Source organism: Cavia porcellus, unplaced genomic scaffold (assembly GCF_034190915.1).
Source record: "Cavia porcellus strain 051 isolate PalLab524CR breed Dunkin Hartley unplaced genomic scaffold, mCavPor4.1 scaffold_28, whole genome shotgun sequence".
In the NCBI taxonomy this organism is placed as follows: Eukaryota; Metazoa; Chordata; class Mammalia; order Rodentia; family Caviidae; genus Cavia; species Cavia porcellus.
The window spans coordinates 6320275-6434186 of NW_026947511.1; the positions used below are offsets into that span (position 1 = coordinate 6320275).

At 40.8% G+C, this 113912-nt stretch overlaps 2 protein-coding genes and 1 pseudogene across 5 annotated transcripts; 2 read left to right on the forward strand and 1 right to left on the reverse strand.

The window, feature by feature from the left end:
- Positions 1-2315: 2315 nt before the first annotated feature.
- Positions 2316-5542, forward strand: Mixl1 (Mix paired-like homeobox). The gene is made up of 2 exons (XM_063239409.1): positions 2316-2793; positions 3788-5542. The coding sequence occupies exons 1-2, from the start codon at positions 2389-2391 to the stop codon at positions 4127-4129; spliced, it is 747 nt and encodes a 248-aa protein (XP_063095479.1). The 5' UTR covers positions 2316-2388; the 3' UTR covers positions 4130-5542.
- An 8565-nt stretch (positions 5543-14107) lies between these two features.
- On the reverse strand, positions 14108-78365 carry Lin9 (lin-9 DREAM MuvB core complex component). Of its 4 annotated transcripts, XM_003462363.5 has the most exons (15): positions 78211-78365; positions 72921-72953; positions 70579-70673; positions 68739-68843; positions 56932-57065; positions 55138-55263; positions 50550-50707; positions 40806-40939; positions 37364-37480; positions 37009-37110; positions 32888-32968; positions 21089-21214; positions 16237-16416; positions 15987-16084; positions 14108-15528 (listed from the first exon to the last, which is right to left on the reverse strand). In XM_003462363.5, exons 1-15 carry the CDS (start codon positions 78287-78289, stop codon positions 15423-15425), a joined length of 1674 nt encoding a protein of 557 aa, XP_003462411.1. In that variant the 5' UTR covers positions 78290-78365; the 3' UTR covers positions 14108-15422. The 4 variants fall into 4 exon arrangements, with proteins under 4 accessions (XP_003462411.1, XP_012998989.1, XP_063095482.1 ...); XM_013143535.3 differs by lacking the exon at positions 70579-70673 and having other exon boundaries at positions 78211-78294; XM_063239412.1 differs by lacking the exons at positions 70579-70673; positions 72921-72953; positions 78211-78365 and adding exons at positions 60819-60883; positions 63527-63614.
- Positions 16812-17954, forward strand: LOC111754449 (BCL2/adenovirus E1B 19 kDa protein-interacting protein 3-like; annotated as a pseudogene).
- Positions 78366-113912: the final 35547 nt, after the last annotated feature.

Genomic DNA, 113912 nt, shown 5'->3' on the forward strand with positions numbered 1-113912 from the left:
TGCTGTGATTCAGGTAGTGACAGACACAGTAATCTCCCCTGCCCAGTTACTGGATACAAATAACTGGAAGAAAGAAGAGGATCAAACTTTGAAAACCTCACTCCCCCAAGTTCAGCACTAACTTCTTCTGCTCCTGGTATCCCCAGGGCACAGCCTGTGCTACCCTCAGGGGCTTCTTTCCTGGGCATAGGTCACTTCTGGGAGGGCTTTTTTTCCTGTCTCCCCTCACTACTGGCTCTGAAATCAGCTTCAGAAACCCAAGAGGTCTGGAGATCTAAAGAGGAAATCAAAGGATGCAGGGATCAAAGGGCTAAACAGCCTGCCAAGTGGGCCCCAGGTGGAAGCAGAGCCATCAGTGCCCCCAGGCTGCCCTTTCCTGCCTGCCCTTGATAAACACAGGGAGATCTTCTTCCACAGGTTGGTGGCAGCAAGAGGGCTGGCTCTGAACAACAAAGAGCCGGGAAGAGAGCACTTAGCACTTAGCACTTGGGGAAGATGGCAGCTCCCGTGATGTTTACTGTGGGCTACAGGCACTGTGGTTGTGGTTAGAAATCGGGGTGCAGAGAGGACAGCAACCCCAATGGTCCTGATGCCTCAGCCCTCATCCAGATGGGTACTCCTCCCCACATCCTGACTTCCCTGGACATGGTGGCAGCTCAGTGTTGTCTAGTCCACCTTGCCTGGCTGGTGTCTGTCTCAGCTGGTGGACTAGAGTGGACTAAGAAACCAAAGCACTCAGCAAACCCAGTGTTGAGGGCCCAGGATAGGGAAGGGAGGAGAATCCAGACCCTGAGCTCAGTCATCAGTGTGTTCAAATACCTTCAAACTTTAGTTCACTATTCTGAACCAGTAAACCCACAAGCTGTCTTCTGGAGCCTTACCTTTCACAGACCATCTATTTGGGGAAAGTAACTTGCAGTAATAATTTCCAAGGACATCACTGAGCAGCAGGTTCTTTCCGTTTTCCAGCTGGGGAAGTGGGAACAGAAGAGTCGCCAAATGAGTGGGCACAACCCTGCAATTCACTCAGGAGACTGAGGTAGGAGGATCATTGCAAGTTTCCAGGCCTGGGCTACATAGCAAGACCTTGTCTCAAAAAATTTTTAAAAATAAAGTTAAGATGTACTCAACAATTAAAGATGCATATGATTAAGAAACAATAAAGCAGCACTGTGAAAATTTTCTTTTCCAACAATTCCCTTGCAATTCCAAGCCTGATTTCTACTAAAATAATCCTCAGCAAGATTATTGTGGCCATCTGCAGTCACACCTTGGTAAGAAATTAATTTAAAACAAAAGGAAGACGTTCAGAAGAGTTTGATCCCTGACACTGACAAAACAACAAAATCAAAGAGCAACAAGAAGAGAGAAAGGCAGGCTGAAACCTTGCTTGATACAGACCCTAACACAACACATTCAGGAAAACAGCAAACAGCGATGAGGCTAGGCCTCCCTTAGATCATGTCTGGCTTTGGTGTGTCTCTAGGTCTGTAAAATTTGGACAGGTATAACTACTTTCTAAGAACGAATATAAAAAACACACTCTAGCAATGAGACCCCTCTTGAGTTTTGTTTTGAGATAACAAACTACAGAGTGAGTGAGCCAGGGGTGGTGGCACACTCCTGAGAGTTCCCAAAACTCTGAAAGGTTGAGGCAGGATAATCGTAAGTCCAAACCTAGCCTGGGCAATTTAGTGATTTAGGGAGATCCTGTCCCAATCAAACAAAAATAAGACAAAACGAATAAGCACTGGGGTCGCAGCTCAGTGGTAGAGGGCTGACCTACAATTCATAAGGCTGATCCCCAGGTATAGTGGTGGTGAAGGGGGGGAGCGGGGGGGGGTCACAAAGTAAACCCGCAGGGAGCGCAGGTGTGGCCCTTGTCGCTGTCCTTCTGGTCCTGATATACCCCCCCCACACACACACACTCAGGACCTCGCGGGGACGTTAAAGAGGACCGAGGGGGCAGAAGGCAGGCGCGGAAGGACGGAGCGGAGAGCGAGGCCTGGACGCCCTGGACAGCGGACCCCGGCCCACAGCCTCCCGGTGCCCATCAGCCCTACACCTGCCGGGCCTCGGGCCTCGGAAGATCGCGCCGAGCCCTGCGGAGTGCGGCTCTTAGCAAGTGCCGGGTGCCCTGGGGCCGCAGGGCGCCCGATGTGAGCGACTCGGGCATCACCCTGGTGCTCCAGCACCGCACAGCGGACCTCGCCAGGCGCGGCCGGGGCAGGCAGAGGGGCGAGGGCGGCAGACGCCGAGACCCCGCCACGCGCGCACTCTGTCCCCGGCTCTGCTGACCTCCGGCGAGGGTCTGGCGCGCAGCGGGGGTGCCCACACCCCCGGAGTGGGGCCGACCGCCCGCTTCGGAGGGGCTGGAGCCCGCGCCGGATGTGGATTGGGGACGCGGCCGGAGTTCGCGCCTCCCCGCCCCCGCGGAAGCGACCGGGCCGTGTCTGGCGGCGGCGGCCGGGGCGCGGGCTCAGGCCCCCTCTGAGCGCCGCCGGGTCCTATAATTGCGGCGCGGCCGGGCTCGGCGTCCGAGCCATGTCCGCGCCGGGGTCCCGGCCGCTGCGGCTCCCAGGCGGCTCCCCGCTCCCCGCGCTCCCGCCCCGCGCGCCCCCGCCGCCCCCCGCGGGCGCCGCCCCGCCGGTGCCGCAGCGCCGCAAGCGCACGTCGTTCAGTGCCGAGCAGCTGCGCCTCATGGAGCTCGTCTTCTGCCAGACGGCGTATCCCGACATCCAGCTGCGCGAGCACCTGGCCGTGCGCACCCGGCTGCCCGAGGCGCGCATCCAGGTAAGCGGCGCGGGGTCCTCTCTCGGCCGGCCTCTGCGCCGCGGCCGCGGGGCGCGGGGTCCTGCCTGGCCTCGACGGGCGTGCGGTACCCCGAGGACAGGCAGGGCTCAGGGGGGCCAGCGGAGCCCTTGAGACGGTCAGGGAGTGAATACCAGCAGGAAGGTGATGGTGGGACGGTGGCTGGCACTCAGGGAGACTGAGGCAGGACGCTCACAACTTCGAGCCCAGTATCGACCATGTAGTGACTTAGCGAGATCCCGAGTGAAAATTTAAAAAGGGCTGGGGCGTGTGGCTCTGTGCGAAGACCCAGTGTTCCGCTCGCGGCGCAGTTTTGGGCGAGAAGAAGACATCGTGGAGGGAAGTGCCTTGGGTTTGGAGAAGTTGGCTGGGGCAAGGATGGCGTGGCAGGTACCGCTAGGCCACTCCCTTTGCACGGTTTGGTCGGGGGTTGGGATTTTAAAGGAGACAGCGATTTGGGGTCTGAAGCATCTGGAACTTTTGTCACAGTTTGAGAAACCCAGTGCAAAGTGCGTTGAGTACCTGAAGTCATTTACTCAGAACCCCAGATTGGTAGTTAGGAGCCTCCTCAGTTGCCTGTGCCTGTGCAAGCGTCAGGGTTTAGCCCTGCGAGGGTGTTTACACGCGCTTGATTTCCGCACAGCAGGGGTACGGGGTGGGGTACTATCGGTTTCTGGGGAAATAGCCGGGAATACCTGCCGCGCCATCCCCACCCCATCCAACTCCCTACTCCTCCCCGCCTCCGTCCTCCTCCTCTTCCTCTTCCTCTTCCTCTTCCTCTACTTATTTTATTATTATGGTTTGGGAGACAGGGTCGCATTATGTACCCCAGGCTGGCCTTGAACTCACAGCGATTCTCCTACCTCCACCTTCCAAGTGCTGGGATCACAGGAGGGCGCCTCCACACCCACCTGGAATTTATTGTGTTGAATTATGCATAAGACTTCCGACCCAAAACTGTGTCTGTCCTCTTCAGGTGTGGTTCCAGAACAGGCGTGCCAAGTCCCGGCGACAGAATGGGAAATCCTTTCAGTATGCAGCCAAGCGGGAGCTTTTCCTCCACTCGTCAGCTCCTGGGAAGCCGCTTCCACTGCCGCCAGCACCACCACAACCGCTGCAGCCGCCGCCGCTGCCGCCACCGCCACCTCTGGAAGTGGACCTGAACTGCGGGTCCTACCCCAGCTGGGCTGCAGGGGGCCACTCTGACTGTGACTCCCAAACCCAGAATTTTGAAACCGATTCCACTCTCTCTGAAGACTTCAGCTCAAAGCTAGACTCGTGGGAGGAGCATATTTTTTCCACCTTTGGTAACTTTTGAGAATTCTGAGAGCACTTGGGTTAGCTCAGAGGAGTAGTCACAGATGGAAGATGCTAGAATACTGGCCCACCTGGCTTCCCTGTCAACAGGTCTCTGTTTAGCTTGGTGACAGTGGACAGCGAGCTCTCACCTCGGAGGCTTCCTCCTCTTATCCCAAGGACTCCCCACAGCGCATCTCTTCATAGCCACCTTTCTGGCCAGGACTCTGGATTCCTGTGGGCTCGGCACACTGGACTTAGCTGAAGCTATCATGATTTTTGGACTAGTTGTTCAGATTTCATGATTTTCTTTGCAAGAATCCTTTGGCTTGACAGTTTCTCTTTGTGCATGACAGCGCTGCCTTCTGCCTGTCCTACCTGTGTGCAGGGCTTGAAACCTTAAATGCACTCTAATCCATATTCTCTACCCTTTTCCTGTCACCAGGATTTCTTTCTTTTGTATTTAAATTTATTTTTAATGTCTATTAGTGTGTGTGCAGTTTCCATTCATCATGGGGAGCTGGTGCACAGACAGGACACATCTTAGTTCTTCCCTTTTCCTCCTGCTCCTCCTTCCACCTCTTGTTTTGTCAAAGTGAGTTTTTTTTTTAACGGACAAGTAAAAATGATATGCGTTGCGTCATAAAGTGTGATGTATTGATTGGAAAATGGCTAAAGTGAGCAGTTTAATAAGCAGGATTTCACAGACTTACTGATTTGTGATGAAACCCTAAAGTCTACTATCTTAGCCTCTTTCAAGTATGTAATATATTAACTGTAGTCATGATGTACAATAGATCTCCCTTTTTGGGGGCTACCAAGGATTGAACTCACAACCTCACACTTGCCAGGGAAGTGCTTGAGCTGCGGAGCTAAATCCCTAGCCCCTTACAACTGATCTCTTGAATATTTTCTCCTAACTGAAATTCTCTGTCCTTGGACCAGCATGTCCCCAGGCCCTCAAGTTTTTTTCATTTGGCCTGTGGCCTTTGTGCTTAGTCACCAGTGACACATTTCAGATTATTTGAAGAGCTCCCTTGCTCCTAGCTATCACTTTTGTGGTGGGGGACAACCAGGGATTCAACTCATGACTTTGTACTTGCCAGTCGGGCCCTTTTGCCACTGAGCTAAACCCCTGTCCCCCTAACTATCACTTTAACAAAGTTTCCCTTTGGGAATCTGCAGCAGCCTAGATCTGATTGCCATTAAATCATCAGACTGTCTGGAAAGCTGATGTCATCTTTAATCCACAGGACAGCTGTTTGAATCTTAGGTTCCCTGTGTGTGCGGTGTCCCTCATTTCTTTAGGATTAACCCACCCTTTCAGCAGTCTGAGTTTTGTGTCTGTAAACTGATCAGTTAGCATCACCCTTAGCACTTGGTTTGTACTTCCTTTGCTTCACAAATGAATTATTAAATGTTTTCCATTAATGTCTCCATGTAATTTCTGTTTAAGTGAACCCTGCCCTTTGGACAGCTCTTGGTGTGGCGTGTCTCTCTGTGACCATGTCGTGTGTAATTAATGTGGGCACAAGAAGTCTCCACATGAGAAGTGTGGAGCTCGAGGAGCTGTGTGGGCTGTGTGCAAGGCCCTGCTTGGTCCCCAGTAGGGCAGATGAGCATTGCCAGATGAGCATTGCGTATTTGATCCTCACACCTGTGTCAGAGACTGCTCTCACTTTCAATACAAAAGTTTACTTAGCTTTTAAATCCATGACAGAAGTGTTTTGTTTATATACATATGGATACTAAAATTGTGTTTATCCCATCTATTTTAAATTTTATTTTTTGGTACCAGGGATTGAACTCAACCTTACACTTCCCAGGCAGGTGCTTATGCCACTGAGTTAAGTTCCAGCCCCTATCCAACCTATTTGAAAACAGATTATGTGCAGTAAAAAAAGATTAATAGACCTAAATACAGCACATTACATCCTCAAACCTGTTTGACATATAGAGAAACTTGTTCCAAGTCTTAATTTGTATTTCATAATGTGCTGCAAAAAGATTATATAACACTTCTATGAGCTTCAAATGTATTCTTTAAGTCATTCTGGGAGAAGTTGTTCTTTTTGACACTGGATCTCTAGGTATCCCAGGCTGGCCTTAAACTTGCAGTGATCCTCCTGCTTCAGTCTGAGTGCTGAGATTATAGCCATTCACCACCACATCCAGCTTCTAGTAATATCCTTTTTTTAAAAAAATTTTATTTAAGGAGAAAAAAAAACCAAAAAGGGAACAAGTTATACAGAATTTCAGAAAAAATAAACAGTAGGAAATCACTAGTTAATTACATATTGTCATCTTAGAAACAGTTGTTGAAGTTACAAAATTAAAGCATAGAGAGGGGACTTTCAAACAGTGAGAATGCAAACAGTTTTGTTCAATGATCCAACAAAACTCAGTAATATGGTTATCTATTTTTTACACTTATATATATATGCAGTTATATCTTTTAGAGAACTTTCTTTTCCTTTATTTTGTACAATGACAATTACACATTTTGGGTTTATTACTCCCACAGTTCTTATTACTCTTTTTTGAAGAAAGTAAAACCAAATGTGACATACCAGGACAGAGTCAGTCAAATCAAAAGGATGTACAAAATACATAATGTAAAAACAAAATACAAGGTGATCAACAATGGTTACCATAATGCCTCTTGTTATCTTAAAAACAATTGCCTAAATCATCAGTTATAATAAAATTGAACAAAACAGTAAAGAATAAGACCAATAAAACCAAAACATTGGAGACATTAGAGGACTTCAAAAGAAGATAATAGTCAACCAGAATGGGCGTCACAATGGATCTTATTGTCTTCATAGTTGTTGCCTATACTTTCAAACTTGGTACTATCAAGCAAAACAGAATAGAGGAAAATCAGTCAAAACAAGATGGTGAGAGCAATACAGAGTTTCAAATCAAGTTAATAGGAAATCAAAGTGGGTTACTACAATGTATCCTGCTATTTTTAAATTATTTTTCCCTTAAAAGGATAAAAATGAAAAAGTAGATAATAAAACGGAGATTGAGATAAAAAGAAGGCATAACAACAAAACAGCGCAGGTCAAAACATAGCCATTTAAGCAAAATAGTGTTTTACCACAAAATAATCTCGACATAATAGTAGTTACCATGGGGTCTCTTTCCTTAAAATCTTTGGGTATAACTTCGTATACTGTAGTATCAAACATATCAAGACAATGTAAAACCATTCAAGAGAATGACAGTATTACAGGGTATTTAGAATCAACTAACAGAAAATGAACAATGGTTTCTGTATAATCTCTTTGTCTATAAAAGTTTTTGTTTATATTATCATATATAATAAAATTCAATAAGATACAACACGTTAAAACCGATGGAGACAGAAGAACAAAAGCTTGATGGGACTTCAAAACAAGAGGAGTAACATCCTTTTTTATTTTGGAAGTGATTATTAATATGTTCAAGCTTATTAAATATATTCTTAAAAATTTTTTTGAGCCAGGATCATACTTTATAGTCTGGGATGGTCCTGAACTTACTATTTAGCCCAGGCTGGCCTCAAACTTATGACGATCCTTCTGCATCAGTCTCTGGAGTGCAGGGGTTACTAGTATGTGTGCCACCGTGCCTGGCATATTCTTTTTTTTTTTTTTTTTTTTTTTTTTGTCCTTTTCCTTTTTATCGGTACCGGGGATCGAACTCACGACTGCCTGCTTTCAAGGCAGGCGCTTATGCCGCTGAGCTAAACCCCCAGCCCCGCCTGGCATATTCTTAAAGTTTTATACCACTTTGGAAAACTATAAAGTTAGTATGCTAAACTAAACTTTTTCTTTTTTTTTTTTTTTTTTTTTTTTTTCATTTTTATCGGTACCGGGGATCGAACTCACGACCGCCTGCTTGCAAGGCAGGTGCTTATGCTGCTGAGCTAAATCCCCAGCCCCTAAACTAAACTTTTTTTTTTCTTTTTGTAGTACTGGGGATTGAACCCAGGGGCTTTTACACTGATCTACAATCCCAGCTCTTTTCAAATTTTTATTTGAATATCTTTTTTTTTTTTTTTTTTTAAACTGGGGATTGAACTATGACTTCAAGCCTGCCAGTCAGGTACTTAACACCGCTGAGCTAAACTCCTGGCCCACTTTTCAGGTTTTTAGACAGGTTCTCTCTGAGTTGCCCATACTGGGCTGAAATTTGGGATTCTCCTGCCTCCGTCTCCAGAGTGCAGGGAATATAGGCATATGTCATCACACTTAGCTGAACTACGTTTTTTATTTTTCAATTCTGGTAAATATTTTTTGTCCCAGAAGCTAAAATATATAAGATACACAGTCTAAACCTTTGGGCAACAGACACCAAGGACTTAAGCAAGTAGGCTCCTGATCTCATAAGTCTATGAGTCCTGATGAAAAGTATAGATCTCAGCATAAGTAGTATGTTTAACTACTGCCAGTGAGGTAAAAACTCATAATGAATTTTCACAAATAATTTATGGGAAGGCCAGTGATATAAAAATATTACTCATAATACACAAAGAAATAGAGAAAGTTTACATTATAAGCCACAGAACAAAATATTCCACACTTTCCACTTGGGAGAAAACAATGGCAATATTTAGTATACAGTGTGAAATTTTTACTGATTTTAAGTTGAGAATTGGTAATTAAAACTTCATAATATAATTTGACCTTATTAATTCATGAAACAATCAAGAAATACATAGCTCTTATATAGTTTTACAAACCATTATGCTGGGATGGTAGTGCATGCCTGTAACCCCAGCACTCAGGAGGCTGAGGTAGGAGAACTAGCCTTATACTCACTGTGTAGCCCAGGCTGGACTCAAATTTGTGCTTCCCCCTGAGCCTCCTAGTGCTGGGACTGCAGGCATGCACAGCGCATAACCCATTTTTACGTTCAACTAAAGCTGTACTTATACATAAAGGGTACAACTTTATGAAAGAGGGTAGTGTACAACTAAAGCTTTTAGCAGAAAAAGATCCCATTGACTCTTATTAGGGATATGATCTATTGTACAGTTTTTAATGCAAAATATAAATATTTTAACAAAATATTTGATACAAAGTGTCATTACCTGTAACCTGAACCCTGCTTCCCCAGAGGCCAGGAACACAATTCTGATTCTAGTTAGTTCTCAGTTGCTAGAAACATTCCAGGTGTAGAACATTCAGGTATTCATTGCAATGTCAAAAGTAGGGCCCTAGTCTTTTTGTTTTTTCTTACAGTGCTCATTGCCTTTCACTGCATATCTTTCCAGCAAGGAGTTCATTTCATTTAGTTGCCTATGAAATTGTTAATTATCTCTACTTGCAAATTTACAGTAGCATTCTTCTCTGAAGTGTTACAACGTCTCCTGGGACACTTTCTGGATATGCCTGACTGGAGCAGATGTCAACATGCCCTTGGACATTTGCCTCCAATGACAGTGACTATATTTTTGGCAGCTCCAGCAGTGGCAGGAGGAGCTTGTCCAAAGGATTGGGAGTGGAGGATCCATTGACTGAGAGTTCATCTATCACCGGGTATTCAATTTCCTCTCTGTCTTTTCAAATTTCTCAAGTTTTCTTCTTTGGTTAGATAATGGAGAAGTATTTGGATTTCCAGTTTCTGCCCAAAGGCATCTTTAGGCTCCTGTTTTCCTAGATATGTTTTCTTCTCTTCTTTCCCTGAAGCCCCAGTGCTGGAGTACAAGGCTACAGTGTGGAGGCACTGGGGGGTGTCTAGGAGGCAACTCCGAGTTCAGTTGTGGTAGGCCATGGAGGCTTCTTTCTCTACTGAAACTCCTCATCTCTGCTTGGTGAGAACCACTTTCTTAGCCTCATCAAAGCCGGAGAAATCTTGGTTATTTTCCACTGTCTTTTTTTTTGGTATCAGGAATTGAACTCATGACCTCATGCTTGCCAGGCAGGTGCTTAAGCCACTGAGCTAAATCCCTAGCCCCTCCACTGTCTTTCTTCTTTAGATAAAATATCTGTGTTTATGCCTTCCCCGTGGTGGTGTTTCAGGCTGCCCTGGACTGTGGCAACCAGAGTAAGGGGCTTCCAGCAGCTCTGGAATTCCCAACTGTATGTGTGGTGTTGATGGACACTTCGTATATTCATGGCCGTGGCCTTACTTGAACAGCCTTTACCCAAACTTGTAAGAGCAGTGGAGCCCTGGAGGCTGTACACTGCACAGATGTCTTGAGAATACTGTTGGTTTTAACTGCTAATTCCCACATCCTTAAATCAGAGTGATACCTTTTCCCATGGGAAGGTCTGATAGTTGAGGTGGTTCCATCAGGCATGAAATCTACTGTCTTTAGAGAAGTGCTGGCCTCTAATGTTTTCCTAGCTTCTGACTTGAAGTATCATAGAAGATGATTCTTCTGTCCAAGCCTATGGTTAAAATGAGCAGTTCTTTAACCAGAGAAACCTCCTGGAGCTGGAACTGTATGCTTCCTACCAAAGGGATAGGATAAACCTTGACTATTCAGATTCTAGACTGTTACTATTCTGTGATCCCAAACACTGCTCAGTAGTGATTTCTTAAAAAGGAGTCCACCAACTGTCAAAAGGGTGTTGCTCCCATGGTATCTTAGTCACCTTTGTGGCACTAGGACACACTATCTGATGTCCATAGCTGAAAGCAGGAGAGGTTTACTTGGAAGCATGTTTTAGATTCCTCACGCTTGGCTGGCTCCAGGCAGAAGCGCATGGCAGCAAGGGCTGGCAGAGGAGGGCTGCTCGCCTCACAGTGGTCAGGAAGCAGAGTGAAAGGAGCCAGGGAGGGCAGTGATGTTCCGCTGACCCTCCGGTTCCCACTGAACCTCACCTCCTAGCAGCCAGTCAGCTATAGTACCCTATAATCCAATCATTTTATAAAAGCCTCACCTCTGAGCACAGGAGGCTTTGGGGGAACATCTAGATCCAAACCATTCCACATAGCCAAAAGGGGCATTAAATTGTTAGTGGTTATAAGCTCTGAGTACACAAAGGGACAGCGTCCCAGCAGTCCCTCAGAAAAGGCTGTCTACACCAGCATCAGCGGTTGCCAGCCCAGCTAGGTCCAGCAGGAAGAGCTACAGAGACAGCTCAATGGCACACCTGGGCTGCACAAAGCTCAGGTCCTTTCTTGAGTGCAATGTGCTTTTCCCCTTGTCGAGGAGCTCAGCTGGGGCTGCTGGCTTGAGAGAAGGCTTCAGGGACAGAATGGAGGTGGCCCTGGGGAAAAGGGAGCAAACTTCGTGGGGACAGCATGCTGCCCACAGCAGCTGCGAGCCTACCCTTACTGGCCTGTGTCATCTCTCAAGGATGGACTTCCAGTTTCTGCCCAGGGTGGCCCTACAAGGTGGCCAGAGGGTATCCCTGGGTGAGGACACTGCTCAGAGCAAGAGCTCTGGCCTTTGGGAATTTCACTGTGGTAGCACCACAGGGTGCCACAGCAGAGCCTGCTCCCACCTCTTACGTAAAACATCTAGAGATTCCTCCAGCTGTCACGTGGTATGTATACATAGAAGGCCAGGACTCTGGCCCAGTCACCACCGCCATACAATGCTGTTCTGGAAGGGACTGGCTTGTTAATACTAATATGATAGGTTTAAAAGCTGCACCTAAATCAGAATTTTTATGTACGAGTGGTTTTTGAGGGTACATGTACAGATTGTCTCTTTTAGTCATGGAAGACCAAACTGCTGTTCTCATGAAGATATTTCTTCAAGTTCTATTCACACTGCCACTTCTTTATTCATCATGCAAATGCTTACTTGGTGCATCTGAACTGGTACTTCGTAAGACCTGGAATAGAATGAGTACAACAGGCACAGTGCTGGCCCCATGGTGGCACCCGCCGGTCACTGAAACTCCCTGGGAAGCTAAGGAGGATGCTAAGTTTAAGCCTTATCTGGGATTCAATGAAAAAATAAAAATAGTAAGAAATAAAATTGGGCTGGGCATGTAACTCAAGATGAAGGTCCTGGGTTTGGGTTCAATCCTCAATGCTACAAAAAACGAAACAAATGACCACAAAGCCAGAGGCAGCTCCTCTCCTCAGGAAAACAAAGGATTGCTCCAAGAAATGTAAAGCCGTAAATGTCTATGACACACCGGTGAAGGAGACGTCACTGGGGAGCAAGTTGGTTTGAGCAGAGGACTGGGGAGAGGAGGGACTGAGAGGTACGTGGGGGCAGCCAGGCTGCTGGCCACAGGTGGCTTCGCAGGGCTCGTTGAGGTTCTGGACCTGTACTGGAATCTCAGGCCTTTAGAGACACATACGTTTTTTGGTACCTGGGATCAAACTTGTGACTTCGGGCTTGCCAGGCAGGCTCCTATGCTGCTGAGCTAAATCCCTGGCAAAGGCTTCCCTACTTATTTTTTGTGTTCCCAGGGATTGAACCCAGGGTGTTATGATGCAAGGCAAGTGCTCTACTACTGAGCCTCACCCCAGCCCTTAGAGACACAGGTATTTACAGACAGGGCAGAGAATGCTCTTCTGCAGTTTAATAACCTGGTGCTGGCTTGCAATGAAGAGGATGTGCAGATGTGGGAGGCAATCTGGGAGATGCTCGTAGTATTTCGAGCTAACGATGCAGTGAGACAGAGAGAAATGGCTCCTACAGAAAACTATACGCAGGCACAACTGTTCGGAGATTCTCAGTGGCACCAGGTGAGTGTGACTAATGGAACCAGCCCAGTGATTCAGAACAACACCTGCTCAAGTAAAAATGAACATGTGCTTACTCATATGCTCAACCTTGTAGGGTACTTCCTCCAGTTCCAAACACAGGTAAAGCAGTGACAGCAGTGCTCAGGTCACTGCACGGCCAACTTAAGATGATGGCTTTGGATTTTTTCCTTTCTTAATAGAAACAGCACTGAAGCATGCTTTTCTGTACAATCTCTTCTGTGGTCAGGTGTGGTGCTCCACACCTGTAATCCAAATGCTCAGAAGGCTGAGGTAGGACTGTGGCTTTGAGTTCAAGCAGCCTGAACTGCATGGTACAAACCTGTCTCACAAAAAACAAAACATTGCTCTCAATACACTAACAGTGTCAAAAGACACACAGTGTTTGATTGTATATAAAACCAAGTATTATGAAGAGTGACCTTTGGGAAATAGGAAAGAAAAATGTAAAAAAATGGTAACCCAATTATAGGAAAAATATACTAAATTAATCAGTCTACTAGGCCATTTATCTGGTAAGCGTTTGTACAGTGATTTCCTCAGTGATACAGACTCCTCCCTAAACACCACCAGACAGGAAAGTGCTTCAAAGTGACAGCAGAGCTGGATAAGGTGGGGCACATCTGTGGTCCCAGCTACTTGGGAGGTGGAGACAGGAAGATTACAGGAGCCCAAACCTACCTACCTGGTTCCTGCCTGAACAACAAGGCAAGACCCATCTCAAAGGGAGAGCTTAGGACTTGGTAACTAACCTGTATTGTTTCCCTTACAAACTAGGTAAGAATTACAGTTCTTCAAAATTGTTTTATATTTCCTGTTCCTCTAATCACCTCACTCATCCCCCCCCCCCGCCCTTTTTTTTTTTTTTTTGGTCTTTTTGAGTCAGGGTCTCACTATCCAGTTCGGGTTGGCCTTGAGATCATTTTGCTCAAGACCAGACTGATCTTGAACTCACGACAATCCTCCTGCCTCAATCTCCTGAGTGCTGGAATTACAATTGTGTGCTACTAAGCCCAGCTTTTTTTAATTTTTGAGGCAGGGTTTTACTAAGCAGTTCAGGCTGGCTCAAACTCCCAGTGATCCTTCAGTCTCAGCCTCCCGAGTGCTGGGATTACAGATGTGTGCCACCATGCCCAGCAAAACTTTTTCAATAAAAGGAATACCTATACTTGTGTAATTAAATAAAAATGGGGCCAGGTATTTAGCTCGGTGGCTTAAGTGCCTGCCTTGCAAGCATGAGGTTGAGTTCAAACTCTGGTACCAAGAAAAAAAAAAAAAGAAAAAAAAGAAAAAAAAAATTAAGTTTCTATGAATAAAAATGTATACAATGTTAAATTTCATAGACCAATTTATTTAGAATTACAAATATTAATAAAAGATTTATGCATTTCTTATTAACATAAAAGTTTAGCTAAATATAAACTCTGCACTACAGATTTGCAGTGGCATAATACCAACAAAGAATACAGAAGCATTTTTAAACTATACAAAAATTTCAAATGGAAAATAATCTTACTTCAGTTTTATTATACATTAACATATAAAAAGTCTCATTTTATGAGACATCTAAAAGAATCAAAACCACGTCTATAGCTATATTTTAAAACTCCAAATTTGAAAACAATTTATTATATTTTGACTTTATAATATTCTCTATTAAAACAAAGAAAATTCAAAATACATATTTTTTACAAGATTAACATTTTAGGCAAGTTTTCTTTAAAAAACAAAATGAAACAAAAACCCCCAAAACAACCAAAAAACAAATCTTTTTCTGCAATTCACAACTCTGGTTATTTTTCCTTATAAAACCTTTTTATTTTATAAATTGTATACTGTTGGATTTTAATGAGTTGTCTGGTTTAAGTTGTGCAAATAAACAAAAAATATGAAAATAGTGTGTTATCAGTCTTTTTTTAAAATAAATCTCATAACAATAGCACTTTTTGCCCTGAACTGACGGGAGAGACATGCCAAATCCCCCTGCAGAAGTTCAGCATTGTGCAGTAACAGTTTTTTCCTGCTCCTTCATTTTCTTTCAACAATGAATGCTTTCCTTATAAATTATGATAAATTAAAATATTATAAAACGATTTACAGAACCATGTCACGCTGCAAGTATACATCACATACTCTCCGTACTCCAGTGGCTTCCTTAGACTAGAGCTCCCTGCACTACCTGTCTCATCTCCCACAGACTGCAGTGGTGACGGCTGGCTCCAGCAGAGCGGTCCTTTCCCAGGTAGAATTTCCACATTCACCACTATGCATAAAAGGCCATGTTTTTTCATATTCTCTGTTGCAGTAGTTGTCTCCATGTGTTGGTGGAATTCATGCACATTAAAAAAATGGTGAACATATTTTCCCATGAAATTATATACTTAAGACATTTTCAGTTTAAAAATACTTGCTCATAAACATACGTTACACTGGCAATCCTACTGCATATGAATAACAGAAGAAAAATAAATATATGCTGGTCAGCAGTGCTGGTTTAAGAAGCAGTACAGTATATTAAAATGCCTTATTCGGAGATTTAAATTTCCTTTGTTTTCCAGCAGTTGGGTTATTTGGTGTTGATAGCCTACACAAAGGAAAAACTTGAAACCAGTGTCCTACACAGCTGGAACAGCTCAGTGGTGTACTCAGTCTCTGTTGGTGTTATTGGCTGCGAAAGCATGTAAGTTTCCCATCTGGCTCAGGCCACTCTGAATGTGTGCAACGTGGATTTCTACATTATTCTGAAAGCAACTAAAAAAAGGAGAATCATGTTAATTATTTTATTTCACAAAATAAAGCACAATTTTTTTTAAAAGAGCTGATTTCACTTGGAAAATAATAACATAGTAACGTCAAGAAAGGAATAGTTTCTCTCATGCGTTAGTATAATTCTTCTTCAAAAGAGCAAAGGAACCACGGGTCCTAGAAAGACAGAATGAGCCTCCTTGCCTGGGGAGGCTTTGCTTCTAAGGAAACCCCACACTAAGCAACTAAGCATTCTGTGTCTCCCGATTCCTTTACACAGAAGGTCCACGTGAAAGTTTTATTCTGTCAGCGGAAAGGTATGACTGAAAAGCACTTTTAAAATATATTTAAAGGATAAAATGATATGAATGAATATTTCACAAATATGTAAAGTTCTTAAAACTTCTACTGAAAATCAGTATGAACTTAATATAAAAATGATTAGAGTATACATAGTGAATTACCTGATATTAGAAGCATCTATCGTACTCTTGATATCATTTAATGAATCTGTAAGTGATTTAAACTCAAACGAATTCAGGTCTCCTCCCTCTGCTAGACACTAAAGGGAAAAACATTTCAGACTGTAACTGAATCACACAGCTCAAATACAGACAAAATACTTGATATAATGTATGAATTATGATTCCCTTAACAACAAGTCAGCACGGTTTGCTTTGTATTAAAATTAAGAAACCTTTTCTTGTCATTTACCTTAATTTGCAGTAAGATAGCCGTAAGCCTAGAGATTAAGTCTGTGAGGTTTCCATTTTCAACACAGGGCTGTCCTGTGGAAGTGTTGGCATGCCGGACGATTTCCTGTGCCTCCTCCTCACAGCGCCGGCGCAAGTCCGTGGGCTGATCTGCTGGCTGCAGCCCCTGATCCGGAGCAAGCTGAGCGTGGGGCAGGGCACAGAAAAGTAGTTAATTAGGCTGTTATCACTTCCAAGGGTCTGTGTTCTGGTTCAGATTCAAATTTTTACAAAGCTAGCATTTATAATTAAAACGATATTCTCTCTTCTGTTTTCTTCAGATGTATGTTATATTTTTAACAACTTAATTGATGTAACTTCAAATGTCTAAAAAGAACAGTAAGAACAAAGAACTCTTTGTAACTCTTCACTAAGATTCATTAATTTTGAACTGAAGTATAATGGCCAATCATTTGGTACAACATCCCTCATTGGGTTGTTTTTCCTCATGCTTAGACTGAATTTATGCATTTTTGAAGACTACCAAAAAATGTGATGCTGAGTTCCTCTTTGTGCTTCACTATTAGAAGGTGCAGGATGTTATGTAGGTGAGGGGCAACTATGAGGAAAGTAAAAATAAACTATAAAGGAATGAGTGAACTACGCTAAGAGTTCGGTCACAGATGACCACTGCACATTCACTCAGTTCCATCAAGTGGGCAGATAACAGTACTGATAGCAGATCTGGGGACGCACTTACGAGGTTTACTTTTTTGTCTTTCTGAGACATGGTCTCGCTATGCAATTCAAGCTGGGCTTGAGCTCACTGTGTAGCCCAGGCTGATCTCGGAACTTGCGATGATCCTTCTGCCTCAGCCTCCGAAAGGCTAGGATTACAGGTATGTGCCACCACATCCGGCTTTTACTTAAGAGGTTATTAGACTATAATGCCAATTATTTAAGATTCTTATATCACAAATAGAGGTAGCTTTACTGTAAACATAACCTCAAATGCAAAGGCAGGAGCATTCTAAACTCATCTCAGTTACTTCTTACTCTGTAGTACCAAACCCTCATTTATTAGATCTGCAGGCTCATGGTGCACCTGTTCCTGTGTGGGCACTGAGGTGCTGCTGCAGCTGGACATAGACCCCACAGCTGAGTGAGCTCTGGTGCCTTGTCACAGAGCGGGGATGCCACACTGCAGAAGGGGAACTTGCAGTGCTTCTGGGTAGAAATGCACTTAGAAATAATGGGAATGGATAATGTTCCAGCCTCAGTTTCTATTTATGATGGTGACATGGAAAAAATACTTCTAGGTGCCCAGCATGAATCTGGACAGAGCAGCTCTGAGAGTTCTCAGACAGCCCTCCTTGCCCACGGACACAAGGTACTAACAGCTTCTGAAACAGATACATAGCACTGAAGGAAAAAACAGATGTCAGCTTGACGAGGATTATATGGAGAGAAAGAAAGAAGCTGAAAGCATCTTGAAGAAGCTCAGATTGGATATAAGACTGGTCAGGTTGGCCAGAAAATATACCAAGGAATTTCTCTTTAAACACCTGAAGCACACAGCTACTCTCAGCACGAGAAAAACGAGCGGCATGAAGAGTGGGGCATCTTCTCAGCAAAATCTCTAAAGGTTTTCCTTCTGTCTCAGCTGCTGTCTCATTTCCTACGCACTGGACTGGGATCCACACTAGAAAGCATCTGACAACCCCCACCAGCACTTTCTGATGAAGAATTGGACCTGACATTGCTGACATGGGGGGGATTTGTATCTGAGCCTGTGAGAGCTAACTTTAAGAGTTACCATGGTTGGGGCTGAGGATTTAGCTCAGCAGCATAAGTGCCTGCCTTGCAAGCAGGCAGTCGTGAGTTCGATCCCCGGTACCGATGACAAAAAAAAAAAGAGTTACCATGGTGCTCAGGTGACTGCATGACTTATTTGTTCAGCATTCCTGATTAGTAACTTGAAAGAATGCTGATCTATGAAATCAATTAATAAGCATGGAAGAGTAACATCTACTGAAAGAACTTTAGCAGACATTAGAATTGGCAATACATATTCTTTGGATACTACATATAAATAGTATAGATAATCAATATATTAGTCATATATGTAGTATTTCAAAATGAGTAATCTCAATTGTTAAAATTCTTTATATTTCAAAGAATGAGTAACACTGATATTAAAATTATTACACAAAAGTGTTTGCCCAAGAGAAATACTGTATACAATTGTTGTAATTAGATAGATGCAGATTGTCCATAAAGATCAGTTAATAAACTGTTCTTAAAGAATAAATAAAATCAAGGTACAGTACCAAAAAACCAACCAAACAAAAACAAAACAAATAAACATACAAACAAACAACCCAAAGTACGATTAGAAATTCTGCTACTGGTACACTATGCTGCTGTTGCTTTCCAGTGTGAGGGCCCCAGGCCATCACCAGGGGTGGTCATTTTTCTCATGAAGGCACCTATTATTCAATATCTGCTACCCTTTATTACTCTGGACCGCTGGATTTAATCTTATGTTTGTGTTCCATCTTTGTGCCTTCTTATACAACATTAATTTTATTGTAAGCAAATCTATCTTTTTTTTGTACTGGAAATTGAACTCAGGTCCTTGTGCTTGCTAAGCAGGTGCTATGCCACTGAGCTATCTCCTGGCCTTGTGTGCCTACTTTAAAAGACTGGAAATAGAAAAAAAAAAATTATTGCCAAATCCTTTGAAAAAAAATACACCCAGAATTTAGGTAAAATCTGTTGAATCACTGATCAACATGATCACATGTAGTCTGCAGCAGAGACAGGAGAACTGTGATTTGAGGCCAGCCTTGGTTGTACATCAAGTTCAAGGGCAACCTGTACTACACTGTAAGACCTACCTGCTCAAAAATTCAAAGAAAGAAGTAATATAATCACATGTAAATGGCAAATCACAAATCATTGTGATCTATGTATCTGAAATTTAAGAATTCATAGGTAAAATGTAAAGTTTAAGGAAGAAATAAAATTACATATATAGTATGATCATAACTGAGAAAAAGCACAGATTATTAAAAAGAAACCACAGCAAAATACTGTCACTGGAGTAGTAAAATTATGAGTAATTATCCTTTTAGATTTTTAGAAGTGTCTTATCTTTGGAGAGCTACATAAATTTAGTTTGATAATTACAAATTGATAGCTTATTATGGATAAGGTAGGAGAATCTGGAATTATGCAAAAGGATCTTATAAAGATACTAGATTAGTTTGGATTTTTAAAATGCAGAGTATTAAAAGTTTCAAATAAAAAAGGCAGTGGCTGGCTGGGCACGGTGATGTACTCTTGTAGCCCCAGCATTTGAGTGACTGAGGCAGGAGCATTGAGTTTGAGCTCAGCCTGGTCTACACAGTGAGTTCAAGGTCAGCCTGAATTACACAGCCGCAGACTCTGTCTCAAAAGAAAAAACTAGGGGAGGAGACTACTTAGCAAGAGGATGAAGCATGCCCTCCCGTGAACCAGCTGGTGCATTGGCTGGGAAGCCAGGAATGCACTCCCTAAGCAATCAGCTGATCTGGAGGACTCAAGGTAAGATAGCAGTGGTTTGACTGATTGCAGGCGTGGGGCTGGTGGTCTGGGCATTTATTTGGAAGATGGCAATGTACACTGTGGCAACTGTGAGGGCTTTCCTTCTGCCTTGTTTTTGAAATCCAATGTGTTATTTCCTTTTGCTGTTTTGTTTCATTCCTGTTTCTGGTAACCTGAGCAACTATTTTGAAGATAAAAACATGCAATATAACAACCATTTTTATCATCTTGTTTTGAAAACCTATATAGCTATTTTGTTTGTTGTTGTTGCTGTCATTTTGCTTTGTTGTTGTTTTTGAGGTTTGTTTGCATGTTCATCTTTCTGTTCTTTTTTCTCTTTAAAATAAAAAGTATATGATAGATACTGTGACATGGGAAGAAACTGTGCAAGGGAAGGGACAAACTGTAATGGGGGCAAGGAAGAATGGGTAAAGGGAAAAAGACAGTTAAGGTAGTTATATAGCTAGCTTCTGTTATGCCATTCTACAGCGATCCATCTGCACACATGTTTATAGCACACAGTTTGTAATAGCTAAATCTTGGAACCAACTCAAATGCCCAACAAGCAAGGAATGGATAAAAAAGATGTGGTATTTTTATATAATGGAATATTACTCAGTGATAAAGAAGGATAATCTTGAGGCTTTTATAGTTAGTGGCAACTTGAGACCACACTCATAAGTGAAATAAATCAAACTCATATTTGTAAATATCATATTGTCTCCCTACAACACAACTGGAAGAGTAATAAAATCCAAAATGTACAATAGATATTGTGATAATAAAAGGGAAAGAAAGTGCTCAAAAGGAAAGAACTGAATAGGGAAAAGGAGAGAAGGAAAAAGGGAAAAGATATGTATATAGGTATAAATATATGTAACTGTTAATCATTCAAAAGAAGTCTGTGCTTTCATTAATTGAACATTTTTATGCCTAAATCTTATAACCTTAACGACTATTTCTCAGATAACAAGTATGTAGCATAGTTAATTTCCTATGTTAAAAAAAAATTATGTATCATTTCTATCTTTTTGTTTTGCTTTAAAAAAAATTTTTTTTTAAACATACAAGAAACAACTCTACCTCCCCAAAGCAGCATAGTAGTGCATGCCTATAACCCCAGCACTCCGGCAGCAAGAGAGCTGTTGCTAGCTTGAGGCCACTGTGGGCTACTTTATGAATTCAAAGACCAACCTGAGCTACATAGCCAGGCTATCTCCAAAAACAAAACAAACAAACAAAAAAATAACCCACCTGGGGTAGAGAGATTCATACAAATCACCTACCTCGTAACAGTACTGTTGAACTTTATGCAAAACTTTGTTTAGGTCCTTGTTCAGCTGTTCAAGCTCTAGAACAATTGTTGCGTATCTCCGCTGAAATTCAATGCTAATGGGCATGGAATATGATTTCTGAGAAGGAAAAAAATCAATTTTTGGTTAAGGTTTTGCTTTGTGTTCATGATGCAATTTTTTTGGGTCTTTTTGAAACAGGGTTTTGCTATGCAGTTCAGGCTGGCCTCGATCTCACTTTGTAACTGAGGCTGGTCTCCAACCCATGGCGAGACTCCTGCCTCAGCCTCCCAAGTGCTGGGATTACAGGCATGTATCACCATGCCCAGCTTCATAATGTAATTTTAATGGTCTAATGATCTGTTACATCTAAAACAATCTGAAGGACAGTCACTTTTCATTAATCACTTATCATTCTGTGTATTACAATGCTCTTAGGAGATTATTCTTCCAAGTGTCATGATGCTTTTATTTATTTAAAAAAGAGATTTTATATAGAGAAAGTAAATTAAGCAAAACATTAACTGATGAATGTGTATATATATAATTCTTTTAGTCCTGCAATTTGTTATTTTTTAATATAAAGTTTTCTAAAAATTGCATCCATTCTTTTGAAGGCCTCTAGTTAAATTCAATGGATATTTTTACCTGAAGTTAGCATAATGGTTAAAATTATGAGTGTCAGAATCAGATTATATAAATTAAAATTCCTATTCTATCAGCAACTAGCTATGTAACATTTAAGGAAGCTCCTTAAGAAACTTCAGTTTCTTCAATATAAAATGAGACAAATATCTATCCAATGGGCTACTGCAAAGATTAAATGAGATGACATAGTTCTTCCTATATGGAAAATGGTCAATAAATATTAACTCTATGTTTTATTATTACCACCTTTCTGCATTTGTTTCCTACAAGCACATGTGCATGGGCTTTGATAACATTCCCTTTCCCTTCTTTACAACAATAATTGTACTCATCATTCTACTCTAGATAGACACAGCCAATGAAACCTCTATAATCAAGGCAAATTCAAGGACATTTTCCCCAAAAGATTTCTAAAAAGTGTATCACCATGTAAGAAAGCAACATTATTCCGTATGTTAATTACTCAGATAAGATCATTACACAACGTAACTGAGTTGAAACATCACACTGTAGTATGTATAAATAATATGTATAATTTTTGCCAATGGAAATTTTTTTTTTTTTTTTAGTACTAGGGATCGAATTCGACCTTACGCTTGCCAGACAGGTGCTTCTGCCACTGAGCTAACTCCTCAGCCTGGAAAAAGTTTTACAAACCTGCTTTTTCTAAGAATTGTAATAAAGGAATAAATCATTCCTAGATTGTACAGGGGAGAAATATATGTATGAATCTCAAATTACAGATTTTTTAATTTAATTTTATTTATTTTATTTTATTTTTTTTGTCTTTTTCATTTTTATTGGTACCGGGGATCGAACTCACGACTGCCTGCTTGCAAGGCAGGCGCTTATGCCGCTGAGCTAAATCTCCAGCCCCACAGATTTTTTTAGCTATCAGAAACTTAAGAGACGATGTAGTTAGCTATGTTACTTTACAGAAAATGGAATCTCTTCATATTAATAGCATATACTATTAGCTCAAAGGAGTACGCTCCTGCTTGGCAAGAGCGAGGTAGTAAGTTTGATCCTCAGTACCAAAAATTAAAAGAAATAACAAAACAAAACAGCACATACTATTAACAATGTGCTGACGATCTGACAGCAACAGCTAAGTTGAGCAAACAGGATGGCAAATGCACGAGAGGCAGTATCTGTAGTATCACGTGACATTGCGGAATCACCATGGCCAGCTTATAAGCACACTATTGTTTCTATCATGATTTCACATATGAAGTCCTGCTCCACAGCCAGTAAGTGGCATGCTTTCAAGAGCTGAAAGGAATTTGCATTTGTCATAATTCTTTTGCCACTGTGGGTAGGAAGCAGGAAAGGGAAGAGGAGACAATGCCACAAGGAGAGTAGGGGAGAGGGAGGCTCTGTCGGTAGTCATATCTAGGACATTCTACTTTTCATTTACTACTGGGACTTCTTGGAATGCTTCCCCTTTGCAGCCACAGCTTTTGTGGAGTATGGCCACCAGACTATCCAAAAGATCTACAGATTATAAGAATGAAAAGATAAATAGGACATTGTCTTGTTGAGAACTACCTACTACTCAGGACATGTTTGGTGTAATCAAAATATACAGTGAACGCTTGCTTAAACTTTAAAAACTTATAATAAGATATACCGCCATTAATCCTCCTCAAAATCTTCTCCATTACTTTGAAGACAACCATCATTTTTGCCAATTTCTGAGCAATTCTAGAAGTCTGCTTTCATATCTTTACATAGCATGATCAAAAATATGGTCAATGCTGCTGTCTTTTGCCTTAGTGAGAAGCAGGCTTGTAAACACATTAAGATGCATCCTCATCTATCTCATTCACTGGATCTGGCACCATGGGACTTCTGGCTCTCCCCCAAAGCATAATGACAATAAAAGGTAAAAGCTGTGTACTAATTCAGGACAGTGAGGCAGCCAGAATATTGCGACTTTATGAAGGTGAATCTCTAGAACTGCCTCACACAGTGGCGAGAATAGAGTAAGTTCAAAACAAGGGGGAGTATTTTGAGGGAGAATAATGTATCTTTTACTATAAGAATTTTTTTGGGGGGATCAGGGATTGAATTTATGACATTGCACTTGCCAGGCAGGGACTTGTGTCACTGAGCTAAACCTCTGGCCCGCTGTAAGAAATTTTTAAAACATGTAAACAAAACATTTTTTGGATCACACCACCTAAAGGTATAATTGAGTATTTGATCAAGTCTCTTTTTATAGACTCAGAACTAGTTAATCAAAATCAAGACCATGAAAAGCTCAGTACGTTCTCACACAGAATTCTTCTGAGTATTGAAAATACCTATCCCTATCTTATTGTTCAACATTTTAGTCAACTATTTAAGACTTGTAAAGTGCAGCATGGTGGCATACACGTATAATCCCAGCACTTGGGAGGATCACTGTGAGTTCAAGCCCAGCCTGAGCTCCATAGTGAGCTCAAGGTCAGCCTGTATTATATATTGAGGCCCTGTCTCCAAAAAAAATTTAAAAAAGCAAAGGATTCATATATACATATCAACATGTACAAAGCTGGAAGATGGCTAACATGTTAAATAATAGACTGATATCACTAATGAACCATAAAAAACAAAAAGCAAAAAATAAAAAACCTAGGTTAAGTGTTATAGCAAACAACTGTAATCCCAGAACTCTGGAAGGCTGAGGCAGGAGCTCTGTAAGTTTGAGCTCAGCTTGGGGAGCTTAATAGACTCTGTCTCAAAATGAAAAATAAAAAGGGCTGGGGATGTAGCTGTGTGTGAAGGTCCTGGGTTCAAGACAATACTACAGGGGAGTCATTTGTATGTGTATGCTACTCGTACTCTTTGCTCATTGTCTTCTATGTGGTTGATCTTCATTTTATTGAGGGAACATTTTACATTTTAGAGCAATCAGTCTCTTGTGACATGAGCTGCAAATACTTTCCCTCAGTTTGTTCTCTCTGTTTTACTTACATGGTGATTCTTGCTATGAGAACATTTTTCATTTTTAGGTAGGAAATTTATCACTATTCTAACTTCTGAATTTTGTACCATGTTTAGAAAATTTTGACATTCTTTAAATAAATGAACTATTTTGGAGTTTTGATTACATCTTTTTATAGTCTCCTACTCATGGAATGCAATATTTTTTTAAATCTCCAAGTACTGTATATGATTTCCCTTCTAGTTTTAGGATGTAATTGACAAAATTTATATGATGCCCTGATAGATGTATACTTTGGAATGATTAAATTGGTCTAATTGACATGTATCACCTGATGTATTTTTGTAGTCAGAACACTTAAGACCTCCTGTTTCAACAGCTTTCCAGTAAAAAATACATCGCTGAGTATAATTGTTACACCATACATCAGATCTCCAGCATTTATCCTAACTGAAACTCAATGCTTTAATCAATCTCTATTTGAAGGATATTAACTTTTAAAATTCCTTTTGTCTCTAAATTAAGCTTAGAAACAGGTTTTTCTTTCTACTTTGCTTTTTCTTTCATGCAATTCATTTTCTTGTATGGCCAGTACTTTTGTGTTGCTTATATTTAATGAAGAAATGGGTAACTTCTATGGGTTTCCTGGTTTTTCCTTCTCCAAGTTTCTTTAGACAAATGTAACTATGAATGTGCATTAATTCTCCCTTATATCTGATTTCACTTCCTCAGATTTTAGTTACTTGTAGTTAATCACTGTTTGAAAATATTAAATTGACAATTCTAGAAATAAACCATTCATAAATTTCAAACTGTGTACTATTGTCAGTCGAATGAGAAATTTCAAGGCCTGCCACTGGAACGTGAAGCACTGTCCTCAGTTACTTAGCAGCTGTCTTGGCACTGGTTGAGGTGCAGCACTCGTGTTCCAGATCTGCACACTTGGTCCAACACAGCATCATGCCCACCGTGCCGTTTGTTTCCCATATTGTACCTCCACACAATGAGCATGAGCACAACACAATGATCACTTGTGAGTCCACACACATATTTATTATAGCACACTGTTATAATGTTCTGTTTTATTACTGATTGCTTTTAATGTCTTACTATGTTAATGTATAAAGGCAGGGTCCCCAGCAACCCACTTAGGACCCCTTCTGTCTCTCTCAGACAGAAGCTTTCTTTCCCCAATAAATATACTCTGCTCTTAAAAAACAAAGTTATTGAGCTGGGTGTGGTGGCGCATTCCTATAATCCCAGCACTTGGGGAGCTGAGGCAGATGGATCATGGCAAGTTCGAGACCAGCCTGGGCTACAAAGTGAGCCCTAGGCCATCCTGAATTACATACTGAGACCCTATCTGAAAAAAAAAAAAAAAAAAAAACCCAAAACAACAAAAAAAGTTACCACAGGTATGTAGGTACAGGAAAAAGTGCAATCCTCTCAGGTTTTAAGCATCCCTTGGGGGTCATGGAACTTGTCCCCCATGTTTTTGTGGGATGACTGTAATGGCGGGATGTCAACTACCAGCTTGTGCTTCAGAGGGAAAGCAGGTAGCTGTCAGGCTGTGGGCTTCCCAAATGCTAGAATAACTCTCTTGGGTAAAACCTCAAGCTAGATTTTAGTGTTATGTTATTTGTTTTAACAGAACAGTCTAACTTACATAGAATGATGTACACAAAAGAAAATTGTACATTTCAATGAGTTACTACCCAGTAAAACACCTGAGTTTTAAAAAAAGAGTTCTTACAAAGTTAAGCACATACCTACTGTAAGCTAAAGGAAAGGAAAACACATGTCCATGCAAAGGTTTGTACATGAATACTCCGAGCAACTTTCGCTGTAATAGTTAAAACTGTAAACATCCAAATGTCTATCAACTGGTGAGTAGATAAATTATGGAACATCTACACAATGAGCTACTAATTAGCAAAAAGAAAGAAACTTTGGAGCTGGGAATGTACCACATTTATCTCTGAAAATGAGCCCTAAATCTCTGAAAATAAGCCCTAATTGGAGAATAAGCTGTTGTAACACATAATGGATTTACTGACAAACTGGAGTACAGACATGTAACTACATACCGATACTGGATTGGCACAGTTGGGTTTAATATAAATCTATGTTATGTGTTATAACAGTTGTATTTAATATTCTTGTGTGAAATAAAGGAACATTTTCTGAATTTGGTGCCTACAGTTTTTCATTGCCTTTGTGTAGACAATTATCTTAACTGTTAGCACTTTTGTTGCCATTCCTGTCTCTTAATTCTTCAATCAACACTTCATTTACTACAAACTTTGTGAAGCTCGGCTTGCAAGAGATCATAACTTGGGTGAAGAATTCATGAGATAAAAATCACTGACAGCTGTGTTACCAATGCACTAGTAGCACCCTGCGCGGATGGGAAATGCTCATTTGAGGAGTGCTATTGCTGGATGTGAGGGTTTGAGACTGATGGCTCTATAAGGAATGGAGTCATAAGAAATTCAGGCTGGAATCTGGGGTTTGGAGAGTTATGACAATGTTCCAAAAGACAACATGACTACATCTGAATAAATGTAGACAGTTATACATGAATAAACATACATTACTGTACATAAAAAAATGAGACATTCAATATTTTGCAGTAAATATAAGACTTGGTCTTATTTTCAGGGGAATATAAAAAATATGGTAGCCAGGGATATAGCTCAGCAGCATAAGCATCTGCCTGGCAAGCATTAGGTTGTAAATTCGATCTCCAGTCCCCCCCCCCCCCCAAATGGTAGCTCAGTAGGAGAATGCTTGCTTAGCTACGGAAGATCTTGGGTTCTAGGTCATGTGAATTCTGAAACATACAACCAAATGGATGACTCTAAAAATTATTATGCTGTGTGTGGAGATTCCTTAAAAAAAAAACTAGGATTGGAGATCCCATTGAACCAGCAATTCTTCTGGGAATCTTCCCAGAAGGATTAAAAACATCATATCACAGTGATATATGTGCAACCATGTTTATAGCAGCACAGTTTATAATAGCTAGATCTTGGAAACAGCCTAAATGCCCATCGACTGAGGAATGAATAAAAAACATGCGGTATTTTTATACAATGGAGTACTACTCATTCATAAAGATGGATAAACTGGAGACTTATAGATAAATGGATGCAACCTGAGAACATATTCATAAATGAAATAAATCAGATATGCATATGTAAATACTTTATTGACTCACTAGGGTGAGAAGCTTAAACAATAAATGTATATACATGTATGTATGTATATATATATATATAAAAGTTATATATATGAAAGTTTCTGTGAGTTCATGGAATGGAAATGTTTGTGCTAGTATTGTTTGGACAATTAAATGTAGGTATCTTGTACTCTGAGTAACTGATTTGAAGATAACAATATACAATGTACATAACATTGTTATGCCATTTTTTTTCTTTTTTTAGTACTGAAAGTTGAACTCACAAACTTGAGCTTGTTAGGCAGGTGCTGTGCTGTTGAGCTAAATCCCCGGTCCTAACTCCCTAATTACTGTGTTTTGAATTTTTTTTTCTCTTTAACATAAAATAGATTTGAAAAGAAAAAAAGAAGAAGAAAATTATTATGCTGAAAAAAAGCAGGCAGAAAAAGAGATTGCACTGCCCCCTTCTGTGGTCTGGACTCCACGTACTCATTTCTAATTGTACCCACTCTTGCCTTCCTGGAGCAAGCCCTACTTGGCTGCAGTGATGTACCCTGTGTATTAACAATTTTAAAATACTTGGTTTAGGATTCTTGTATCTCTGTTCACAACTGAGAGTAGCTGTGCTTCTTTTGTAATGTTTGCGCTCAGTTTTGGGGTCCTAACTTAGAACATGGAAGGCTTGCTAATCTTCTATCCTGGGCCCTTCTCTAGATTCTAGTTTTATTATTTTTTTTTTTTTTTGTACCAGGGGTCAAACTCACAACCTAGCACTTGCCAGGGAGGCGCTTATGCCACTGAGCTAAATCCCCAGCCCTTGTTTCAATTATTTAAGTCCTTTATTAACAGATGTCTGCAGTTTTTTGACTTTTTTTGAAAACAAACAAAAAGATCAAATTGCAAACTTTTCTTACAAATCAAAAATGAAGTTCTTAAAAATCTCAACTTGATCCAATAAGAAACCATTTAAAAACCTTTAAAGGTGTATTGAGAAAAACCAGGCTTTTAAAAAGAACCACATTTGTCATTACCAAAAAGAGATGTCTTTAGGTAAAAATACTAGCAAAAAGCAACACTTGACATCTTCAGTTCCAATCTTAAGTTCATTTCATGCTGCTGGAATTTTGTTCTCATTTCTTCTTGTTGGAAGACTAAGCCGGATGATGGGACAGATGTTAAACCTGCCTTTCCTAAGTCCAACCCTGCTCTCGGCTGGTAAATCTGGGGCCCCTGTCTCTTTTGCCACCTTTGACTTAGGGTCTTCCAGGTGTCTGCTTTGGTAATTCACACCAGGGATACTGAGGTGGTTGCTGACCTCGGGCCTCTTTCTTGCTGTCCTCTCTAGGGTGTGTTTGGTGAAAAGAGTCCCTGTGGAATCATGGTCTGTAAACTCAATACATATTCTGCCTTGCTCTCCTGCACACTCTATCCCTTCTCAAGCACAGCAAGGCAGGAATCCTGTCGTCACAGTCCACAGGATCTCCTGCATGTGGTAAGGAACCTTCGCCTGTGATAGGGTAGACCCTGCATGGTTGGATCTGGCTTTAGGTGTGCTCTGTGGGCCTGCATTCTTCTCCACTCTCACTGTTCTGGACATTCTGCCAGCAACTATGTGGAGGACACTGCAATGCAGGCAGCATCTAGCATGGTGAGGCCTGCTGCACATTTTACATCCCTGAACCAGAAACTCCACCAGGACCCAAGACATTTGCTATCTCTGCACTCTTTTCTCCTTCAGCAACACCAGACTCCACAGTCTCTCCATGTCCTACACTGTGGTGGGACTTCCTGAGGCTGTTCTTTACAGCAGTCTGGTACATAAATTCAGACTGGTTGGTGTCATTCCTGTTGATGAAACCATGTCCATTTCTTAAGTGAACCATTTTACTGTTCCCCAAATCTTCGCTGCAATGACCTTCTTGTCTGTGTCTCTGCCTATGGTGCATGGGGTGGGGTTGGCAGTACTGAGGATGGAGGTGCTGCTGGGTCTCAGTCTGGCTGCCTGTGGGAATGGTGACAGAGCCAGCTGGGTATGAGGGTTCCTCGTGGGCTAGCTGGGGCTCTCTGGGGTTATCTCCCTTCACCAATGGAGCTCTGGCCTCCAATTTTGTCTCCCCAACTCCTGCAAGGCTTTCAAGAATGCATTGAATTTCTCTTTTCTACAACTTGCAGCAGTCCAGTTCTCCGTTCTGAGTTTCTTTCTTTTTCTAGATTCAAAACTTCTTAACCTCTTATTAACACTTTAGTGTCTCCAAGTTACTTCCACAGTTTATTAGAGGAAATACTTGTTTTTAGTGGGAAGTTTCATTCAAATTACTGAGTCTACATTACCCAAAGCAGAAAAAAAAACTTTTCCAGATAGTGAATTCAAATTCCTTTGGGAGTATCTGTTCTATTCCCTTTGAGCAAATACCATGTTTGAGTGCCATCCCTGGGAAGAAGGGCAGTTCAGACCTTGCACTAATCCTCTTAAAAACCCTGCTTCTCTGCTTCTGCACTTCATTGTATTTGCCAACTCTGGGCTGACCACCTCTTCAGGCCTCCAGTATGGTTTCTGTTTCACCAAACAATATGCAGAAAAGATTCTGAAATTTCACTTTGTTAAGCAGACTGTTCTATTTTTTCTATTTCATATTTTGTATGGAATTATAAAAAGGAAAAAAGCACATGCTCAGTTCTTAAACTAGACGTTTTATTAAATCTTTAAAAACTCCATATACTACAGCAATTTTAAGAAGTTATCTTAGAGTCTTGAATGTTTCTACCACAAAGAAATGACAAATATTTGAGGTGATAGATATGCTTATCACAATGTGAACATTATACAATGGATAAACTGAAGTATCTATCACAAGGTATTCCATAAGCAGAATGTATAAATATGCAAAAATTTTATGTGTAGGTTAAAAATAGAACTTATTCTACACACAAGACACAAATGCATAAAGTTATATGGATAAGGATAGCTACTACAGCAGTATTTTAGTAAAACAGTAGAAAATAATCTAAATATCATTAATAGTTTAAATTATAGTACAATATAACAATTAAAAAAGAAGACATAAACCAATATATAATAACATAATCATATTCTGAGAATAAAATTTAGAACTACTTGATAGTATGTTCAGGAAAATAAATCTGAACGTACATATAAGTAAACATGTTAAGATATAATATTTATGGGGAGGAATTATAAAGAACTACTGCTTTCCTCATAAATAAGTTCATAACATTTATATTTTTATAAGAATTATTTTTCATCATAAGTAAAACATCAAACCAAGTAGACCTTTTTCTTCAAAAAGCTCACATGCCAAAGAAGCCAACCCAACTCCAGAATAGATCTTTATTTGAAATTAGGTAAGACCAACTGAGTAAAAAGCAAGCTCAATACTCCTGGATCTAGCTAGTGATAATGAAAAATTCCTAGCTAGTGATAATGAAAGGCAATGATTCAATTATGCATAAAGATAAGAGAAATGATTAAGTCATCAGAAGAAACAGAAGTGGGAGGCGCACTAAAAATCACAAAGAACAGAAACAGAACTGATGGAAAGTGAAATGAGAAGTAGAGAACAGCTGGAAGAAAAGCACATACAACTCTGTGTTTAAGATCTGTAATGGCAGTGTGTTATGGCTAACCTTTTCTCAATCTTTCACAGACTGTGTATCTATAATACTAACTTCGTATTATGCTTAAATGAGCTGAATGGGATAGAGAAGACTGTTTCAGTGTCTATACTACGAAATAGCAGTGCAATTTTTTTTAAGACAGGGTCTCAGTCCAGGGATATAATTCAGTGGCACAGCACCGGCCTGGCAAGCACAAGGTCTTGAGTTTGATTCCTGGTACGGAAAAAAAAAAAAAAAAAAGACAAGGTCTTGCTATTTAGTTTAGGCTGGTCTTGAACTCACTATGTAGCCCAAACTGGTATCAAACTCACAGCAGTCCTTTTGCCTTAGCTGTGCCACCATGCCTGGCCACAATAGCAGTATAATTTTGGACTGAAATTCACTGAAATGTTTCTGGTTTTCAGTTTCCAATGCCAAAGATGAAAAAGTCACATTAGATAATGTCACAGTACTGTACTTTGCCCCCTGGGCCTATTACTAAGCCCTCCCATACTTTCACCTTTCATTCAGTGTTTTCAATCAGAGATATCTGAGGTAAGGCCTATTTACCACCCTACAAGCTTTTTTTTTTTTAACAAAATGTGAATTCTTTATGATTCAAAGGCTTTTTTTTTTTTTTTAAACCTCTGGGCTTTCATCTGGAATTCAAAGACTTTCTTAGTGAATATTTTCTACAGTTCTAAAAACTCCTCTAATAATTTTTAAAAAAATTTTTGGTACCAGGGATTGAATTCACAAACCTCACGCCTGCCAGGCAGGTGCTTATGCCACTGAGCTAAATCCCCAGCCCAATAATTTTTTTTTGTACCAGGAACTGAACTCAAGACCTTGTGCTTACCAGGCAGGTACTGTATCACTGAGCTATATCCCTCAGCCACGATAATTCTCACTTATGAATAGAACTGACTGCATTTTTTAGCCCTTGGGTTTTGCTATGTAGTTCAAGTTGGCCTTGAGGATCACTATGTAGCCCAGGCTGACCTCAAACCTGCAGTGACTCTCTTGTCTCAACTGGGATTACAGGTGTGTGCTACCACACCCAGCTTTATTTCTTCATTTACTTATTCTGAAACTATTTTTATAACCATCATCATTATAACTGCGTTAGTCAGATGTACTAGTTCTCATGAAACCTATCGAAGCTTTATCTCTTCATGACTTTTACTGGGCTATACAGTCAGCAGCAGGATAGTCTGCAGCAACACACTGCACTGTTAATTTTTTTGCATGTGTTCAGCAGAACAAGAGCAGTGATAGCAAATGGTGATTTGAAAATAACATTTACCTCAAGACTATTTTCTCTAAGATATTTAAAAGTCACTAGATAGAAGCCTTACCATTTTAAGGGTAATGAGTAAACAAAGGAATTAAAGAATAAATAATGAATAAAAATCCTTACCAGTTTTTCTGCTTCTGTATTCATTTCCCTTAATTTCTTGATATGTTCCTTTTTAATCATGAGAATTTTGGATAATTTAGTCTACAAATAAGAAATGTTTAGGAATAAATACAGGCATTTAAGTATTATAATCAGATATCAAATTTCAGTTTTTCACTATGACATTTAAGCAGATTTTTGTGTCTCAATATAAATATAGCAAACATTTTAATTTATGTATTTGATTAGCTGACAAGAAAATATTATTTTAAAATTCATGTAATTAAGACATGTTAAAAGCGCTAAGGAGTCAACTTAAGCAAGCTTTCACAGCTTAAAACAGGATGTTAACAATGACTGCAAAGAATTGAAGCACAAATTTAAAAACCTTAAGTTTTCACTAATCCTTAAAAAAAAAAAAAAAAGAAAACAGAGAAAGAAACAAATAAAAAACCCCAAGCCTGACTATTGTTGGAAACTGCTAGTGACCAAATCCATTTTCTGGTAAATTGGAAAGCAAAGCAAAAAGCACAAACATTTATCTTGCATTTCCTATACAAACCATTACCATTAGGGAAACAAACAATTGAGGAAGTTCTCAACTATTTCAACTTTTAAGCAAAGGAATGATCTAACCAAACTTCTAGATGCAATCATCAGTTTACAGGATACAAAAGGAGAGAAAAACATGTCTTGACAAAGACTTGCAAACAGCTGTTTATGGCAAAGCCATAATTCATAACTGTCAAAATTTGGAAGCAATTAAGATATCTTTCAGCAGGTGAATGGCTGCACAAACTATGGCACAGTTCATATAATGTAATGTGATCAGTGAAATGAGAGCCGGGCATGCTGGAACACGCTTATAATCTCAGCACTCAGGAGGCTGAGGCAGTAGGATCATTGTGCAAGTGCGAGGCCAGTCTGGGCTACAAACTGAGTTCAAGGCCAACCTGAACTGCCTAGCAAAACCCTACCTATTGAATGAATGAATGAAAGAAAATGAGATCTTGCGCCATGAAAAGATATGGAGGGAACTGGGTATGGTGGTACATGTCTGTAGTCCCTGAACTCAGAGGTTGAGGCAGGAGGATCCCAAAGTTGAGGCTAGTCTGGGCTACACATGAGCTCAAGGCCAACTGGCCTGTGATCCTGTCTCAAAAAAGAGAAAAAGAGAAAAAGGCATAGTAGTACACACCTATAATCCTACCTCTTAGGAGGCTGAGGCAGGAGAAGTGCAACACATTCAAGGCCAGACTCTGTTACCTAGTGAGTTTAAAGTCAGTCTCCACTACATAGCAAGACCCTGTCTCAATCCCAACCCTCCCCGCAAAAAGATATGTAGAAAACTCAAATGCATGTTTGTAAATGAAAGATATGAAAAGTAAACACACTGTATGATTCCAGCTATGCAAAATTCTGGGAAAGGCCAAACTAGGGAGACAAAAAGACCAGTCGTGCCAGGTTTGGAGGAAGGGATGATCTTTTGCTGGAATACAAAAGATTTTTAAGGCATCAAAACTGTTGTGTATCATGCTATAATTACTGATAACTGTGTCCAATCTTTTAAAATATCCAACACTGCAAGTGAGCCCTAAAGAACTTTATGGTCTTTGGGTGATAATGCTGCCAGCGTAACTTCACCAAAGGTAACAAATGTCCTAGTCTAGGGAGTGGGCAGGTGACATACAGAAAATATGTGCACCTTCCTCTCAATTTTTTCTGTGAACCTAAAACTGCTCTAGAAAAAAAGATCTATTAAGTTAAAAAAACAAATGAACATGTAAGTATCAATCAAAACATCAATTCTTTAAACATACTACAACAGTAATTAGCTGTGGTACCCTTTGCTTATGGTTCTGTGGATCTCTCTTTATCTGACCCTGTCCCCCCAAAACCATTTCATGTTCCATTTGTGAAAGGGATAAGCCTTGACTCTTCTCATATTTTCAATCTTTCATATGAAAATATCTACCCTTTGGGCTGGGCATGCTGGTATAATCTTTATCAGTAAAGATGTTTATAACCAGGCATGCGGCTGCACACCTGTAATCCCAGCACTCAGGAGGCCGACTCACAAGAATTGCCATGGGTTCTAGGCCGGCCTGGGCTACACTGTGAAATCCTGGCCAATCTGCACTACATGGCGAGACCCTGTCTCAAGGAACAAAGTATCTACCTTTGTAAGCCAAAAGACGTAAGAAACTTTATATTGTAAGAGTAATTAAGAACATAAGGTTAATACAGAATGCTGTATACATGCATGCAAATGGTAAAACACTATCAACTGCCAAAAAGTAAACACTGAATATTTTAATGGATTATGTTATAAACATCTTTTTTTTCCACTGGTACTAGGCACTGAACTCAGAGTTTTCACCCCTAGACCTTTTTTTTTGAGACAGGGTCTCATAAAGTCACTATATAATTCACAGGCTAGGTTCAAACTGTGATATTCCTGCCTCAGCCTCCCAGAGTGCTGGGACTGCAGATGTGCACCACCATGCCTGCTTATAAATATCTTTACTTATAAAGATTATACTTACTTCAAGTGAAAGTAGTTTTATTTTAAAAAAATTATTAGACTATGATAAACTGAATTTATTTAACTTAATTTTCAAAACCAACTCATTAGAGTTTTAAGTCAGGGGTCAGGGGTTTAGCTCAGCAGCAAAAGTGCCTGCTTGGCAAGTGCGAGGTCATGAGTTTGATTCCCAGTACCCCAAAAAACAAAAAATAAAAAGCAAAAAAACAAAAAACCAACCAATCAGGCCACTTCCAGGTGTACTGGCACATGCCTGTAATCTCAGCACTCGGGAGGCTGACTCCTTGCTTGTTCAAAACCAGTCTGGGCTACAAGGTAAGTTCAAGGCCAGCCTAAACTACATAGTGAGACCCTGTCTCAAAAGAAAAGAAAGAAAAAAAGTCAGGCCACTTAGACTTTAAAAAAAAAAAAAAAAGAGATTAAAAGAAAATAAAACAATAAAAATAAAACAGTAGAAGCAATATAGGATTTCAAAACAAGCTAATAGGAAATTAACCATTGTCACTACATTGCATATTATATATTGTTCAAAAGAGGGTTGGGGATATAACTCAGTGGCACAGTGCCTGACTGGCAAGTGTAAGGTGGTGAATTTGATCTCTGGTATAAGGAAAAACAAACAAACAAAAATACACTATTTCACAAAAAATGGGGCAGCGATATAGCTCAGCAGCAAAACACCAGCCTGGCAAGTGCAATGTCATGAGTTTTATCCCTGGTACACACACACAAAAGGTTTCTCAGATTACAAGATACTGGCATGCAAAACAGATCAAACAATGTAAGAGATTACATTTTGTTTTCCTGAACTAACAGGATCAATAGTACAATTATCTTAGCTATCATACATACATATGTATACATATAACTTTTAAAAATAATATATATATATTTTTGGGCGCCAGGGATTGAACTCAACACCTTGCACTCGCCAGACAGGCAGGCACTTGTGCCACTAAGCTACATCCAGCTCAATTTTTTTTCGTTTTATGACACGGGTCTCACTATGCAGTTCAGACTGGCCTTGAACTCACTCTGTACTCCAGGCAGGACTCAAACTTGCAGCAATCCTCTGCCTCAGCCTCCTGAGTGCTAGGATTATAGGTGTGTGCTGCCACACTCAGCACTTAGAAAGATTATACATATAATACTTACTCGTTTCAATTTAGACTGTGTGTGTTAGTTACGGCGGTAGAGAGAGGGATCCAGTATTCTGTACTGAGTTACATCCTCAGTTCTTTAATTTTTGAGTCACAGTTTTGCTAAACTGTCCAGGTAGGTTTGAATTTATGATCATCCCCCTCAGACTATCAAGAGTGCTGGCATGACAGTGTTGGACCACCACACCTGATTTAGACTTAAGATTTCTTGGTATCTAGTCCCTAAGTATTTAACAAGTAAATACTTTTAGTCACTCTTAGTCTTAGAAAAGACAGTCAAATAAGAAAGAACTCAGTCATTTTTGGCTTTCATTTTCAAGCATTGCTAAAAATAGCAGTCCTTAAAACCTGTGTAATATAACAATATCTGTCCCTAGACAAATCTTAATAACATGAAAGACATCGAGTTTTTAAATATACAGCAAGATATTGCTTACCACTTGAATAAGGAATTCTACAGGAAAACCACCCAATGTTTCAGTGTCAGACCCAGAAATTTTACTTCTCCAAGGTGATTGTCCTAATAAAGGATCACTGTCCTATGGGAACAGAAGAAAATCATTGACTGTTCAAAAAAAGTATCTCATTTTAGATAGAGTTCTATTATATTTAATGCATTAAAATCCAGCAAGAATGAAAATATTTCCAGAGCTTAAGTAACTACTATTTTATATCTGACAACCCAAAGCAATACAGGTAATGCATGAAGTTACTGTAATAACTATATATTTCATAAGACCATAGATCATATTCATAAAAATTACTGACTGTGCTTCCTAAAATATTACTTACTGTAATTGGTGACTGAAGAGGAGTATAATGTAACCGTGGTGGGGTCATAAAAAATCGAGAAGGCCGCTGTTTCTGTCCAAAGGCAGCGATGGGCATGGTTTCATGAGGCTCATTACTCTTTGGGAACAGAGAGGAACCCACAACATTCAGAGAGTTTTACCCATCTTATAACAGCTACATAGCATATTCTATGGTTATGATAAAATGTATTATTCTACAAATATCAAAGACTAGATCAGAGAATGAAAATACTACTTTGCTGACAAAGGTTAAACCCACAAAAGATAAAAAGAATTAAGAAAAAGTTCAAAGAATCAAAACAATTCAAAGAATACTCAACTGACTTTAAAGTATTTCTGTGCTTGCTGAGGGCGGGCCCAGAAGCAGAGGCAGAAGGGGTGTAGCCCCCCGAAACCTCCCTGGACTCTGGGGCTAAACCTCTGTGGCTGAACCTTTGGGGTGTGGATACTCCCACAGCCTGGCAGGGGATGTCTCTAACCTCTCAGTGGCTGCACCTAGCTCTTTGGGTATATACTACATCACTGTAAAGAGACACGGTCTCCTGATTCATAGCAAATGTATAATCATAAAATTTGCTTAGCTGTTATTCTTTAAGAAAAAATGTCATCTGTTTCTACCCAGACATCACAGCTACTAAAGTGGCGAAGACTATGGTAACATAACCTATGCTCCTCAAGATTGAGAAGTGAAAAATATTTTCAGCCAAGATTGCTTGCAGCAAGTAAGGGAAATAATACTTCCCTGTGGCTAGTCTGCTGTCTGTGGAAGAAACTGATTTGCAGAGTGGAGACTATGAATGGAGGATAGGAGTGGACTGTGAATTTCTCCCAGATTAATGAAAATGATAATCAATTATTGAAGGTGATGCTTTGCAGGAGACAGGAGAGGGGATTCCATACCCGAGAACTTCTAGCATTTACAACTATTATGGATTCCAAGTACAATAACAAAAAACTGCTTAGTTCCAGTAGTACTAAAGTAGATCGATTAAAGTAAAAACAACAACAACAACAAAAACCTTTAAAGTGTTTTATAGCCACCTTTGGTTATCAGCACTTAGACTATATGAATATACTATAATCAAACTGTAATATACTTTAACCAAACTGAATTTACTATAATCAAACTGAATTCTTGGTCAAGGAGAAATTTTTCAATGATCTCATATTGAAAATTACATTAATGAAACATGAAAGCAATTTTCCATCTGCCAGGCTGGTGATTTAGCTCAGAGGTGTAAAAAGCCTGCCTACCAAGCAGAAGATCATGAGTTTTGATTCCTGGTACCAAAAAACAAACAAAGGAAAAAAACCCCAAAAAACAAAAAACTTCAAAGACACAGTTAAGAACAACTTTTACAGCGGCATAAGCACCTGCTTGTCAAGTACAAGATCATGAGTTTGGTCCCTGGTACAAAAAATAAAACAAAACAACTTTTTTTCCATCTGTGTTTTAAGACCGCGGGTTTTGTTTAGTTTTGAGATGGGGCATGTTGTCTGGACTCTTGCACTCAGTAATTCTCCCTCAGCCTCCCAACTGCTCAGACTATGCTGGGCCAAAATCTTCCTTTTTTGAAAGGGAAGTTTTGGGGCTGGGGATTTAGCTCAGCGGCATAAGCGCCTGCCTTGCAAGCAGGCAGTCGTGAGTTTAATCTCCGGTACTGATAAAAAAACGAAAAAGACCAAAAAAAAAAAAGAAAGGGGAATTTTGATGATTCCATTCTTTAATGCAAGACTTAAGTGATATATTTTGTTTTACGTCTACTCCAAGTGTTACTTCTCCTCTAGAGCTCCTTTCTAAGGGATGTTTGATAGGGATGTCCTCATCACAAACAGGAAGCCACAGGTTTGTTTTTTTTTTTTTAGTACCAGGAATCAAACTCATGACTGCGCGCTTACAAGGTAGGTGCTTATGCTGCTGAGCCAAATTCCCAGCCCCATACCACAATTTTTAAAAAAGTATATACTAGTGCCTGGCATGGTGGTGCACACCTGTAATCCTAACACTCAGGATGAGGCAGGAAGATTGCTGTGAGTTCCAGGCCAACCTGGGCTACATAGAAGGTCAGGGCCAGCCCGAACTATGATATGAGACATCATCTCAAAAAAACAAAACAAAAACCTACTACATATTAGAAAAGGAAGATTCTATTCTTCCATTCAGGAGATAAAAGCTTTTTCATTTTTAATTACAGTCATAATTCGGGGCTGGGGATTTAGCTCAGCGGCATAAGTACCTGCCTTGCAAACAGGCAGTCGTGAGTTCGATCCGTGGTACCGATAAAAAGGAAAAAGACAAAAAAAAAAAATATTATAGTCATAATTCTTAAAAATTAATTTTATAACAGAAAAAAGGAGAGTAAAATGGATACAATTTCCATTATGCTTAGAAAAGGACTACTTTATTATAAAACTGTGTAGTTTTCTTATGAGTAAGAAATCCCAGGCAGAAGCCTGTGTTTAATTCCTAGTAGTGCAGAAAAAGAAACAAACAAATCTTTATTCTTACATTTCTAAGATGCTGTCTCAGAATGCAATTACATTAGCTCTTAATATTCTTTCCACTTAAGAAGACAGCATGAGATGCACTTTAGGGTCCAGAGTATGCTTGGCACATGTGAAGCCTAAAGGTCCCTACACCACACAAGAAGGTGTGCAGTTCCCTAACTTTGCTAAATCACCAATGAGTGTGAAATAACGTGCCTAAAAGATCTGGATTCTAGCCTCAGATTGACAGGAAAACAGCTCTAGAGCCTTGAATAAATAAATTATTGTACTTAAATCTCAACTTTATCATGGGAAAAATGAAAATACTTAATACTCTCTCTTCCTGTAACTGAGGATAAAACAGATCTTTTTTTTTTTTTCTTTCTGAGAGTCACTCTGTAATTCAGGCTGGCCTTAATTATGCAGCCCCGGCTGGCCTCCAACTCGTGGTGATCCTCCTTCCTCAGCCTCCCTAGTGCTGGGAAAAACAGAACAAATTTTAAAAGAACAAGATGTTACATACTTTTAAAGGTTTTTAGGTTTTTTTATTTTGGTAACAGGCATCAAACTCAGGACCTTGTGCTTGCCCAGAAGGCACTTGTGCCGCTGAGCTAAACCCTTAGCCCTTAGAGAAAGTGTTTTTGCAAGACTATATCGTAACCTATAGCTGGGATTATTAATTAACCTATAGCTGAAGGAGCAATCAGTTCACTACAGTGAAATATCAGGTAGGTAAACAACAATGGAAGGAACCCTGGAAATATATGACTTAAGCATAGCTGTGTTACAGGAGTTTAGTAAGATAGAGTTAGGAACCTTCAAGGTCTCTTCCTTTACAAACTGAAGCCTTGATTCTACACAAAACACAACTTGTAAGAAAAGTACACAATCCATGTAATAGGCATAAAACAAACATATTACAAAAGACTACTTACAAGCACTTCATAGTCAGGGATGGTGTGAGTCCCAAGTCCTGCCCTATCAAAAGTCACTCTGTAAGTGGCATTAAGAGTATCCACAGCATCTATCTGTCCTGTGAACAGACCATCATGTACGCCACGTAGTCGTGCTGAGTAAAGAAACACAGGCATTAACATGTTTGGAGAGATAAAGAATTGACAAATATAAAACTGTTCCAAGTATGTAAGTTAGATCATAAAAGGAATGGTTGTATTCTAATTAGTTTCAGGACAAGCCCGTACTTTATTTTAGGTTGAGAGAAACAACAAAAAGATTTTTCTGAAACAAAAAATGAAAATAACTATCCTTAATTTGATAAAACCATAAAGCTACCAAACTAAGGAAAAAATATTTTAAAATAATTCAGAAGTTAAGCTTCTAAAAAATCAACAAGCCAGGGTTTAGCTCAGTGGTTTGAGCACTTGTCTGATAAGCACGAGGTCATGAGTGCATTCCCTGGTTTAAAAAAAAAAAAGTCAGTGAAATAACTTGTGTCACTGTATTCATAGGCAAAACACTGTAAGTAGCTCAATTTAAAAAAAAAAGTCAGACATGGTGGTACATTCCTATGATCCCAGGTACTTGGGAGGCAAAAGCAGGAAAATTACAAGTTTGAATTCAGTGATGGAAACTTAGGGAAACTACATCAAAATAAAAAAGGGGCTGGGGATGTAGCTCTGTGGAGGACTTTCCCCTGGCTTTGAAGTCCAATAGTGTGGAGGAGTGTGGAGTGAGACAAGAATGCTGTGCAGAAAAGAACTGGCAGAGTAGCCCTGAGGACTGCTTCTTCTAAAAGGCCTACCTTACGAGGCTAGCCCTTGGCTAGCACCTGGAAACCTGGACTTCCAAAGTAGTCCCACGGTTTCCTAATTAGTAAAAGTCATTTATTATGTCTAGACTGCTTGTGAAAGTAAAAGAAATATATTCAGGGCTGGGGATTTAGCTCAGCAGCATAAGTGCCTGCCTGGCAAGTGTGAGGTTGTGAGTTTGATCCCCAGTACCAAAAAAAAAAAAAAAAAAAAAAAAAAAGTGAAATATGTTCAAAGAATTAAAGGGAATATGCCTTGCTAGGAAATTTCAACAGAGAATAGAAACTACACAAAAGAATAAAATGTAAACTAAAGAGTATACTGATAATGCTACATGGTGATGCAGCCTGTAATCCCAGCACTTGAGAGGCTGATGTAGGCGAATTGCCATGAGTCTGATATACAGTGAATTCAAGGACATCCTCAACTACATAGTAAGACCTGTCTCAAAAAAAAAAAAGTATACTAGTAAAAGACATGGTGTTGCACATTCGTAATCTCAGTCCTATGGAGGCTGAGGTAGGGGGCTTGCCATTAATTTGAGGCCAGCTTAGGCCACATAGGGAGTTCAAGGCCAGCCTAAACTACATGGCAAGATTCTGCCTTAAAAAACAAACCAAAAAAGTGTACTATCAGAAACATTTACCATAGGAGCCCATCAACAAGTTTGGGACAACAAAAAGACAGTGAAAGTTTTTAGATACCATATGACAGCAAGTCCATGTTTCTTTCTTATTTAAATTAATAGATAATTTTATTTATCTAGGACCAGGGTTATAGCTCATGGCACAGCACCTGCCTGGTGAATGTGAAGTCCTGGGGTTTGATTCCCAGTACCAAAAAATAAAATAAAATAAAATGTATGTATCGTACAACATGATGTTCTGAAGTATAAACACATCATAGAATGCCTAAATCTAGCTAATTAATGTTTTACTTTACATAATTATTTTTATGGTTAAAAAGACTATATACACTCTCAGGGTGTATTTCAAAAACACAATATATTATTAAGTATAGTCAACATACTATACATCTCCTGAATGTACTGCTTCTGTCTACTGAAATTCTATGCCCTTTGACCAGCATTTCTCTGACCTGCCTCCCTCACCACTTACCCAGGCCCGGGATAGACATCATTCTATTCTCTCTTCTAACACCAACACAAAATGGTATCATGCAGTTTGTCTTTCATCCCAATAATATACAGGAAATCAAACTCAGACTTTTTTATTCTCCAACATAGATCACTTCTAACACTAGGTATATGAGTTTCCCTCACACATCCAGCAAACAATATTACAGGTGTGGTATCAGCTGAATGTGCTCTAATTCAATTCAATTCTGATATTACCTGGGATCATAGACATTGGGCTGAGGACTCAGCCGATAGCTGCCCTCCTGCCCCTGAGTGTGAGTAACAGCTCAGGTTGTTTCCCCAGTGCTCCTGATGGACAGTTAAAAATCAGTGTTCCTATAACCTCTTCTTCACTTCGTAGATTTGCTGAATGGCTCACAGAACCCAGGGAAATATTTCTTTACATTTATGGCTTATTATAAGGCTACTACCAAAGATACAGTTGAGGCTGGGGATTTAGCTCAGTGCCTGCCTGGCAAGAGCCTGCCTGGCAAGCACGAGGTCATGAGCTAAATCCCTGGGACCAATAAACCCCCCAAAGATACAGATGAAAAGATGCATGAGGCAGATAAGGGGAAAGGGATACATATCCCACCCTGATTTCTTCAGGCATACCATCCTGAGACTGTCAAGTGGTCAACTGCCTGGAAACTGTCTTTGAGTATTTACAGAGGTTTCACCACAGTGACAGATAGGTTAAAGCACTGATCACTGGTGATCAGTTTAACTTTCAACCCTTCATCTTCCCCTAGAGGCTGGTAGGTAGGGCTCAAAGGCCCAACTCAGAGTTTTTGTCCTGGTCTTTCAGATGACCAGCCCCATCCTGAGTCAACTCATTAGTATACTTGTAAGGATTCCAAGGACTCTAGGAGTCATATGCAGGTAAAAGAACAAAGATCATATGTGTATTTTACAATACCACACTGGTTGATTTCACTTAACATAATATTCTCTAAGTTCACCCAGCTATTTGAGAATGAGACGTTTTCCTTCTTTAAGGTCAAACAGCATTACACACACACACACAATTTGCTCTACCTGTCATCAGTGGGCACATTGATGGCATTTATTTTGGCTACCTTGAGTAATGCAGCAATAAACATAGGAATACAGACGTTCCTTTGACATAAAGAATTCAATTCCTTTGGATTATGTACGTAGTAGTGGGATTACTGTGTTACATGGTAATTCTCTTAATAACTTTTGGAGGAACCTCCATATTATTTTCTAAACTATTATTTTACTATTCGATCAATAGTATTCAAGGGTTCCTTTTTCTTTACATCCTGACCAACACTTATGGCTTGTTGGTAACTGTTATTCTAACAAGTGATATCTCGTTGTGGTTTTAACTGACATTTCCCTAAAGATTACTGATGCTGAACACTTTTTTCCATATACCTGCTGGCCATACGTATATATTTTTTGAGAAATATCTTTTGTCAATTTTTTTCAGGTTGCTTTCATGCTGTGAGTTGAGTTCCTTACATGTTAGATATTAATCCTTTATCAGACTTGCAACTATTTTCTCCCAGCATATGGATGTTCTTTCACTTTGTTGACTGATTTTTTGCTGTACAGAAGTTTTTCAGTTTGACAAAGTCCTATGTTTCTACTTTTGCTTTTGAGGGCAAATATGTACTCTCATCTATTAAAGACAGACCATTAAAAATAAATCTAATCCAGTGGGGAGTTTAGTCAGTGGCTTAAGTACCTGCTTGACAAATCCAAGGTCACCAGTTCGATCCCCAGTAACAAGAAAAAAAAGGAAAGAAAAAATAATATCTAACCCAAAGAACAGAGAGAAAAAGATTCAGGAAAAATGAACAGAGCCTCTGACAGCTGCAGGAATGGGTCACATATTACCAACATACTTATAATAAACGAGTTTCAGGGGAAAAGTGAGACAACAGTAAAAATGTCAGTAGGGAAATAATGGCTGGAAATTTCCTGGGCTTGAGGAGTTATCCTGCAGACCTGCTGTGCTGTGGACGTGGTCTGTCCTCCACGGTTCGTGTGTGTGAGCCTGCCAGTGAGGCACTAAACACCCCCTGAGAAGCCACTGGGATGCTGCCCGCAGAAGGGTGTGCACAGCAATGCTGTGACCAACCTACTTCCTGCGAGCACAGCTGTCAACAAGAGCAAGAAGCCTGGCCCTTCCTGCACTCCAGCTTCCTAAAGTCACCCCATGAACTCGCCCTTTGCATGTGTTCTGGCCACAATGCCATCTGCCACATCACACAGTCAAGGGGACCTTTTCCAGAACCAAGCAGGGTTGTGACCACACTGGACTTTTGGCTCTTAAATCTATGAGCCACACAAACATCTTTTCTTTATTCAGCCTGTGCTATTTCATTATAGCAATGAAAAACTGACAAGTACAAGATCCAAGAAGCTTACTGAATTCATACCAGTCAAGTTTCTGCACTTGATCTTAGCCAAAAGGCCAAGAAGTAATATACAATCAAGTTTCTGAAATGCAAGAACAAAAACAGAATATTCAAACAGCAAGAGAAAAATAACTCTTCACATACAGAAGATCAGCAGCACAATTAACAGATATATTTCAAGCAGAAACAGTATCAGAAACAGTGCAGGTCAGGACACAATATCATATCAAATACACGAATATGGAAAAACTGCCAGCAAGTATTCTGTATTCTATGAAACTATCTCATACAAACAAAAATGGAGACAACATGTTGCTAGTAGGGATGAATAAGAAAAAGCACTGCAAAAGAAAGAAAGAAAGAAAGAAAAGGTATTGCTTGGGTACCTCTGTGGTAGGGCACTTACTTAGCATGTGCAAGATACCAAGAGAGAGAGGAAAAGGGAGAGGAAGAGGGAGTGAAGAAGTGAAGAGGAAAGGAAAGCAGGAAGAGAGGAAAGAAGGAGAAAGAGATTGAAGAGGGAGAGAGGGAAGGAGGAAAAAGGGAGGGGAGAGAGAGATAGGAAACAATGTCAGATAATAACCAAAATCTGCAGCATGGAAAGAAGAGCATGACAAATGGCAAACATTTACACACAGACAAAAAATTCTGTACACGTAATTTTTTTCTATTCTCTTCATTAGTTTAGCAAAACCACAGAGTATTTTAAACAAGAACTATATAATACTATATTGCTACATTTATCATATAGATATAATGTAAAACATGAGAACAGTAAAAAGGAAGTGAGAAGGAATACAGTGATAGCGGAGAAAAGCTATTTCTAAGCCAGAATTAAGTCAGTATTACCTAAAGTAGAGTGTGATATGTTAAAAATGCAAACTGTGCATATATGTAATTCCTGGAGCAGCAACAAAAACAAAAAACTACTTTCAAAAATCGAGAAGCTAAATCTTATACTACAAAATTTAACACAAAAGTAGGCAGAAAAAAAGGTAACAAACAAAAAATCATGACTAACAAACAGCAAAAGGAAAAGCACAAATGCAATCATGTAGATAATACATTAAATGTGAATGCACTAACCACTGAACAAAAAGCACACATTTGTAGACTGAATTTTTTAAAAAGACCCACTATAAGTTATTTCTACACATGTCAGAGCCATACTTTAGATTCAAAGACAAAAATGTTGAAAGTGAAAGTACAGAAAAAGATGTAGTACGGTAATCGAAATCCTATGAGAATTAGGGTGGTTATATTAATAAAATATACAAAATGAAAATTTAAAATTAAGTATATTACTAAGGACCAAGAGAAACCATGATTTCACATTTCATCATGAAAAAGAGTACCCGAGTGCGGTAGCACACACCTATAATCCCAGCCACTCAGGAGGCAGAGGTAGGACTGACAAGAATTCAAGGCCAGCCTGGACTACATATAGAGAGACCTTGTCTCAGAATACAAACCAAACCAAACCTAAAAAAAAATGTTTTTTTAAAAAAGTATACTGGGAAAACATGACAAACACAAATGTATGAGTCTCTCTTTTCTTTTTTAATTACTGGGGAATGAACTCAGGACCTTCATACTGAGCTTCAACCCCAGTCCTTTTTATCTACTTTTAAGTTTGAGAGTCTTGCTAAGTCACTAAGTTGTCCAGGCTGGGCTCAAACTAGCAATCTTGCCTTAGCTTTTCAAGGAGACTACAGGTATATGCCACCAGGTCTGGATAAATGTATACTTAACAGACCTCCAAATTACATGGAGCAAAAACTGACAGATCTATAAACAGGAATATAAAGCTCAACAATTGGCGATGTTGATACTGTTTTCTCAGTAATTCTCAGAAAAATCACTAAAAGGATACAGAAGAGCTGAACATTATCAGTTAATTTAATCAAACAGTTTGCCTATTTTCCTATTGGTGCCTTTTAATGCAGTTTTTAAATGAAACTAAAAAGTGAGTCATCTGTTGCTTTTTTTTTTTTCGTCCATTCCAACAAATCTCTGCCTTTGAATAGATTCCAAGAACATTTTCCTACATTACTTTTATAGTTCTAGTGTTTCTGCTAAGCCTGTTGTTCCACTTCAAATGACATTTCTTTTCCATACTGGGGATTGAACTAACAACCTCATGCTTGCCAGGCAGGCACTTGTGCTGCTGAGAGAAACTCGCAGCCCTCAGGTTACGTCTGTATATAGAATGAAGGCTTAATGTTTATTTCAGCATAGATATCTAGTTCTTCCAGCAATGCCTGCTTGGAATATCCTCCCTGCCTATGAAAATGCTTTGGTGGCATTATGAAGTCAGCCACCCACAAAAGCCTGAGTGTACTTTCAACTATTAATTGTATTCTACCAAGATGCTGAATGGAAATGTTAATTGTATCCTTGCATTATTCTGACCTTAGTTACTGTCAGTGTTCAAAATTTTACCACTAAGTATACAATAGTAAATTCTTAGTATATGAACTTCAATCAGTTTGAGAGGAATTCCATTTCTAGTTTGTGGACATATTATGAATGTATGATCAATTGGTTTTTCTGTATCTATTGCTAGGCCTGTATAATCTTTTTCTTTTATATTGTTAAGGCTCCTATGGCTTACAGTTAGATGTTCCACCAAAACCTCGTTCCCAAAGGTGGGGCTTTTGGATGACTGGATTACAGACGCTGTGGGTGTGGCCAAGAGGGTATTACACCCCCCCCCCACTCTTCCCTGGACATGCTCTGTTTCCTGGAGGTCATGAGATAAGCAGCTTTCCTCCATCGCACGTTTCTAGCATCCTTTCCTACCTTGGGCCAACTACTGGCTGAAATGAGACCTCTCTTTCTTTAATTTGTGGGTGTCAGGTATTTTGTATCAAGGATGAGAAATGTGACTAAGACAAAGATGAACTAACTTTTTATTGATTTTTAAGTATGTTTTTAGAAATATCTAGTTTGGGGTTCACAGCAAAAGCAGTACAGAGTTCCCATATAAACCCTGCCTCCCCCGCAGGTATCAATCTCCCTTCTACCAATACCATGAAACACAGTGGTATATGTGTTACAGCCAGTCCATCTACACTGACACCTCACTATCACTCATACCACAGTTTAAAAGAATGTTCTTCTTGGAGAACACCCTACAGGTTTTGACAAATGAATACTGATGTTACCACCATTACAGTACCCCACAGGTAAGTTTTTTGTTTTTTTGTCTTTTTCCTTTTTATCGGTACCAGGAATCGAACTCACGACTGCCTGCTTGCAAGGCAGGCGCTTATGCTGCTGAGCTAAATCTCCAGCCCCACACAGGTAAGTTTTGATGTTCCCCAAATCCTCTATGCTCTACCTTTTCATCCTCTCTCCTCCCAACCCTTGGCAATCTGACCTTTTTCATTGTTCCCCAGTTTTGCGTTTTCCAGAAATATACAAGTAGCTGTAGCTTTTTACATTGGCTTGCTTTATTTACTGAGGTGCATTTCAGATTGCTCCACATCTTTTTATGGATTGATAGCTTGTTTCTTTTTAGTATGGAATAATATTTCATTGTCTAGGATGTGCCACAACTGATTTATCCACACCTAAAAGGTATCTTGGTTGCTTCTAAGTTTTGGCATATTTTTGGCAATTATAAATAAAGTTGCCACGAACATCCCAGGAGGTTCTTCTGTGGACATAGTTTTCAACTCCCTTAAATACCAAGACACACAAACACTGGGCTGAATGGTGATTGTGCGCTGAATTCAGTAAAATGAGAGTTTCTGTTGCTTGCCATCTTCATCAGCAGTTGAGTGCTGCAGTGTTTTGGATTTTTGTCATCCTTTAAAGTGTGTAATGGTGCCTGTTTTAATTTGCATTTCTCTGAGGACATCAAATGTTGAGTATGAGATCTTTTTAGACATTTGTTTGCTATCCGTGTATCTTCTTTGGTGGGGTGTCTGTTCAGGTCTTTAGCAGTCTTTTAAATTATTTTCTTATTGTTGAGCTTTGAGAGTTTTTTACATATTTGGATAATAGTCCTATATCAGATATATCTTTTGCAAATATTTTTTCTACCAGTCTATGGCCTATCTCATCATAGTCTTGATGCTGATTTTTGGGGGGAAATACTAGGAACTGAATGCAGGGCTTGACATTGATTTGTGAATCTTTTTTTGTCTTTTTCTTTTTTATCGGTACCAGGGATCGAACTCACGACTACCTGCTTGCAAGGCAGGCGCTTATGCCGCTGAGCTAAATCCCCAGCACCCCGATTTGTGAATCTTCATCCAATTCATATTCCCATAATAAACTTTACTTGGTCATAATCTCTTGATCTTCTTTTATGTTTCTGGGTCCACTTGGTTGGTTGATTGGTTGGTTGGTTAGCTGGTTCTTGGAACTAAACTCAGGGACTTTGCGCTGAGCTAGATACAGCCTTTTAAAGTGTTTGAACTTTACGACAGTATCTTGCTTCTGCCTCAAATGTAGTTGAGAATACAGGTGTACACCACCAGACACAGCACTATCTTTTATTTATTTATTTTTTTTGAGACAAGGTCTCACTATGTAGCTCAGGTTGGTCTCGAACTTATTACAATTCTCCTGCCTCAGCCTACCAAGTGCTAGCATTACTGATGTGCATCACCACACCCAGCTACCTTACAAAATTTTGAACAAACATCCTAATGAATAAATTTGGTTTTACTCGGTCATTAGAAATGCACTATCTCTAGATATTTGGGAAGAAGAAGGTGATCAAGGCATGGAGAAGGGCAGCGGGGGAGAGAAACAGGAAGTAAAAAGAATTAAGATATCTAATGTACACGTATTAACTCTGCACAATGAAATAATCATTACATACTAAAAATGTGTACAAATTTTTTTTAAAAGAAGCTAGTGTATTTCTTTCTTTCTTTTTTTTTTTTAAAAACCAGACCCCCCTTCAATTTATTTATTTATTGCTAGTGTATTTCTTATAAGGAATAATTCTCACTTTGAATCACGCACCAAATAAAAATCAATATAAAAATGTAAAGAAGAAAAAAAGAGAAAGAAAAATGAACTATCTCTAGACCCAAGCACCACAAACCAACTAGAATGGCTGGTCAGGAAAATAAAACAAATATGTAGAAGCAAAAGAGACTAATTTAACAATTTAAACAATACATAGTTATAACTATTCCAATGAATTTTAAATTTCGTTTTCATATCAGTTTGCTTTAGTATATATTACAGTATTACTTTGAACCAGTATACTTTTTTCTAATTACCTTAAAAAATATTTTTCACACATAACATGTACACAATAAATTACCACAGAATTATAAGAAAGCTTTCTAATTCTCTAGTACAAATTATCTTGCTGAAAGTCACACATCACACAGTAACGAGCTTGTCTTTACTTACCTGTAACTTTGGTTCCAATAACCAAGGGCAAAGGAATTTCATCTGGAAGATCTTTGAATTGTGAAACATCTGCAACTTTCCTTTGTTGTAAGAGCCTTATTTTCTGCCGTTTCTGTTTTAATGCTGATCTCTCTTCCTCAAAAAATGCAGAAGAACATCTAGAACAAATTATAAAAATTATGTAAACTTATAACTATCCTACACAGAAATCTGGACTCTGACCATCCATCTCACTGCCCCTTTTTCAAAATTCACATTCTTTTTGAGACAGGATCTTACTATGTAATCCAGGCTGTCCTTGAACTTGCGGTGATACTCCTGCCTCAGGATCCTGAATAGTGGGATTACGGGTATGCACCACCATGCCCATCTACTTCACTTTCTTCTGAGTACTGTATTTTTAAACAAGTCTGTACAGGGGCTGGGGATTTAGTTCAGTGGCATAAGCACCTGCCTTGCAAGCAGGCAATTGTGAGTTCGATCCCCAGTAGCGATAAAAAAAAAAAAAAAAAAAAAAACAAGTCTATAGAAACTGTTTCCCTGTAAATTACTTTTAATTTTAAAAAAAAGGAACCTTTCAAGACAAAGATGTATAAGCAAGCCAAGTCCTCCTATTCTATACCAACTTGTTAATAATCATGTCTGAAGCCCAGGTTTGCTCATAACGATGAAACTGAATTTCAAGATTCTATTCAGAAAAATATGGCATTTTCTCTCCGACCCAGTGAGCAAATCAATATAGGTATTTAAGATGAAATTTGCCACTGTGTGAGTTTTTAATCACACTCTCTGTATTGAAATTTAGATACCAGATTTTTTCTTTTTTGCTAGGGCCTTTTTTTCCCCACCAAACTTCAGGATGAATCAAAGTATTTAAGCATGATTTTCACATCTTATTATACTTACCATCAAAGGCACATTATTATGAGCTTAATTTTCATTTAATTTTAAGTGGACTATAGTGGATGATAAACAAGGACTGAAAATATACAGAAAGATCATAGCCAATATACTCTGACTTCTGACTGAATACAGCTCGATCAAGTTCTATTTATAGGAAGAATGTGACAAAACAAAGCACTGCATTGCTAATAAATTGAACTACATCTTATTTTCTTTCTTTCAGGCCAGCCTTGAGCTCACTTTATAGCCCAGGCTGGTCTTGAACTTGCAACAATTCTCCTACCTCAGCTTCCTGAGTGCTGAGATTAGTCATCAGCTACCATGCTCGGTTAGAAAAATATTTTTTTCCCCCTTTTGGTAATATGGATTGAACCCAGGGCCTTTATACAGAATTGTATGACCAGCTGCTTTAAAATTTTTTTTCTTTTAAACTTCACATGGTGGCATACACCTGTAACCCCAGCTCTTGGGAGGCTGAAGTAGGATTGCCTCAAGTTCAAGGCCAGCCTGGCCTAGTGAGTTCAAAGCTAGAGTGAGAGACCTTGTCTCAAAAGCCAAAACAAAACAAATGCCTCCAAAAAACTAAAAAAATAAAATTTTAAGACAGGGTCTTGCTAAATTTATATGTAACCCAGACTGGCCTTAAACTTGAGATCCTCCTACCTCACCTTCCCTGAGTGCTGGGTTTACAGGCATCCAACATCATGCCTGACAAAATCAGCCTTATTCTCTCCACAACACCACTTACAACTCTTGGGCCGGGTGTGGTGGTGCACTCCTGTTATCCCAGCACATGGGAGGCTGAGGAAGGAGGATCACAAGTTCAAGGCCAGTCTAGGCTACATGGTGAGTTCAAGGTGAGCCTATAATACACAGGGAGACCCTGGCTCAAAAAAAAAAGTCTTAGCATTTAAGAGTTCAGGTCTCATAATACCTCCCTGTAGCTGACAATTAGAACTGTCTGCTGCTTTGCATATCACAGTTCCCACATCCCTTCTTGTACTAACTTGCCCAAAGTTTGAAATTTTTTTGTAGTTATTAATGTCTCGAGATACAATGTGCATATAATAAACTCCAAGTGTTAAAGGTGTACAATTTGATAAATTCTGACACGTACACGCCTTGCACAATCCATAAATCCCTCATTACAATCAAGATAATGAACACACAGCCCCAGTGTCCTTGTATTACCATATTCTGCTTTGCAATTCTCCCAATCTCAGATCCCTCCTCCTCAAATGATCACTAAGTTGTTTTTTTTGGTTTTTTTTGTCTTTTTCGTTTTTATCGGTACCAGGGATCAAACTCACGACTGCCTGCTTGCAAGGCAGGCAGGCACTTATGCCGCTGAGCTAAATCCCCAGCCCCTCTAAGTTGCTCTTTAACTATTGAGTTTTATCCACGCTGTTGCATCAATATTTGTTCATTCTTTTATACTGGTGAGTAGTACTCCATTGCATACATGTGTCACAATTTGTTCATCCATTTACCTACTGAACATTTGGGATTTATTTAGTTTTTGACTAAGGCAAAGTTGCTACGGGCAGCATATGGACAGTGTGTGTATCAGTTTTTGTATAAACATATCCTTTCACTCCTTTTCTCTCTTTCTTCCTTCATGCTGGGATTACTGCACCTGCACACTCAGATTGCACTTTCTTGCCTTTTTCTGCCTAGACACTGGGGACGCCGAGGCTCCCCAAGTACCCTGCTCTACCACTAAGCATCCACCTCACAGCCCCCCTACTCCTTTTGGTGGTACTAAGGATTGAACTCAGGGGCATTCCACCAAGCTACATTTCCATTCCATTTTAATTTTAAGGCAGGGTTGCCCAGACTGGCTTCGAACCTGCAACTGAAGTATCTACTCAGAGTTTTGCCCATTTTGTTAACTGAACTATTTCTTCTTATTGAATTTAAAAGTTCATTATATATTCTAGACATAATATACATATTTTGTATATTTTGGGAACATTCAGATTTTATTTAAATAGTATCTCTGAGTAGTGAATACATTTGCATGGCTTCTGATTTAAGAGGTCAAAAGGTACTGAAAATTCTTGCTGGGTATGGTAGTGCATGCTTATGATCCCAACATTTGGGAAGCTGAAGCAGGAGGATCATTTCAAGTTTAAGGGTACATAGCAAGACCCTTACTCAAAAAACCAAAAACAAAAGCAAAGGGGCTGGGGATTTAGCTCAGCGGCATAAGTGCCTGCCTTGCACGTAGGCAGTCATCTCGATCCCTGGTACCGATAAAAAAGGAAAAAGACAAAAAAAAAAAAAAAAAAAAGTATTGAAAACTCTTATACCCACATTCACATTCCTTAGTTACCCAGTTTGGTTCCCAAAAGATCATTATTACCAAAAAAAAAAAAATCAACATTACACATTTTGTGTATGTCCTTCACTGGTACTTTAGCATACACCACTCAAAAAAAGCATGTTCTCTTTCTTCTGTTCTCAAATAGTTAAAATACACACCACTATTTATTTTGTAATCTTAATATATACCAGCTAGTACTCTTGCCATCAATATGTACAGAACTGTTTTTGTTGCCCAGGATTGAAGGCTAAGTATGTGCTCTACCTTGGAGCTACACTCCTTGTTCATGTTTCTGTTTAATGTTAAGTAGTTGCAGAGTTTTCTACTCAACAGTTTGATCATTTCTGTACTAATGAACATCTCACTTGTTGCCAATCTTTTGCTGCTACGAATAAAACTGAAAAAAAAAATACATTTCATCTGTGTGCAAATATTTCTATGGTATAAATACCTAGAAGTGCTAGTGAAAAAGAATGCAAATTTATAAATTTGATAATTATATCTAACTGCTCTCCACAGTGATTATACAAAATTAATCTCTTACAAGCAGGACATAGAATAACTCTTTCCCCATACTATTAGCAAACTGTTAAAGCTTCATGAAGCTCATCAATCTGAAAGTAAAAACTACTATCTCAACAAACTTTCATTTTGCATTTCCTATGAGAAAAACTGAAATTTTTCCAGGTGTAACTGAGTCATTTCTTTCTTACATATGAACTATCTGTATATAAAAATTTTTTTTTGGTACCAGGGATTGAACTCACGACCTTGCGCTTAACAGACAGGGGCTTAAACCACTGAGCTAAATCCCCAGCCCCATGTATATAATAATTTTTATTATGGGTTATTTAACTTTTTACTGGTTTGTAGAGCTTCTTTACATATTAGAGAATTAACCCTCTGTGATGAATAGTAATGTGTATTTATATTGCTGAATTTTTATTCCTTTTCTTTTTTGACAGTACAGAACGTTATCATTTTAATAAAATCTAATTTACTGGTATTCTTTTATGGTTCCTAGCTTTGCAGCCTATTAGAAAGACCTCTTCCAAGCTGGGCTTCACAGTGTATACCTGTAATCCTAGCCGGGAGGCTGAGGCTGGAGAATCCCGATTTTGAGCCCAGCCTGGGGAACTTAAAAAAAAAAAAAAAAATCAACAGGGGCTGGGGATGTAGCTCAGTGCAAAGGTCTCAGGTTTAATCTCTAGTAATATATATTTTAAAAAATCAATGTAGTAACGATACTATCAACTGTTCAACTGTTTACTGAGTTTATTTCACACTTGATTTTAACCAAAAGGTAGAGAAGTGATATTGATTTGTTTTATTTCATTTTAAACAAAACTTTACTTTTACCTCCGTGGTTTTCCCATAAGCCGTCTGATTTTTCCCCACTCTACTCTTGTTAACTTTCTTGTTTTCAAATTAGGAAAAGATTCCTTCAGACATACACAGAAGTCATTATCACCTTCAAAAAGTGGTCTGTAAAACAGAAATGTTATTTTATTGGTTAATATATAATTCATTACTTTCTTAAATGACATAAAATTCAAAACATGCATTCCAATTTTCCTAATCATAATAATAACAAAATGTTACCTGTCACTTTTACCCCATTTACACACAAAATAGCCACTAATTCAAAGTGCTAAAATTAAATCCTCGGCACGTATGAAACAACTAATGTGCAAAAGGCACTCAAAAAACACTGCTTGAGATTTGAGGAGATACTGACTCCTGTTCAGTCTGTTACATGGTAATATGTGCGAATCTGTCCTTAGGGAGGGTGTCCTGGTCCCGGTATTACAGCTGACAAAAACAAACAAAATCTCTGTCCCAAAAGTAATACCATCACCAAGGACTCAGATTAAACTAGTCTGAGAACATTTAGAAGTCTCAAGGATTAAACTAGGTTTTGAGATTTCCAGAAGAACTCCAATCAGAAAACTTTCATAAGTATATGTTAAACCTGTACACAAAAACAACATAAATCTATTCATGAGTTTGGGAAAGCAGTCTTCACAAAAGACACATAAATATCTTGAACTCAGATATGAATCTGAGATATACAAGCTACAGAGTAGGCAGTTGGTCTGGAAAATAGAAAGGGAGTACAAATAAATATCCAGTAAACCAAGCATTAATAACAGCATACAAAGATGGAATGGAAATCAAAATTTTTACTCAATAAATTCTATTAAATATGTTTTCCAGCCAAATCTTTTTTTTTTTTAATTTTATTTAAGGAGAAAAAAGAAAAAAAACAGAAAAAGGGTACAAGTTATACAGACTTTCAGAAAAAATAAACAGTAGGAAATCACTAGTTAATTACATATTGTCATCTTAGAAATAGTTGTTGAAGTTACAAAATTAAAGTATATAGAGGAGACTTTTAAACAGTGAGACTGCAAACAGTTTTGTTCAATGATCCCAACCGAATCTGTTTTTTCTTTTCTTTTCTTTTCTTTTTTTTGTCTTTTTCATTTTTATTGGTACCAGGGATTGAACTCACAGCTGCCTGCTTGCAAGGCAGGTGCTTATGCCGCTGAGCTAAATCCCCAGCCCCTATCCCAGCAGAATCTTTATACTATGTTCTACTTAAACATTTATGAAAAGCAGAAGTGCTTAAGTACTGTACACTAAATATAAAGACTACCCTCCTAACAATTTTCCTGAGTTATTTTTAACCTTAGTAAGTTTGAAATTATGCTAGTACTTAAGCTCTCAGGACTTATAAAGTAAATCTCATACACTGCAAACAATGCTTTCACTTAGGGTATCCCTATGTATTGTCATTGTTAATTATAATGCAGAAATTATACTTTTAGTTTTTCACCAAATTGTAAAACTTCTTCCCCAAAGAGGTGTAGCAAAGGTTAAAAATCTTCCCAGGCTACTCAGAAGATTAAAACAGAAGGATCATTTGAGTTCAGGAGTCCAAGACCAGCCTGGGAAAACCCAGCCAGACCCAATCTCCACACAAAGAAAAAAGAAGAAAAGGAAAAAAGAGAGAGAGAGAGAGAAAGAAGCAGAGTGAAGTCAAGAAAAAGTAAGGTGAATATAAGCTTTTAGAAAAGGTTGCAGCTTATAACATTTGAAAAACAAATTTTTGGTTCAAGTAATATTCAGGATATAAGTCATGATACATACTTATCTATATTTGAATAGAACCACTCATATATGCACCATTTATGTGCTTTTGGAAGCTTGAGTAGGTTCCGTAATCGAAAACCAATCTTCTGTGAAGCTTTCTTATCTGGTGTTGACATTGTTGCTGTAAATTTCTACACAATTAAAAAATAGATTAATTACAGCTCTATCAAGTAAAAAATGAACAGTTAGAACATTGAATACATTTGTAAAAAGGTAAGTTAAGTTTAAGTTTTAAACACATTTCAATGCTATTCAACAAGAAATTTTTGTTTGACAACATTCTGGGTATTTCTTACAGTTAAAGTCTCAAATTTCATAACACATTCTGACAACGAAAGCGAAATATTTGCCCATACCACATTTAAACTGCATTTCAATTTAAGCATGTGAGGGAAAAAAAAAAAAAAAAAAACTTACATGAGATAATCCTAGACTTTCTGGGCTAGAAAACACCAGACAGAACTGCTGCACTGGCTCAGTGGCACAATGCTTGCCTAGCCTGAGTGAGATCTTGTGTTCAATACATAGCATTGTAAAATAAAACACACACACCCACTGCTGAGAAGAGTGAGGGAATGTGCACATGTGCAAGCAAGCACGCAGCCCAGACGTGAATTCTTATCCACTGGAGAACTCTAATGCTTCTCAAAGGTTTTAAATCACTGAAGAGAAACAAAAAACTTCCCAACTATTTTAATAAAGTCAGGATAACAGACAACAAAATCTGCCAAAATGGGCCAGGGATAAATCTCAGCAGCATAAGTGCCTGCCTGGCAATGTGAGATTGTGAGTTTGATCCCCAGTACCAATAAAATAAAATAAAATAAAATAAAATAAAATAAGATAAGATATCTGACAAAAGTATAAAAAAACTTCAGAAAATATCATTCATGTGTATGAATTGCTAAAACTCTTAAAAATAAAAAATATGGGGCTGGGGATTTAGCTCAGCGGCCTAAGTGCCTGCTTTGCAAGCATGTGGTCATGAGTTCAATCCCCAGAATCAATAAAAAAATAATAATAATAAAATAAAATAAAAATAAATTATAATGCAGAAATTATACTTTAAAAACACCATTAAAACATCTAAACAATACAAGCACCATTAAACCATCTAAATAGGGGGCTGGGGATTTAGCTCAGCGGCATAAGCACCTGCCTTGCAAGCAGGCAGTCGTGAGTTCGATCCCTGGTACCGATAAAAAAAAGGAAAAAGACAAAAAAAAAAAAAAAAATCTAAATAATACAATGCCAGCCAGTGGAATTCATATCAAGAATGATCCAGCGACTGGGGATATAGCTCAGCAGCACAATGCCTGGAAAGCACAAGGTCATGAGATCAATTCCTGGCACACACACACACACAAAATTAAAATCTAGTACTAGGAAATTATTAACGTAATTTACTATTATTAATAAATCAAAACAAGAAAAGTCCTATGCTCACCTCCAACAATACTAAAAGCATTTGAACAATACCCAATAAACACGTAGGAGGCTAAGGTAGCAGGACTCCAAGTTTGAGGCCAGCATGGGCAACTTAGTTAAGATCTTGCCTCAAAATAAAAAATAAAAAGGGCTAGGGGTATGCTCAGTGATAAAGTACTATACTTGTCTAGAATGTGCAAGGTTCTAGGTTCAAGCCCAACAGCCTCTCCCTCCTCACCAAAAAAATAAAATGACTGAAAAAACACAATATAATAAAAATGAAGCAACAAAACTAATGTGCAGGAAAGTTTAGATTTTATGTTTAACCTATATTAGAAAAGAAGAAATAACTCAAATAAATAACCTGAGTTCCTTTTTGTTGCCAGTAACACAGTACTACAGAGTGGGTGAATTATAAAGAAATTTATTCCCACTCATAGCTCTGGAGGTCTGAGGGGTCACATTTGATAGTAGCCTCCAGAACTACCAATACTGAACTTAAACAATGCTACTTTCTCTACAAAAGAATCAGCTGTTGACATTCAGTAGTAGCAACAGAAAAGAGACTAAAATACTTGACAAAATGTATTTCTCTTCATTCCAATCCAAAAATCTTTATTGGGCTGGGGATACGGATTAGAGCAAGTGTAAGATCTTGGGTTCAATCCTCAGCCCTAGAAAAGAAATCTGTATCATACTCAATGCTAAAATACTAAATACATTCTAATTAAAGGAGAGAATATAACTAAGACATCAACTATTACAACTATTCTTTAAACACTCTTTTCAAGGAATTGCCCACTTATACAAAGAACAACAAAAAAAAAACAGAAAAAAGCCAAAATTACCATTACTTTATCCTAGAAAAGTAAAAAAAAGCAAAAAACTGAACCATGAAAAATGATAAGAAAATTTAATGAAGCACATAAATACAAAATTGATCTATAAAAATTAGTATCCTGGGGCCTGGGGATTTAGCTCAGCGGCATAAGCACCTGCCTTGCAAGCAGGCGGTCAGGAGTTCGATCCCCGGTACCGATAAAAAAAAAAAAAAAAAAATTAGTATCCTGATCAGTGTTCAAACCAATCACTCGTTAGCTAAGCATAGTGGCTCATGTTTGTAACCTCAGCACTCTGGGAGGCTGAGACAAAAGGATCTCAAATTTAAGCCTAACTTGGGCAACTTGGTGAAGTAAGATCTTATTTCAAAAATTAAAAATTAAAAAAGAAGACCAGGATATACTCAGTGCAAAAGCCCTGTGTTCAACCTCCTTTACCTCCCTCAACATCAATCTTTTCTAAATATAAGTAAGGGCTAGGGATTTAGCTCAGTGGCATAAGCACCTACCTGGCAAGTGTGAGGTTGTGAGTTCAATCCCTGGTACCCCCCCCCAAACTATTAAATAAAAAGAGTAGACTAAATATAAGTAAGTATTGATTAGATAATAAAACAAGAAAAATTCTGTTTATAAGAGCAAAAAAATGACAAGTAACAGATATTAAATACCTAGGAATATACTTATGTGCAAGATTAATATGGGAAAAATTATTAATCTAGTGAAAAATTAAGGATTTGAATCACTGAACTCCCAATGAGTTCTTGGGAAGACATCTCAATGTCACATATATATCATTCCCCACAATTTATAATATTATACAATAACAATAAAAATGCCAATAGCATGTCTTTTCTACTCAGTTGATCCTAAAGTCTATATGGAAAAATCTTAAAAAAGGAAGTCTTATCAGACATTAAAACACAAAAAAAGCCACATTTAAACAATTTTACACACACACGAAAACAATTTGACACTAGCACAAATGGAGATACACTAGACATAAAGACAAAAAACCCAGCACGGTGTAGGGGCATGCCTATAACCCCAGCACTTGAGAAGCTGAGGCAGGAGGAGCACCTTGAGTTTGAGGCCAGCCTGAGCTATATAGTGAGCTCAAGCCCAGCCTGAACTACATAACAAAACCTTGTTACAGAAGTTATCCCCCCTCAAAACAAAAACAAAATTAAAAAGCCAGAAATTAATCCCAAACATATACAGAAATTTAGTTTGTGGTAAAGAAATAACTTTTATAGCAACATACAGAAGATGGATATAGTACATGACTTAAAACCAAAATGCAAGGTGATCAACAATGGGTACCATAATGCCTCTTGCTATCTTCAAAAGAATTGCCCATATCATCAGGTATAATAAAATTGAACAAAACAGTACAGAACAAAACCAATAAAAATGGAGACATTACAGGACTTCAAAAGAAGATAATCGCTAAACCAGAATGGGTATCATAGTGAATCTTATTGTCTTCAAAGAAGTTGTCTAAACCCTTAGACTTGATACTACTGAACAAAACAGAATAGAGTAAAATCAGTCAAAACAAGACAGTGAAAGCAATACAGGGCTTCAAAATCAAGTTAATAGGAAATCAAAAATGGTTACCATAATATATTCTGCAATCTTTGGAATAGCTGTCCATGCCATCAAATCTAATACAAGAAGACAAACTGGAACAGAATAAAACCAAACTAAACAAAATGATGAAAACAATATGGGTTTCAAATCACGATAAAAGATTAACAATGGCCACTGCCTTCCATTTTTAGACAATTCCTCCCCTTTCACTTTCACAGGGTGCATTGTACATTTTGCATCCCACTAACTCCTTTAGTTTTTAGATTCCGGAGGCAGCCCACTATTGACGTAAGTGATTCTGAACCTTTTTATCCCTGAGCACGATCTCAAATGGTATAAGCCTCAAGATTTTTTTTTCTTTATAGCTGAGTAGTTTTCTATTGTATAAAGTGTTGTGGCTTTCTAGCCAATCTACAGCTGATGGACAAGCTACCCCCACTTTTATTTGGTTCCCAGTCACAAGCTGTTGCTTCAGTCTATAAATCCTCTTTTGGGTTAATTGTATTTCTTATATAGAGCATATTGACAGATCCTATCTCCTGATCCACTCTGCCTATGTTTCTTTTTATTGGTGAATCCAGGCCACTCATACTAGTGGTTATAGCCAACCTTCTCTGCCTCATCTCTGCCATGTTATTTTTCTACCACTGGTTGTCTACTTTTCCCCTTCATTCCACTGTCTGCCCCATTCAGTAAGCCACCTCTGCCACTGTTCCTGAAACCATGGTCTTTTTTCTTTCTCTAGAATATCCTTCAGTATTTTTTGAGGGGTTGGTTTGATGGTCATGAACTCTTCCAGTTTCTCTGTCACATGGAAGTATCTTGTTTCTCCATTAATTTTGATAGTTTTGTAGGATACATCAATTGGGTTGGAGGTTATTTTCTTTCAGGACTTAGCATACTTCACTCCAAGCTCTTCTTGATTTGATGGCTTGTGTCAAGAAGTGTGCCATGATTCTGATGGGCTTTCCTTTATAGGTGAACAGTTTCTTTTCTCTGACAGCTTTTTTTTTTTTTTTTTGGTCTTTTTCGTTTTTATTGGTACCAGGGATCAAACTCACAACTGCCTGCTTGCAAGACAGGCGCTTATGCTGCTGAGCTAAATCCCCAGCCCCTCTCTGACAGCTTTTAATATTATGTTCTTGTGTTGAGTTTTTGGGATCTTGAATATTATATGTCTGGGTATAGATCTATTTTGGTTACAACTGGCTGGAGTTCTGCATGCCTCATATATCTGAGTATCATTTCCTTTTCTTATGCTTGGAAAATTGTCTTTAATTATTTCTGTAAATAGCCTTTGTATTTCATTTGTATTTACCCCTGCTTCTTCATTCACTTTTTTTATTCCTAAATTATAGATCCTCTTGTCATCTTCTAGCTTTTGTATTGTTACTTCCTGGTTTCTTGTTACTTTTAAGAGATCTCTGCTCTCTTAATGATGATCGCAAGCTGCAAACTTGTCTTCAAGGTTTGACAGTCTATCTTTAGTTTCTTTCAAGCAATTCTGCCAGCTTTCAATGGAGCTTTTAATTTCTTGGTCATCTCTCTGAATCTGTTTCATGTGCTCTAAATTTTTAAAATATTCTTCTTTGTCTTCTTTACAGGTACTTAGCATTTCTTTTATGTTTCTCGTATCTTCTTTTACCTGTAATAGTATTTCAGTTCTAAGTTCTTTTATAGCTTCATGGAGTTCTTTCTTTATTTCAAAAACTGCAAATGTGCAACTCTCCATCTCTTCTGTGTTTATATCTCCTGGACCAGTACTGCTTGGGTTGAAGGCCAGACACTGCCTTTTGCTTTTTCCTCGTCATGTTCCTGGTTTCTTCCGGACAAGTGGGTATGGGGTCCCCAGCACTTCCTGTATTGGTTATAATTACTCTGAAGTGTGTTGCCCAAGTATTTCTGCTATTTGCTACTTTCTCCAGTCTGCTTGTGGCTACTGGAGTATAAGCAGGGGCAGGGCAGGCTGGTCCCTCCCTTCAGAGCTGGTTAATCACAGGGAGTCTTCACCACCTTAGTGTGCACTGGATGGGTGGGGTTGGTTAGGGATAGCTTTAGGGGAACCTCAGCAGTGGCTACTGGACCATGCAGAGAGGTGGGACTCAGTCTAAGCAATTTCTACAAGTCTGCTCCAAGCTGGGAGTGGCTGAATGAAGTCGGCTGCAGTTCTGTCTCTAGACTTACCCTGCCCAACTCCAAAATGGTGCCCAGCCAATTGCCCACTCCCAAGGGAGAACTGAGCCCCCCCGCCCCAGCCAGTGCAGTTCTCTGGTCTGCTGCTCCCCTCCGCTATTCGCATTTCCCGTCAAGGCCTTATGGCTTGCTAGCCACCAGCTTCACTGTGCCCATGTGTGTCTGGGTCCCAACAGCGCGTCTGGCACAGTGGTTCTGGCTCTGGTGAAAGCGCTGCTATGTGGCACCTTCTGTTTAAAGTTTTTCTTTTGTTCTTTTTTTTTTTTTTTCAGTTCTCTCAGTAGGCTTCAATTCTCACTTCAGTTTCTCCCTGGGTTGAGGGGACCCACTTCTTTTCTTCTTGTCTTCCCCAGAGTACTATATTCCAACATCTGGACTGTTTCTCTGAGAGGCTATTTACTCTGCTGCTTACTGTTCCACCATGTTCCCAGATTCCCAGAGAGAATTCTAAAACCATGTAAATTTTAGACTAGGGAACTACATCTTTCTGAGGATGACAAACTCAAGAAATGACAAAAGGCACCAGGCATGGTAGCACATACCTGTAATCCCAGCACTCAGGAGACTGAGGTAAGGGAATCACTATGAGTTTATGGCCAGCCTGCATTACACAGTTGAGTTCGAAGTCAGCTTGAAATATAGAACAAGACCTTGTCTCAAAAACCAAACCAAACCAAAACACAGTTTATGGCCAGTCTGCATTACACAGTTGACTATAGAACAAGACGTTGTCTCAAAACCAAACCAAACCAAATCACATACACACAAATTCTAAAAATGACAAAAAGCAAAGAAAGTCATACTCTTACAATTTTTAAAAATTATACATGCTGGGCTGGGGATTTAGCTCAGCAGCACAGGCACTTGCCTGGCAAATATGCTGTCATGAATTGAATCCCTGGTACCAAAAAAACCCCAAGAAATAAAAAACAAAAATCATGCATGTTAAAAATAAAGAAGTGAAGGTGAAAAAACCCTATGACAATTATAGTGTATATAAACGATCAAAGAAAGGTCTAATATTCCTAATATATACAAAAGTCCTATAAATTAGTAAAAACATGAGTAACGAAAATGGGAAAAACTTTACAGAAGAGGAAATTGTTTCTAAGCACATAAAAATATTTCAATCTCACTCAGAGATGTAATATCACTAAAATGAGTTTCTATATGTATTACATTTCAGATTAGAAAATATGGATGTTTGTTTCATTATACATTAAGTTGGCCAGCCTTTGGAAAAGTCGGGACTCTATTGGCTGAAAAGTATAAAAGCAGTATACTTTCTTTGGGACAATAATTTGGTATGATTTTTTTTTTAATTTGGTACGATTTTAAAAACTTTAAATGTGTATAGCTTATGATCTTGCAATTTCACATGTTAGGCATCTGTCCTAGAAAAATACTTGCAAAAATATTCAAACATGCTTGGTTATGTTCATTGTGGCATTGCTGTAACTGTAAAAATTTAGAATTTAAGTGTCCTGAAATGGAAGAACTTATAAATAAACTGCAATGCCATAATACCACAGTAAAATATATTTAATTCTATTCTATCTTAATCTATCAATGTGGCCAGATCTCTAAAAAGAGGTTTTTGAGAGAAAAAATAAAAATAGTATGATGCATGGCAGTTCCATAAAAAAATGATACTAAGGGAGGCTGAGGCAGGAGGAATGCCAGTGAGTTTAAGGCCAGCTGAGATTGGCCTTAAACATAGTGAGTTCAAAGCCAACCTCAACTACATAGCAAGAGCATGTTGTAAAAAACAAAAACTCCAAAATTATATATTACATATATTTAAAAAAGAAAAAATATGTATCAAATACTGTTATATGTTGCTTGTGTGTGTGTGTGTGTGTATATACATATATATATATATATATATATATATATATATATATATAAAAATTTAAAATTATTATTACTGAGACAGGGTCTCACTATGTAGTGCAGCCTGACCTTGAACTTGCTTATGTACCCCAGACAGGCCTTAAACTCACGATAATCCTTCTGCCTCAACCCCCTGAGTGTTAGGATTATAAGTGTGTTCTACCACATCTGGCTAATTATAATTTAGAGGATAATTTAAAACTTATAGTGGGTACCACTGGATGAAGGAAGATTAGGAAGATGGTAAATTGAGGTCAAGTTAATTTTTCATTTTTTTGTTATAAATTTTTATTCTGGGAAAATTGTATACTTCAAGAAAAGTTATAAGGACAGTACAGATCCCATATGCCCTTCATCCAGTTTCCACTAACGTTAGTATTTTTCCTAACCATGGTGTATTTAGCAAAAGTGGTACAATATTATTAAAGACTTTTATTGGATTTCATCAGCTTTTTCATTAACATCTTTTTTCTGTTCCAGCATCCAATTTAGGATACTACACTGTAATCAGAAAATTAAATTTTTAGGGTCAGGGGATATAATAGCTCAGCAGCATGGCATCTGCCTGGCAATCATGAGGTCCTGAGTTCAATTTCCAGTATCCCCCACCCCCAAAAATTAAATTTTTAATGAAAAAACACTGTATGAAAAGCATGAGGTCGTGAGTTCAATCCCTGGTACAAAAAAAAGCACGAATAACAACCAAGCAGCCAGGCATGGTGACTCTGCCTACAATGCCAGCACTCAAGAAGCTGAGGCAGGATGACTGGAATGAGCTAAAGGCCAGCCTGGACTACATAGTGAGTTGAAGGCCAGCCTGAATTATACAGCAAGACCCTGTCTCAAAAAGAAAAAGCAAATAAAGTTGTTTTTTTTTTTTTTGTCTTTTAGAGACAAGGTTTCACTGTGTAGTTCTGGTTGGCCATGCCCTCACTTTGCAATCCAGGCAGGCTTCCAATTAGCACCAATCCTCCTGCTTAGCCTCCCAAGTGATGAAATTACAGGTGTGTACCACCACATCCAGCCATCCTTAAAATATTTTTTAATACAAAAAATGTAACCATTTTTTTCTAGGCAATGAACCAGATTTTTAAATAGAATACTGATAACTCACTAGATATATACCTAAAGAAATAAATATATCTATTGCCCAATATATATCTATATCCAATGGTATGTAACAAAACTATCTTGAATAGTCAGGTATGAGAATATAAACTGTTTATTGGAATGTTAATTATTACAACAAGATTATTTGATAGCATTTTTTATATTTTAAATGTAAATATCCTAGTTGTAGCAATTACCCTAAGGTTTATTTAACGAATGAAAACTAGAAAATGACTGCTACTAGGTGTAAGATTTATAGGGTAATAAAAATGTTCTAAAATTGTGGACATGATTGTACAACCTTGCACAAATTAAGAACAATTAGGGGGCTTGGGAATTTAGCTCAGTGGCACAAGCACCTGCCCGGCAAGCGCGAGGTGGTGAGTTCAATCCCCAGTACTGGAAAAAAAAAAAAACAACAGTAAGAAGAACAATTACAGTGTACACTTTAAACAGATAAACTGTATGATATGTGAATTATACCCCAATAGACCAATTTAAAAAAACAAAAAGTAGGACTCTGGAGACAAGCTGCCTATCATTTTAGAATTAACCTTCACTGTCTAGCTTTGTGATGCGAGGAAGATACTTAAATTCACTGTGTTTGTTTTTTATCTCCAAAATGAAGAGCAATATAATAGTAATTTACTTCATGAGGACTGTTGGAAATTAAGTGATAGTAATACCTATGAAATACTTAGAATAAAACCTAGCACATAACTACTCAGTAAAAGTTAGTTTTAACAACTGTTCAGTACTGGATGTTGTTTTTTAAATAAACATACGGACAGGCTGGAGGAATGTAACCAGTGATAGAACACCTGTCTAGCATGTGTGCAAGGGTCCAGGTTTGCACCACAAAATACAGGCAGGTGCACAGGCAGGCAGACACAAGACAAAATCCAACAGATTCAGAGAATGTGATTAGAAATGCAATGAAACAAACCAAATCACATAAAAGAAGACTGAAAGAACTAGGGATGCTAAAGCTGGTCATGGTGGTACAGGCTTGTAATCCTAGCACTTGGGAGACTGAGGCAGGATAATGGCAGAGTTCAAGGACAGTCTAGACTACAAAGTGAGTTCAAGGCTAGCCTGAACTGCACAGTGAAAACCCAGTCTCAAAAAGACAAAACAAACAAAACAACAACAAAAAACAAATTCTAGTAAAGAGAAAATTGAGAGGATATATCTTTTCAGGTATTTGAAGAAGTCTCCTATCATATTTGTTAGATATTATATCATTTCTGTACTGATTCAAAGTAGAAAGGATTCCACCACACAATCCTGGAAGGAGAGATGTGCCTGGGAAAGAAGGCAGTGGATAAAAGTGACAAAGGGCGGTTTCATGTCATGAAGACCAAAATTTTCTGTGTGTCGTGAGTCATTCAGATTATCCTAGCAACTGGGCGTGGTGGTACACACCTGTAATCCCAGTACTTGGGAAGCTGAGGCAAGAGGATTGCTGACAGAGGCCAGCCTGGGCTACAAAGTAAGTTCAAGGTCAGGCTGAACTGCATAGTAAAACCTTGTTTTAAAAAGACAAAAAAAAAAAAAAAAAAAAAAAGACAATTCTAGCAACACAGTTCCTCCAAAGTATAACAGTATTACTATTAGCCTTTTCTTATGCTCATTCAGTCTTGTATGCAATATTTACTAAGCCCAGAAACAAATGCCATTTTCTTCTCTTCTTTTTTTTCTAGACAGGGTCTCCCTATGTAGTACAGGCTGGCCTTGAACTCCCTTATACATCGTAGGCTGACTCTGAACTCCTGGCCATCTTACTGCCTCCGCCTTCTGAGTGTTGAGAATTACAGGTGTGTGCCACCACACCCAGCATATTTTATTTTCAACAAGATAAATTTTTAAACTGTACTTTAGGTATGTATGTACATTTATTCTTGATATTTACTTAAAAAGTTTAAGATATATTTTGTTCATTCCACAGAATATAAATATATTTTACTGTTTAAAATTATCATAAAGGTATAGAAAATTTTGGAGGGCTGGAGATTTAAGCTCAGTGGCATAAGCGCCAGCCTGGCAAGCATGAGGTCGTGAATTCAATCCCTGGTACCACAAAAAAAAATTTTTTTTTTAGGTAGGACATGTTGATATGATGCCTTTATTTAATAAGAAAATCACCTCTATTATGAAAGGAAAACAATATTATATAAAAAATCAGACAGAAGAAAAAATATAATATTCTTAAAGTTCATATGTTCATATCCAATTTTATTTTGAGTCTTGTGCATCCACTATGATTTTTTTTAAAAAGGTCAAAAATAAAAAGGAGGAGGAGGGCGTAGAGCTCTTGCCTAGCATGTGTGAAGCCCTAGGTCTGCTCCTCAGCATCCCCCCAAAAATTAAAACTAAGAAGGGAAATCTGATTTTATGCTATGTTTCCTTCACTTGCATGAAGTTTTCAACATGCTTCCCAACACGTTAAACATTTTTTCTGCTTTGATTTCCATGCAAAACTCTAAATTATCTCCACATTTCTCAATCTATTTGCTTAATGTACGCTATCTTCATTCTTACAGAACAATGACTGGCTTTCCACTCTGGTTTAAAATCAACCAAAAAAACAAAACAAAACAAAAAACATGACACTTGCTAGGTAATTAAAATAGAAGCCAAGCAACAGTACTTATTTAAAGAAAGAACCTGTTATTCATAACAGAAAAAAATGCAAACTTCAACATGTTGAGTAACTGGTTACTTCTTTTCAAACAAAACACATACACATACCTGTGGAACCATTGCAACTCTCTGGTTTCTTTTAGGTGATTTCGTATTTATTTGTCTGTCATCTTCATCAGAAAAGAGTCGACTTCGTTTTGAATTTCTGAAAGGCTATGATAAAAATTTTTTTAAATGAAAAAAAGCAGAACATTTCTTATTTCTAGTCTAAAGTACAATTTTATATTTGGAAAGTACAACTAACTGGATTATCAGCAGTATGGAAGAAAAAGTGTGAGTAATATAACACACAAAGTAAAAAATAATCTTAGATTTGGGAAGTATTAAAACATAAATTTAAGGGGCTGGGGATTTAGCTCAGCGGCATAAACGCCTTCCTTGTAAGTGTGCGGTCGTGAGTTCGATCCCTGGTACCGATAAAAACGAAAAAGACAAAAAAAAAAAACACATAAATTTATACAATTTGTTTACAAATGAAGCCAATGGACAAGCTAAAACCAGAACATGGATCAGGAAGACAAGAAAATAAATTCTGAAAACTTCAGTTCAAATTATGCTGGTGAATGTCAACTAGATGTATCACACAAAGTCTAATACATAGGGCTGGGCTGGGACAAAGGCATTAAATTACTCCAGAAGAGGAAGTCTGAATGTATATGGTTAGTACTGTACTAGATCTGTCATCAAAATTGTCACCCAACTTTTCCTTTGTACATAAAAACACAATGTATATGCATATATAAATATATGAAAAAGATACTTTATAATGACCTTTTGAGCTTAAAAAATTTTAAGTAACCACTCAATGTGTTAAAGCTTGCATTTTTTTCTATTATGAGTAACAAGTTCTTTCTTTAAATAAAAGTATTATACACAATATACTCAAGAATCTATATAACATGATAAAGTTTATAGTCCACTCTACATTGAATGAACAGAGAGAAAGAACAGAAATCATACCCCAATAAGACCCATATCTTTTCCCAAATTTTTCTCCCACCAGTCAAGAGAAATCTTCATGAGGAAGTCACCTATGCTCACCACTATCCCACCAAGTCTTCAAGCCCACTTAGAAAGGAAATGGGTGCAGAGGAATATCAATTTATAGGCAGCACCCAACTGAGTCAAACTAGGACCTTGAAATTAAACCCACAGCCCCAACAGTCACTTTCCTTTTGCCTTCCCCCTTCTGTGACCATGGATAGCCAGGAAGAAGGAATGAGAATGATGGAACTGATGAGCAGGCCCCTCACATTCACCACGGCCAGCTGCCCAGCCACCATTACACTCTAGACCAGCGTCAGGCCTGTTTAATCACTGACCCCTAAAACTCCTGGCTACCTGACTCCAGGGAAGAAAGGTCTTAAAATCATTAGTCAGGCAACTATACATCATCTCTACTTCTCACTTCCAAATGCACTTATCTTTTACCTATGAGAGATTTAATACATGACCACTTATTTATATATTTTCTTGCAAAGACCAGAGTCACATAAAACTTTTTTGCCATACCAAATAAAAGCATGGCTCAAGAGGGCTGGGGGTGTAGCTCCGGCATAAGTGCCTGTTTGGCAAACACAAGGTCGGGAGTTTGATCCCTGGCACCAAAAAAAAAAAAAAGTGTTACTTTAAAAGAAAAAAAAAAAAAAAAGTATGGCTCAGGGTTGTTTCTTATATTTAAAAAAACTATGATTATTTAACAAATGTGTAATGATTACTAGATTACAATGGCTATAGATAAATGATCTAAATACTATCAAATGTTATTCCAATTATACTTGACTCAAATGTTTGTAGTTGAGACAAACCTTGGAAATTTTTTACTATACTACAAGAACTTAAGTATGACAATAGAACAATTTAGCTATAATTACTGTAAAATTCTTACCATTTCTACAGCAGGGCTTATATTTCTCCCTTTCCACACAGGTGTTTTCTGTAAAGAACTGTACTTTTCATTCCATGTATTAGATAAGCTTCCCTCTGTAATGAATAATTAATACTAATAAAATTTAAATTCATTAATGCTAATAAAATTTTAATAAAAATTTAATTCATAGTTTTATACTATGAACAGTATCTCATAGCAATGTATTCAAAATATATACCAATGTAGAAAAAATACACTGATATGATAATTCTAGTTTATTACAGATGAAAAATCTTATTTGTGTTTTCCTAAGTCTTTTAATAATCTGATAAGGTCATACACTTTGAAAGCATTACATTTCTATACTGAGCTGGGCATTACGGCGTATCCCTGTAATCCCTGCCCTTGGTAGGCTGAGGTAGGAGGATCCCTGTGAGTTTGAGCTGAACTACATGGCGAGACCCTATCTCAAAATACAAAACCACACACATAAAAAGAATTCTATGCTGAAACATACAGCTTCTTTTCCACATGTTTTTTGGTTTTTGATAAATTCTCCTATTCTAATTACCATAAACCATCACATACTGAAAGTGGAGCGATGAAAAATAGATCTCCTTTTAATACTGAATTTAGAGCATATTTATGAATATTTTCTTACTTCTATATATGAAACCCTTGATTTATGAAAATGAAACTAGTATGGTATTTCTGTTTTCTTAATTTAAAAAATGTCAGGGCTGGGATTTAGCTCAGCGGCATAAGTGCCTGTCTTACAAGTGTGTGGTCCTGGGTTCGATCCCCAGTACTGATAAAAAAGAAAAAGACAAAAAAAAAAAGTCTTTGGAGTTGTGCACAACCAGGAAAAATTCAATCTAGTAACTGATGAGCCATTATGAAAATAAAGTAGTTTAATTTTTTGTAAAAAATATAAATGTTTATATATAGAGAGAGAAAATCTGTTATGAGTATATATAGGATTTTTGGGTTTTTTCTAGCTGTTTTCTAGCATTTTCTGTAAGAAATTTATATCAGTTGCATAATTTTTATTTTTTATTTTTTTGGTACCAGAGATTGAACTCATGGCCTCACGTTTGCCAAGCAGGCACCTACGCTGCTGAGTTAAACCGCTGGCCCAGTTGTATAATTTTTAAAAAAGAAAAATGATTAATGGCATAGGTCAGCGGTAGAGTATTAGCCTGGCACTTATGCCAGTAGCACTTATGCCTAGCTACCTATGAGGCTGAGGAGTGGAAACCCATCTCAACAAAAAAGAAAGAAAATGAAAAAGAGAAACAAGTTTAGTATTGAAAGAAAAAACAATACTTTTTCAGGAGTGTATTTTAAGAAGCATAAAAGAGGTAGAGAAGAGGGGTGTAGCATAGTGAAGAATGTGTACACAAGGCCCTGGGTTGAATCCCTTACTGGAAAAAAGGAGGTGGGATGGCGCTGATGCATCCAGCAAACACTGAGGCACTCTACAAGACAAGGACTTCATTCGGCAAATCACCAATCCAAAGCACAAAACAGCAGCTTTAATGACTAAATACTAATGAACTTTTAGAGAATATTTTATTTTGATTTCCAATTTATTTACTCAGTAGAAAATCAAGAAGTAAAATTGAGAAGCCTAACACAGAAGTGCCAAAACCCTTTTTGTGTTGTTTTTGTTTTTTTGAGACACTAGCTAGCTATGTTCAGGTTGTCCTCAAACTCATTATGTAGCCCAGACAGGTCTCACCATCTCACTATAATCCTCCTGCCTCAGCCTCTCTGGTTTTGGAATTACAGGCGAAAGCCATTATATCTCACTTCTGAAATAAAATGTGTAAGAAGATTTAGGGATGTAGCTCAGTGGTAGAGCAATTTGCCTAGTATACAGGAGATCTATGTTCAATTCCCATACAATAAAAAAGACATAAAATTTAAAGTACTATATAAAAATGGTTAGTCTATTAGTGCCTATCAAAAGAAAGAGCAAGATCAAAGGACAAATCTTGGGAAAGATAAGAGCACTATTCTTATTTTAAGGTTCTTGCACTATTACTTAGAAGGCAAGATTCTTAAAAATACAGCTTAGGGCAAGTTTAACAAATGCTATGAAAAAAATGCTATGAATACAAATAAGATTTTCCTCAAATAGTTAGAAAGTTCTTCTTTAGCCAGTAACTTTAGGAAATTTTTTTTCTTAACTTTTAACTGAAGACCAATTTCTCTAAAAGGATTATGAACTTAAAATTATTAACTAAAATCAATACTTTAAAGTGGTAATGAACCATAACAGAATAAAAAGAAAAACATACCAAATTAATTTTATGAATTAACTTTCTAGTTTGACATACCAAAAACATAATTCTCACCTTTTAAACTGACGAGAGCTTTTGCTGAAGAGCCTACAATTAAAGATAAAACAAGTCAATAATTATTTCATAATGAAAATGAGAGAAAAATAATCGGTTTTGGGATTAAAGTGATCAATTTACATTTGAGCAAGCCTGAGTTTGAAGCGACAGTGAGATGTATACTCAGAAATAACTAGTAAACAATTCAAACAGTAGACCAAAACTCAAATAGACTAAGGAAGAACGAAGAGAGATTTTCAGGAGTCCCTTTGAAGTTTTGAAAGTTGCAAACCATTTTGCGAGAAAATGATGTAGTAAAGGAAGACAAAGCAAAAGTGGGGACAGGTATAATTTTGAACCTCATTCCAAGTACTATAGTACTAGAAAAAATGAAAAAGAGAACTGACGTTTATTGAGACAAAGATCAGAGGAGGAAATGAAGTGGAGAAAACAGAAAATGGAAATGATCCAGGGATTGCCATAGTAGGCAACTCCCCTGCAAGCAAGAATGCAAGTATAAATACTGTATTTAAGGGTCAAAGCTGGAATAAAGAGCTCAAGACAGCCATGAGGAACTGGTATAAATCGGAGGGACTCACTAGGTAAAACAAACTTTAGTGTATATTAGAATAACATAAGAAGTTCCTCACACACATGGAATCTGCATTATTGCTCAGCACTATTGCACACTTGTATAATCTCAGCCCTTCAGAGGTGGAGGCAGGAGAATCACCACATGTTCGAGGCAGCTTGGGCTACCTAGTGAGTTCAAGACTAGCCTAAATTGCACAATGAGACCTCGTTTCAAAAAACCAAAACAATAATAATAGTACGGGCTGGCTTTGAACTCATTAATCCTCCGGCCTCAATCTCCTGAGAGTTGAGATTATAGGCAACCACACCCAGCATTATTAGCAAAGCTCTTCAACTCTTGAGAAACATCAAGCTACAGGTTTTGTATGAATAAAAGGAAGAATCTATGGGGTAGTAGTAGAATCAATAGAAAAAAAATGGTTTTTTTCCTCTCTCTCTCTCTTTTTTTTTTTTTTTTAAAGTTTTTGAAGTTTAGTGAACGAAGGCAGTAAAATCATGGGCAAGAGATATTAGGAGAATTATGCCATAAAATCTTGCTTAAAAAACCTCAAATAAAACAATACAACTGGGAAGTGGCAATATAGGTCCAAGTTGCTATTAAGAGAAATGTAATTCATTTAAGGAAACACACACACAAAAAAAGAGACACACACTATTCACTGACACAGTGACCCTGTCTTAAGCACTGACTACAAGACAATCAAAATGCAGCAATATATGAGGTGCTCATGATTAGCTATTCTGGAAGGTAATAGCCAGTAAGGATCTGAAAGAAGAGATTAGGTCACAAAGAAATCCACTCATGTTCCATGCAGCAGGAAACATATTTTGGGGATTCCAACCTGTCATTTTTAACTTTTTTTTTTTAAAGGCAGTACTGCTAGTGGTTCTATCTAGATTGAGACTTAGCTGTGTTTGAATCTTGGGTCTGTCACTTTCTTAGCCTTTCTCAAATTACTGACCCTCTCCATGCTTCCATTTCTTTGTGTGTAAAATAGTAAGTAAAAGTGTGTAACAGTACACACAGTACTTAGGTAATCTTCATTCAGTGATTAATGTTCGTATTAACTGTGATCAACCAAAAACTAGTAGGTTAAGAGCATAATTTTACAGGCAGATGAATATGACTAGTCTCCTGCTTGAACTAGGAATGCTCGTTTATTCACTCAACCAGGATTCACTGAATGCTTGCCACAAACACTTCTGGGGGCCAAACTAACCCCAAGGAATGAGACAGATATAGTCTCTGCTCACAGGGAATTTACATTCTGTAAGAGACACACAATAGGGGCTGGGGATTTAGCTTAGCGGCATAAGTGCCTGCCTTGCAAGCAGGCAGTCGTGAGTTTGATCCCCGGTACCGATAAAAACGAAAAAGACAAAAAAAGAGAAATACACAACAAGCACATAAAATAATAATTACAGCTCATTCAGTTTTTGCTCTAAAGGAAATGAACTGGGTGACATTTGTGTATGGGGGAGTCTAGTTTACATAGGATAGTTTTTTCAGAGGGGTAACATCTGAAAATAACTGTGAGAGTAGGTCAAAGCATGACGCTTGGACAAACAAAAGAGTACGGAAAAAACCCTGAGAAACTAGTTTAGAATATTCAAGGGGGTAGGATGGGGTTGTATTTGCCATGAAGGAGGAAAAGGTGATAAAAGGCCAGAGAAATAAGCCAGATGTTATCATGACATGGAGCTGGGAAGACAAGCAGAAAAAAGAAACACTGCGTGCTCTGGTGGGGTTACCAACCAAGTAATCACATAAATGGGAAACTGCAAGTGTGACAGCCGCAACACAGAAGTTACACAGTGCTAGGAAAGATTAAAGAACACATAACTAAGTCAGGGAGAATGAGTAACTCTGAAGAGACTTAAAACAAGAACTAAAAGCTAAGTAGAAGTTAACTGGAAATAGAGGAATAAAGAGCATTCCAGTTAGAGAACAGCATCTGCAAAAGCTCTGCAGAAAAGGGAGACTGCTGAATACAAGGGAGCAGAAAATGTGATTTAGCTCAAAGGGACAGAATTCGAGGAGAGTAGTACAAGGGAAGCTGGAGAGGCAGGTACTGTAGATGGTTTTAAACAGGAGGACAGGCGAATATTTTCAAAGGATTGCTTTGGCCTGTGTGAGGGTTGGATTAATAAGAAACAGAGTGATTCCTGTAGACAAAGAGACAGTGACAAGTTGGGCTAGGTGATGGTAAAAGTAGGTGAAACTGAGAAGACTTACTTGATAAAGGCTTAAACAAGAGAAGTAAAAGAGAAAAGCTTCAAAGATAGGGTTTCTGTTCTGCCAGCTGAATACACAGTGAAATGTTCAGAAGACAGGAACCCCTGGACAGGATTATGAGGTAGATTTTGAGCTCTAAAGTTTGATGGGCCTCTGAAGCAACTAAGAGAAGATATGAAATAGCAAGAGAGCTCAAGGGACAGATCCAAATCTAATGATAGCTTTGGTCTTCTCATACATAAAATCAAGGACTTGCATCAATTAAAACTACAGATTAAATGAGCAAATATATATAAACATGCTTTACACGGCACTGATTCACAGTAAGTACTTGATTAATATTTTATTACTGATAAATGTTATAGTGTCTATTAGCAAGTATATTAGCTACTCGATCCCTTGCCTAAACTTGGCAAAAAACATATTTCTATTTCCAGTATCAAACTGAAATCATTTTTCCTTTTCAAGATCCTGTTCCATTTTAGTATGTCTGTTGTTCTACTCAATCCCATATAAATCAAGTTAAGTATATTTGATTTGTGGCACTGTGTTACACATCAGGTATGGCAACCCTGCTTTCCACAAAGCAGTAGTCTAGCTAAACAAGATATACCACACAAACACACACAAGCCCCCTCCCCAAAACCAATGTACCAGAGCTGTGATGTTAGTCCCTTGGCTCTGTTGCTTTTAAGCTTATGGCAAGGCAGAAATATGACAAAAGGCCATGGCGGTAGAAAGCTACTCACCTCACCTCAGTAGCCAAGGGGAGAGAAGGCCAGGGTAAGAGAGGGGCAGAGGCCTGGGTAATGCCAAGACCCATTCCCTTCAGCTAGACTCCACCTCTTATTTCCAGCACCTCCCAATGATGCCATCAAATTGTGACCCTATTAGTGGACCAATTTACTGATGAAGGAGGACCCCTCATTATCTAAATGTTTCCCAAATTCCATTAGCAACCAACCCCTTCTATACAATAAGCCTTTGTGGGGGGGGGGCATACACATTAAAACCGCAGCAGAGGTCACACAGTAATATAAATGACTAGATTAACATATGCTGAGCTTATGATTCATATTTGAACCTTGGTATAAATCCCAAGTCTCTGCAAGGAACCAAAATAAGGAAAATGTTTTCAGATGACAACACGTTGTACTTACTGGGCCCACAACTATTTATAAGCATCTTACAATCCATTGTATTTTCCATATGAGAAACAATACTTCATGGAAGGTCTACAGCTATGTCTTATCAAACACAGTAGCCACCATTTAAATTAAGAAGAAATTGAAAGTTCAGCTCCTCAGTCAGTCTAGGGATTTGAAGTGTTTCATGGCCTCTTACAGCTGTGGTACCCTCTCAGGCACTGCTAACGAGAACATTTCCATCAGTGATAATGTTTTCTTGGGGGGATTTAGCATTGGTTTAGATCAAATTTAAAACACAAAAATTTTTAATATAACTTTTCATGAGTTTGGCAACTTGCTAACTTCATAACACATTGAGAATATATGGCCATACAAAGCAAGCAACATTGGTAGTATCTTCAGTGCTCATTTTTAAAGTTTATGTTTTGCATGCAGATATGCTTTTAGCAACTGAGTCTTCTGTTGTTATACTAAAATTCTAGCCAAGTGATGTACTTTATAAACCAAACAGGGAGGGTGGTAAAATAAAATATCTGCTTTTTAAAATGTGATTTATGTAATACTGAAAATTACAAAATTAAGTTCCACTGTCCTTGAGATACAGAATTGGTGCTTTTCTTGACTCCACACAACTGAACCTCAGGTGAGGGTGAGCCGGTCCAGGAGTAGATGTCAGCTGGAGCAGGGCGCATATTTACGCGGAAAGACACCCGTGGCTCCCAGGACGCATCCACGCAGCGGAGGGTCAGTGGGCGGGGGCCACCCTAGCCCTGGTGTGCGGTCCGGCTAGTCTCCGGAAAGGCGGCCGGCCACCTGTGGTCCCAGGGGAAGGGGCCAGCCCTCCGACACGCAGACGCTTCTAGGGTGCAGAACGCCCTTTTCCGGAGCAGGCGCTGTCACGGGAACGACCAGGAGCTGGGCAGGAAGGTGCGGCCGTGGCCGGCCGGTACCCGCCGAGCCTCCCGGCCCCCGGACGGGCGCGTTACATAACCTGCGGCGTTGCCCGCGTCCCGGGGCCGCTCTCTCCCACCTCCGCCGCGGGCTGGGGTCGTGCCAGGGGAGCAGCCGCCGCCTCCGCCCGGCACTGGCCGGACTCCTGGGCTTTCGGTTTCCGGCCATGGCGTTCACACAACCCCAGAAACCAACACACAGACACCATAACAAAGGCAGCGACGCGGCGGCAAGACCAGCTTAGGAGGACTAGGGGACCGCGGTGGGGCTGGCAGGCGGCACACCGGCTAGGGAGAGGGCACAGCCGCCCGTCCCAACCCTGACGCCAGCGGAGCAGGTGGCCAGCGGGAAGCGGGGGGTGCTTGGAGGTGCTACTCACTCTCGTCAGGCAACTGGTCGAGCTCCGCCATCTTGAACGAGCCGCGCCGCTTTTTCAAAGGCTGGCCGCCGCGGTGCATTGTGGGGCGGAGACTGTCTTTGCGAGGGAGGTTCGAATGCGGAGCTCGCGGACCGCGGCGCCGTGCTGCTCCCGCCCAGCGCGCCGGCCCCGCCCCACCCCGCCCGTGCATCTGCCGGGAGGAGCCGCCCTGCGGGCCCGCCGGCCTGGCCGGAGCCGGCCGCTGGCCGGAGGAGTCCGAGCGCGGGCCGGGAGGCGACGCCCGCCTTCCCCGCCGCTCGCTCCCTGTGCGTGGCGCGCCTCGCGCTGCCGCTGCGGGCATTGCGGGCTGCGAGTTCCTTGGCAGACCTGGTCGAGGCCCAGGCCAGCAGGGCTCGGGCGGCGGGCTGCCGCGGGCCGGCGCGGAGAGACGCTCGGCCCTGCCGCGCAGACCCGAGAGGGCGGGCCACGCTGCGCCTTTCGGGCGCCAGCCGCGGCGTGAGCCCGCGCGCGGGTCTGAGTCAGGGTCTCGGCAGCCGCTCTCCACTGGGGACGCCTACGCTCTCCACTGAGGAGCCGGGCGCCGGGAGTCCAGAGAGACCGCGAAGTTGGCCGTGGATGGGAGAGACGCCAGGAAGCTTCGCGGGGACACAAAGAGCCGGGTGTGGGTGGCGACGCGTCAAGGTGATCAGGTACCAGATCCAGTGGGACGAGGACACGGTTTGCGGGTTGGCCTTCTGTTGAAAGAAGCCCAAACAAAAATTTCACATTTCTTGTCTGACGCTTTGCAAAAATAACCACGGCTGCTTTTCAGCAATTCGTTTAACAGAGATCGATGCGTTCTAAATCCTTTCTCAGGAATTTCTGCACGACCGGTGGAGTTGGACAGGTGAGCCCTAAAAGAACAACTTAGCAGGTGAATGAGTGAGTTGCAGAACTGAGGGTTGGAAAGTAGCACGTTGAGGAGGTGAAATAGCTAAGAGCGAAGGAGGGAGGAAGGTTCCATTTATTTGGGCAAGAAGGTGAGCAATAGACTGAACAGGAACGGGGTGAGAGTCCGGGACCATCAGGCAAAGAACAGTGCAAGGTGGATTTGGAATTTCCAGGGTGTTTCTGCTGCTAGTTGTATAATCTCTGATTAATTTGTGTCAGGTATTGAACCCAGGGCCTTGACGTGCTAGGCAATACCTTGTCACTGAGCTGTACCCCCAAACCCATAAGGCGGTTTTGCTACTGGGAGCACCTCACAATTTGCTACTCTCACCACTAGAGATGGGAAATACCAAGTGGTACTGGGACCTCATTAGTGCACCGCTCAAGAGGTGTGAGCAAAGTGACTTGACGAGTCAAGGTGGGAAGAGGAAGGATTCACTAGTAATGAGTTTTGCACCTGGAGTAATTTGATGCTGAGACGCTGAGATGCTGCAGCAGGAAAGGAAGAAGAAAGTAAGTAGAAAGGGTGCATATTCATTATTACCCAGGAATCTTTCCGAGAAATCCCCCCCCCAGCTTCTAAACACGTTCTGCCCTGCCCTGCCCTCTAAAAGGAAAACTCCCAGCATTTGGCCGATGCCACGTTGTAGGGGCGTCAGATGCATTGCTTGTACCTTACCGTAAGTTTGGAGGTGAGAGCAAGTACAGGTCTCCCCTCTGAGAAGGAAGGAATAGACAGACATTAAGGTGAGGATCAGTGTAAAGATTCCTTAGAAAACTAAGGCTAGAAGTTGCATTGGACCCAGCTGTTCCCGTTCTTGTTATCTTTCCCGAAAGAATTAAAAACAGCGATGTGTGCACACCCATATTTATAGCAGCACATTTTGTAATAGCTTAATTTTGGAAAATGCCCATCTGTTGGTGAATGGTTAAAGAAGACGTGAGATTTTTTTTAATACAATGGAGTACTACTCTGCAATAAAGAAGGGTAAACTGGAGACATTTCTAGGCTAATGGATGCATCTTGAGGCCGTACTCTTTTTTTTTTTTTTTTTTTTTTCTCTAATCGGTACCGGGGATCGAACTCAGGACTGCCTGCTTGCAAGACAGGTGCTTATGCTGCGGAGCTAAGTCCCCAGCCCCTAAGGCCATACTCTTAAGTGAAATAAATGAGACACACATTTGTAAATACATTGTTTCTCTGGTATGAAAAACAAAGTGTAAAGACCAAAATGTATAATAGATATTCAGAAAATGGAAGAAAATTTTCAAATGGGTAAGGGGGGGGCGGTAAGAAATGAAGGGAAAAGAAAAATAATGATGCAAAGGAAAAGATGGAAACAAAAGCTTTTGTAAGTAGGGAGGGGGGTAGAAGTTGAGAGGAATGGGAGACAAAAGAATTAAGTTATATCATGTACAAAAACAAATTTCTTATAATGAATGTAATCATTATGTATACCTAAAATTACCAATAAAATTTTTAAAAAGGAATAAAGGTGAAGGGAGCTAAGGTGTGAGAGAAGCAAAAGTTTTGTGAGTATTGTAATAGTCGGGATATCATTAGACCAAGGCAAGCCAAGTTTTATTTTGAGGCAGTTTTGACACAATAGCAAAGCTTCTGTTTAAGTCAATGTTTTAGGCCTTCCTAGCATTTTAAACAAAAACCCTAAATGATTTTTCTTCATAGTCTGAAGCCTGAAGCTATGTCCCAGTTTCAGATCTCCTGAATATTAATTGTGTGACTCAAACCAAGACAATTTATTATTTTCGTAGCATTCTTTACTGGGTCTGTGTCAGAGATTTTACAGTCGTTGGCTTGTTTGATTCTTCCCATAACCTAGTAACTTGTCAAAGGGCCACAGCAACGAGGCATTGGCATCAGGAATCTGGCCCATTCTGAGCACCTCAGATTCCTTGTGCTGTGAGAACATCATGTGTCTTTAGTGTGTGCTGCTACAGCAAAATACTTTGTGATTGGGTGATTTACAAACAGCAGAAATGTATTTCTGATGGTTCTGAGGCTGTAGAGTACACTGAGTTCAGGGCCAGCAGCTCTCTGTGTCACAGAGCCAGCGCCACCTCCTCCAGAGGAAAGAACACAGCCTTTGCCTCATAGGAGGGACTAAAGAGCAGTAGCACCCTCCCTTCCCTTGCGTTCTTCAGTACAGGTGCAGTCCCATCAGTGACAGCAGAGCTGCCATGACTGACCCCAATGAGGCTGCTCTTCTTACCACTGCTACATTGGGAATTGTCACTTATGTCATAAAATATGAGATGTTACTATTCCTCCAGTCATGTAGTACAATTTCAAACGACATGCTTGCAAGTGTTTCTCGTTAACATTTTGTAAATGAAAATTTGGATAAGGATATAAATGTTAAACTATATAAAAATATATAAGAAAAATAAACATGACCATATTTTAGGTATATCAGGTTTGATTATTTCTTGTCCTATGGCTTATTTGTCAATTTATAAACTATCAATTGCAATGTTTACAGGTGGAGTATATATAAATATATAATGTATATGTGGATTTTTAAAAATACTTTTGATAAGGTTCTGGAAATTTGAATTTGGTGAAGAAAGATTGACTACTCAATATATAGCTTGCTTGTTTTGCTTGAGAATCTTAGCAGTTAGATCAAAAGTCATTCATTCTATGAAAAAGTTATGTTGCTAGTGAGACGTAAGGTTCAGTATGTCTTGTCCCAGCATTCAAATGTGCCAGGAATAGTGATGGCCCTAGGCTCTGGGTTCAACTCTCAGTTTTCCTACCTAATCTGTGGCCTTGCACAAGTTATATACTGTAAGTACTTTTTATTTTCCACTCTTCCTTGCAGGAGTCTTTAGGTTGTCAAGGGGATGTCCTTGCAGGGAACTTTGGGACCCGTCTCCTCCTCACTCTTGTCTCCTTCCTGGCCATGAGATAAGTGGATTGGCTCCACCATACACTCCCATTGTGTGCTGCTTACCCAGAACAGTCGACCAGGCTGACCATGGTCTATAACGTTATTTTTTTTCTTAAATTATTATTATTACTATTTTTATTGTTATTTGAATACTTTTTTTTTGGTACCAGGGATCAAACTCAAGACCTTGTGCTTACCTGGCAAGCACTTGTGCTACTGAGCTAAATTCCCGGCCAAAGTTCTGTACCGCTTTGTTTTGATTGGCTTTACTCTATTTTGCTTTTTTGAGTTTTATTCTCTTTAAAATAAAAATAAAATGTGATGACATATGATAAGAAATACAACCAGAGAGATAGGGGCACATGGGTAGAGAGGGATGAGGAGCTTCTAAAATCCTTCCCTAGCCAGATATGGTGGCACATACCTATAATCTCAACACTCAAGAGACTGACCTAGGAGAATTCCAAGTTCAAGACCAAAATAAACTACATGGCAAAACCCTGTCTTAAAAATCAGTAAATATGCTGGGTATGATGACAGACCTCTGTAATTGCAACACTCAGGAGGCTGAGGCAAAAGATCACTAAGAGTTCAAGGCTATTCTGGATTACATAGACCCTTCCTCAAGAAAAACAAAATAAGGGCTAAGGATATAGCTCAGCAGCATAAGCCCCTGCCTGACAAGCACAAGGTCCTGAGTTCAGTTCCTAGTATGAAAAAAATAATGAATGAATGAATACCTTTCCTAATCTGGGTCTCAGGAGCCACAGAAGTAGCTGTTCAGCTCTCCAGCTGTGAGGGCTGCAGGTGCCTGACAGCCTCTAACCACTGCCCCTAGCATCTGCTCCAGCATCCGTGCCAGTGCTGTGCTCTCCCAGGCTGCCTCTAGCCAAGAATTGAGCCTGGCAGGGGTCTGGGAGCCAGGCCTTCTGCACCTAGGCTGGGCTCCTTGGACACCTAGGCTCTCAGCTGCATGGGAATCGAGAGTTGTCTGTAGTGTGGGGGTGACCCTTGGCCAACCTGCCAGATGATGTTCTGTAACTGTTGCTCGGGCAGTTTGTAGTTGTAATGAGCCAGTCTGTTGGCATTGTTTCATAATGGGTTTATTGGTGGGACCTGGAGGAGTTTAGCAAGTGTGGTTGCCAAGGAGCTGGAGTATGCCCATGTGTGCCACAGGGCCCTCTGAGAGGTCCGACCATGGACAGTATCAGACTCCCTGGGATTTGCACTGAGTCAGGAGCACAGCACTTCAGTGGAGCCACTGGGAAGCTTGCCTATGCTGTGGATCCAGGCCTGTACTGCACTGCTGCTGCCATGCTGTAGCCTCTGCACGGATAAAGTTGTGAGCATACACTTTGGGGGACCAGCAGGTCCTTTCAGCAAGCAGCCATCAGGTAATAAAGCAGTTATGAGCCTCCCAGAAGCCTGGCTGTGCTTTCTGTGTAGCTTCTGTCTGATCCTCCCATCTTCCTTCCCTTCTCCCCTTCCAGATGGCAGACCTAGCTTGCACTCCCAGCCCTACTCCTGCCCTGCTGAATTCTGCAGAAGTACACATACTGCCATCTGATTCTATCCCAGCACCTGCATCTCCGACCTCATCTGGGACACTTCATTTAGGAGTGGCTGGTAAAGGAGGCTGTTTTGAACTGCACAACTTCTTATCTGACTGGAGGAACACTCTGTTAGCCCAGATGGAAGTGGGACACTGAGAGTGCCTGGCGTGAGGGGCTGAAGATTCCATCGTGGTTTTCTGGAAAATATTCCAGTGGAGAGGGATATCTTGGTGATGAGAAAAAAGCATGTGACAGTGATCTGTGTAGGAATAATGAAAACAGGAGTTAACCAACACCTGAGAGCTAAGCAGATAGCCAGAGACTCTAGCTTATGAAGAGGCCTGCATTTCCTCCACAGAGAGTGAGTATAATGTAGGAGCAATCTCAGGACGTAGTGTCCTTGAGCTGCAGACACATTTCCAAGCCCATCTGAGGCATCAATAATGATGTCGTCATGCTAACATCAGAATCCAGTTGAGAAGTTCTGGGATGTAAAAGAAGACACCTGGGTGGATGACCCAAAAAATTTAGCTCTGCAGACTCGAAGATTGTAGAGACCTCCATCCTCTGCCCCCATAAGAGCCAGCATGTTCCTTAGGCAGGAAGACAAATTTTGTGATAGCAGTTAGCCCCTCAGGAGCAATCTCCTTTTCCTCCCCTGACTGCCAGACTAATTACCAAGGTTAAATCCCAGTATCACCTACTTGAAAACGTATGAAGTCTGATAAAGGCAAGAGATATTATACCTTCATAGAGCTTCAAGAATTACCCAGCCTTGCCAAGGATTTAGCTCAGCGGCATAAGTGCCTGCCTGGCAAGCGCATGGTCATGAGTTCGATCCCAGGTACCAAAAAAAAAAAAAGAATTACCCAGCCTCGTTGGGCTTGGTGGTGCACATCTGTAATCTCAACACTGGGATGCTGAGGCAGGAGGATTTCTATGAGTTTGAGGCCAGCATAGGCTACATGGTAAGTTCAAGGGCAGCTCCTGAACATAGTGAAAACCTATGTCAAAACAAAACAAACATAAAAGTACCCAGCCTGCATTATGTTAAGTAATGAGTCAGGCACAAAAAGACAAATGCGATATGTTCTCATTTCCATGTAGATGCTAAAAAAGATCTCATACCTTATTTAAAATAAGATTGGGTCTTACATTAATCTTTGCTCCAAAAAACACAATAAGGCTTATTTTCAGACATCAGGGGATGTCTTTTATTTCATGTACAACAATCTACATGTATTCTTTATCCCTGTATAAAAATCTATATTCGGGTGCAAAAATCTGTATTTATTCAACTATGGTCATGTCATCTTCTGGAACATCATTATAATTCTGAACCCCAAATTCCTGTCTGAATTTCTTGTGACTCCACTTCCTGTAGAACCATTGGCCCTAATTGCTCTGTCCTTGAGTGAGCACTTGTCCTCACAGCCTGCTCTTGGTGCATTGACAGCACAGCATCAGCGATTTTATCCGTGAATTGTTCACCTAAGGCATGGCCAGACTCCACAAGATTTCCACTAAATTAAGTGTTAATTGAGGATTCACAAGACAGAATGGTAACAAAAATGAAGGCAGTTTAGAGTGATGATGACACAAAAGTGATGAAAAATTGCAGGCACCGAAATTCAAAAAACATTTCAATTCACATGAGTTCATTAAATATGATTTTTTTTTTTTTTGGTCTTTTTTCCTTTTTATCGGTACCCCAGGGATTGAACTCACGACTGCCTGCTTGCAAGGCAGGCGCTTATGCCGCTGAGCTAAATCCCCAGCCCCTAAATATGATTCTTATAACGTCACATATTGGAAGATTTCATGTTCAGGTGCATATATTACAGTATTTGTACATTGTTCTCTGATTTGTGATTCAGTAATAAATCTTAAGTTCATCTGTTTACCTAAGCATTTACCTTTCCTCCGAAGGTGCCCACTTGGGTATTTATAAACAATTATAATCTAGATTATTTATTTTCAATATTAAGCCAGCAATTATCTGTATTTAATTATATGCAGGATTAATATTTGATAATTCAGTGTGTCTGTCAGGTGTTGTGACAGGTGTACCAAGTGGATCTGTGCAGCTATCTTAATGGGCTTATTTTGAGGGTAGGACTTATATTATGAGCATTGTGAAAAATCATGTTAGGGCTTCCTTTCCATTGCCCTATTTTGGGGAAATACGGTAGAAGAGAATAGAATGGTTGCTGCAGCCTGAAAGTGTGTGAGCGAGGGGGAAATGGAGAGAAGATGGTAAGTAGGAGTAGGGATGCAGGAAGATAGGAGTAACTTCAAAAGTTCTACCACACAGGGTAATTACGGTTATAACAATTCACTGAATGCCTCAAAATAGCTAGTAGAAAGGATTTTGAAACTCTCCCATATGAAGAAATGATGTCTGACATCGTGTTATCTTGATCTGATCATTACACATTGTATACATGTGTTGAAATGTGAACTGTACAATTACTATAATCAGAAATAAACTGGGCATGGTGGCACATGCCTGTAATCCAGGCACTCAGGAGGCTGAGGCAGGAGTATCTTTGGAAGTTTGAGACCAGCCTGGGCTACAAAGTGAGCTTAAGGCTACTTTGTCCTGAACTGCATAGTCAGACCCTGTCTCAAAAAAACCAAATAAATAAATAAATAAAAATCTATTTTAAGGATTGCTTAAGCTGGGCTGAGCATGATGGATCCAGCCACCCTAGACTGACTGTGATCTCATTTGTCAGCAAAATGAGGAGCCAACCCATCCGTCTGCTATAATTTGGATTTTACGAGAAGAGTTAGCATCTCTCAACAACTGGCCATGCTGGAACTTGGGAGACCAACCAAGAAATCAACTAACCAGCCTTTCTGGTAAACCACACAAGCCAAATGAGTTCCAGGGAGAGAAAAGTCAGATAGTGCATCCTGTGAGCCAGGCTGAGTTGACAGCAACTAAGGTACATACAGCAACTAAATGTTTGTATTGTTTGGTTGACTTTTCAGGCCTGGGGCCAGTCTGAGCATCACTTGGGAAGATGACAGTATGCAATAGCAAATAAGGGACTTCCTTCCATCTTGTCTTTGAAGTCCAGTATTGTTTTCACTGTTTTGCTTTGTTCTGATTGTTTTGCTTTATTCAATATTCTGTTTTGATTGGTTTTGTTTTGGGTTTGATTTTGCTCTACCTGATGGAATAGACAACTATTGTGAAGATAACAGGATATACTATGGTAGCTATTGTTTTCCTACTATCCTGCTTTGAAGTTCTATACCAATTTTGCTGCATTGTTTTGGTTGGTTTTGTTCTGTCTTGTTTTGTTGGATTTTAGTATCTTTAAAATAATAATAATAAAAAGAATTGCCTAAGCTAGGCATGGTGGTGCATACCTGCAATCCCAACCCTTGGGAGGCTGAGGCAGGAGGATTACTGTGAGTTCAAGGCCAGCCTTGGCTAAATAGTTGAAAGCTAGCCTGAACTACACAACAAGACCCTATCTTTAAAAAAAAAAAAGAAAGAAAGAAAAGAAAAAGATTTGCCTAGCAAATACTGGCAGGACCAGGGGAATACTGTATTCCTGGGGTTAGATTTATGAGTCTTGTGACAAGAAGCCCAGAATATAAAACTGAGTGAGTAAGAATTCATTGAATTGGGGATCTGCTCATTAACAGCAGTGTTGAATATCCTGAAGGGAATCTCGGCATCTGAGCTGGCACTGAGAGTCATGTACCGGAAAGTACCACACAGCTCTTTGGACTCAAGTGTCTGGAGGAGAGCCTGAAGACAGAAAATGGCATCGTAATCCAAGTCAGGGCATGCTGCAGTGTGACACAGAGGCCTGGAGAAAGCAAGGCCCAGTAAGGAGGAAGCTCTAGGGTTGCCCTGGCAGATGATAGTGGAAGGAATAAAATGCCTCCCAGAGGACTGGAGATTTAGCTCAGTGGCATAAGCGCCTGCCTGGCAAGTGCAAGGTCATGAGTTTGATCCCTGGTACTCCTAAGAAAAAAGAGGACATGAAAATGCCTCCCAGAGGTAGCAGGCAGAAGTGGATTTGCTATGCGAGGCCAGGAGACTAAGAGGTTTTTGACGTAGGGAGGCCCAGAAGATGTACTGTTCAGCATGAGTGTGCTGGTGAGAGGAACAGCAGCAGCAAGGAATGGCTTAGTGATGCCTTACCTGGAGGTCTAGAGTGATGGGAGGGAGGCTGTCCAGGCTGTGCTTCTTCAAAGTGGCTTGAGAGGTGTCCCAAAAAATGTCATGGAGGCTCATGGCAGGGGGTTGTCTTCTTTGTTTGTTTGTTTTTTGAGGCAAGGTCTCACTATGTAGCCCAGGCTGGCCTCAAACTCACAGTGATCTCCATGTGTTAGCCTCAAAATGCTGGGATTAAGGGGTTTGTCTTTACCATAAAAGTCAAGAAGGATGAGGGGACAACCAAGGGTCTGGCCCACAGGAACATGTGGTTATTAGAATGCCATGTTAGTTAGGGATTTAGCTCAGTGGCACAAGTGTCTGCCTGGCAAGCATGAGGTTGTGAGTTCCATGCCTGGTACCAACAAAACAAAACACCATGTCTGTAGGAGTAAAGTATAGGCTTCAGCCATACCTGCAGTCCAAAGACAGCAAGATTAAAGGAGTTGGGCCGGAGATTTAGCTCAGTGGCATAAGCACCTGCCTGGCAAGCGTGAGGTTGTGAGTTCAATCCCCGGTACAAAAAAAAAAAAAAATGATTAGAGGAGTAGAAGGCTGAGAGTAATAAAAATCATGATCCCTTGCCCAGCCCTGGGACCTGAGCCAACTTTCAGATACCCAACTCACTGACTGAAGCCAAAACTAGGAGGGCTCTGCAATGCTGATGAGTGTGTGCTGTAATGATTCCTAGTGATTCCCTGAGGCAGCCTGCTTTTTAGGAAAGGGAAACAGACATTTGAAGGGATTACTGGGCGAGGTCTGACCTGACACTTATTATCATAGACCAAAGTTATCAGAAACCTGCGTTAGGTATGGGGCAGATGAGTGAGGTGGAAACAAATGGATTCCTGACCATCCTGGCATATAGCAGGTCCACTTGCCTGGCCATGCACTTCATGGTTATTTCCTTTTTCCTGGGGGGAGAACTTGGCAATGGGAATGTGTTGGGAGCCGCAGCCCCGAGCCCGGTCGCCTCACTTGGCGGACGTGAGGCCTGTAGTAAAGAGTGAGGCCTGAGGTAGATTACCCCTCCCATCGAATATGCTAGTTTCCTGCTTACCGCGTAAACAACCCGCTCAACAATATAGTCTGCCTAGCAACTGATGATGTTAGCCAATCAGCTTGCCTTGCTTACTTTAACATGATTGGACACTGTATCCGTATATATACCGGTGCCACCCCTGGGAGGAAGTAGAAGCCAGGTAGAAGCCCGGAAGTAGAAGCCCAGAAGGAGCTGCGGAGAGCGGACCGATAGAGGCTTCGGGGCAGACTGAAGCACAAGAGGAGCCGCGGAGAGCGGACCAAAGGAGGCTTCAGCTGGGAGAACCCAGGGCAGGCTGTACGGAGAAGAAAAATAAAAAGAAAAGGTTGTCCACTACCAGACTGTGTCGTGTGTCCTTCCTGCCGGCCGGGAGCGGACATCGACATTTGGAGGCCCGCCCGGGGACTGATCACCCCCGCGACGTGGAAGTGGACAACGCTCCAGTACAGAGCTGCGAGACAGGTGAGTTGGGGATAAGCCTGGGCTCTGGGTGGCGCGCACCTACAGGGCTTTTAGACTCCCCTCAGGCTCACGCGTAAGTGGCGGATTTTTGGGCCTCACGCGGTGAGTAACATATTAAAAAATGGGAAACATGCTAGGTAGCGGCACTAAGAGCGAGGGTGGTTGTGGAGAAAGCTCTCAAGAGCTTACAAAAGTATGCAGGGTATCTGAGCAGGCCCAGTCAGGGAGCTCCCGAGAGGTGTCTGTCAAGGGGAACAAGGATGCTAAGGAGGAGGACGGGGCTCTAGCCTCGGAGTCGTCTGACTCCGAGGACGAGGGAAAGTTGAATGGCAAGGAGGCCAAAGAGACTAGCTGTCAGGAGCCTAAGTCGCTCCATAAGGAGTCGGGTCTGCGGAAGAGTAGAGAGCTCCTGAGTGCGCCCCGGCGCGAGAGGGAGGCGAAGCCTTCCGCCCCACCTTGGGGGCCGTTTCCGGAGGCGATCCCTCGCCGCGGGGCGGCCGCCCGGGAGCTCCCTTCCTCTTCGCCAGAACAGGAAGTGATGCACGGGCCCCCATTTTCCGCCCAATCACGGCCGCTGTCTTATGCTCCGCCGCCGGCGGGTCGGTATTTTTACAGGCGGCTTTGGCAGGGGGGACGCTTGTCTCATGAGGTACATCCACCTGGGATAGATAGTGGCCCCTACGAGATATTTCCTGTACAAGTAGCTATGGGCCAGGGACGCAATGTATGGGAGCCTTTTGAGATAAAGCAGATTAGAGAACTTAAAAATGCAGTTACAACCTTTGGGCCGACTGCGCCTTACACCATTGCCATGCTGGAGAATCTGTCTTCTGGGCCCCTCACCCCCGCGGACTGGATTCAGCTGGCGGGGGCGTGTCTGCCCTCGGGCAGTTACCTGGATTGGCGAGCCTGGTATGCAGAGTCCTCTGCAGAGCAGGCTGAGAGAAACGCCAATCGGGGAGACCGGGGGTGGAACAAGAGAATGCTTGTGGGAGAGGGTCGGCGCGCTGATGGTCAGACTCGGTTCCCCGGCGCTCTCTGGCGGGGAGGAGATAGAGAGCCATCCGCTCCGCCCTGGAGCTCTTTTCTAAAAGCGGCTCCCCGCCGAGAGGCCGCCACAGGAAACCCTCCCTTCCCTCAGCCGGCACAGGAAGTGACGCCCCGTTTCACTCTGTCGCGACCGCAGTCTTATGACGTCGCGCCGCTGGGCAGACGGTATTTTCATGGGCGGCTACTCTGCCGAGCAGGCTGAGAAAAACGCCGGTCGAGGAAAAAGGGGCTGGGGATTTAGCTCAGCGGCTTAAGCGCCTGCCTTGCAAGTGTGCAGTTGTTAGTTCGATCCCTGGTACCAATAAAAAAAAAAAAAAAAAAAAAAAAAAAAACGAAAAAGATAAAAATAAAAAATAAAAAACAAAAAGGGGGAGTAAACCCTCGAGGTTTGATCCCTGGTGATGTTTGGCAGATGGACATCACACATATACAGGAGTTTGGGACTCTTAAATATGTTCATGTTTCCACAGACACCTGTTCTCACGTCATATTTGCAACAACAAAAACAGGTGAAAAAGTGTCTAATGTGATCAATCATTGCCTGGCGGCTTGGGCCACATGGGGCAAACCAAAAATATTAAAAACTGATAATGGACCAGCCTATATAGGCAAAGCCTTCAATGAGTTCTGCAAAATGATGGAGGTTCAATTAAAACATGGTATCCCATACAATCCCCAAGGTCAAGGAATCATTGAGAGGGCTCATAGAAGCCTCAAAGAAATTTTACAAAAACAAAAAGGGGGAGTAGGCCAAGGCCTGGCCCCAAAGGCACGATTATCCATGGCACTATTCACACACAATTTTTTAAATTTAAATAATGATAATCGCTCCCCAGCTGTGGAGCACTGCAACCCTTCCCCCAACCATAAAGGGTGGGTGAAGTGGAAAGATGTCCTGACAGGACAGTGGATGGGCCCGGATCCAGTGGTCAGCTGGAACCGAGGCGCGATTTGTGTTTTCCCACAGGAACCGGGACGAGAACCACTGTGGATACCGGAGAGACTGACACGGGCAACAAAGCCCTCGACTGAAGATCAGACCTGCCCTACTGGAGATCCATCACAGACCAACCAACAAGATGAATAGAAATAGCGGTAGCCCGAAATGGACAAAAAGATCCTCAGGCATATGCATGGCTTGCTCGATTGGCCCACGACCGAGTCTAGATATGGCGGGCATCCTTCATTCTCCTCCATAAGGTGACAATACACAGCAGGGTAGATGAGTCAATGACGGGTAAGAGCGTGCCTCCCCAGCATGACTCGACCTAAGCCAGGCCCTACCCCATCCTGCACGTAAGCCGCTGGACTGTTAGATGCTGCCCAGGTCTAAATTTCTCTCCGAGGGGATTTCTTTACGGAGAGGAAATGAGTGCAAGCTTGTGTGCATCCAGGTTCCGTCCAGTTTGTGCCTGGCCCTAGAAAAAGGACGAGGGCCTCAGGGCCTTGGCAGACCATGGGACGGCCGACCAGGGTCTAAGCCAAGGACCTACGGTGGGCCTACGCATAGGGCATAAGCCTCTGCACCCAGTCCAGGAAGGGCTACGATGCGCACATTTATAAAAAAAAAATAAAATAAAAAAGGGGGAGATGTTGGGAGCCGCAGCCCCGAGCCCGGTCGCCTCACTTGGCGGACGTGAGGCCTGTAGTAAAGAGTGAGGCCTGAGGTAGATTACCCCTCCCATCGAATATGCTAGTTTCCTGCTTACCGCGTAAACAACCCGCTCAACAATATAGTCTGCCTAGCAACTGATGATGTTAGCCAATCAGCTTGCCTTGCTTACTTTAACATGATTGGACACTGTATCCGTATATATACCGGTGCCACCCCTGGGAGGAAGTAGAAGCCAGGTAGAAGCCCGGAAGTAGAAGCCCAGAAGGAGCTGCGGAGAGCGGACCGATAGAGGCTTCGGGGCAGACTGAAGCACAAGAGGAGCCGCGGAGAGCGGACCAAAGGAGGCTTCAGCTGGGAGAACCCAGGGCAGGCTGTACGGAGAAGGAAAATAAAAAGAAAAGGTTGTCCACTACCAGACTGTGTCGTGTGTCCTTCCTGCCGGCCGGGAGCGGACATCGACAGGAATGGAATAATCTTCCAGGCGGCCTGTGAAGTTCTAGCCACTGTAAGCAGGAAAGGTTAAAAAAGTGAGTGTAAGTCTCTGAAATTCCTCACTTAACCCACAAAATATCAAACTGACAAAATCAAATTCTGGGATGAGAATGGTGAACATCAGTGCTATGAAAGGTCAAAGATGCCTGGTCTTGAATTTGAATTTTAAAAAGTCATTTTGACTTTAAGATAGGCAAGTTTTTCAGCACTTGTAGACTCACTGAGGTAAACTTGCACCTTTTATATACTTTCTCATGTTCAATAAACTAATTGAGATAAGTTGTCCTACAAATCTAAAAAGAGAAGTTGTAGTAAGGGTGTGGCTCAGTAGTAGCCTGTGTGAGGGCTTTGGTTCAATCCCCAAAACCACCAAAAAGAAAGACAGAGACACGAAAAAGAAGTTTGTGCATTAATTGCAAACCATGAAATTACCTTAATTTCATCATTTGCTGCTTTTCTCAAAGATTTTTCTAGCTCTTCTCTTATTGTTATGTAACAATAGCTTTGCATCTCCCTGGGATCAGGACCTAAGTGCAGCTTTTCCTCACAAACAAAATGTAATCAATTTCATGTTCACCCCAAATATCATTAAGACTCACTGTGAGATTGGTAGTAAATTCATGTGAAACAATTAATGTCTTTTCTAGAAACCTGCTGCATGGTATAGTAACCAGCTTTTCATCACTGTGACAAATACCTGAGACAAACAAGCTATAGAGTGGAATAGTTTCTTTCAGCCCACGGTTTTGGAAGTTACGGTGCATGGTGTTCTGGTCCCATTGGTTTTGGACTGTGGCCACACAGTACATTATGGTGGGACCACATAGTATAGGAAATCTGTTAATTTCTTGGTAGCCAGGAAACAAAGCGGAAAAGAAGAAAGAGCTGGGGTCACAGTTGCCCCTCCAAGGCCATGCCCTTGCTTCCTTTCATTAGGTCCCACCTCCTAAAGGCCCAATAGCACCTTGAGTTGGGGACCAAGCCTTTAGCTTATGTGCCCTTGGGGGACACTCGAGATATGAACAGTGTCAGATAGGTATTCCTAACTCAGCATTGCAAGGCCTCTATACTGTCTTCTACTTCCACTTGCGTAATTTTCTTCAAGTTCACCTGAATGACCTAATAGGTAACAAGAAATATTAGTGGGGGCTGGGGATTTAGCTCAGCAGCAGAAGCACCTGCCTTGCAAGCAGGCAGTCGTGAGTTTGTTCCCCGGTACCGATAAAAAAAAGGAAAAAGACAAAAAAAAAGAAAGAAAGAAAGAAAGAAGGAAATACTGGTAAACAACCTGGAAAAGTAATTCTAGTATAGAAGAATTATACTCTCTGCTATACTAGTAGCCTATTGTCTGTGTTGAGTGAGATAATACTTAAGATTCAACGCAATTACTTTTTCTCATTTTTTCACCAACATCCAATTTTATTGTCATTTGGGGCCCAGACCCAACTTTAGTATCATTTTTTTTACCAATAAGAAGACCCATTTGGTATGCCTGCAAAGGCTCTGCTGACCAGGGAGAAGCAACAAGGAAGCCATGCAGAGTTCCCCCCAACCTGCCCATTATGTGCTGGCAGAGGCCCTGCCAGCCTGGAGAACCAGCAAGGAAGCCATGTGGCCACCCACCCATCCATGAGCAAACGGACGCAACACAGGCTGAGATGATAATAATTGAAGTACAGACATTTATGTTGTTTGATTGACTTTGCAAGCCTGGGTCCAGTAGTCTGAGCAAATATTTAGAGGATAACAATGTGCAATATAGTAACCATTGTAGATTTCCTACTGTCCTATCACTGTTTCGTTTTGTTTCATTTTACTGTTCTGTTTTATTCCATATATATATATAGAGAGAGAGAGAGAGACAGAGACAGAGACAGAGAGAGAACTCATTGGTGCCAGAAACTGAACGTGTGTTGAATTGTTGACATTTATTTCAGGCTTTGTTAAACTCCATTTGGTCCTAAATATCCTCCTCCAGCTACAGAAGACCATCCTGTGTCTAAGTCAGAGTTCCACAGATGCTAATGAGTTGGAAATGGCTTTCTTCCCAGCCTGAGTGAGACGGTTCATAAGCCCCTCCCCACCCCTTCCCCAGGCCTTGCTGCAGCTGTTGCTTCAGTGTGGGACCCTAAATCAGTAAGTCTCCTGCATTGACTGGGACACGTGATCCAAAAAAGGGTCTTTGGTCGCTTTCTAAGTGTTTACCCCACAAAGCACAGGTCTATCCTCCCCTCTGGCTGTGATCTGCACCATGTGCACATGAAAGCAGGTAAGACATCCACAGGAAAGGTGTTGGGCTCTGAGAAAGTGGAAGGGCAGCATGTTCTGGCTCAGTCCTTGGTTTCCTTCCTCTTCTTCCTAAAGTTTGGTTACACTCTGCCCTGGGGGTGGTTTGCATCCAAAGGCATCACCAAGCTCTGTTTCCAGGCTGACAAATTAAACTGCTTATGTGCAAAGTATGGGAGACAAAGACATTGAAACTCAGGAGGCAGGATCATTGGGTGAACGTCAGCCTTTATTATTTTTATAATTACAAGTAGTTTGCTTCACAACTTTTTTTTTTTTTTTTTTTTTGAGACAGGTTCTCACTCGTAGCCCAGGGTGATTTCAAACTTGCAGCAGTCATCTTGCCTCAGGCTTCCGAGTGCCTGGCATAAGAGGTATATACCACCATGTCAGCCTTCATTAGTATCTTTACATTAAAATTTATTTCTTGAGCTAGGTGCGATGTGCATACCTATAATCCCAGCACTCAGGAGGCTGAGGCACAAGGAGTGCCTCAAGTTCAAGGCCAGCCTAAACTGTAACAACGGAACCTTGTCTCAAAATACCCCACCTCCCCAAAATAAGGGTTTACCTTGGTTCATGGCTCTCGTCGTGTTGGTGATAACCTTGCTGACAAGTCCCCAGGTGGAACAAGGCATCATGCATAGAGGAATTGGAGTGTGCAAAGAGACCCAATCAAACTGGCTTCCACAGCAGAATCATGCAAACTGGTAGCACATTCACCCATTGACCAAACAAATGGACTAATCTATTCATGAGAACAAAACCTTGATCCCTCGCAAAGGCACAAAGGCCTCATCTCTTAACATCTCCTAATGGGGATTTGGGAACAGAAGAGCCATACCTGTGCTTCCTTGTTCACAGTTTCTGGTTGCACTCACCTGAGCTGCCCTGTCCTGCTCCTATCTGTCCTGGCTGCTTGGCATCATGGCTTTCTTCCCACTCTCAGTGGCTGGAGTATGGAGGCCTTGGAGTGACAGCAGATGCCAGTCATACCACCAGCCTAGGGTCCAGGGACAGCACAGCTTTAAGAGGCCCTAAGACTTCCTTACAGTTGGTGCCCCACAGCTGTGCTGGATGACACCATGAGCCAGGACAAGCTGGGGACCAGATGATGCTGCCCAATGTTTGAGGAATCCAGGCCACCCAAAGGCCACCTTTGAGATACCTGTGCCCTGTTGGTGTAGAAGCATGCTATGAGGAAGTGCACGTCAAACAACAAAAACAACAGCTGGCTCAGGTCTGGATGGGTCTGGACCCTAATCTGTACCCCACAATTTGCTAGCTGTGTGACTGACTAGTCTAGGTCTGTCCATGTGTAACAAAGCACTCCAAAACCTGGGGCCTTAAAATAACTGCCATGTCATTTGCTTTTGGGACTGCAGTCTGCCCCTCCCAGCCCCCAGCTCCTCAGTTGGCATTTTCTAGGGGCAAGGCTTCACTTCCTCTCCAGCAGAAGAGTCAGACTCTTACGTGGTGACCCAGTCTCTTAAGAGCACAAAAACTCAGCTACTAGATGTCCAAGGCTCAGTGCTGGGACTGGACAAACATTACTCTGGTTATACCGTGTGGTTATAGCAAGCCTGGGATGACCCCAAGGCAAAACAAATGTAGGCTTGTTACTTTTCTTGTTGCTGAGACAAAAATACCTAGCACCCTAAGTTAAAGGAAGAAAGGTTCATTTGGTTCACAGCATATAGAGGTTTTAGTCCATAGTCAGCCGGCTCCAAGGCAGGTAGCAAGGCACAGAGGCATTGCAGAGGAGAAACAGGTAATGCTGGGTCAAAGGAAGCAAAAACAGAAAAGTGCAAGCATAGCTCTCATATCCCTCATATATTGTCCAGATTACTGTGGGCAGGTAGCACTCACACCCTTAATCCTAACACCTTTGATCTTAACACTGCTCCTTAAATCAATCCCAGTGAAACACACTAGATCCAGCCACCTCTGAAAAAGCCACACCTATTAGCACAAGGCTTTGGGGGAACACCTAGACACAGCTGTCACGGAGGGGCTGTCTGCTGAGGGCCAGGTTCCCTGGGGGCTGTCAACACAGCAGACCCCCCACAGTTACTGAGGTCTGAGTGTCCTGCTAGATGATGGCTACACTTTGTAATGAAAAAAAATACCTAAGGTACCTTGCAGGGCAGTTTATAGCTACTTTCAGTGGATTCTGTGCATACTCCCTCTTACCTGTTTCAAGTTAACTGCTTGATACCCTTGCTGCTTTAGTAAATATGACTGAGGAAAAGATTATGTGTTAATGCGATGCTCAGCGCAGACCATTAGATCCCTCTGAAGACATCTTCAGAATTTCAGCTTGTAAACCTTTTGAGACTTTTCTACACTGTTATGTGTTACTTTCGTGGTGTTACCAATTTTTTTGACATACTGTAGCTCTTGTGTTTTCTAGTTAGCTTAAAAATTCTAGAAAATTTGTGCTTTAATAAAATGTTCTAACATTGTACCCTCCACAAAGAAAGGGAATAAATCAACTAATTTTAAATGTAGATGATGCTGGTACTACAAAAGCAAATTTTTCTATTTTATGAACTAACTTCTATTTTATGTTAGTTGTAGTCACATCCATCATTTCATGATTATCGTTTTATAGACCAGGGAACTGAGGCTCCAAAAGGGCCAATAACTTGCAAAGACCACATTCATTTTCCTTTGAGGAACACTTACTGAGACCTTCTGAAGACAAAGGCTCTGCCTGCAAAAAACTTTCAGTCTAGGTGCTAGGAAAGTGGAGAGCTCAGTAGTGGAGCTCTCGCCTCACATGTGCAGGGCTATGGGTTCAATCCCAACACCACAAAAAAAAAAGGAGGGGGCTGGGGATGGGCAGATAAGTGAAGGGCAGCTTTGGAAGACGAGGACTTGGAAGGATGACAGAGTGATAAGTGTCACGCTGGAACATTATACCAAGCATTCTGATTCCTAATAGATGCCCTTTTAGCACCCCAAATGCCTATTTTTTAGGAAAGGAGCTAAGGTCATATAAAAACCAGCATTAATGTTAAGTGTGACTGTTTTGCCACATGGGCATAGGCAGCAACAGAGAGACAAACTGGTTTGAAAGTGTCCCCAAAGGCCCATGTGCTGAAGGCTTGGTGCCTGCTTGGTGCCCTTGGGTAGGGACAGAGCCTATATGAGGGGGGCTGGATAGCATGGCATCTGGGACACGGGTAGGAGGCCAGATCTCCCTGGTGACGGCTGAGTGGCAGCAGCCAGGCTGACCAGAGGCATCTGACCAGAGTTGCCCCTTGGGAGGAAGTCAGGTCAATGGGAAGCAGCCCTCAAAGGAGATGTGGGGATTCTGGTCTCTTTTTTCTCTTTGCTTCCTGAACCCAGGAGGTAAAGCGCTCCTCTGTGACATATACCATAGTCTCAGAGCTACAGGTCCAAGTGACCATGGACTGAAGTCTGTAAAACCATGAGCCAAAATAAGTCTTTCTTCCTTTTAAATTGTTTTTCTTGAGATAGGCATGGTGATGCATGTGCATAATCTCAGCACTAGGGAGGCTGAGGCAGGAGGATTGCCATGATTTTGAGACCAGCCTAGGCTATGTAATGAGTTTGAGGACAGTCTACACTACAGTGTGAGACACTGTCGAAAGAAAGAAAGAAAGAAAGAAAGAAAGACAGACAAAGAAAAAAGGAAGGAAAGAAAAGAAAGAAAGAAAGAAAGCAGGCAAGCAAAAGAAAAGGAGCTAAGGTCATACAAGAATCAGCATTAATGTTAAGTGTGACTGTTTTGCCACATGTGCATAAACATTTTTTTCACAGCAATGGAGAGCTGACCCAATGAAAGAAAGGAAAGAGACAGAGAAAACATCCAATTCAGAACAAAGCTAGCCCACTTTCCAATGTTTATTTACAAATGAGCTGCAGGAAGTTTGCATCCCTGTTAACTTGCTCATTCATTCATTCAGCCAGTCAGTATTTGCTCTGCCTGCCCATGTCAAGCACCTGCTTAGAGCTAAGACTTGAGCCAGGTTGGTGTTTGCTGTCTCACAGACTTGCAGGACAGGTGGAAACAGTGTGGACACCTGAACAGACTGGCGTTGCCAGACTCCAGACGCTGGGTGTATCTGTAAAACCAAAAGTAGTCGGGGAACCACTGAGGAGACTACACGTGGTCAGAGCTCAAACTGTATTGTACACTGACTTGAAATTGGCACATTGTAAGAAATCGCTCCATAAAGTAGGGTACAAAACCACATACAGTAGAGTTACAACCAAAACATTTTATATAGAAAGAAGAAAAGAAAGAAATATGCCAAAATGCTAGTGGCAGCTAACTTTGCATGTTACTTAGCAGTTGTTTTTTTATTTTTCTCTAGCCTACTTGACTCCAGGCTTCAGACTATTACACTTATGTGATAATGATTGCTATGGTCTGAAAGTTCAGATGACACTAACATTTGTGTGTTGACATCTTGATTCTCACTGGGATGATATTAGAAGTGAGGGCTTGGGAGGCACTTGGGGCAAGGACAGTGGACCATCCATGAATTCAGAAATGGAATTAATGCCCTTGGGAAAGTGGCCCAGGCCTGGAGATATGCCTAGCATCTGGGGTCTTGGGTTGGACACTCATGGCCATAAAACAGATGAATGAATGAATGAGGACTAGAAAGACTCCTGGCCCCACCTCCATGTGACAGAGGCCATCTATTAGTAAGGAAATTGGCCTCACCAGATGCTTATTCTGCAGATGCCTTCACCTTTGGCTCAGCAGCACCCAGGAGCATAAGAGTGAGTGTCTGCATCTTACTCCCCAGTCTGTGGTCTGAACCAACTGGGACAGTAGTAGGAGCCCTGAACATTCACAGATTCTCCTGCACACATACACTAACTAGCTAACACTGTGCCTGCACTTTTCTCATGCTGTCGAAAAAGGCCCTGTTACTACCCCTGTTTTACTGATACACCAAGAGTTTGGAAAACTTTTTGAGGTCACACCATGTAGCAACTGCCAGTATATAGTCCTCTGCAGAGTAATGGTGACAGCTGTATTTTCTCTTTGCCATGGGCACCATGCCTTACAAAGTCTCTTTCACATGACTCCTGGTTAGTAATTTAAGAATGTAAAACTTGCCAGGTATGGTGGTGCACACATGTAATCCCAGCATTTGGGAGGCTGGGGCAAGAGGAGCGCCACTAGATGGACGCCAGCCAGGGCTACACAGTTTAGTGTCAGCCTCAACAAAACCCTATCTCACTCCCCCCACACACAAAATAAAATTTGCTAGGATTGAAATGTATTCTAAAGATTTTATTAGTCACTATCAAACTTTTTTTCCCTTATTTTTGTTTCTTTGTTTTGAGACAAGGTCTCATTATGTAGCCCAGGCTAGCCTATGACTCAAAGCAATTCTTCTGCCTCAGCCTCCTGAGTGCTGGATTACAGGCATATGCCACCATGCCTAGTTCATGCACCTCTACCTTTATATAGCCAAATAAATCCCCTGTCCATCATTGATTTGACAAATATTTGTTGTGTACATCTGGCAGGAAGCAGGGAGATGCACCAGTTGTTTTTTGGAAAGCAATCTTGCATGTTGGTGTGACTGTCCTTAGCTCTGTTGTGCCCTATGTCAGAGCAAGTATTTAATAATCACTGAGCCTTGGGGCTGGGGATTTAGCTCAGTGGCATAAGTGCCTCCCTGGCAAGCGCAAGGTCATCAGTTTGATTTCCTATACCAAAAAAAAAAAAAAAAAAAAAAAATCACTGAGGACATCTAGTCATCCTGGAACTTGTTCTTTCTCTTATTGTCATAGTTCTTTAGGTATATTTTTGTACCAGGAATCAAACTCAGGAACTTGCACTTGCCATGCAAGTGCTGTGCTGCTGAGCAATATCCCCAGCCTTTGATTCTTTAGTTCTAACCCTTCCTCAGGGCCTATGTTGAGAGACTGCCTTCCATCTTCATGGGCCACCAGAATTTTAAGTTCCAAATGTCATTTAGTGCCATTTTAAATTAATTTATTCCTGTGCCTAATTATCCCAAAGCACAAGCTTCTCTTTTATTCTTTGAATGTTTGTCCCTCCTGTCTTCTCCCCTCATTTTCTGTTTCATCTTCTCCTTTTTTTTTTTTTTTTTTTTTTGGTACTAGGATCAAACTCATGATCTCATGCTTGCAAGGCAGGTGCTTATGCCGCTGAGCTAAATCCTCAGCCCCTGTTTCATCTTCTCTTTACGTGTTGGTCTTATTTGACATAGAAACTAACATATGTGTGCACATGTACACACGCACACACTGTTATGCCTTAGTTGCCTTGAGCATTTTGTTACAGTAAGGGAAAACTAACCAACACACTCCTTCTCGAAGCTCAAAGTACAAGGGCCTGATGTGTCCAAGGAGGTGACAGTACCAGGCATTCTTCTAAGTATTTCACATCTGTTAAGTCACAAAAAAAACAAGATAAAACATTACCTGTAAGACTTCAGAACTACTCCATGAAGCAGGCACTCTTCGTCATTCCCATTTTACACATGAGGCCCAGACAGGCCTACTTACCCACCAGTGTCTGTCAGTTGGTAGAGGTGGGATGCAAGCACAGGCAGTGTGGCTCAAGATCACACTCAGCTCCTGGCCTGCAGCTTGTGGGCACATCAGGCCCCTGTACTTTGAGCTTCGAGGAGTGTGTTGGTCAGTTTTCCCTTACTGTAACAAAATACTCGAGGCAACTAATTTAACAAGCAGAGTTTATCTTAGCTCCCATGGAAATGGTTCTAAGGCATAAGCAGTTGTCATAGAAGAATGTATGGTCTCTTTGGCCTCTTTGGAAGTCTGATTCCTCCCTTGCCTTTAGTCATTTCTGCTAACTTAACATGCACAGACACCTACTTGGTCTACACAGTGATGTAGCTATAGTTTTTACCTTTCAGAAACAAGTTTTTTGTTTTATTTTGTTTTTTAAAGTAGGATCTAAGAATAACTTCATTGGAGCTGAGCTGGAGAGTGTGTGCTTAACATATGTGAGCACCTGGGTTCAATCCCCAGCACTCCCTTCCCAAAATTAACTTTATTGAAGAATAATTTACCTAAATTGAACTGTATCTGTTTAAAGTGTGTAACTCAATGAATTTGATATCACAGTCAAGATATGCATCACCTCAAGGGATATCTTAGAATGCAATAATTTTTCTTGCTACGAATTACTGAAATTAGTTGCTGCTTACTGGCCTTGCATAGGTGAAGTTCCACTCAGCAGGGTGTGTATCAGCTCAGGCAGTGAAAGGGTGTTCAGAAACAGCTGTCCACTGGCTGCATGGCCATGGGCAAGTCGTTTAGTCTTTTTTTTTTTTTAAATTTTATTTAAGGAGAAAAAGAAAAAAAAACAGAAAAGGGGTACAAGTTATACAGAATTTCAGAAAAATAAACAGTAGGAAATCACTAGTTAATAGATTACATACATCTTAGAAATAGTTGTACAAGTTACAAAATTAAAGCATATAAAGTGGACATTCAAATAGTGAGACTGAAAAGAGTTCTGTTCAATGATCCAACAAAACTCAGTAATATGGTTATCTATCTTCTACACTTAAATATACATGCAGTTATATCCTTTAGAGCACCTCCTTTTCCTCTCTTTTGTACAATGACAATTACACATTTTGGGTTTTATTACTCCCACAGTTCTTACTAGTTTTTTTGAAGAGAATAAAACCAAATGTGACATAACAAAACAGAGTCAGTCAAATCAAAAGGATGGACATAATACATACTGTAAAAACAAAAAACAAGGTGATCAACAATGGTTACCATACTGCCTCTTGCTATCTTAAAAAGAATTGCCTATATCATCAATTATAATAAAATTGAACAAAACAGTAAGGAGCAAAACCAATAAAACCAAAACATTGGAGGCATTACAGGACTTCAAAAGAAGATAATAATCAAACCAGAATAGACATCCTAATGAATCTTATTGTCTTCATAGTTGTTGCCTATCCTCTCGAACTTGGTAGTATCAAGCAAAACAGAACGGAGGGAAATCAGTCAAAACAAGATGGTGAGAGCAATACAGGGTTTCAAATCAAGTTAATAGGAAATCAAAGTGGGTTACTATAATATATCCTGCTATTTTTTTATTTTTCCCTTAATTAAAAAGATAAAAATGAAAAAGTAAATAATAAAAAAGGAGATTAAGATAACAGAGGACATAACAAAACAGCACAGGTCAAAACATAGCCATTTAAGCAAAATAGTGTTTTACCACAAGATATCCCGAGACAAAAGTAGTTACCATAGTGTCTCTTTCCTTGAATCTTTGAATATAACTTCGTATACTGTAGCATCAAACATCAAGACAATGTAAAACCATTCAAGAGAATGACAGTATTGCAGGGTATTTAGAACCAACTAACAGAAAATGAACAATGGTTTCTGTATAATCTCCTTGTCTATAAAAGTTTTTGTTTGTACTATCACATATAATAAAATCCAATAAGAGACAACATGTTAAGACCAATGGAGACAGAAGAACAAAAGCTTGATGGGACTTCAAAACAAGATGATATTAAATCAGCACTAGCTATTATGATGTCTTGTTTTCTCCAAAATAGCTGTTCCTACCATCCAACCTTCTCTGCCTCATTTCTGTTAAGCTCTTTTTCTGTCATTAGTTGTCAGTTTGTGTTCTTCATTTTGATTTCTGCCCCATTCATTGTAGCCTCTCTTCCTCTGTTTCTGGAATCTTGGTATTTTTCTTTTTTTAGAACATCCTACAGTATTCTCTGTAGAGTTGAATTGGTGGCTGCAAATTCCCCTAGTTCCTCTTTATCCTGGAAGCACCTTGTTTTTCCATCAACTTCTAGGGACAGTTGTGCAGGATATATCAATCTTGGCTGGAGGTTTCAAAGCTTGAATTATATCCCCCCATGCTCTTTGTGATTTGGTGGTTTGTGCCGAGAAGTCTGCTGTAATTCTGATGGGTGTTCCCTTGTAAGTGATCTGTTTCTTGTCTCTGATGGCTTTTAATATTCTGTTCTTATATTGGATTTCTGGAATTTTGATTATTATATGTCTGGGTGTTTTTCTGTTTGGGTTGTAGGTAGCTGGGGTCCTGTATGCCTCATACATCTGAGTATCTTTACCTTTTGCTAAATTAGGGAAATTCTCCTGGATTATTTCTGTGAATAGCCTTTGTAGTTCATTTGTTTGTGTCCCTACTTCTTCTTTTACATTCTTAATTCTTATCATCTTCAAGCCTTTGTATTATTGCTGTTTGTTTTCTTGTTATTTTTAAGAAGTTTTTCATTTCATGCTCCCATATTACAAATCTGTCCTCCAGTTCAGATAATCTATCCTTAATTTCTTTCAAGCTGTTATGCCAGCTTTCAATAGAGTTTTTAGTTTCCTGGTAATCTCTTTGAACCTGCTTTATGTATTCTATGTTTTCTCTATTTTCTCCATCAAACAATTCTCCCCTTTTTTTCTGTTCTTCCATTGCATCATCTGTTTTTTCTTGGGTGGTGCTTAGCATTTCTCTAACTATTCTACTTATATCTTGCTTTATTTTGTTAAATACTTCACTTTTGAACTCGTCTATGAGGCTCCAGAGATATCACTTTATGTCTATTGGTGCCGTGTCTGATATTGCATGTTTTCTGTCCTCATTCTCCTTTGCATTTACCTTTCCTGGATCAGTGTTCTCAGGATTGTTGGCCAAGAACCCTTTCTTGTTGCTCCCTCTTCCCATACTTTTTGTTCCTTCCATACAAGCATATATAGGAGGCCCAGTTTCTTTCTTTGTTGGTTACAGTTTGTTTGAATCCGCCGGCTAGGTATTCCCGCTCACTGCAGTGTAGTAGGGAGACACAGACTTGGGCAGCCTCTGCTGGGCCCACCCCTCCAGGTCAACCTACTGCTAGGATGCACTGCCAGGCGCTGGAACCTGGTTTGGGCTAGCCTACTGGGTCTTAGTCCGTGGCATCATCCAGGTCAGGGCTCTCTACCAATCCTGCTTGAGAGGGGAATATGTGACTAAAGTCACTGCAGTGTCCTGTTCCGGCTAGTCTGCCCCATCCCAGAATGTCCTCTGTTAGAGCCTCCTAGTCTATGGAAGGGTCCCCGTTCCTCTCACTCACCACAGGTGAATGCAGAGCTCCCCACCAGTTCCGCTCTCAACTCCGTTTGCTGATTCCCACTCTCAGAGATTTCGCCTCTCTATCCCTGCTGTGCTGATTTCAGACGCAGCAGTGGCGGCAGGAAATTCAAATCACCACGCGGGTTCCAGCTTCCGCTGAGATTTTATCTGTTCCAGGTATAGCACCGGGATTGCATTTCCAGTTGGTTTCTCTCACTTAGTTCATTCCTGCGTCAGCAGGGTATATCTCCCCTTGCTTAGGACTCCTCACGCTGCACCATTCCTGGATTTTAAGCTGGCTATCTCAGAGAGCCTCCATAGCTGCTGTTATCTATCCACCATGTTCTCCCAGAAGTCAAGTTGTTTAATCTTACTGTGGCCTCCAGTTTCAATGGTTTATGGCAATAACGTCTCTCAGGGAATTCACATGAGGACCTTATTAATGTGAAAGAGATGTTAAAACTGAAGTTTTTATGTGCAATAGATATGAAAATGAAACACTTTGTGAGGAATTTCAGGATTCTTGGAAACCAGATAGGCCAGGAGTCAGGGTATAAAGAAATAAGGAATATTTCACAAAAATGCTAATTGAAACAGGAGCATAGCAAGTTTGACCCCAGTCTGGGTCACATAGTAACTTAGTGAGACCATGTCTCAAAATTAAAAAAAAATTAAAAGCTCTGGAAATGTAGTTCAGTGCAAAGTCACTGGATTCAATCCCTGGTCTCTCTATCTCTCTCTCTTACACACGCGTACACACACACACACACACACAAGCTCCGCTGTCTTACAAAAAGATCCCATCTTTCCTCTCTTGGAAGGTGTTCCTGTAGCCCCAGCAGAAGGTCAGCTCCCTCATCTGGAGAGCACAGGACAAACTGCTTTGCAGAGAGACAGGGAAACTGCACTGTGCTGGGCTTGGTCACACTCCCAGTGGTGATCAGAGTAATGAATGTGTGACTCCTGGTATTAATCAGCTTTCCATTAATAGGGAAAAAATACCAGAGACAAATAACTTACCAGAAGAAAAAGTTTATTTTGGCTCATGGTTTCAGAGATCTCAGTTCAAGGGCAACTGACTGATGCTTCTGAGCCTAGGCCAAGGGAGCACATCATGGCAAGACTACATGATAGAGAAAATTGCTCTCTTCACAGCATCTGGGAAGCAAAGAAGAAGACAAAGAAGGGGCCAGGGTCTGGACAGCTGTTTCACAAAGCAGGCATGGATGCCTGAATACTAAGCCTGCACATACATCCTCCACCATAAGCATCAGCTAGGCTTGGAGGAGTCACCTTTTAATGGGCCTAGCAGGAATTCTTTGAAAGCTATTGAAAGCCTGTTGAGAGCCACTGAGCTAAGTGGTAGCTGAAAGCACAAGTGCCTGAACAGTAGTGCCCTGAGGGCATAGAGGGCCTGTGAATCACCCTGAGGGCATGGAGTGCTGGAGAACAGATGTTCCAGCCCCGGGAACACAAGAGAACTCAGAGTGTAAGAAGCAAGCTAGTTAAGCAAAGGGGTGTGATATGACAAGTGTATAAACACATTGCATGGTTGAGCAGTCTCTTCCTCCCATCTGGAGAAGTGCTCCCCCAGGGATTTAAGATAACTCTCTCTGACACTGACAAAATCCCAAGAAAGGCCCAGCCTCACATGCCTGCTGGGGCCAGGTTAGCCAGTGCTGTTGCAGGAAATACTGTTTCCAGTTGTTTCAGCTGCCCTGAAATTGCTAGGAAGTAGGATAGCAATACTGCTAGCATGTGGGTGACATCTCCAAAGCCCAAGTGTCAAACTGTTGGTCCCCAGCCTGGCACTGCTTGGAGCTGTGCATCCCTTGGAGGTGGGTGTGGTAGGTGACCCCTTGGTCCCTGAAGGAGGCCCCCAACGCAGCCATGGGACTCTGGTTTCTTCCTCTTTCTTCCATCTCCTTTGCTGTCTGGCTCCTAACTAAGTGTTTTGCTCTGGAATCTCTAGAACCATGAGCCAAAGTAAACCTTTATAAGTTGAATGCTTTAGGTATTTTCATTTTTTTAAAAAGATAGTAAAATCCAACAAAACAGAACAAAGCCAATCAAAACAGTGCAGCAAAATTGGTACAGAACTTCAAAGCAGGGTTCTAGGAAAACAATAGCTAGCATAGTATGTCTTGTTATCTTCACATTAGTTGTCTATTCCATCAGGTATAGCAAAATCAAACCAAAAACAAAACTAATAAAAACAGAATATTGAATAAAGCAAAACAATCAGAACAAACTAAACCAGTGAGAACAATGCTGGATTTCAAAGACAAGATGCAAGGAAATCCCCCATGTTTGCTATATTGCATACTGTCATCCTCCCAAGAGAGGCTTAGACTGATGGCCCCAGGCCTGAAAAATCAGTCAAACAATACAAGCATTTTATGTACCTTAGTTGCTATCAACTCAGCCTGTCCTCCAAACCAGCTGGTTACTTGTGGGGGGAAGAGGGGTTGATTCTCACCCTGCATGGCGGTAGGTTCCTGGGAGGCACCTCTTCTCTTCCAGGTTCTCTTCCTGAAAGCCACATGGCTTGCAAGGCTTACCAGAAAGACTGGCTGCTTGGTTTCTTGTTGGCTCCTCTGGGTTCCAGCATGGCAGATTCTCTAAGCATTTTGAAATTGTGATAAAGAGCTTAGTATAGATGGGAGGAGAAACTTAGAAATAGACAAGATGAAACAATTGCCCCCACAAGCTTCCTGCCCAGGGAAGTGTTAAATCAAGCTTTGAGGATTTGATGATTCTCTTGAACTGAACATTCCAATTACTGATTTGAAACTGTTTGGATCTCACCACAGGGAACTGAGCAGGCATGAATCTCAGGGCCTGCAGTTCCCCTAAGTGACAGGAGAAAGGTCGTTCTCTTTATTTCATATGGCTGATGTGGAAGATGAATGGATCTGATCACATGGTATGCTGTTCAGCATAATGTAGATGAGGCATGTGCTGTGCAGTGTCCCCGTGCTAAGACAGGGATGCTGTGTGTGTTTCCTTAGTGTCATCACAGGCCACACCTGCTGGGGCCGGTCCCTGCACTGGGGACAATGCAGGAAAAGACAATGGAGACCAATAAAGTTCAGTGCCAGGCTCACAGCTATAGTTGACATAGCTCATGTCTTTAGGTGCTTGTAGTCCTTGTGCTGGGAGACTGTTCCCAGGTCATTACTGTCAATGTAGGTCCTGTGCACCCCTGTAGCTGTCCACCTTCAACAGGTTTGCCACCAGTACAGCAGGAGTCCAGTAACTGCTCAGGCAGGGTACTTTGACCTCAATGACCAAGACAGGACTGTCTTCTGGGAAAGGGCACCGCTATTCACAAGAATCAAGCTCTGGAGGAACAGGGGGACTTGGCTGTGGCAGGGTGTCACAGTGTCCTCCACAGTGTCACCACAGCTTGATCCAGGCTGTGAGATTAGCAATAAATGCTGCCATTTCAACTATTCTCGGCAACAGCTGCTTTTGCTGTGCTGGTTTTTATCTTCAGAAGTTACAAAGCAGCATGTAGCTGAGGGGACTGAGGGAAGATCTGCTGCTGGACTTCCGAAGTCAGAGGTTATGGGTTGGACAGACTCTGTGTACCCACATATACCTTAGCTTCCACATGTGACTTCCTAGGTCCGGCCATCCCAGAAACACTCAGCAGCTGCCCTGCACCCTGGGCCTCACTACTGGAACCCACCTCCCTAATTGAGGTAGCTATGCCAGATCCCCTTCCAGGTGAGGAGGGTGTCCCAGCCCTGGCCACTGAGGTAAGGAACAAATGGACAGGATGAGGGGACACTCGTCTCCTGCCATTGGACAGATGAGCTGGGAGGCCAGGCCATCTTAATAACTGCCAGGAAGACCAGAGCAACCTTGTGCCTGCTCTGTGCCAGGTGGTGAATGTGCTCACTGTTCAGGAAGCTACTGGTGGAACCTTTTCTCCTCGTAGCTAGAGGCAGCCCAGCTGGCACAGTGGGTTCTCTGAAGGTCAGTCAAGTCTCTCAGTTCATGAATCATGTAGGACACAGAGCTCATCTGACCTCACTCTGCTGATGTCTCTTGTCCTCCATAAAGGAGAGCAGACTTGAATATAGGTTTCCACTTCATACTGGGCTCTCTCTCAATTTTCTGGGAGAATTAGCACAGGAGGCAGCTTCTGTAACGAGTGCGATGAGGAAGAAACATCACAATGATAAAGTTTCCTTGCCTGCTTCTGGATTCTACTCTGTTATGCTTGGAGCCTCGCTTTGCACATTTGCCTCCTTTATGTGATGCTGTCAGGGCTGTGAAAGTGTTAATGCAGGTGTTGGGATAGTTTTCCTGTTCTCAGTTCTTCTGCATCAAGTTGCAGTCGATCACCTCACGGTATAGCCAAGGAGGCAAACATGGTTGTGACTATGGCAGCAGTGTGCACTAAGTGTGCCCAGGGCCCTGAGACCTATCCCCTGCTCACCACAGTGAGCACACAGTATAATGGCACCCTGGTGTGTGAACTTAGTTCGTCTGCACGATTCTGGGGAAGATGGCTCACATTCCTGTTTGTGCAAGGAAGCTGAACTTTTTTTTTTCCTTTATTTATTTATTTTTTTTAATCGGTACCAGGGATTGAACTTGCGACCTTGTGCTCACAAGGCAGGCACTTATGCTGCTGAGCCAAATCCCCAGCCCAGAAGCTGAACTTCTGAAGCCGGAGGTCATGTTCACCTGACGCAGAGTTCAGTAATGGAAGCACAATTCTGCGCAGTGCTTCTGTTTGCCAGCTGAATTGCTCAGGTCTTGCCACTCTCCATTGGTACCTCACTGGGCTGATAGCTTGGGCTCTTGATTCAGAGAAACATCATTTAAATTCATATTTCTGGAATTCCTATGTAGTGTGGTAGGCACACACAGAGGGTACAGCAGCTCAGAGTTCCATTATTGGCTGTAAACCAACACACACTGGCTTATTCAAGTCTAACAGCCCAGCCTGGCTCCTGGGTGAGCACCACATAGCTAAAATTAGCCTGGCCATCTGCTGAGACAGCAGTGAGCTGTGCTGAGCACCAGCAAGCCTGCAAGGAGTAGACCAGGCCTGGGGCATGGCAGAAAGGCTGGTCATTTCCAGGTTAGGAGGTCAAAAGGAGGGACAGAGGATGAGACACAGCAGAAAGAGCCCAGTGTCATGGCTTGATATCTTAGGAGCCAAACAGCACAGGACTGCAGCAGAACAATGATAATGGCCAGGAGCTATTCTATCACGAGTGCTTGTCAGAAGTTGAGAGCCACCAGAATTCTGCAGGTGGCTCTCCTGTATGTTCCCAAGGCAACTCTGGTGTGTGTGTCTGTGATTCAGATCAGTTTCAGCGATTCACTTCAGGGATTCAGAACAGTTTGACTGTTTCCTTCTGGTAGCCAATGAAAAAGGTCTGGTCAGAAGCACTGTTCAGGGAAAGCCCTAGTTTAGATGATCAATAGCACAAGGCTCCCATCTGGGGACCCCAACCCCCACTTCCTTTGTCTCTAGAGAGGCCCTGCACCCCTCAGAATTAAGAATCCAGTGTTTGAACAGTGAGGAATCTGGAAGGACAAATGTAACACATACATTTATTATACTCCGTGACCAAGAACCCCACTGAATCTGTATTTATGGGTTAGTATTAACACATTGTCAGACTTCCTAGACTTGGGCCAGGGGTGTTCTCTGCCTTAAAATTGCACTGTGACCTGAAATGTAGCTCGGCAGTAGTGTTTGCTGTTTAATATACCCGAGACTCTGGGTTCCATTGTTAGCATGAGAAAAACAATAAGCAATCAAAGCCAATCAAACCCAAAGTTACATTTTAAAAGTTTGAGCTGGGTGTGGTGGAACATATGTATAATCCCAGCACTCAGGTGGTTGAGGCAGGATTGCATGAGTTCAAGGCTGGCCTGAACTACACACAGAGAATTTGTCTGTAAAACCTAATCCAAAAAGAAAACAAAAAGACGCATAAATTTATAAAATGTATTAATTTCATGTTCTTGAATGAAGCACCAGCAACAACCAAAACCTAAAATAATGAAAATACATTTTGATTCTAAAAGCAAAATGTAATTCTAATTTAACACTCTGTCATTGAATTACCTTGACTTGCTAAAAAAAAAAAAAATAAAAGGCACTGTTAATGGCTCCACACCTGGCCACTCAAGCGAGAACCTGAGTTAAGAGAAATGATCCAAAGAAACCCTCATACAAAGGGTATGGGTCCTTATCGGTCCCTCACTTTTGAGGCCTTGCCTGAGAACTCCCTAGGGTCTTTACTGCCCTGTTTGTAGCATCCCATCTTTCCTGGTAATTACATCCTTGGCATCTGTTTGTCAGCTCATGGTACAAGAAGCCTCTAACTGGCAGGGGCAACCTTATCTTACACTTCAGTGGAACATTATTGTTTCTTTAGGAAGCATTTCTCCCCTGGAGATCAAGATTTTCAAATAAAATCTTTGTGGGTTCTTGGTTTGCTTTTTGAGACAGTCTCACTCGGCAGTTCAGGCTGGCCTTGAACTCACCATGGAACCCAGGCTAGCCTTGAATTCACAGTGATCTTCCTGCCTCAGCCTCCCTACTGCTGGGATTATGTATATCACCATGCTTGGGAAAATGCCTGTGAATGTGTATTTATCAGGTGTTACAAGCAAGCATCAGTCTCTGATTTATAACATCTATAGCATCCTGTAAAGCCAAACCCACACCTTGAGTGATTTCCTGTACACAGCACCACGTTGAGACTGCCACCTCTAGTTATCAGGCCACTCCACACCATGGGGTGGTGGCCCAACCAGCAATTCACAGGCTGAGCCCAAGGCTGCATGCTTTCCTGTGGTGAAACAGAGCTGGGACAGGAGCAGCTGGATGCCTGGGTGGGTGGATAAGCACCCAGGCATCCAGGCCAGACATGCAATGACCAAAGAGGAAAATGTTCAAGGTCATATCTTGTGTCTATTTGCTTCCCAAACTGTATCTTATACCCTAGGCGACCTCTCTAGTGATGAGAAACACTGTCATTCCCCTCCATCAAATGGGTGACGTCACATGTGCCTGAGAGACACTGCTGCTTCAGGTGTCACTCAGGGCTGAGGGGCAGCAGGGGCTGCTTACGCTGCCAGACCTCATGGAACTAGAAACTCCAACCAGGACTTGGAGTAAATGGTTCTGCTGAGCCAAGTGGCAGCCAACACCAAGCCTGGAAAGCGATTGAGTTGAGAAATGGGTTTAGAAGAAAAGTAATGCTATCGCTATTTAAATGCCAAATCCCAAACCACCTGGCTGTTTCAGAGTAGTGTGAAACAGGTGTGTGCATACATGCACCGAGTGCAGAATCATACAATGGGCAGATGCTCTGAAGAACTCCTGCAGCACCAATCACATCCTTCCTGCACAGACCCAAGCCAAGCAGATCTGGATGGGCAGAGACCGGAGCAAACATGAACCACACCACACACACAGGGAACAGGCCACACTGGACATAACCTGGCCTGAATTCACTCTTGAGACCAGCGTGGAGATGCTGAAGAGTTTGTTTTCCAGCTCCCACAAGAGAGCAACTTCAAAGATGAGAACCATAGTGGAATCTCCGGGTGGACCTGTGTGTGCTGTGCAGTGTCTTAGGACCTCTGTAAGCACATGAGTACCACATGCCACTGTGACAGCGCAGGTGCGCTAAACAGTCATTCTGGGAAGAACCACCTCTGTTCCTAAAGCTTGATCACCCGAGCAGGGCTGGCTTCACACTTCAACTTAAAATACTTTGCTTTATCCAGGTACTGCATGGATAATTGCTTTTCTGTGCTATTAAAAAGGTTAATGGAGGGTCACGCATGGCAGCATACACCTGCAATGCCAGGATTTGGAAGGCTGGAGCAGGAGGACTGCGGTGAGTTCAGAGCCAGCCTGGGCTACCAAAAAAAAAAAAAAGTTACAGAGCACAAAAAATCGAGAAGCCAGGTGCTGATGGGCTATAAAGCAAACAAATTTGGACAGATGAGGAAGGCAGAGGCACTAAAGATCCTCATGCAGTTATTGAGGCTTTCAGGTGAAACTGTCTTGCCTCTAAACCAATTTCTTTTTTTGGTCTTTTTCCTTTTTATCGGTACCGGGGATCGAACTCACGACTTCCTGCTTGCAAGGCAGGGGCTTATGCCACTGAGCTAAATCCCCAGCCCCTAAACCAATTTCTTGCTGCACTCCATCTCAAGTCTAACACTTTAACTGCAGTTTGCTAGATGCAGGCATAAAGATGGTTACCACAGGACAAAGCTACAGTTCACACAGGACACCTATGGTTCCTGTCCTTTTTTGAGACAGGGTCTTGCTGTATAGTTCAGGTTGGTCTTAAACCCACTATGTAGCCCAGCTCTTTTTTCTGTCCTTTGTTTCTTTCACCAAAAACATCCAAATGCTTGCAGTGTAACTTCTAGATTTGAGACAGCAAATCTAGCTGTTCCCCCTTCTTCCAGGGAAGGTTTGTAGAATCTGAGCCTGCTGTGTAGCCCCTCCAGGATGGGTACTTTGCTGGTCACAGCTGTCTGCCAGCATCTCCATTAATCCTGGGATGGGCTCCAAGCGCCGTGAGGCCCAGCAAGGGTTTCTGAGAACTCAGATGTGAACATTCAGGGTCAGCTGCAAGTCCTAGGCAGCTTAGGGAGCCACGAGGCTTACGTGCACCTCCTCTATTGTGCTGCTATCTGCTGAGCCCTGGTGTGTGGCTGCTCTTACTCAGGTGGGTGTTGGCACCAGGCAGTGCCCTCTGCTGCCTGGTGCTCTGGAGTCTGAGAGGGAAGAGGCAGTGCTTATAGCCTCCTTGGGCCTTGCCCTCTAAGGATTAACCCAGCACAGACACAGTATGCGAATTTTAATAGAGAATCACCACTGGCCCTTGGGTAGCTCCATTAGTGATTATAGATGATTTTAAGACAAAAACTTCTCATATGTGAGTCAAACATTCTAAGTGCAACTTTTAATTTATCACATTCAGAGAGCTTCCATTCTCAAGAATTTCTAGAAAAGGGAGAAAGCTCTCTTGGTTTTCTTTTTTTTTTTTTTTTGTCTTTTTCCTTTTTATCGGT

Excerpts from the sequence above, each read along its gene's own strand:
- Mixl1 (XM_063239409.1), top strand. The coding sequence starts at position 2,389 with ATGTGGATTGGGGACGCGGCCGGAGTTCGCGCCTCCCCGCCCCCGCGG. Across the intron at positions 2,794-3,787 it reads TGCCCGAGGCGCGCATCCAG|GTGTGGTTCCAGAACAGGCG; the intron begins GTAAGCGGCGCG and ends TGTCCTCTTCAG.
- Lin9 (XM_003462363.5), bottom strand. The coding sequence starts at position 78,289 with ATGCACCGCGGCGGCCAGCCTTTGAAAAAGCGGCGCGGCTCGTTCAAG. Across the intron at positions 70,674-72,920 it reads AGCTCTCGTCAGTTTAAAAG|AGGGAAGCTTATCTAATACA; the intron begins GTGAGAATTATG and ends TATTCATTACAG. Across the intron at positions 37,481-40,805 it reads TCCCTGACTATGAAGTGCTT|AGTAATGAGCCTCATGAAAC; the intron begins GTAAGTAGTCTT and ends CTGTTCCCAAAG.